A 144179-nucleotide genomic window follows, 5' to 3' on the forward strand; every position below is an offset into this window, starting at 1 on the left:
AAATTAAACTGCTCTGGGACTTCAGAATTCAAACAGACAAGCACCTGCAACATAACACCCCGGATTTAACAATGGTCGATAAGAAAGACAAAAAAGTCTGGATAGTGGACGTGGCAGTGCCTGGAGATAGCAGAATAGAAGAGAAAGAACTGGAGAAGATAACAAAATACAAAGACCTACAAATAGAAATAGAAAGACTGTGGCAAAAGCACGCAAGGGTAGTACCAATAGTCATAGGCTCCTTGGGTGCAATTCCAAAACAACTGGAGCACCACTTGAACACCATTGGCATTGACAAATTCGCTATTTGTCAATTGCAAAAGGCAGCCTTATTAGGAACTGCTTCCATCCTGCGACGATATCTGTAATACCATCAAACATCCACATCTGCCTATCCCAGGTCCTGGGTAAGGACTCGATAGGTAGACACATGCCAAATCCAGTGTCAGAATCCAATCGATATTTCATCTTAATTATCAAAATAGAAACTCCCAATTCTCCTTCTTTGGATTCTGCCATAAGAGGAGAGAAGGGGGAGAACAAGGGCCTTTATGGCCCTCATTCCTTCAGTCACTTCAAAAGCTGAATGCTGAATGTGTGTTTATGTAACTCAAAGCGTAGCACTGGAGTACCTTACATACCAGCAGGTATTTGCCTTTCAGGAGTCTGCCATCCATCGAAAGAAATAAGAAAGGGGGTGGAATTGTGAATACTTGAAACTATACTGAAGGGGGGTGATTGGGTGGGACTGCTGGGGAACCCCTTAAAACCTCAAATGGGAGAGCTTGAACCCCAAGTCCTGTCTAGAACGCCTGCAACCATTTGCTCTTAATAAAGGATTCCTGTTGGAAGAATTATTCCAAGAGTTCTGTCTTCTTAAGATGCAAAGTGGGGTTGGTCCTTACATTAGACAGGACTTGCAAAATTAATCCACCTGGAAGGAAGACCCTTGCCGGGGGATTTTGCAAAAATTTACCATGTCAGACAATGGAGCAAGAGAAGGGGAAAACTCCCTGGAAAGAGAGCCGCTGACCCAGTTGGAACCTTGCCAGATGTTGGGATCCGAGAGGCCCGATTCCTCAGGAGAAGAAGTGGTGGAGACACAGGACACAAGCCTCGCTGGTCGATGGGCGTTTGAAAGAAAGTGAGTGGGGAAAGGAATCAGAAGGTGACCCTGAGACGGGACCAGCACAAATGGAAGCAGAGATGGAGAAATCCCTGCACGCAGTGAAGAGGGCGGAAACTGGGCACGTAACTCGACTGATCCTAGAGAAGCTATTGACCTGCTTGAAGATAACTCTCCGCTCCCTAGGAAGAGAATACTGAGGCCTTAACTACGGCCGCCCCAGTTCCTGGACCTCAAGGGAGAGACACCGAGGGGGACAAGAACTGCAACCCCAGGGACATCTGCTGATCCAGTAGTCCCCACCCCCTACCGTACCACAGATGGCAATCTGAATGGAAGGCACTACCATCCACAACGGAGGCACCGATCCATTCCAAGACGTCCACCGTTGGAGGTGAAATTCAAAGGGGAGCCAACACGCTTGGGGTTTTTCCTAACCCAAGTCCTCAGCTACATGGAGGAATATGGGCAGGACATCCCCAGCGACAAAGCCCGCATCCGGATCGTGCCATCTGCCCTGGATGGCCCAGCTGCGGATTGGGTAGTGAACTTGCCATGACTCCAATGCCCCCATAATCAGTAACTTCAACCGTTTCTGTCCTCTTTGAGAAGACGATTTGAAGACCCCCTGGCTGATCGCAAAGCCCGTGAAAAAATAACAACGATGAGGCAGGGCAAACGCCCAGTGGCTGAGTATACACAAGAAGTCCGGGCCATTGCCAGCAAACTGAATTGGCCAGAAGACATCCTCCTTGGCCATTTCAAAGACTGACTAAACTATGATCTATATGATGCTTGCCTGCCCCGAGGGGACCCACATCGACTTGAGGAATGGTACGTCTTGGCAGAGGAAGCAGAGATCGACATATTGAAGAGGCACCGCCGAGGAAAACAATGGAGCCACCCCCCACCTGAGCTGACGCACGAACCGGTGAAATCATCGGCTACAGCCAAGAAGCAAATGGGGTGTTTCAAGTGCGAAGAGAAGGGCATCGAGCTGTAGAATGCCGCTCAAAGGCCCCCCAGCACAACCCAGACAGATCCCCAATCAACAAATCTGGAAAGTCTTCAGCTAAGCCAAAAGAAACGGCCATGAGAATGATGGAAATTGCAGAACCCCCCACTTCTACTCACCAAGGGGAAAGAACTCCAGCCTACACCACAGGGCCAGTGGATGCCTCAGATGACAGCTCGGAGGGCGAACTCCTGGTAAGTGGATGCATCACACCCATCCTCAAAACAGTGACTATATAACCCCCCATGCCCGAGCTGTGAAGGTGAAGCCTTAATAGACTCTGGCTGCACCCGCTGGCCTTCATTAGCCCCAACACTAGTGGGAATCTGGCATCCCATCCAGGAGACTGGAACAACCAATCTCATTTGGCAGATAGATGGATCCATAGTAGGGGGGGGTGCCACTAACCTGCCACTTTTGGCAATACTCCTCCCTGGGCAACCATAGAGGACTGAACCTTTGTGGTGACCCCACAAGGTATGGAATGCCCAATATTCTAGGGATGGATGGTTAAAAATTGAACCCCTGGTAATTGGAGGCACAGAAATTCACATTCCCAAAGGGGGATCCCTATGGACTAAAACCCCAAGGGAGGCTACCAATCACTAATACAAAAAGCATCTAGGATAGGAAAAAAGGATTAACAGAAATATCCAGAGGAATATAGGGACCTTGCTGAAGTCTTCAGTGAGGAGAGGGCGAATGAGCTTCCCCCCCACCGACCCACAGACTGTACCATTGAATTCAAGCCTGGGTCAAAACTCCCGAAGCCCAGATTATACTCCATGAGCCCAAAGGAGAAGGAGGAAATGGAAAGATTTATAAAAAAAAAACCTAGAGAGAGGTTTCATTGAGCCAGCCAAGCCTAAAGTGGCTGCCCCGGTCCTTTTTAGAGAGAAGAAGGATGGCTCCTTACGTTTATTCGTGGATTATAGGGCCCTGAATACAATCAGTGAAAGCACCTATACCCGTGCCCTCATGAAAGACATGCTGTCAACACCTATCGAAAGGGAAATTTTTTCTAAAACTAGACCTTAAGGGAAGCTTACTAGCGCGTAAGAATTAGGAAGGGGACAATGGAAGACTCTTTTCCACCTGGCAGAAAGGAAACCGCCCCAACAGCGAGGAACAAAAGATCACAACTCCTATAACAAAATTATTCTTGGAAAACTGCAAGAGAAGTGAAGCCAACCTGAATGTGGCATGGATTGACTAACAAATGGCATTTGACTCTCTGCCACTGATTGGATAATACAGTGCCTAGAAATAACAGGAGTCAGTAGAAACATCAGAAAATTTTTGCAAAGATCGATGGCACAGTGGAAGACACAGTTGCAGATCAATGGTGAGAGGCTGGGAGAGGTTAATATCAAGAGAGGAATATTTCAAGGAGATTCATTATCACCATTACTATTTGTTATTGCACTGTTTCCTCTGTCAACAATACTGAATAACTCAGGACATGGCTATAAACATCAAAAACATCTGCCAGACTATCCCACCTCCTTTATATGGATGATCTGAAGCTGTATGGAAAAACATCATCTGAAATAGAATCGCTGCTCAACACTGTCCGTATATATAACTAAGATATTGTAATGGAGTTTGGCTTGGACAAATGTGCCACACTTACTATCAAACAAGGAAAAATAGTGAAAACTGAAGGAATCACGATGCCCCACGAAAATAACATTAAGAGTCTGGATGAGGAAGAGTACTACAAATACTTGGGTATCCTTCAAGCTGACAACATCAATCACACTGAAGTCAAGAAAAAGATTAGAGGTGAATACATCAAGAGAGTGAAGAAGATCTCAAAATCCAAACTCAATGGAGGAAATACCATAAAGGCAATCAACACCTGGGCAATCCCAGTCATTAGGTACACAGCTGGAATAGTGGACTGGACAAAAGCAGAACTAAAAGCAATGGATAGGCAGACCAGAAAAATAATGACAATGAATCATGCCCTTCATCCACGCAGTGACATTGATAGACTTTATCTACCAAGGCAAATAGGTGGGCGTGGAATGCTACAAGTACATCAGATGGTTGAAGAAGAAAAAATGGCTTTGGAAGAATATCTGAAGAACAATGATGAAGATGCACTGAAATTAGTATATCAGAAAGGCTTACTAACTACTGGAGAGCCCAACTGGCCTTCAAGAAGACCAAATAAGAACAGAATAGAGGCATGGGAAGACAAAGCACTCATGGCCAATACATGGAAAAAAATAGCTGGAAAGCATATACAATAAAACCTGGCATGGCCTAAGAAGCGGAAAATTGAAGAAAGTGACCGAGGGAATAATTCTGGCTGCACAAGACCAAGCCCTTAAGGACAAATGCATACAAAGTCAAAATTGAGAAGACAGCAACACACAGTAAGTGCCGCCTATGCAAAGAAGCTGAAGAAACAGTGGACCACTTGGTAGGCTGTTGCAAGAAGATTGCACAGACTGATTACAAGCAGCGGCATGACAAAGTAGCAACAATGGTGCATTGGAAGATCTGCAAAAAATATCATTTGCCTGTAAGCAAAAACTGGTGGGATCATAAAATAGAGAAAGTCATAGAAGATGATAAAATTAAACTGCTCTGGGACTTCAGAATTCAAACAGACAAGCACCTGCAACATAACACCCCAGACTTAACAATTGTCGATAAGAAAGACAAAAAAGTCTGGATTGTGGATGTGGCAGTGCCTGGAGATAAGAGAATAGAAGAGAAAGAACTGGAGAAGATAACAAAATACAAAGACCTACAAATAGAAATAGAAAGAATGTGGCAAAAGCAAGCAAGGGTAGTACCAATAGTAATAGGCTCCTTGGGTGCAATCCCAAAACAACTGGAGCACCACTTGAACACCATTGGCATTGACAAATTCGCTATTAGTCAATTGCAAAAGGAGGCCTTAGTAGGAACTGCTTCCATCCTGCGACGATATCTGTAATACCATTAAACATCCACATCTGCCTATCCCAGGTCCTGGGTAAGGACTCGATAGGTAGACAAAATGCCAAATCCAGTGTCAGAATCCAATCATATTTCATCTTTAATTATCAAATATAGAAACTCCCAATTCTGCCTTCTTTGGATTCTGCCATAAGAGGGAGAGAAGGGGGAGAACAAAGGGGCTCTATGGCCCTCACTTCCTTCAGTACACTTCAAAGAGCTGAATGCTGAATGTGTGTTTATTGTAACATCAAAGCGTTAGCACTGGAGGACCTTAACATAACAAAGCAGGGTATTTGCCTTTCATGTAGTCTCCATCCATACTGAAGAAAGAAGAAAGGGGGTGGAATTGTGATACTTGAAACTATCACTGGAAGGGAGGTTGAGTGGGTGGGACTACTGGGGAACCCCTTAAAACCTTGAATGGGAGAGCTTGAACCCCAAGTCCTGTCTAGCATGCCTCAAACATTTTCTCTTAATAAAGGATTTCCTGTTGGAAGAATTTTCCAAGAGTTCTGTCTTCTTAAGATGCAAAGTGGGGTGGTCCCTTACATTAGCCGGACTTGCAATTAATCCCCTGGAATGGAGACCCTTGCCGGGGGATTTTGCAAAAAATTTAACCATGTCAACAATGAGCAAGAGGGGGGAAACCCCTGGAAAGATAGCCGCTGCCCCGTTGGAACCTTGCCAGATGTTGGGATCCGAGAGGTCCATTCCTCGGGAGAAGAAGTGGTGAACACAGGACATCAAGCCTCGCTGGTCCGATGAGGCTTGGAAAAAAAAGTGAGTGGGGAAAGGAATCAAGAAAAGTGACCCTGAGACGGGGGACCAAGCAACCAGAATGGAAGCAGGATATGGAGAAATCCCTGCACGCAAGTGAAGAGGGAGGAAGCTGGGCACCGTACTCAGACTGGATCCTAGAGAAAGCTATTGACCTGATGAAGAGAACCCTCAGCTCCCTAGGAGAGGAGAATACTGAGCCCTACGGCCGCCCCAGTTCCTGGAGCCACAAAGGGAGAGACACCGAGGGGGACGTGGAACCTGCAACCCCAGGGACATCTACTGATCCAGGAGCCCCCACCCCCTACCGTACCACAGATGGCAATCTGGACGGAAGACACTACCACCCACAACGGAGGCCCCCCCCCCCCAAAAAAAAAAAAAAAAAAAAAACCCCGAAAATCCATTCACAAGACGTCCACCGTTGGAAGTGAAATTCAAAGGGGAGCCAAACGCTTGGGGTTTTTCCTAACCCAAGTCCTCAGCCACATGGAGGAATATGGCATAGATATTCCATCGACAAAGCCCCCGCATCCCGATCGTGCAATCTGCCCTGGATGGAACCGCTGCGGATTGGGTAAGTGAACTTGCATGACTCCAATGCCCCAGACTCAGTAACTGGCTGATCGCAAAGCCCGTGAAAGAATAACAACGATGAGGCAGGGCAAACGCCCAGTGGCTGAGTATACACAAGAATTACGGGCCATTGCCAGCAAACTGAATTGGCCAGAAGACATCCTCCTTGGCCATTTCAAAGACGGACTAAACTATGATCTATATGATGCTTGCCTGCCCCGAGGGGACCCACCTCGAATTGAGGAATGGTACGTCTTGGCAGAGGAAGCAGAGATCGACATATTGAAGAAGCACCGCCGAGGAAAACAATGGAGCCGCCCCCCGCCTGAGCTGACACACGAACCGGTGAAATCATCGGATACAGCCAAGAAGCAAATGGGATGTTTCAAGTGCGGAAGAGAAGGACATCGAGCTGTAGAATGCCGCTCAAAGGCCCCCCAGCACAACCCAGACAGATCCCCAATCAACAAACCCGGAAAGTATTCAGCTAAGCCAAAAGAAACAGCCATGAGAATGATGGAAATTGCAGAAACCCCCACCTCTGCTCACCAAGGGGAAAGAACTCCAGCCTAAACCACAGGGACGGTGGATGCCTCAGATGACAGCTCGGAAGGCGAACCCTTGGTAAGTGGACGCATCACACCCATCTTCAAAACAGTGACTATATTAATCCCCCCCATGCCCGAAGCTGTGAAGGTGAAAGCCTTAATAGACTCTGGCTGCACCCGCTGCCTCATTAGCCCAACACTAGGGGGGAATCTGGGCATCCCATCCAGGAGACTGGAACAACCAATCTCATTTGGCCAGCTCGATGGATCCATAGCAGGGGGGGTGCCAGCTACCCTAGCCACTTTGCCAATACATCTCTCCCTGGGCAACCATGAAGAGGACTTAACGTTTGTGGTGACCCAGGTATGGAATGCCCAATGATTCTAGGGATGGAATGGTTGAAAAAATGGAACCCCTGGGTAAATTGGAGGACGACAGAAATCAAATTCCCGAAGGGGGACCCTATGGACTTAAAACCCCAAGGGAGGCTACCAGAATCAAGAATAGAAAAAGCCTCCATAGGAGAGGAAAAAAGATTAACAGAAATACCAGAGGAATATAGGGACCTTGCTGAAGTCTTCAGTGAGGAGAGGGCGAATGAGCTTCCCCCCCACCGACCCACAGACTGTACCATTGAATTCAAGCCTGGGGCAAACTCCTGAAGCCACAGATATTACTCCTATGAGCTCAAAGGAGAAGGAGGGGAAATGGAAAGATTTCTTTTAAAAAAAAAAACCTAGAGAGAGGTTTCATTGAGCCAGCCAAGCCTAAAGTGGCTGCCCCGGTCCTTTTTAGAGAGAAGAAGGATGGCTCTTTACATTTATGCGTGGATTATAGGGCCCTGAATACAATCAGTGAAAGCAACCTATACCCGCTGCCCCTCATCAAAGACATGCTGTCACACCTATCGAAAGGGAAAAATTTTTCTAAACTAGACTTAAGGGAAGCTTACTATCGCGTGAGAATCAAGGAAGGGGACGAATGGAAGACTGCATTTAACTGCCCCATGGGGTGCTATCAATTCAAAGTCTTGCCATTTGGATTACAAGGGGGCACTGCAGTCTTTATGCAATTAATCAATGACGTTCTAAGGGAGCACCTGTTTAAGGGGGTCTTGTTTACTTGGACGACATTCTTATCTTTACTGAAACAAAAGAAGAACACGTCAAACTTGTCAGAGCGGTTTTAAAGAAGCTGCGAGCCGCTCACCTATATGCCAAACTCTCAAAATGCGAATTCCACCAGGAAAGGATAGACTACCTAGGCTATCGCATATCCCCACAGGGCATTGAAATGGACCAGAGAAGGTCAAAGCAGTACAAATTGGGCACCACCCCGCACAAGAAAGCAACTACAAAGTTTCCTGGGCTTTGCAAATTTTACCGCCAATTCATCCCCTCATTTGCCCAGATAGCCTTGCCCCTCACTAACTTACTAAAAACGAAGGGAGCATCCTCAGTAAAACCTAGCCAGCCACTAACATGGACAATGGAGTGCCAAGCAGCGTTTGAGAGACCTAAAGAGACTTTTTTCTGCCGAACCAGTACTAAGGCACCCAGACATGGACAAGCCCTTCATAATACAGGCAGATGCAAAGTGATGTGGCAGTGGGGGCTGTGCTATTACAAGAAAATGATGATGCAGTATTGCAACCCTGTGCATATACATCCAAGAAACTCACGGAAACAGAACAGCGCTGGCCCGTATGGGAGAAGGAGGCTTATGGGATACGTTGGGCATTACTCACGTGGCGACAGTTCACTGGAAGGCAACAAAATCCCCTTCCAGGTGTGGACTGATCACAAAAATTTAGAAGCCCTGAAAACTTCCAGGAAACTCAATCCCAAACAAGCCCGCTGGTCCCAGCATTTTCACCAATTCCATTTTAAGCTCAAACATTTACCAGGAAGAAAGAACTTCCTGGCAGATGCTCTATCTCGCATGCCCCAATATAACAGCGCACGAACCACAGACTCTAGACCAATAATGGCAGAGTCACAACTGGCAGCACCAGTAACCACAAGAACCCAAGCCAAAATAAAACCACAACTGGACAGCCAAACTGGGATTGAATTCAGAAAAAGTTTGGAAACAGATGAATGGTTCCAGAAAAACAAAAATGTGTGCACAATGAGAGACGGGTTGCCTTGGGTAGGGGAAAAGTTATATATACCAACAACTCAAAGAGTAACTTTCATGCACCTTTGCCATGACACAAAATCAGCAGGGCATTTTGGATTTGTAAAAACTTTACATTTAATTAAACGGCAATTTTGGTGGCCATCCATGAAAAAGGACATTGAAAGTTATATAGCCAGTTGTCCAAAATGTGCCACGGCAAAGAGGTTGCAAGGGAAAGTGCCAGGACTATTGCAAACAGTGGCAAGTCCCTCAGCCCCCTGGAGAGAAATAGCCATGGATTTTATAGTGGAATTGCCAGAAAGCAATGGGAATACTGTGGTCTGGACGGTCACGGACTTGTTTTCCAAACAGGTGCACTTTATCCCTTGCCAAAAGATTCCCACTGCAAAAGCCTTAGCAAAACTTTTCATCCAACACATTTACAGATTGCATGGGGCACCCCAACGCATCATCTCTGACAGGGGGGTGCAATTTACGTCTGCATTTTGGAAGGAATTTTTATCCCTCTTAGGAACCACTCAGGGACTGACATCTAGCCCCCACCCTCAAGGAAATGGGGGGGCTGAAAAAATGAACTCGTACTTAAGCAATATTTAAGATGTTTTCTTAGTTTCCAGCAGACCGAGTGGGCGGACTTACTCCCCTTTTGCAGAAGTTGCCTACAATAATGCAGTCCACTCCAGCACAGGTTACACTCCTTTTCAAATAGCCACCGGTCAAAGTTTCAACCCCATGCCAGAATTAATCCCAAACGAACCAACGATCCCCTCGCTGAAAGAATGGATGGAGAAATTACAAAACACCTGGCCAATAGTCAGAAAAGCACTAGATGAAGCTAGGCAAGCATATAAAACACAAGCCGATAAAAAAAGGGTTGAGCCTACACCATTCATTATAGGAGAAATGGTGTACTTATCTACAAAATACCTAAAGTCCCTACAGCCCTGTAAAAAACTTGGACCAAAATATATAGGACCTTTTCCAATTAAAAGAATCATAAATCCAGTAACAGTAGAATTAGAATTACCCAAAAATCTCAGGCAAATACACCCAATTTTTCATTGCAGCTTGCTGAAAAGAGAGCATCAGTCACCTCTACGGCCAAAAATCCCCCCCCCACCACCTCCAATCATGGTGGAGGGTGAACAACACTTCGAAATAAAGGAAGTCCTTGACTCTAGGAGATATCATGGAGCAACTCAGTACCTAGTTGCCTGGAAACACCTCCCTCCCTCACAAAATGAGTGGGTCCATAAACGTCATGTCAGAGCCCCGAAGCTATTGAAGAAGTTTCACACAGAGTATCCTAACAAGCCTAACTAAATTTTATACTTGTGTTTTCTTTCAGGTGGATCTCTCTTATTTTTAAGAGGGGCCGGATGTCAGAATCCAATCATATTTCATCTTTAATTATCAAATATAGAAACTCCCAATTCTGCCTTCTTTGGATTCTGCCATAAGAGGGAGAGAAGGGGGAGAACAAAGGGGCTTTATGGCCCTCACTTCCTTCAGTACACTTCAAAGAGCTGAATGCTGAATGTGTGTTTATTGTAACATCAAAGCGTTAGCACTAGAGGACCTTATCATAACAAAGCAGGGTATTTGCCTTTCATGTAGTTACCTGAAGTCTCCATCCATACTGAAGAAAGAAGAAAGGGGGTGGAATTGTGATACTTGAAACTATCACTGGAAGGGGGGTTGATTGGGTGGGACTACTGGGGAACCCCTTAAAACCTTGAATGGGAGAGCTTGAACCCCAAGTCCTGTCTAGCATGCCTGCAACCATTTTCTCTTAATAAAGGATTCCTGTTGGAACAATTATTCCAAGAGTTCTGTCTTCTTAAGATGCAAAGTGGGGTGGGTCCTTACATCCAGTCTGAACATCTGGCTGACTGTGCGATGATCGATAATAATAATAATAATAAGAATAATAATAATAATAATAATAATAATAATAATAAAAAACAGTGCACCAGAAAAATGGAAGGTTAGACTAGAAAATAAGATCAGCAAGTTAAGATCACATGCAAGCAAGCTAGAACAGATGAAAGAAAAGAAGCTGAAGAACAAGAAGACCAAAGAATACCTAATCAAGAAATACCACTTAGAAACAAGGAAGATCAAGGAAGCACTGGAAATAATAAAGCAACAAATAACAGCTATAGCCAGGAAAATCAGTAGATATGAAGCTCGAATTGCAAACTATAGGCAGAACCTCCAATTTCAATCCAATCAGAAACGTTTCTACCAATCCATCAATGGAGAAACTGCAAAGAATTAGTCAGTACCTGACAAGGAAGAAACAGTGCAGTTCTGGAAGCAGATATGGGATAACCCAAAGAAATACAACAAGGATGCGGCTTGGTTAAAAGAGGTGGATGCAAATAAAACAGAAGTTGAAATGAAAGAACTAGTAATAACAACAAAAATGGTAGAAAAAAGAGCAAGGAAAATCAAAAATTGGTCAGCACCAGGTGAAGATGAACTGCATGGGTTTTGGTTGAAACATCTAACTGTTATACACCCACTCATTGCCAAGCAGTTCAACAATATACTACAAGGAGGAGAAATTGAAAAGTGGCTAACAACTGGGAAAACCTACCTAATAATGAAAAATCCAGCAAAAGGGGCAACACCAGGTAACTACAGGCCAATTACCTGCTTACCAACAACTTTCAAATTACTAACTGGTGTAGTAGCTGATGCAGTGCAACAGCATCTAGTTGAAAACAATCTCTTTCCACCTGAGCAGAAAGGAAACCGCCCCAATAGCAGAGGAACAAAAGATCAACTCCTAATAGACAAAATGATCTTGGAAAACTGCAAGAGAAGGAAGACCAACCTGAATGTGGCATGGATTGACTACAAAAAGGCATTTGACTCTCTGCCACATGATTGGATAATAAAGTGCCTAGAAATAACAGGAGTCAGTAGAAACATCAGAAAATTTGTGCAAAGATCGATGGCACAATGGAAGACACAGTTGCAGATCAATGGTGAGAGGCTGGGAGAGGTTAATATCAAGAGAGGAATATTTCAAGGAGATTCATTATCACCATTACTATTTGTTATTGCACTGTTTCCTCTGTCAACAATACTGAATAACTCAGGACATGGCTATCAAACATCAAAAACATCTGCCAGACTATCCCACCTCCTTTATATGGATGATCTGAAGCTGTATGGAAAAACATCATCTGAAATAGAATCGCTGCTCAACACTGTCCGTATATATAGCCAAGATATTGTAATGGAGTTTGGCTTGGACAAATGTGCCACACTTACTATCAAACAAGGAAAAATAATGAAAACTGAAGGAATCAAGATGCCCCACGAAAATAACATTAAGAGTCTGGATGAGGAAGAGTACTACAAATACTTGGGTATCTTTCAAGCTGACAACATCAAGCACACTGAAGTCAAGAAAAAGATTAGAGGTGAATACATCAAGAGAGTGAAGAAGATCTTAAAATCCAAACTCAATGGAGGAAATACCATAAAGGCAATCAACACCTGGGCAATCCCAGTCATTAGGTACACAGCTGGAATAGTGGACTGGACTCAAGCAGAACTAAAAGCAATGGATAGGCAGACCAGAAAAATAATGACAATGAATCATGCCCTTCATCCACGCAGTGACATTGATAGACTTTATCTACCAAGGCAAATAGGTGGGCGTGGAATGCTACAAGTACATCAGATGGTTGAAGAAGAAAAAATGGCTTTGGAAGAATATCTGAAGAACAATGATGAAGATGCACTGAAATTAGTATATCAGGAAGGCTTACTAACTACTGGAGAGACCAAACTGGCCTACAAGAAAGACCAAATGAAGAACAGAATAGAGGCATGGGAAGACAAAGCACTACATGGCCAATACATGAAAAAAATAGCTGGGAAAGCAGATAATAATAAAACCTGGCAATGGCTAAGAGCAGGAAAATTGAAGAAAGAGACCGAGGGACTAATTCTGGCTGCACAAGACCAAGCCTTAAGGACAAATGCATACAAAGTCAAAATTGAGAAGACAGCAACAGACAGTAAGTGCCGCCTATGCAAAGAAGCTGAAGAAACAGTGGACCACTTGGTAAGCTGTTGCAAGAAGATTGCACAAACTGATTACAAGCAGCGGCATGACAAAGTAGCAACAATGGTGCATTGGAAGATCTGCAAAAAATATCATTTGCCTGTAAGCAAAAACTGGTGGGATCATAAAATAGAGAAAGTCATAGAAAATGATAAAATTAAACTGCTCTGGGACTTCAGAATTCAAACAGACAAGCACCTGCAACATAACACCCCAGACTTAACAATTGTCGATAAGAAAGACAAAAAAGTCTGGATAGTGGATGTGGCAGTGCCTGGAGATAGCAGAATAGAAGAGAAAGAACTGGAGAAGATAACAAAATACAAAGACCTACAAATAGAAATAGAAAGACTGTGGCAAAAGCAAGCAAGGGTAGTACCAATAGTCATAGGCTCCTTGGGTGCAATCCCAAAACAACTGGAGCACCACTTGAACACCATTGGCATTGACAAATTCGCTATTAGTCAATTGCAAAAGGCGGCCTTATTAGGAACTGCTTCCATCCTGCGACGATATCTGTAATACCATCAAACATCCACATCTGCCTATCCCAGGTCCTGGGTAAGGACTCGATAGGTAGACAAAATGCCAAATCCAGTCTGAACATCTGGCTGACTGTGCGATGATCGATAATAATAATTATAATAATGTTGGAAGGGACCTTGGAGGTCATCAAGTCCAACCTCCTGCTCAGGCAGGAACCCTACACCATTTCAGACAAATGGCTGTCCAGTCTCTTCTTAAAAACTTCCAGTGTTGGAGCATTCACCACTTCTGGAGGCAGGTTGTTCCATTGATAAATTGTTCTAACTGTCAGGAAGTTTCTCCTTAGTTCTAAGTTGCTTCTCTCCTTGATCCATTTCCATCCGTTGCTTCTCGTCCTGCCTTCAGGTACTTTGGAAAATAGCTTGACTCCCTCTTCTTTGTGGCAGCTGGATGCAGTATTCCAAGTGTGGCCTTACCAAGGCATTGTAAAGTGGTATTAGTACTTCATGTGATCTTGATTCTATCCCTCTGTTAATGCAGCCCAGCACTGTGTTGGATTTTTTGGCAACTGCAGCACACTGCTGGCTCATATTTAAGTGATTGTCCACTAGGACTCCAAGATCCCTCTCACAGTTACTACTATTGAGCAAGGTACCCCCTATACTATACCTGTACATTTGGTTTTTCTTGCCTAAATGTAGAACTTTACTATTTTCACCATTGAATTTCATTTTGTTAGATAACGCCCAGTGTTCAAGTCTATCCAGGTCCTCCTGTATCTTAAGCCTGTCTTCTGGAGTGTTGGCTATTCCTGCCAGCTTGGTGTCATCCGCAAATTTGATGAGTTCCCCATCTATCCCCTCGTCCAAATCATTGATGAAGATGTTGAAGAGCACTGGGCCTAGAACAGAGCCCTGGGGCACCCCACTACACACTTCCCTCCATTTAGATGCAGTTCCATTGAGGACCACATGATGAGTACAGCTGGTTAGCCAGCTATGGATCCATCTGGTGGTGATGCTGTCTAACCCACATTTTTCTACCTTATCGAGTAGTAGGTTGTGATCTACCTCATCAAATGCCTTACTGAAGTCCAAGTAAATTATATCCACAGCATTCCTCTGATCCACTAATTTTGTCACTTGGTCAAAGAATACAATAAGATTTGTCTGGCATGATCTGTTTTTGACAAACCCATGTTGGCTTTTAGTAATGACTTTGTTTGCCTCTAGTTGTTTGCTGATTCGTTGTTTGATTATCTTTTCCAGAATCTTCCCAGGTATTGAGGTCAGGCTGATGGGTCTGTAATCTCCTGGATCCATTTTTTTCCCTTTTTTGAAGATGGGAATTACATCAGCTCTTTTCCAGTCCTCTGGTAGTTCCCCAGTGCTCCAAAATGTTGGAAAAATATAGTTCAATGGTTTTGAGATCACATCTGCCAGTTCTTTGAAAACCTTGGGGTGTAATCCATCTGGTCCTGGTGATTTGAACTTGTCTAGGCTGGACAGGTGCTCACTTATCATTTTCTTGCCTATCTTAACTTGTGTTTTTATACTGTTTTTGATGGCATTATTTTTGATAGGTTGGTCTGTTTTTTCCCTTTGTGTAGAAACATATGCAAAAAACAAGTTAAATAGTTCTGCTTTCTCCCTATTGCTAGTCATCTTCTTACTAATTTCACCCACTAATGGACCAATCATTTCCTTCACTTTTTTCTTGTTTTTTACACGTTGAAAGAAGCTTTTTTGTTATTTTTGACTTTGGTCACAAGCCTTAGTTCATTTTGAGCCTTGGCTTTCCTCACTCATCTTTTCAGGCTCGGGCTATTTGTTGATATTCTAATTTAGTTATGTGCCCCACTTTCCACTTTCTATACTTGTTCTTTTTATCTTTCAATTTGTCTGAGAGTTCTTTATGCAGCCATGCTAGTTTCTTTTAAGAGCTGTTATTTTTCTTCTTTGTTGGTATTGAGTTAGACTGGGCTTCTATTATCTTGCTTTTCAAAATTTCCCAAGCTTCTTGTGTTGTTTTTCCCTGGAGGATTCTCATCCATGGAATCCTTCCCAAGCCCTCTCTAAGTTTATTGAAATTAGCTCTCTTGAAGTCCAAGACTCTAGTTTGACTGTGTTCTATTGCTTGTGCTTCTATAATGTTGAATTCCAATATTGCATGATCACTTCCTCCCAGGGTTCCTATGGCTTCAACACCTTCTATCATTTCATCTCTGTTAGTGAGAATTAGATCCAAAATGGTTAATCCCCTAGTTCCCTTCTCTACTTTTTGGGAGACAAAAGTGTTTGCTAGGTTTGCAAGGTTTGATCTTCCACTTGGTGCAGAGTTTGTCCCAGTTGATGTCAGGGTACTTAAAGTCCCCCATTACTATTGTGATGTGCTTCCTACACACCTTAGGTAGCTGACCAGCAAAAAGTTCATCTATTTCCTCTGTTTGGTTGGGTGGCCTGTAGTATACACCTATGGTAATGTTGTGTTTTTTCCCCTTTTATATTGACCCAAATGCATTCAAAACAGTTTTCATCATTGTTGTGCTCTATTTCTGTGGAGATGTAGTTGTTTCTTATATAGATAGCAACTCCACCTCCTCTTTTATTTGATCTGTTTCTTTTAAATAATTTAAATCCCTTTAGCTGTGTGTTCCATGTGTGGATTTCATCCCACCATGTTTCTGTAATGGCAACAATATTATATCTGCCCTCATTGACCTGAATTTCTAGTTCACCTTGTTTGCTGTTCATACTCTATGCATTGGTGTATAGACATTTGAGTCCTTTACGACCGACCCTGTGTTTACTTTCTACATAACCTGAGTGGTGCCTGAGTTCCCCTATTGTCTTACCACCTATTTGGTTAGTGCACTTTGTGTGGCACTCATTATTAAAAGCTTGATTTTGCTTGACAGCATGGTTGGTATTTTTGTCCACACACATATCTATGTTACATGCACTGATAGCCCTATTGTTTTTAGATTGCCAGGGACAGGGATATTCTGTATTGATTAACTCCTTTAGCCACATATTGAATTGTGCTATACGCTGGCCTTTTCCATTTTGCTCTTTATACACTGGTAAAACCTCTGAAAAAGTTAGCCTACAGCCTATTTTGCCAAGTTCCTGCTCCAAGCTGTGGAAATCGTTCTGCACAGAGAGTACATCTTTTGGGGACAGATCATTAGTTCCAAGATGTACAATAGCCTCCACATCACAGTCCTTGCTGCCATTCTTGATTATTTTAGCAATACGCTTCTTATCCCTACTGGCAGTAGCACCTGGGAGACATCTGACCTCTTTTGAAACCTCTGTGTCCTTTCCTAAATTTACATCCCTTATAACTGAATCACCAACCAGAAGATGGCTTCTCTTTTTGGATGTCTTTCTGTTCTTGCATGACTGGTGTGTAATACCTGATTCGCACTTCTCCCTGTTGGAAACAAGTTCTTCATCTTGGTCCACGATCCCCTGTTTATTTGAGTTATCATCACAAATACCTTTACCTGTCTCCTTAATTTCCCTATTAAGGTCAGCAAATGCATTGTATCTGTTGTGCAGGGACACAGCGAAAGCTTTGTGTTTATGGTTTACAGCTCTCACCCTGCCAGATCCCACGGTTGTCCACACTACCCTTCTCTTGCAGGATCTTTGTGGTAGAGGGGGCTGATAGCACGGAGGCTCAATAGAATAGAAGGGCTGAACTGGACACCTAATTTCTGCCTGAAGAGCACAGATTACAGACCCTAGATAAATAATATGTCCTTGTAGACTAGTGATTTGTTTACAGATAGGATAGTTTCCAAGTTTGAAGAGGGTAATGTGAAAAACAGCTGCAAAGCAAGTGTTGCACTGTACTAAGACAGACATTCTTAGATACAAGGAATCTCAGACACACTTGTCCTGAATGTACGACTGCTGTTTATGATTTTTAGTAATATGATTCGTGCGCCATTTGCCCTCCCCCAATCTTTTCACTCACAGTTGTAAAATTCCAAGCAAGCAGTTCCAAGTAAAATTTCAAGCAAACAGTTTCCAGCAAACTCTGGGGAGTTAAATGCAATGAAGTATCCAATCAGTAGGGCCTTTGCTAATTTTGTTCTCCCCCCTTCTTTTCACTCACAATTGTAAAATTCCAAGCAAGCAAGTAATTCCAAGCAAGCAGTTTCCAGCAAACTCTGGAGAGTTAAATGCAATGAGGTATATGCCTCTTCTATATCTTCTCTGTTGAATATGGATTCTAATGCTGCTATAAATTCTGTTTGTGTTACATGTTACACCTGTCATCACATGTTACACCTGTCATCATGTTCAAATATTCATAATTCCTGCTGGCTTTATTGTTTGCTCAATAAATTATGAACAATGTTCACCCATGGCTTTAATATTTGAATTTTATCTCTTTTAGCCTTCCAGAGGGCCATGAAAACCTGGTTCTTCCTCCAAGCATTGGACTAGGTTTGGGGGGGGGGTATGCTGGTTGGTCTGGCATCTGGGGGTAGGGGAAGGATACTTCCATTTTTAATTATATTTTTGCAAATTGTTCAGGGTTTCCCAGAGTCAATATGTGATACAGGCCATATAAGTCCTATAAATAAATAAATTATCTCATTTGCATAGCAGTTTAGACTGCTTTTTCAATATCAAGACAACTTTTGGAACTACTAGTAGTCCTTGCTTAACGACTGCCCAAAATTATGACTGTTGAAAAAGAAATTTTACAATTGGTCCTTGTACTTAGGACTGTCCTGTGGACATGTGATCACATTTGTGTATTTCACAGCTAACGTCTGACAAGCAGAGTCAATGGCAGTAAAATTGCAAATGGCAATCACATATTAACTCACGTAATGACCATGATAGCAGTGAGATCATAAATCCACCACGGTCATGTGATAACTTGCTTAAGGACCATATTGCTTCACAATAGAGTTGCTGGTTCCAATTGGGGTTGTTAAACAAAGATTACCTGTAGCTTCGCTGAATTCACAAGAGCTTAAAAATGATTCTGGGACTTCTCTATTAGGCCAAATCCTTAAACAATTATATTAGACTGTAAGCCTCATTATACAGAATAGTCTTTCTGTGAGTAGTAGATTGTACAATAGTCTGAAGCAAATTGGCCTTTTATAATACAGTACAGTTGTTAACTTCTCATGTCACAGAGATATAACATACATTTCAGTCTTCACCATGCTAGATTTGAAACTAGAAAGAAAGATAGGCACACAAATCTTGAATATTATAGTTAGTAGTTGCTTGTTTTCTGCTACAAGTGCAGCTGTTCTAGTATGTGTAATAAAACTAGTGTATCAAGAACTATGGCCTTGGATCTCTGTCTGCAAACCTTCTTATTCAGGTATTGATCTGAGTGTAGAATGATGCTTCTCTGCAAAGATGCCTAATTTCTAACATACTGAGTTTATTCCATATAACAACTTAGTTTTACAAAATACTACATTGAAAAACAATCATATAAGATTGATAAATACAAAATGTGTGTTTACTACAATAGAGAATCAGTCATTCTTAAAATAATTGCTATTTATTTGCAGTGCATTGATTCACCAGTATGACGAAAGTAGTCCTTGCCCTGTTTGGAACATGTATTAAAATTATCAGCAAATAAAGTTTGAATTGCATTAGTAACTAATATGAATGCAAATGTATAACTGGTAATGGCAAACTAACTTAAATCTTCCAAATGTTTCTATGAAATAATAGCTGTTTGGTGCCACCTAGTGGTTACTTTGCTCTTAAAATGGCTTTTTGTCATTCTTGTTTTTATTTTCTCATAGAGATGTAATTCAAACTAATTTATTTCTGAATTTTATATATGATTAGTTTGCAAATTAGTCATCATATGTGTACTATGAAATTATAATTTGAATCAATCTTTATTTAGTTTGGCTAGATCATTTTTGTATATTTTTTATTCATTTATTATTTATAACCTTTCTTGTACTATTTTATATGCACACCATCCAAAAATGTTATTTAGTCACTGGCATTTGTATATTTAACTCCTTTCATATGAAGTTGGGTTCTTTCTGAGCTAATGGAATAAAACATTTCAGTCTCAAGTGACAAAGCTGCAAATAAAAAGTGAAAGCATCAAGCAACTGAAAGCACACTGGTATGCAAGAAGATCAGCATTATTTAAGTTATTTAATTATTATTTAATTTCTTAATAATCAGATGAAGCCAAAACAGTGGCATGGCAAAAAGCTAGGAACAAAATCACTGGACCTTTTGGAGACAGAATTAAAAAGGAGATCATATAAAAATCTTTTTTGATACAATTCCAGAGTGGCACATACTGTAGTTATTTTTAAACAAGTTTGTATTTGAATTTGATAACATAACCCCAAAATATTTCACATTTTTCTCAACCCTAAAACCTGACTTTTTAGTCAATATATTACCATCCTGTCCAGTCATATTCTTAATCAACATTGATGTTTTCTGCTTACTGTCTTTTAAATGCAGATGGACTGCTGAATCTTGTCCTGATGGATTTGTTCTCCTACGTTGTGCCATGTATTTATGAAGTGGTTGTTTTGTTTCCCCAATGTACAGATCTGCACATGGCTCATGGCATTGTACTGCATATACCATGTTGCTCAGTTTGTGTCTGAGTGATTTATCTACTAAAGGACAATGCCACTGACAAGCTACACTATTACTATATTTTCCCTGGGGAAGCCACCCATGCATATATGGACTCCCCAAAATCCACAAAGAAGGAACTCCAATGCAGTGAGCCATGTGCAGATCAGTACATTGGAGAAATAAAACAACCACTTCATAAATGCATGGCACAACATAGGAGAACAAACCCATCAGAACAAGATTCAGCAGTCCATCTGCATTTAAAAGACAAAGGGCACTCTTTCGAAGACAGCAAGATTTTGGACAGAGAGGGCCACTGGTTTGAAAGAAGGGTCAAAGAGCCATTTATGTCAAAATTGAACAGACCTCTCGCAACAGAGAGGGAGAGATACGTCATCATCTATCTGCAGTCTACAACATAGTCCTTTCAACAGTTCCAAGAAGGCTCCACACCCATTTGCACTACTCAGGTGACTCTGACAACACAGATAAACCTCCAGGTGGCCTCAGCGACACTCCAGGTGGCCTCAGCAACACTCCCAGCCCAAGGGAGGTAAGGCACCTGCCGGGCCCCACGCATGCCAGCAACCCTCCCTGCGCCTGCCGGCCTCCCACCTCCCACCCTAACCCTCTTTTACTTACTTTTAGTAGTTGTTCAGCAGGGAGGGAAGCTTTCCAGAAAGTTTGCCTTGCAGCACCGTTTGCATACTGGGGCTTTTGGTGGGCTCAGCAGGGCAGGGACAGCCTGGACAATTCCTATTGGCTTTTGAAAGCCAATAAAATTAGACTCTATTCAAGAGAGTCTATTCTATTGGCTTTCAAAAGCCAATAGAATAAGAGGGAGTAGCACAGCTAAAGAAAAGGGGAAAAATGGCGGACAACCTTGTTTGGCGACCCCCGTGAAATGGTCGTTCGACCCCAAATAGGGTCGTAACCCATAGGTTGAGAACCGCTGTGTTAGATGAATCACTGTATTTGTTAAGTTAGTAACACTTGTTAAATGAATCTGGCTTCCCCATTGACTTTGCTTGCCAGAAGGTTGCAAAAGGTGATTGTATGACTCAGAGACACTGTAACTGGCATGTCCCAGCATTTTCACCAATTCCAATTTAAGCTCAAACATTTACCAGGAAGAAAGAACTTCCTGGCAGATGCTCTATCTCGCATGCCCCAATATAACAGCGCACGAACCACAGACTCTAGACCAATAATGGCAGAGTCACAACTGGCAGCACCAGTAACCACAAGAACCCAAGCCAAAATAAAACCACAACTGGACAGCCAAACTGGGATTGAATTCAGAAAAAGTTTGGAAACAGATGAATGGTTCCAGAAAAACAAAAATGTGTGCACAATGAGAGACGGGTTGCCTTGGGTAGGGGAAAAGTTATATATACCAACAACTCAAAGAGTAACTTTCATGCACCTTTGCCATGACACAAAATCAGCAGGGCATTTTGGATTTGTAAAAACTTTACATTTAATTAAACGGCAATTTTGGTGGCCATCCATGAAAAAGGACATTGAAAGTTATATAGCCAGTTGTCCAAAATGTGCCACGGCAAAGAGGTTGCAAGGGAAAGTGCCAGGACTATTGCAAACAGTGGCAAGTCCCTCAGCCCCCTGGAGAGAAATAGCCATGGATTTTATAGTGGAATTGCCAGAAAGCAATGGGAATACTGTGGTCTGGACGGTCACGGACTTGTTTTCCAAACAGGTGCACTTTATCCCTTGCCAAAAGATTCCCACTGCAAAAGCCTTAGCAAAACTTTTCATCCAACACATTTACAGATTGCATGGGGCACCCCAACGCATCATCTCTGACAGGGGGGTGCAATTTACGTCTGCATTTTGGAAGGAATTTTTATCCCTCTTAGGAACCACTCAGGGACTGACATCTAGCCACCACCCTCAAGGAAATGGGGGGGCTGAAAAAATGAACTCCGTACTTAAGCAATATTTAAGATGTTTTCTTAGTTTCCAGCAGACCGAGTGGGCGGACTTACTCCCTTTTGCAGAAGTTGCCTACAATAATGCAGTCCACTCCAGCACAGGTTACACTCCTTTTCAAATAGCCACCGGTCAAAGTTTCAACCCCATGCCAGAATTAACCCCAAATGAACCAACGATCCCCTCGCTGAAAGAATGGATGGAGAAATTACAAAACACCTGGCCAATAGTCAGAAAAGCACTAGATGAAGCTAGGCAGGCATATAAAACACAAGCCGATAAAAAAAGGGTTGAGCCTACACCATTCATTATAGGAGAAATGGTGTACTTATCTACAAAATACCTAAAGTCCCTACAGCCCTGTAAAAAACTGGGACCAAAATATATAGGACCTTTTCCAATTAAAAGAATCATAAATCCAGTAACAGTAGAATTAGAATTACCCAAAAATCTCAGGCAAATACACCCAATTTTTCATTGCAGCTTGCTGAAAAGAGAGCATCAGTCACCTCTACGGCCAAAAATCCCCCCCCACCACCTCCAATCATGGTGGAGGGTGAACAACACTTCGAAATAAAGGAAGTCCTTGACTCTAGGAGATATCATGGAGCAACTCAGTACCTAGTTGCCTGGAAACACCTCCCTCCCTCACAAAATGAGTGGGTCCATAAACGTCATGTCAGAGCCCCGAAGCTATTGAAGAAGTTTCACACAGAGTATCCTAACAAGCCTAACTAAATTTTATACTTGTGTTTTCTTTCAGGTGGATCTCTCTTATTTTTAAGAGGGGCCGGATGTCAGAATCCAATCATATTTCATCTTTAATTATCAAATATAGAAACTCCCAATTCTGCCTTCTTTGGATTCTGCCATAAGAGGGAGAGAAGGGGGAGAACAAAGGGGCTTTATGGCCCTCACTTCCTTCAGTACACTTCAAAGAGCTGAATGCTGAATGTGTGTTTATTGTAACATCAAAGCGTTAGCACTAGAGGACCTTATCATAACAAAGCAGGGTATTTGCCTTTCATGTAGTTACCTGAAGTCTCCATCCAGACGGAAGAAAGAAGAAAGGGGGTGGAATTGTGATACTTGAAACTATCACTGGAAGGGGGGTTGATTGGGTGGGACTACTGGGGAACCCCTTAAAACCTTGAATGGGAGAGCTTGAACCCCAAGTCCTGTCTAGCATGCCTGCAACCATTTTCTCTTAATAAAGGATTCCTGTTGGAAGAATTATTCCAAGAGTTCTGTCTTCTTAAGATGCAAAGTGGGGTGGGTCCTTACACTATTGTTTGAGCTTTTCTTCATTGAACAATCTGAATCAATCAGTCAAATCTTTTATTTCACCCTAGGTCAGAATAAAATAAATCAGAAAAAGGACATCCATATCAATAATACTGAAATTTATAAGAGACAAAAGATTATTCAAAACTAGGATCGCTAACACAATACTATAAAATTAAAATGCTAGGATATCTCTCTAAAAATTCTTAATACTAAGAAAATGGATTTAAAAAGGCTTTTGAAGGCCACAAGAAACATATGAAAACAAAAAATGATTAAAAAATAAAAGAAATTCTCAGTAGGTTGGCCCATGTCCAATATCCTTAATTATCTGATCGTGAATTTTAATTGCTGCCAGGCAAAATCCAGTGATGTTGTAAGTAATAAGCATTGTATATAACAAAGAGGAGGAAAAAAGAAGGGAACATCCATACTTATAACCATAATATAAGTCAATAAAGGAAGAATGAATATTTCTTGATCATGTTGGTAATAGGGTCAGTGTAAAAGGATGTGTGGTAATTATAATAGCATTTGTGCTCCATAGACAAGTTCTTATACACATGTCCAAATCTGAATCAGACATTACATTTCATTCAAAACAAATATTTGTTGGAAAATGATCTTGCTTAAAATGCTTGTTCTATTTTAATTCTGTTTAAATGTTTAAAATGTCTTGTTTTATGTTTTTAATAACTATTTTAGTACTTAGCATATTCACCTTATAGAATTACTTTCTTAATTTGATCACTTAATATTTCTTTAAAAATGATTTTGTGCTGGTAATGCAAAGTGGTATTATCTTAAAGGAAGTGGTTTTAGACAAATTAAATTCATTATTCTTCCACCTATATTCGGCTTAGGGCTTAGAGAAAGGTAAAAGCAATTATTAATTGTTCAAAGACTAGTAAGACCTGACTTGTTTAATAATAATGATTAGTTTAAAATTGATTTCAGATTGGTATAATTTCACAAGTTAATACTATCAGTATTGTTCCAAGTAGATTTCTTATGATTCTTTTAATTGATAAAAAGCCATTTGATTCTCAGTTTCCAAATACATAATTCTTTAGCAACAACCACAATGGAGCCTGCCCATTAGGGTTGAAATTTGAGACAATGTTAAATGAACTGCCTCAAGTAATGCTCAACTATCCCTGCTTTCCCCAGTGCATTCATCAAATGAATGCACGGGTCGTTAAGTGGAACTCAAGGGTGAGGGAGATCCTGGTAGACCTAGCACAGGCACAAGCCTGCCGCCCTCAGGCTTCTTGAGGCCTCCTTCATTCTGCATGCAGGACCATCTGCACAGCTGACTGTCTTGCCAGTGAGAAACAATGGGAAAGGAAAATGCTGCGTTTGCCTATCTTTCCTAAATCTGCCCTGCTCTTTCTCCTGCCAAGTTTCCCTGCCTTTCTGGTCAAAAAAAAAAAAAAAAAAAAGGATCAATTCATTAGCTTTTCAGAGTTTTCTGTGCCAATGAGCTGGCCACCAAACAGTTGGCTATTGGGAAGCTGCAAAGCTCTCCCACCTCTGCTAGGCTTGGAAAGCCTGCCCCTGAATAAAAGGCAGAAGCTTTTAATTAATTTCCCACCTCTTGTAAAACAGGCCAAAAGAATTTTAAACTGTTAAACTACTAAATCTAGTTACAAATTGTTAGCCTGTTATCTTTAAACTATATTAATAACAAAATAGTTAATAGAAAAAGCAATAATAACAAACATATTATATAAGAGTAATAAAAATTGTGGACAATAAGAGAATGATAAGATTAAACCATCTGTTACCAATTATTATTGTAATCAACTCATAGAAAATTTACCATAGTTTCAGTCTCAAATCATCCCAAATATTAACTCTAATTTGTCAAATCTCCAAAATCGATCTATCTTCCCCAAATTATCATCTGTTTTAAATTAAAATAGGGAGTCCTTGGTGTTCTCTGAGCTCGGTTGTTTGCTTGCAGATGTTTCATTAGCTGACTGCATAACATTATCAGTGCCTGTGAGTATGGTGTTTGCTCCCTATTTATATATAGTAGCTTGGTGGGGATATAGTTTTCTTCCTTCTAGTAATCTAGTTCCTTTATTAGGATATTATTTTATGCTTGATAGTTTGTCTGGTTGGTTGTTTCTCTCCTTAGATCCTTGATTAGGATATTATTATCTGCTTGATTGTTTATGTTGTGTTAATACCTGTGTTGGGAGGAACTCCCCCATTCAGTTCTTCCAGCCGGGATTCCCCTTGACGGCGCGGTGTGGAAGAAATAGATCATGAAGCCAGCTACCGGAAAGAGAGGTTTAATCACGAGGATCAAAGCTGAGTGACAATTCAGCTCGAGTCCCCGGCTAGCTAGACAGAATGATCTTTAAACAGAGGTTTTATACCTTTTTGTGGTTTCCAAATTTGTCATTTCTGATTGGTGAGTTTGAATCTGCCTTTTCTGATTTGTTGGTCAGTGACTATTGTTGGTTAAATTTCTTTGCTAATCCTGTCTGAAAAGTGTTAATTACTTTATTATTGTTTCCCGATTGTTGCTAGCTGGTTCCTCATTGTGTGTGTCAGGTGTTTGCCATTTAGCCTCAGGCTGCTGCTGACCCAGTTTAGTTGGGGTGTTCCTAGATTATTTCTTTGTTGGGGTGGGGAGGGGGTGTCCAGCTCTCATCAATTCCCCCATTTTGGGCTATCACTGGAATATCAGTGATTAGCCCAACTGGTTCATATATACGGTAGTGGTGATCAATTTGGCACATCATGAGAGATATTTTCTTACTTTGTTCCTTGCTCCTGATGGGAGTTGTGCAGATCTTTAGGAATTAATTGGCATAGGCAACAAAGGAGGGCTCCACCTATTATGACTGTGATTATACTACCAATAAGAATTTTCATCCAATGGAAGTCTGGTAACCATGAAAAGAGCCAGGAAAGGTCCCAGGATGACTGGTTGTGCCCAATGTTTTGTGCTAGTTCTTTTAAATGTTTGATATCTTGTTCAATTAGCCCAGATTGGTCGGATAAATTGAAGCAGCAGAGCCCTCTGAATTCTTCACAGCCATGATTGTGCCTCAATAATAGGTAGTCAATGGCTGCTCTATTTTCGAGGGTGGCTTCTCTGATTTGCCTTAGTTCTCTGTTTAAGGTGTCCAGTGCATGGGAAGTGGTGTTTAAACTTTTAGCTAAGGTACATGCCAGGCTGTTTATATTCCTTGAGTTTTGTGCTGCGAGCCCTGGCACTCCCACTAGAGAGACAGCCAATGCAATATATTCAGTTTTCGTGAGAAGGAGTTTTTTGAAATCGCAGTCAGGAGGTAATGTGTGGAAGCTCCTTCTTTGCCGCCTTTGTAGGGAGGGCATCAGTATGGTTAGTTGTCCTAATGTGCAAGGGCCCCCAGTAGAATTGCAGGCAGGTAGGAATAAGCTCTCAGGCCACATAATAGAAACCATCCCATAGGAAGTTTCACATAGCCATATGAGAAGGTGATGGCCTTGGTGTTGTTGCAGGCCAGTTCAGTGTTATTGAGGTTGTAGCAGTTGGAAACTTTAGGCTGGTGGCATCCAGTCAGTGTGAAACAAGTAGCTGCTTGGGTTACTGCTGCTACTTGTAATGTGTACATGCTGTTGTCTTTTATGTTTGTACTGGTTCCCCAGTCAAAAATGTTGCTGGGTGGTTAGTAGAACCTGAAAGGGTCCACTCCGCTTTGGTTGCAGCGGTGACTTGCGGCTGTATGATTTTATCCAAATCCAGTCCCCTGGTTCAAAATGGTGTAGGTTTTCTTCTAATGGCAAGGTCTGTGTTAGGGCACTTTGCTTCCACAATTCTCTGAGTCTCTGGTGCAAAACTGTAAGATATGATGACAAGACTATCTTCCCTTTCTCCAAGCAGAGGGACTGGGGGTCCAGGCCTTTGAGTGTGTCAGGTAGTTGACCAAACAGCAGTTCGAAGGGGGAGATGCCTATGTCTCGTCTTGGTCGGGTTCTTAGATGGAACAACGCTATGGGTAATGCTTGGGGCCAGGGCAGGCAGGTCTCCTGACAGAGTTTGCCTAGGAGGGTTTTTAATTCTCTATTTTGCCTTTCCACCCCCCTGAGGAACTGGGGTATCCTGGTGCATGCAGGTCCTGCCTGATACCCAATGCTTGGAGAACATGCGTGATTACCTGTGATACAAAAAGTATGCCCCTGTCCATGTCTAAAACACTTGGGACTCCAAATCTGGGCACCAGTTCCTTTAGCAGGTGTCTAGCAGTTTCCAGAGCTGTGGCATGGCGGCATGGATAAGCCTCCACCCAGTGGGTCAGCTGGTCTTTGCAGACTAGCACATATTGGTAACCATTGCTCCTAGGGAGCTGGATGTAATCCAGCTGGAGTTTCTCAAAAGGGCATCGGGCCCATGGTCTTCCCCCTGTGTGTGTGGTCTTCCTTGAGGAAGCATTATTTGGTTGGCATATTTGACAGGTCTTAGTTATACGAGTGGCCTCACTATAGACCCCCGGGGCATACCACACCCTCCTTATGGCATCTACTATTGCTTGTGTCCCACAGTGCCCCTTAGAGTGCAACTGTTGATAGATCAGCCATAGCAGATGTCTGGGGACTATGGGTCTCCCGTCTGGGACCCACCAAAATCCTTCTCTATATATTGCCTCGCATTTTTCCTCCCATAATTTTTCTTCCCCAGGCTCCAGTAAGTCTTGGTACTGCACTGTTGGTCTTAATTGTAATGTGGGGAGCATGGTAAATGTTTTCAGGGGTTGAGTGGCAGCTCACTTAGCCATAATGTCAGCAAAATGGTTCCCTTTTGTGACCCTTGAATTGTCCTTCTGGTGTGCTTTGCAATGGATGACTGCTAGGGATGAGGGTAGACGGATAGCTCTCAATAGATCAGATATGAGGTCCACATGAGCAATTGGCTGGCCACTGGACGTAAAAAACCCTCTCTGTTTTCAAAGGGCACCGGTCAAATTGCAGACCCCAAAAGCGTACCTGGAGTCTGTATATATATTGGCAGACTGGTTCTCGGCTATTTTGCATGCCCTTTTTAATGCAATGAGTTCGGTTGCTTGAGTGCCGTAATGTGGAGGCAAGGGGGAAGCCCAGACTGATTCATGCAGAGAAACGACTGCTGCTCCCATTATGCGGGTCCCGTCCAGAAGGTAGGAAGAGCCATCGGTAAATAACTCTAGGTCTGGGTTAGGGAGAGGATTATCTGTTAAATCAGGATGTGGTAATTCGGCGTCCTGGACTAGGTGCAGGCAGTCATGTAATGCTTTATCTGTTAGGTTAGTCGGTAACAATGTTGCCAGGTTAAGCGTGTTGCATCGTTCAAAGGAAATATTTTCCGAAGTGAATAGTTCTGCTTCGTATTGGGCCAGGCATTGTTGGGTAAATGCCTGGGTTTGCGACTTTAAGAGTATGGCAAACACATCATGGGGAACCCTCAGAGTGAGGGGGCATCCCAAAACCAGCTCTTTGGATCACTTAACTAACTCTACCATGGCAGCCACGGCTCTCAGGCATGGAATGGCTCCTCTAGCTACCAGATCTAGCTGGACTGAATAATACGCTACTGGTCTAAGGTTTGGACCAAACCTTTGTGCCAACACCCCTGAACCTACACCTTTGCATTCGTGGATAAAAAGGAAAAAGGGTTTCGTATAGTTCGGGAGACCCAGAGCTGGGGCTGAGGCTAGGGTTTGCTTTATTTTGTCTAGGGTGTTTGCCATTTCCTTCATCCATTCAATAGGATCAGATTGGTCCTTTTTTGTTAGTTGGACTAAAGGCTTTGCTAATTCCCCAAAGGCTGGTATCCATGGTCGGCAGAATCCTAAGACCCCTAATAGGGCACGCACTTGGCATTTCATTTGCAGGTGCTTCATTCTTAGGATGGTCTCGACTCTCTTGGGTGCTAATTTTCGGACCCCAGGGGCAATAATATACCCTAAATAGGACACCTCCCTTTTTAAGTACTGTAACTTAAAAGGGGACACTTTATGCCCTTTTCCCCCAAACATTTCAGTAGGTGTTAGGTATCTGCCCTATAGCTTTCCTCAGTCTCTGAAGCTAACAGTAGATAATCCACATATTGGATAAGTGTGGATTTGTATGGTAGAGGATGGAAGCTAGGTCTTCCCTTAAAATCTGTGAAAACAAAGTGGGGGACTTCGTATAGCGGTAGTCGAGTCCAGGTGTATTTTTTGCTTATCCCACATGAAGGCGAAGAGGTATTGTGATGCAGGGTCCACAGGGATACTGAAAAAGGCTGCACAGAGATCAATTACTGTAAAATGAGTGGCTGACACCAGTACTTCTGTAATTATGGTGGCTGGGTTTGGTACTATTGGTGCTCTGGGTATTACATGATTGTTCACGGCCCTCATATCGTGCATGAAGTGGTAAATGGGGTTCCCTTCGCTGTCTACCTTTGTTTTTCGAACCGGGAAGATTGGGGTGTTGCAAGGGGAGGTGCATTTACGCAGCACCCTCTGCTCTAAGTATGCTGTTATCAGTTTTTGGATTGGTTTTATCGCTTCCGGTTGTATCCTATATTGGGGAATACATGGTGGTGGTCCTGGCTTAACTTGGATCGTAACCGGGGCAGCTGCCTTTAGCAGCTCTACTTCGGTCGGGTCCCACCCCCATAGAGAGGCCGGCAAGCTTTGGAGATCCATAGGCAGCTGGATCTCCTTGCTGGTTGAACATACCATGAAAAAATGTGCCCGCTTTAATTGGAAAAAGCTGCAATTGTCCCTTTTGGGGAGAATAGCAGCGATTAAAATGAATGTTCTGCCAAAATTTCTCTTTTTATTTCAAATGATACCTATTTTAAAGAAAGAAACAAATTTAGATGAGTGGCAGAAAGGTATCAATAAATTTATTTGGGCAGGGAAAAAACCAAGAGTAAAACTTAAAATTTTACAAGATATACGAGAGAGAGGTGGACTTAAGGTACCGAATTTGAAATTGTATTACGATGCTGTGGTCTTAACATCAATTAGTGATTGGATCAATCTAACAAATGTAGATATACTCCTTTTGGAGGGATGGGATTTACTTTTTGGATGGCATGCCTATTTAATTTATAATAAAAAGGTTGATAGGGTCTTTAGATCTCATATCTTAAGAATTTCTTTACTTTGGGTTTGGAAGAAATACTATAGAAGTGATTCAAGAATTCCATTATGGGCTATTCCATGGCATGCAATAAGGAGAGGAGTTAAGATGGATATTATTTCTTATACACAATTACTTAAGTGGGATGGTAAAAATTGGCAATTAAAATCTATGGGCAAATTAGCACAAGAGAATATTATTTATTCATGGTTTCAGTATAGACAATTATTGGAAAGGTGGAAGATAGATTATAAGGTGGGCTTGCTTAGCGCGGATGACAATTTGTTAAAACAAGTTAGAGATCAAAGTTGAACCCACATTAAAAGAATTTATGGTGTCTTGGTGGAATTGGACTCAGAAGCACAGCTAGTTAAAGACTGTGTGGTTAAATTTTGATGAACCAATTTTATTAGATACTTGGGAGATTATTTGGGTGAGGAATGTTAAATTCATGCAAGCCCAAAACTTACGGGAAAACTTTTATAAAATGTTTTATAGATGGCACCTTGATCCACAAAAAATGTCTCGTATGAATCCTAACCTGCAGCCTAAATGTTGGAGATGTGGTTGTTCGGATGCTACTTATTATCATATTTGGTGGTCATGTAAAAGTATTAAAGCTTTTTGGATTAAGATATGGTGGAATATTCAAAGAATTTTTAAAAGAAGGATAAAATTTACTCCACAATTGTTTTTGTTGGGTATTGTTTCTGACTGTGATGATAAAGAGATTATTTTAATGTTAAATTTAATTACTGCGGCTAGGTTGTTAATAGGGCAATATTGGAAGAAGGAATTTTTGCCTACTTTGCAAGAATGGTTTTTTAAAGTTTCCTACTTAGCGGAAATGACAAAAATTTCGGCTTTCTTGAAAGATCAATCGCAAGAGAAGTATCTTTCAGTGTGGAAAAGATGGATAAATTTTATACAATATAAGTATGATATAAGAAAATATTATCTAGCTTTTGAATAATTTATATAAGTTTAAGATATTATTTAGAAGTGTAATTGTTATTATTCTTTAATTTTTTAATTTTTTTTTATTTTCTCTTTTGTTTTTCCTCTTTTTGTTTTTTATATATAATGGAGTTAAAGTATTTTACAATTTGTTTATTGAGTGTAATTATATTTGCTTAAGGTTTATTTGGGTTTAAAACTTTTTTTCTTTTAAGATCTAGTTAAGCCTGTATTCAGCTCTGGGAAGAATGGGGAGGGTTTTGGGGTGGGTTGGGAGGAATTGGGGAAGGGGTTTTTATTGTAAAATTTTAAATTTTTTTAATAATAATAATAAAAAAATGTGCCCGCTTAACCGGGATGTCTAAGTGGAGCCCTTCTGCAGTACATTTAATGGTCGCTCCAAGTTTGCAAAGCAAATCTCTACCCAGGAGGGATAAGGGGGATTGAGGACAAACAGTAAAAGACTGTTCCAAGGAGAATGGGCCAACTTCTACCTTCAAGTTGTCTGTAAATTCGACTGGGATAAGTTTTCCTCCAACCCCCATTACATTATCTTTGGCCCCAGACACTATTCAATCCTTAAAGGGTGCCATTGTGAGAAGGGAGGAGGTAGCTCCGGTATCAATGAGGCATTCATATGTTTTTCCCCCTACAGTGATTGTCAACAGGGGCTCTCCATCGGGGCCGCCCTTTAAGGGGATAGCTAGCCCCTGAAATGTAGCCTTATAATCAGTTTCTAGTCAGGCTAGCTCATGTTCTGGCTGTTCCCATCAGGGCATACTTTGGTCCCTTTCCTCACTCCGATGATTAGGGGCCCCCCTTGGGAAGGGGGATCTTGGAGGATGACGCTGATTCCAGGTCTCCCCAATTTGACCCTCCTCGCAGAGTCTACTGTATGCCCCAGCTTTCCACAGCAAAAACAATGCTGGCAGAAGGGTTTTCCTTCAGCCATGCACTGCCGGCAGGTTGCTCTCAATGGGGGAGGTTTATGATATCTTTTCCCATCGTCCCTATTTATCATGGCAAAAGCTTGCAAGTCCTCCCTTCTTTCCGTCCTGTGCCTTTTCTCTTTCTCCCTTTCTCGTTCTGCTTCCTTCCTTTCTCTGTCTTCTTCTGCTAACCTTTCTCTCTGGTCAAATACGAAGTTTGTGATCCTGTGCAACTCCAAGATATTTAAAGTAGACCAGTTGGAAACTATCGTGTGGAAGTGCCCTCAGATATCGCTCGCAGATTGGTTAATGAAGGTGGCTGCAAGAATGTTCTTATCCTTCAAGCAGCTGATGTCTAAATGTGTGAATGCGGTTCCGGCTTCTAAGAGGCAGACCCAGAAGGCGTCCGGGGTCTCTTTGTCCCTCTGCATTGTCTTTTGGAATTCAGCCCAGTTGAGGGGCTTTTTCCCTATTTCCTGGAGGGCTTCCATTAGATTTATTTTTGCCCTAGTATAATCGTCCCAATGGTTCTGATTATTATAATCCCAATCTGGGAGGTTGAGAGGCCAGGTGACCTTGGTGGGAGCTACTTGCCCAGGCGTGGATATTATGGGATGCCTGGCTATCTCTTCCGTTTTTTCAAAAAGTTTCATTAATTCGTCTTTGGTCAGAAACACGTGCAGCACTTGAGTCATGTCTGCCCAAGACGGATTGTGAGTGTCTATAATAGACTTTATGGTTTCTATAATGGCATGGGGGTCCGCACGGAAAGTGGGAGTATCCTTCTTCCAAATAACCAAATCGGATGGGGCGAAAGGGGTGTGGGTTAAAATGTGTTCAGTCTGGCCCTTCTGTCACCCGGGTATGTTTAACAGGGGGGGCATGAAGGTCGGTTCAGGGTTATCTAAGGGAGGCTGGGGATCCAGGTTGACTTGGATCGGGTTCCTCTGTCTGGACAGTTCGGCCCAACAATACCAATAGGGTAGTTAGGTTGGTTCTATCTTTGATCTAAGCGCTTTTAGTGTTTTAAGTTCCAGAGTGCCACCTTCAGGCCGAATTTGTCTTCCGTTTTCATCTTTAAGCAAAGCCCATTTCCTACATAATTCCTTTAATCGTTTCTTCTTCATTCCAACCTGGACAGGTAGCTGATTCCTGTCCCAGGCTACGAGCAAGCTCTCAACGGGGAAACCTACTTCCGCCCTTGAATTGGAACCTCCCATGTTTCTATACCGGGATTTCCCTACTGCTAAAGGGCACGATTCGTCGGAAGTCTCCTTGTGAGACTTCTTCCTACTATCACAATTTTGTGAGTCCGAAAAAAAGGACTCACAGAGCTTCTCTGGATCCCTCTCAGAGTTCGTGGGCTCCTCCGAGGGATCAGCCACATTTTCAGACCAAAAAGGGGACTGAAGAGACCTTCTAGTTTCCCTCCTTAGAAGGTATGGGCTACTCTTCAACCGGCCGGCTTTATGCCATCGTTTATGGACACCTGGACCTCCAGTGTCTGTGGGCACCTCGGCTTGCCCTCAGAGGTAGGTGGCTGCTCCCTTCTTGGGACTATCTGCTTAAATTTTACTAATGGAAGGGGTCCTGACTTGTCCAGGATAAAGTCCTTTTCCTCTTTCTCTGCCCGCTCGGTCCTTCTCTCTCACCAGAAGGTCTCACGCTCTGATGCCCCCCTTGCTTTCCCGAATTCCGCCGGTCATAGCTACACTGGAGCTAGAAGCAGGTCGGGGTGCGGCTAGAGGGCACATGGAGGGAGCGAGCTCCAGCTGGTTCTAAGAGGAGAGTGCCTCACACACATTCATGCATTCTTCCTTTCATTCCCCAGACCCTCTAACCTAATAAATTTAAAATTGCTGGCACTTACCCTCTTTCTTGGCAGCTGTTTAAGCGCAAGACTCAAAAACTCCCTTTACTACCCAATGCCGAGGCTTCCCCGCGGGTCAAAGTGTCCACTGCCGGCGGGGTGACGACTCTTCTGGGCCCGGTCCAGTGGCTGGGTGAGCTGGAAGTCCCTTTGTGGTTGCCAGATTGTTGGGAGGAACTCCCCCATTCGGTTCTTCCAGCCAGGATTCCCCTTGACGGCGCGGTGCGGAAGAAATAGATCATGAAGCCAGCTACCAGAAAGAGAGGTTTAATCACGAGGATCAAAGCTGAGTGACAATTCAGCTCGAGTCCCCGGCTAGCTAGACAGAATGATCTTTAAACAGAGGTTTTATACCTTTTTGTGGTTTCCAAATTTGTCATTTCTGATTGGTGAGTTTGAATCTGCCTTTTCTGATTTGTTGGTCAGTGACTATTGTTGGTTAAATTTCTTTGCTAATCCTGCCTGAAAGGTGTTAATTACTTTATTGTTGTGTCCTGATTGTTGCTAGCTGGTTCCTCATTGTGTGTGTCAAGTGTTTGCCATTTAGCCTCAGGCTGCTGTTGACTCAGTTTAGTTGGGGTGTTTCTAGATTATTTCTTTGTTGGAGTGGGGAGGGGATGTCCAGCTCTCATCACCTGCTTATCTGAATGGTAGCTGCTGAAAAGAATGTGTTCTAGTCTTTTTGTTTCCCTCTTAGCCTTTTTATTGTCTCTTTGAAAGGTGTGTAGATGTGGTTTATCAATAGAAATAAACGTCTCCAGTCAGCACAATAGAGCAAAAATAAAACAAGGTAAAATGTTAAAATTCAACCAGACAATAATATGTAATAAAAGATTCACATTCATACCCTAATTTACCCTGGAACTCCAATTATCCTGTCCTCGATGCTCAAGGAAGCAAACAGTTGTTTTCTGCCTTTCTGAGAGCCTTAAAGTGTCAGAGTCAACTGCATCTTGGCAAGGTGAAATAATTCCAAAGGGGAAGTGTTACAATGGAAAATGCTATCTCATCAGATGGCATTCTTAAGTCATGAGTGTGACTTAACTCATGACTCATAAACTACCTGCACTGTTACATTCTGGACCAATTGTAGCTTCCAGAAGGTCTTCAATGGCAGATCCATTGAGAGCATATTGCAGGAATGTAGCCAGGAGGTGGCTAGATGAATGACAATCAGCATGATCTCCTGATTCAGGAATGCACACAAACTGGTGCATAATGTAGTTGTGCAAAGAGCTTCCATTTCAAAGTTGCCATCTGCTCTTTGAACAGGACCCGGGAGCCTAGGAGGAGCCCCAAATTGTTCAATAGATTTTTGAGAGGGAATATCAAGAATCAGATGGAAAACATCCAGTGTAAGGACCCATCTCAGCTAACCACCCAAGAAAGTAGAGCTCTTGAAACAGGCATTGTCTCAAAAGGAAACTTTTATTAGGGGTTAGTGACAGTAGGGAAGTCAAGGTGAGATCTGGGAAAAATCCTGCTTGAATGGTATAATTAAACCAGCAATATTCCTCCTCCCACCAAAGTCATAATGTCCAGGTCTTCTCCAGCTTTCATTTCTCTGTAACGTCTCCCTGATAAAGGAGACACATTCCTTTCTCAAGTGGATAGAGGTGGAAGAAGGAAAGCAGAAAGTGAAAGTTATCCCAAGTGACAGCAAATAGCTCCCCTCCCCCCAGCTAAATGGCAGGCCCCAAGGCAAAGCAAAATAATATATACCGTATATATTGTAGAAGGGAGACAATAAGGATTTGGGGACCTGACATCCAGGTCTACTCAGTCTTGGCAGTTTTGAGACAGAGTCTGTTCGTTCCCATCCAATCTCACTTCTTTATTTCAAAAATAAATATATTTTGATCTTTAAACAAAAGTGGGGAAAATTGATCCTGTTTTGAATTTTTTTAAAGGACAGACTAAAATTAAGCCTCTACAACAAAAATATTTTTCCATCTTTTAGAAGAAATCTTATGACATTTCTTTTTCATCTCTATTAATGGAAAATGGTTTCATTCTCAAAAGGGGTTTTATGGATTCAGATCCTTCTATGACTTATAATTGAATATTGATCTGATCCATACATCCAGTAAAACCATCTGCTATTCTATATTGAAACAATGTCAGTCAAAATTGGAATAGGAGCTTGGAAGAGATTTCCTGAGAGTATGCCCTCCTGCATTTACTTCATAGATTTAACTATCTTTATCTTAGACAGTAGATTAGGGAGGAACAGCAGATGGCCTTAAAAGAAATGATTAGTCAATACAGTGCCCTATTTGTGGAAATGTCTTTTCCAGACAGATTATTTAGTACTGTTATATAACCTTTTTGGTATCAAGTAAAGATAATTTTATATTCCTAGAAAGCCGTGAAACCATTTAAACTTACTGGATTTATTTATATAGCTACCTATCTCACACTGGGCAGCATACAATAATGAAATAAAAACACAGATACATAAACACAGTCATAAAACTTTAAACAATCATTATGAAAAAGGAAAAATAAAAACCATTAAAATATACAAACCACATGGGCAGAGAAAAATATCAACAGCAGTGGAGCCAGCTCAGAATGTTTGCAGTTCCCTGGGACCTTCAGACACTCAGAAACAATAGCAGGGTTGGATCTCACCTGATTTCAAGGGAGAAAATAAGGTGGACATCACAACAAATAAGGCCTGCTTCCTGAGACCAAATATAAATCCTGGAGTCTGATATTTTGTCTGCCAGATTGAATGAGACAGGTTGATGTAATCAGTTAGAGACAGTCTCTCAGAAAACTGGTCTCATGGCCTAAGGGCTTGAAAGGTTAAAGCCCTTGAATTGGACCCAAAAACATATTGACAGCTAATGCAACTTGTGGAACAAAGGTGTAATATGTGTTTTTCTAGGAACATGTATAACTGTCAGCACTGCTGTCAGAATCCAATTATATTTCATCTTTAGTTATCAAATATAGAAAACCCCAATTCTGCCTTCTCTGGATTCTGCCATAAGAGTGAGAGAAGGGGGAGAACAAAGGGGCTTTATGGCCCTCACTTCCTTCAGTATACTTCTAAGGAACTGAATGTGTGTATTGCAACTTCAAAGAGTTTGAATGGGGTTAGCACCAAAAGGCCTTATCATAACAAAGGAGGCTATTTACCTTTCATGTAGTTTATCTGAAGTCTCCATCCAGACGGAAGAAAGGAAAAAAGGGGTGGGATTGTGATGCCTGAAACTGTCACTGGAAGAGGGGGGTGATTGGGTGGGACTACTGGGGAACCCCTTAAAACCTCGAATGGGAGAGCTTGAACCCCAAGTCCTGTCTAGAACGCCTGCAAACATTTTCTCTTAATAAAGGATCCCTGTTGGAAGAATTATTCCAAGAGTTCTGTCTTCTTAAGATGCAAAGTGGGGTGGGTCCTTACATTAGACAGGACTTGCAAAATTAATCCACCTGGAAGGGAGACCCTTGCCGGGGGATTTTGCAAAAATTTACTATGTCAGACAATGGACCAAGAGAGGGGGAAAACTCCCTGGAAAGAGAGCCGCTGACCAAATTGGAACCTTGCCAGATGTTGGGATCCGAGAGGTCAGATTCCTCAGGAGAAGAAGTGGTGGAGACACGGGAACACAAGCCTCGCTGGTCAATGGGCGTTGGAAAGAAAAGTGAGTGGGGAAAGGAATCAAGAAAGGTGACCCTGAGACGGGGGACCAAGCAACCAGAATGGAAGCAGGAGATGGAGAAATCCCTGCACTCAAGTGAAGAGGGAGAAAGCTGGGCACCGTACTCAGACTGGATCCTAGAGAAAGCTATTGACCTGATGAAGAGAACTCTCAGCTCCCTAGGAGAGGAGAATCCTGAGCCCTACGGCCGCCCCAGCTCCTGGAGCTGCAAAGGGAGAGACACCGAGGGGGACGTGGAACCTGCAACCCCGGGGACATCTGCTGATCCAGTAATCCCCACCCCCTACCGGACCACAGATGGCAATCTGGATGGAAGACACTACCACCAACAACGGAGGCACCGATCCATTCCAAGACGTCCACCGTTGGAGGTGAAATTCAAAGGGGAGCCAACACGCTTGGGGTTTTTCCTAAACCAAGTCCTCAGCTACATGGAGGAATATGGGCAGGACATTCCCAGCGACAAAGCCCGCATCCGGATCGTGCAATCTGCCCTGGATGGACCGGCTGCAGATTGGGTGGTGAACTTGCATGACTCCAATGCCCCAGAACTCAGTAACTTCAACCATTTCGTGTCCTCTCTGAGAAGACGATTTGAAGACCCCCTGGCTGATCACAAAGCCCGTGAAAGGATAAAAACGATGAGGCAAGGCAAACGCCCAGTGGCTGAGTATACACAAGAATTGCGGGCCATTGCCAGCAAACTGAATTGGCCAGAAGACATCCTCCTTAGCCATTTCAAAGACGGACTAAATTATGATCTATATGATGCTTGCCTGCCCTGAGGGGACCCACACCAACTTGAGGAATGGTACATCTTGGCAGAGGAAGCAGAGATCGACATATTGAAGAGACACCGCCGAGGAAAACAATGGAGCAGCCCCCCGCCTGAGCTGACACACAAACCGGTGAAATCATCGGATACAGCCAAGAAGCAACTGGGGTGTTTCAAGTGCGGAAGAGAAGGGCATCGAGCTGTAGAATGCCACTCAAAGGCCCCCCAGCACAACCCAGACAGATCCCCAATCAACAAATCCGGAAAGTCTTCAGCTAAGCCAAAAGAAACTGCCATGAGAATGATGGAAATTACGGAACCCCCCACTTCTGTTCACCAAGGGGAAAGAACCCCAGCCTACACCACAGGGCTGGTGGATGCCTCAGATGACAGCTCGGAGGGCGAACCCCTGGTAAGTGGACACATCACGCCCATCCTCAAGACAGTGACTATATTAATCCCCCCCCCATGCCCGAAGCTGTGAAGGTGAAAGCTTTAATAGACTCTGGCTGCACCCGCTGCCTCATTAGCCCAACACTAGTGGGTAATCTGGGCATCCCATCGAGGAGACTGGAACAACCAATCTCATTTGGCCAGTTAGATGGATCCATAGCAGGGGGGTGCCAGCTACCCTAGCCACTCTACCAATACACCTCTCCCTGGGCAAACATGAAGAGGACATAACGTTTGTGGTGACTCCAGGCATGGAATGCCCAATGATTCTAGGGATGGAATGGTTGAAAAAATGGAACTCCTGGGTAAATTGGAGGACGACAGAAATCAAATTCCCAAAGGGGGACCCTATGGACTTAAAACCCCAAGGGAGGCTACCATAATCAAGAATAGAAAAAGCATCCATAGGAGAGGAAAAAAGATTAACAGAAATACCAGAGGAATATAGAGACCTTGCTGAAGTTTTCAGTGAGGAGAGGGCGAATGAGCTCCCCCCCCACCGACCCACAGACTGTACCATTGAATTCAAGCCTGGGGCAAAACTCCCGAAGCCCAGATTATACTCCATGAGCCCAAAGGAGAAGGAGGAAATGGAAAGATTTATAAAAAAAAACCTAGAGAGAGGTTTCATTGAGCCAGCCAAGCCTAAAGTGGCTGCCCCAGTCCTTTTTAGAGAGAAGAAGGATGGCTCTTTACGTTTATGCATGGATTATAGGGCCCTGAATACAATCAGTGAAAGCAACCTATACCCTCTGCCCCTCATGAAAGACATGCTGTCACACCTATCGAAAGGGAAAATTTTTTCTAAACTAGACCTAAGGGAAGCTTACTATCGCGTGAGAATTAAGGAAGGGGACGAATGGAAGACTGCATTTAACTGCCCCATGGGGTGCTATCAATTCAAAGTCTTGCCATTTGGATTACAAGGGGGCCCTGCAGTCTTTATGCAATTAATCAATGACATTCTAAGGGAGCACCTGTTTAAGGGGGTCCTTGTTTACTTGGACGACATTCTTATCTTCACTGAAACAAAAGAGGAACATGTCAACCTTGTCAGAGCGGTTTTAAAGAAGCTGTGAGCCGCCCACCTATATGCCAAACTCTCAAAATGCGAATTCCACCAGGAAAGGATAGACTACCTAGGTTATCGCATATCCCCCCAGGGCATTGAAATGGACCCAGAGAAGGTCAAAGCAGTATTAGATTGGGCACCACCCCACACAAGAAAGCAACTACAAAGTTTCCTGGGCTTTGCAAACTTTTACTGCCAATTCATCCCCTCATTTGCCCAGATAGCCTTGCCCCTCACTAACTTACTAAAAACGAAGGGAGCATCCTCAATAAAACCTAGCCAGCCACTAACATGGACAATGGAGTGCCATTTGAGAGACTAAAAAGACTTTTTTCTGCCGAACCAGTACTAAGGCACCCAGATATGGACAAGCCCTTCGTAATACAGGCAGATGCAAGTGATGTGGCAGTGGGGGCTGTTCTATTACAAAAAAACAATGAAGGGATATTGCAACCCTGTGCATATACATCCAAGAAACTCACGGAAATAGAATAGCGCTGGCCCGTATGGGAGAAGGAGGCTTTTGGGATATGTTGGGCATTACTCACGTGGCGACAGTTCCTGGAAGGCAACAAAATCCCCTTCCAGGTGTGGACTGATCACAAAAATTTGGAAGCCCTGAAAATGTCCAGGAAACTCAATCCCAAACAAGCCCGCTGGTCCCAGCATTTTCACCAGTTCCAATTTAAGCTCAAACATTTACCAGGAAGAAAGAACTTCCTGGCAGATGCTCTATCTCACATGCCCCAATATAACAGCGCACAAACCACAGACTCTAGACCAATAATTTCAGAGTCACAACTGGCAGCACCAGTAACTACAAGAACACAAGCCAAATTAAAACCACAACTGGACAGCCAAACTGGAATTGAATTCAGAAAAAGTTTGGAAACAGATGAATGGTTCCAGAAAAACAAAAATCTGTGCACAATGAGAGACGGGTTGCCTTGGGTAGGGGAAAAGTTATATATACCAACAACCCAAAGAATCACTTTCATGCAGCTTTGCCATGACACAAAATCAGCAGGGCATTTTGGATTTGTAAAAACTTTACATTTAATTAAACGGCAATTTTGGTGGCCATCAATAAAAAAGGACATAGAAAGTTATGTTGCCAGCTGCCCAACATGTGCATCTGCAAAGAGGTTGCAAGGGAAATCGCCAGGACTATTACAACCAGTGGCAAATCCCTCAGCCCCCTGGAGGGAAATAGCCATGGATTTTATAGTGGAATTGCCAGAAAGCAATGGGAATACTGTTATCTGGACAGTCACGGACTTGTTTTCCAAACAGGTGCACTTTATCCCTTGCCAAAAGATTCCCACTGCAAAGGCCTTAGCAAAACTTTTCATCCAGCACATTTACAGATTGCACGGGGCACCCCAACGCATCATCTCTGATAGGGGAGTGCAATTTACATCTGCATTTTGGAAGGAATTTTTATCCCTCTTAGGGACCACTCAGGGACTGACATCTAGCCATCACCCTCAGACAGATGGACAAACGGAACGGTGCCATTCAGTACTTGAGCAATATTTGAGATGTTTTTTAAATTTCCAACAGAGTGATTGGACAGACTTACTCCCTTTTGCAGAAGTTGCCTACAATAATGCAGTCCACTCCAGCACAGGCTACACTCCTTTTCAAATAGCCAACGGTCAAAGTTTCAGCCCCATGCCAGAATTAACCCCAAACGAACCAATGATCCCATCACTGAAAGAATGGATGGAAAAACTACAAAACACTTGGCCAATAGTTAGAAAAGCACTAGATGAAGCTAGGCAGGCATACAAAGCACAAGCCAATAAAAAAGGGGTTGAGCCTACACCATTCATTATAGGAGAAATGGTGTACTTATCTACAAAATATCTAAAGTCCCTACAGCCCTGTAAAAAACTTGGACCAAAATATATAGGACCTTTTCCAATTAAAAGAATCATAAATCCAGTAACAGTAGAATTAGAATTACCCAAAAATCTCAGGCAAATACACCCAATTTTTCATTGCAGCTTGCTGAAAAGAGAGCATCAGTCACCTCTACGGCCAAAAATCTCCCCCCCACCACCTCCAATCATGGTGGAGGGCAAACAACACTTCGAAATAAAGGAAATCCTTGACTCTAGGAGATATCATGGAGCAACTCAGTACCTAGTTGCCTGGAAACACCTCCCTCCCTCACAAAACTAGTGGGTCCATAAACGTCATGTCAGAGCCCCGAAGGTATTGAAGAAGTTTCACACAGAGTATCCTAACAAGCCTGACTAACCTTTATACCTGTTTTGTTTCTTCCAGGTGGATCTCTCTTATTTTTGAGGGGGCCAGATGTCAGAATCCAATTATATTTCATCTTTAGTTATCAAATATAGAAAACCCCAATTCTGCCTTCTCTGGATTCTGCCATAAGAGGGAGAGAAGGGGGAGAACAAAAGGGCTTTATGGCCCTCACTTCCTTCAGTATACTTCTAAGGAACTGAATGTGTGTATTGCAACTTCAAAGAGTTTGAATGGGGTTAGCACCAAAAGGCCTTATCATAACAAAGGAGGCTATTTACCTTTCATGTAGTTTATCTGAAGTCTCCATCCAGACGGAAGAAAGGAAAAAAGGGGTGGGATTGTGATGCCTGAAACTGTCACTGGAAGAGGGGGGTGATTGGATGGGACTACTGGGGAACCCCTTAAAACCTCGAATGGGAGAGCTTGAACCCCAAGTCCTGTCTAGAACACCTGCAACCATTTTCTCTTAATAAAGGATCCCTGTTGGAAGAATTATTCCAAGAGTTCTGTCTTCTTAAGATGCAAAGTGGGGTGGGTCCTTACAACTGCTACATTCTGCGCCAGTTAAAATGAATACGCATCCAGGGCAGCTCCATGGAGACCATATTGTAGTGGGCCAATCTGAAGATGATGATGATGACTATCATACTGCTAGTTTTCTAAGATTATAGTTATTATGTATAACATAATACATATGTTATAAGTAATAGTGGATTTTATACTGATAAAGGAACTGGAGTTTGATGTAAGATCTAAACTAAACTGTGTCAAAAAATGAATATTTTTTGTAATATGGTCATTTTATGTTAAAAACATAGAAAGTTAAACTTTGGCTTTACCCAATTGAATTTTGAACTATTATATTCACCAAGAGATTGAATAATATTTTTTTCTTAAATTAAACATCAACTTTTACCTCCAAGCAAAATAAGATCAGAAAGAACAGAACAAATGGAAGATGTTATTTATAGTAGTCAATGTGACTGCAACCAAAACTATTTTTGTCAGTCACTTGGCATTTCCTCTGTCCATTTTTAAACTAGTTGGGGTGGGCAGGGTGGGGAGAGAGAATTATCTCCAGCCTTCTTTATGGTGAGAAAAGAATTGAGTATATACACACAAAAACACACACATCTCAAAATGTTTCACTGGTAAAGGGAACTGAAGACTTTAGATTGATTTGCTCATTTGATATTCTGTTCTTAATGTCTTTCTGCCATAATACAGCTGAATATTGGGATACTTTTATATCTGGAATTTAGCGATGAGCCCAACTTCAAGGCAGAACGTACTTTGAAAGGTAAAGTGGTGGATCCATGATACAAAATAGATAGTAGTTTGAATGTTGAAAAGAGATTTTTTTATCTAGATTTTGAGTGGTAATCATAAGTGACTGCAGGTCATCAAAACATCAGGACTCAGTGACTATAACAATGTGGATGAAGGCTTGCCCCATTTTCCATGCATCACATGGTTGTGGCTGCCATCTTGACTTTTTTTAATCTTCAGGACACCTTGTTAATAATAACTTTCTCTCTCTGCCTCTTTAATATAAAAGATGGTGGATATTGGTCTAAGCCTATTTTCTCATTTTAATAGTAGCAATATCTGCTGACATTTCTAAAATATCAGACTGAAAATACATTTCTTAACTGAATGGTGACATCTATATTTAAGAATAAATTTCAGGGTAAAATGGTTATAATGGTGAATTTGAAAGGGTGGTTAAAATATTAAAACACACAACTTATGTTAAAATCGAGGTGTCACTAGGTGTTGAGAACAATTTGCTGGCACATAATCAGTATTTATGTTAAGATCATGTTCATTAGAATCAGGTAAAACTTTTGAATCTATCTATCTATCTATCTATCTATCTATCTATCTATCTATCTATCTATCTTAAAACTACAGTAACAATTTCTGCATATTGAAATGTATAAGGTTTTGACTTAACGAGCAGCTCTTATTTAGGAAGAGATAGTTTTATCATAATTTATTCAAAAGATCACTTATAATTTAATGATGCCATCCAGTAAAATAAATAAAATAAATATAACAATAAATATTAAATAAAACAATTTATCATTTCTTCCTCAGAACAGAAAATGCAAAATCCATCTGTCACATTATGACAAGCTTGTTTTTAAATGCAAATACATTTTACATCCATGTAGAAAAAGTTGATTGATTGATTAAATCTCAAATTATATCAACAATAATCATACAGTTTTAAAATACAATAACACATGGCTTTTTTATATACAACAAAGGCCATGCTAACATTATCAACAGTCTATAACCAAGTATTGATGTATGCCTTAATCTTCATTTGCTCCAGGCATCATATCAAACAACTTGTTCTTCATAGCTGTCACTAATCAGTTATTGTGCAGAGTATAATAATCATGTGAACATACTACCAACTCATCAACTTAACCACTGATAAGGCACTCATTAGGACATTCCCATCACCTAAAATGTTTATGAAATGTAGCTTTCCAATAACATTCTTTTCTTTCTTTTCTTTAAGTTTTCTATCTCCCTATTGCCCAACTACAGCTGTTTGGGGAATCACTATTGTTAATCATGTAATTGTTGTTTGTTGTAATTCTATCTGTAACATGTTCTACAATATGTAGATGCTTTGACTTCTTGTGTAGTACTATTGATTTTTATTAGTTTATAGCAATTTGAATTTAGTTACTTAGAAACTGGATTGGAACTTGTTAATGTCTTTCAAATATATTATGGTTGGTCACACAGTCAGCCAGTTGTTTAGACTGTGTTTGGCATCAAGTCCTTCCCAAGGACCTAGGATAGGCAAATGTTGTTTGATGGTGTTAAAGCTATCATCATAGGCTGTAAGCTTTCTCCAAGCTGACTTTCATAATTGACTGATTATGATTTTGCAAAGGCCAATGATATTTAAGTGGTGCTCCAGAGGTTTTTGGGTCTGCACCCAAAGCACCTATTAATATTGATACTATATTTGTTTTCTTTTGCCATAATCATTCTATTTATTTTTGCAGGCTTTCGTATCTTGTGATTTTCCCCCCAGTTCTTCCTCCTCTATTCTGCTGTTTCAGGTACTGCAACTTCTACTAGCCAGACTTTTTTGTCTTTCTTATCAATAGTTGTTAGGTCTGGGTGTTATACTGCAGGTGCTTTATTATTATTCTAAATTGTGCATGTTCAGTGTTCATTAGCATTGTTTACCAATGGTAAATATTGATTCCCTGCTTTAAAATCAGATATTCAATGTATGGAAGGTCAAATTGCATATTTTATTTCTTTTGTAATTTGACACAAATATAAATCTTATCCATATTAGTGAACTTTGATAAATATCCCAATGTGGCAGACTATGCTTTTACTTTTGTGCTTTTGATTTTCCATCTGTTGTTCATTATATTATAGAATAGTTATTATTTTATATTAACAAAGGTTCAGAACTTCAAATTAACCACAGGAGAAATATCTTCACTATCGTTTCTTTATAACAGTCTTCCCTTACAGGCCTTTGGAGAATGGCTTATGTATCATATCAAGTCTTTATAGCAGTCATAGACCAGCATAATGACCTAACATATTTAACAAGCCATTGGTCCTATTAATAGGCCAGGGTTCCTTTTGCAATGTCAACTGTAACAGTAATCCTTCTTTCAAATCACAGAGTTTCAAATATCAGCTGCCACTACACAGACTGCTCCCTTTCAGTTTATATCAGAGAACCCAATGGAGTCTTTTGAAGAACCTGGTTATATTGGTAGGGAGAACTTATTAGAAGTTCCTACTTTAAGTGATTGTTTTTCTGAAGAAGAAGATGTTAAAGCTACACATCAGCATCGTTTTTCCCCTGGTCCCCGAAGGCGGAATTCAGATACTTCTGAAGAAATGGAAACAGAAATCCCCTCAACTATTGCAAGAAAAGTTTCATTTGCTGATGCATTTGGTTTTAATCTTGTATCTGTTAAGGAGTTTGATAGCTGGGATAATCCAATTACACAGGCCAGTGATGATTTAGAAGATGAAGATGTGCCTGTGGAAGAATTCTATTTAACTCCACTGTTTCTAATTCCCACTACACAAGAGGAACTTTTGCAATCTGTGCGTGCACATAAAATATGTCTAGAATTTGTAGAGTTTCTTCCAGGCATAATATGTATGAAGGGCATAATTCGTGTTCTGAATATATCCTTTCAGAAGTTGGTTTATGTTCGAATGTCTTTGGACAACTGGCTAACCTATTATGACATCTTAGCAGAATATGTGCCAAATTCTTGTGATGGTGAGACTGACCAATTCTTATTCAAGATTTCATTGGTTCCTCCTTATCAAAAAGAAGGTGCTAAAGTTGAATTTTGCATACGATATGAGACATCTGTGGGAATATTTTGGTCAAACAATAACAATAAAAATTATATTTTGATTTGCCATAAAAAGGGAACTGCATCATCATTGGAGGATAATAGTCTTCAAGAAGTTACAAATAAACATATCAAAGGCTGCTTAAAGACAACACTGAACAGGTGAGATGCTTACTAATTTATTGTAAAACTCTGATTTATAGTTTCCTATAAATGATGATGATATACATACATATATGCAAAGAAACAGTTGAGTATAGAATATTACAGTGCTGATTTTCAAAATAGTATGAAAACTTATATAAGTAAATTTAGACAGATAAAACATCTCATTAATGCGCTATGAAGTTAAGAATAGAGAAACTATGGGAACATTTGAAGAAATTTGGTTATGTTAATTTATCCATTCACAGCTCCTGGCTCTTTACCCCAACTGTGTGACCTGCAAACTATGTGCTTGCAATTTGTTTACAGTTAAATGTGAAATCCAAACTCAGAACAAGGAATATTTCTGGCCAGCTCCTACTAAAGAATCTAATGACACCATTTAGAAAAAGGAGCCAATGGCAAAGCAAGTCCATTTTGACCAATTAGATGTTTTAGTTAACCAGATGTGTAAACCCAAGATATGCACAGTGATCTTCTGTGATCTGCATCCTGACTTTCTGAATTAAGCAGATGAGTATAAAGGAGATTGTAAATATGGCCAATGAAATGCAGTTACAATTTTCTGATGACTGAGTACCTGAACTTCAGAAGGTTCCTTATGAAGAAGAGAATTCTGTTACATGCAAACACTGTTCTTAAATTGATATTTCCCTGCAGTTAGGGAGGTTGATGGGTGGAATAGCTAGTCTAACAGTGTTGCTAGCAACTTCCCTTCATTTAGATTTTTCTTCACACCAGAAGAAAATCTCTGTTTAGGCTCTACTTTCATTCCAGAGAATTATCATTCATTGAAAAAACTGAGTTATAAACTTACATTATTTCTATATAGTTCCCATATTCAAATTAGCTTACATATACATTCAAAATATTTGAAATGTTTTAAAAGATTCAGATTACTTTAACATTTCTCTGATTATCAGATCCTCATTAACTGGTTAGTCTGATCCAGGCTAGGTGATTCTCCCTTTTCCCTATCAGACCATTGTGGTCTGGAAAGCTCCATTCCATATACAGCAGTGGTTCTCAACCTGTGGGTTGGGACCCCATTTGGGGTTGAATGACCATTTCACAGGGGTTGCTAAACAATGTAGTCCGCCATTCCCCCCCCCCTTTTCCTTAGCTGTGCTACTCCCTTTTATTCTATTGGCTTTTGAAAACCAATAGAATAGACTCTCTTGAATAGAGTCTAATTCTATTGGCTTTCAAAAGCCAGTAGGAATTGTCCAGGCTGTCTCTGCCCTACTGAGCCTGCCAAAAGTCCCATTCTGCAAATGGGGCTGCACCAGTTGAGTAGTCCTCGACTTATGACCGGTTGAGTAGTCCTCGACTTACGACCGGTTGGGGGTCATGGCTTTAAAAAGGTTGAGAACCACTGATATACAGTTTCCAGGTTATATATGTTCAGTTTTATTTCAAGGCTACATTGACAATGTCTAGGAGAGATTGCATTTTTCAAGTTCCAAATTTGTCAGGATATTCCACAATTTGTTCATTTGTTCAAATACAATAATTTTATATTTATGATTTTAAGCTTTAGTATTGGACACATTTGCAGAAATAAAATATTCTAAAAATATTCTTAATTAACAGAAATTTATGATACAAATAAGTTTATATAGTGCATTACTAATAATTCATGTAGGCTGAGAACCATAAATGAGCACATCTCACATGTTTACATATCTAGACACAACAGTTACTCAAAAGTGATCTCAGTGCAGCTGAAATTATTAAAGAGTTTAAAGCTCTCCTTGCCCTAGCACTAATTCTTTGCATTCTTTCTTTCTACCTCTTGACTTACGAGTTTTGCATCTATATCTATCTATTTCTAAGATACAAACCAAGGCAAAAGTAAGGCTCAGAAGCACTGTGTCTGTCCCTGAGAGATTTATATTTGCTGAACTGTTGAAAGAAAAACCATCAGGTCCAGTCCAAGCTGGGAATAAATAAAATGGAGGCTGTTTGGAAAGAAGGTTCTTGTTTAATTTAATTGCCAGAAACTTCAGTGACATAGCATGTTTCTAGGGTGGCTGACAAAATGGAGCTGGGAGTGGATGGGTTTTTATACCTTCTTGGAGTTTTGTGTTTGGAGTTGTTCCTGTTCCTGTGCAATGTACTTTGATCTGAGCTTGAGTGTGCCCTTTTGGTATTCTAATCATGATGATTTAATGCTATTATGTCCTAAAGGTCATGTTCCTGTCCTTGGAGTCTTTGTTTTTTAATCCCCTCAGCTCCAGCCTTCTATGGGGGCTGTGGCTGAAGGCATTTTGCTTATGAATGGTGTGGCCCAGTCTTTCTGAATAGGATTGCCAAATCTGCATTTCTAAAGAGCTGGCCTGCTCAGTTTCTGCTTGGAGGAAAGGGAGACTGGTTTCTGCCTTTTAAGATTTTCTCCCATTATTCCTTTGGGAAAATATAATATTCTGCCTTTTTTTTAAATATCGCCCCAAATATTTCCTTCTTTGGGGGGAGGGTGGGGGGTTCTGACTTACAACAATCCCCCCCTTGTGCCATATAAGTGTGGGTGACCCACTTTTACTTGCACAAGATTAAGAATTGATCTGTTCAGGGAGACTTGATGGATGCTTCTATGGGGGGGGGGTCCAGGATGTGGAGAAATAAGCTTTTAAACCATTAATGCAAAGGAAAAGGCACTGATAGAAGCAGCAGAAAAGGGTCTCTGCATTGGCTCCCCAAAAAGGGGAGTTTTCAACTCATGAAGGTCTAGAAGCCAGGGCAAAAGTTCTGTTAGCTAGAAAAGAAATTTATAATGTGCAATATTCTGTACCAATTCTTTTAGATGTTTGATGTCACTTCCTGTGAGCTTTCAGTCAGATTTTCACATGTCCAAAAATTCCTCACAGCCATGTTTTGCCTCAGTACATAACCACTGGCTGCCCATTTTCAAAGGGTTGCTTCCTGAACCTGCCTCAGCTCCCAATTTAGTACATCCGGGTTTGTGATGTCCAATTGAGGTTAGCAGTGTGCAACCCAGGCTATTAATATTTTTTAAATTGCACACAGTGAGCCTAGGCAGTGGTGGGATTCAGCCGGTTAGTACCACTTTGACAAAACCAGTAGCTAATTTTTTGTTGCCCATGCCCAGAGTGGACTTCCAGAAGTGGCAACCACACAGAGAACTGGTTGTTCATATATTTGAATCCCACCACTGGCCCTAGGACTCCCACTAATGAGACCATCAGTACAACATATTCAGGGCTTGGGTTTAGAAATCTCTTTCCTGAAACCTCCTCAGTGAGGGCATATGAATTGTAAATAGCCTGAGGGAGCATGGTTCCCTCCCTCAGGCTATTTACATTTGCATGCAAAGGCCTTAGTGCCACAGAGCAAGAACCAGCCTAGAGAGCATTACATGGAGGTAGGTGAAGGGGATAGCCTCAGTGTGATTCTGAATGATGTTTGTATGTCTGTGTCTGTGTGCAGCTACCAATAAAAACATCCTGGACAAATTTTCCTCCCACCAGACAGAAGTCCAAGGTATTCAGGACTTGCTGTGCCAACCATTCCCAAATGCCATCCCTCCATGAACCCATTTGACTACTTAATTACAAATGAATGAGGCAAGAAAGAAAACCTTACAATGAGTGTCTGCCCTTCCCCGATAGTCTTTCTAGTTGTTTTTTGAGGCTTCACATGGGGGACAATGGATCCAGAAATCTGTCCTTCCTCTGAACATTTCACTGACATCTGGGTGATGTGGGACTTGTGAAGATATGTTCCACTCTGGTTGCATGGTGACTTTCTAGTAGATGGCTGGATTCAAACCCAATTCCCTGGCTCAAATGAATGGAGGCAACATATAGGTCAGTGTGCTCTGATTCCAAAGGTTGTAGAGGTCATCTGTGCAGGGCTGAAAGATATGAGAATGCCCCCCCCTTTCTCCTTTGTAGGTGACATTCCTAGGGGAGGCATTGCTGGTCAGACATGAGGAATGGAGAAAAAAAGATAAGAATTAGAGAAGTGGAATGGGGCTATGTGGATAGTTTGCAGGCAGAGTTTGAAAAGACATTACGGTTAACTTTACAGATGTTAATAGACAGATAAAACCCATTTAAATGCATACAGTAAATACAATAATGAAATGTTTCCTGCAAATGAACGTAAAACATTCCCTCCTCTTGTTAAAAGCACAGAGAGGGGGAGACTTCCAGTTTTGCACTGTAGAGCATAGCAGAGGGATTACAGAGCTCCACACCCTCAGCTAGTTTTGCCCTGCCAGGGGACTCTAAATGGGTCTAAAGTTATCCCAGAGAGGTGATGAAGAAAGAGGGGCACCCCAATGATCGTGGAATGATGGCAGTCATCCCACTCAATCCAGGGGAAGCCCTCTAACCCGACAGGAGAAAGGCTGGCCACACCTCAGTGATCAGCCGAACTTGCAGCCGAAGTCCGAAGGCACTAACCAGAACAACAGTGAACAGCGTGCTTGAAACTGGGTGAAGAATTCGATTTTCTCTCTCCTATTTTGTATCTGATTTCCTGGAAAGGATTCCCAAGAAGCAAAAATCCTCCCAAAGTGACAAGGGAGGGGACTATTCCCCCACCCTCCCATAGACAGAAGCAGTGAATTAAACTCTTATGGGGAACAAAAATATATTGAAATGAGATTAAAAATGCTACAGTCTGGATAAATTTGAAAATTAAGAAAACTATTAAAATTCCATACCTGAAAAAGTATTGAAATAATAATAATAATAATAATAATAATAATAATAATAATAATAATAATAATTGCCTGTAAGCAAAAACTGGTGGGATCATAAAATAGAGAAAGTCATAGAAAATGATAAAATTAAACTGCTCTGGGACTTCAGAATTCAAACAGACAAGCACCTGCAACATAACACCCCAGACTTAACAATTGTCGATAAGAAAGACAAAAAAGTCTGGATAGTGGATGTGGCAGTGCCTAGAGACAGCAGAATAGAAGAGAAAGGGCTGGAGAAGATAACAAAATACAAAGACCTACAAATAGAAATAGAAAGACTGTGGCAAAAGCAAGCAAGGGTAGTACCAATAGTCATAGGCGCCTTGGGTGTAATCCCAAAACAACTGAAGCACCACTTGAACACCATTGGCATTGACAAATTTGCCATTAGTCAATTGCAAAAGGCAGCCTTACTAGGAACTGCTTCCATCCTGCAACGATACCTGTAATACCATCAAACATCCACATCTGCCTATCCCAGGTCCAGGGTAACAACTCGATAGGTAGACAAAATGCCAAATCCAGTCTGAACATCTGGCTGACTGTGCGATGATCCATAATAATAGCAATAATAATGATAACTCTTTGCTTTAAAAGCTGGGAAATGAACAGCTACTGACACCTAGTGGAGGATTAGAGAAAACTATAGCTGCATTGACTCAGAATTTGGCAAGACACCCAGAAATAGCAAAAAACAGCTGGGAACAAAGCATTGGGCTATCTACTACAGAGTGAAATTATATATGTTTAGAAACTGCTGACCTTCTGGGATTATAAACACACTGAGCTGCATTTGTAAGTTTAAGAACTGTTTGCAGAGAAAGAAAAACCTTGGCCTTTGGTTAATTTTCTAAAGGGGAAGTTACTGGAAAGCTTTCAGGTGGTTAAACACTTTGGACTGAAATTTTGGCTGGCTGATAATCATAAGACTTCTGAAAAGAAGAACTGTTACAAAATACTGTTTTCAGTGGTCCTTTGATAATTGGAAACATATTGGATTACAAAAACCATATATAAAGATAAGAAAAACTCAAGATTTGGTTGTTTGGATTTTAAGTTGGGCTGGTTTGATAAAGCTAATTAAAGAGACTATGGTATTGGTGAAAAACTACTTAGAGGAGGGAGACAAAATGGATGTTGTAAATTTATCTAAAAGTGACAGAAAACCACACCTAACACCTCCTGCTGAAGACCCCAGTGTGGAACATCAGAGATCTGCAGGAACAATGACTCAAGACAAAGCAAATACATTCCAGGAGAAAATATATGCAATGCTGCAACAGATTCAAATGACAATTATCTTAAATCATGATGATATTAAAAACAACTTTGATAACATAAATGAACATATCCCTAACTTAAACTCACAATTAAACAATGCTCAAAAATGACGATAAAGAATGAACAAATAAATCAGACAATAGAATACAAATAAGAGGAAAATGACTTAAATATGGAAGCTATGAATGAAGAGAACTACAACTTAATACAAACAAAAGAAAATCCGCAAAATTTTACTACAACAAAGGAAATAAAAAAGATGTTTTACTTTTCAGGACTTCAAAACAAACTTGAGGACAAAAAATAAGATTTAATAAAATAGATTAAAGAGCTCTCAGGAGAATCATTAAAACGTGGGAGACAAAAAATAAATATTCTACTTAATTTGTTTTTTTTATTCCCAACAATATCTACAAAACTACAACCTGGCAAGCTAAACCTATTGATCTGGAAAGTGACCTGGCAAAAGAAGATTAGAATTAGATTTAAGAGATGTGATTCAACTTACCAGATGGAATACTATATGACTAAACATCTGTTTGAATACGGTTAAAAAAATATAAAGTTTAGCTATAAAAAGGCACTATAGTAAGATTGCTAGATGGTGTACTATATGATTAAGTACTTGTTTGAACATGGTTGAAAGAATAGACAACGCTTGGACATAAAAGGCCCCTATAGTAAGAGGGATAAGATATATAAGTAATATATTTTTATAATATATGAAATGTAAAAATATTGATATGGTATATTTGAATGAAAACTTTGGATATTCAAAGATAATAAATTTTGAGAAAATTATGACTGATAAGAATGGTTTCAAAACTGAGGGGAAATTAAGCTTAAATAAGAATCTTGAAAACAGGACATATAATAACTTAATAACATGATTTCTATAAATACAATTGAAACATAAGCTGATTAGAAAAGATGTTATATATTGATGTTATTGTTATATGTACAAATACTAGAAAAATGTTTATACCCAACTCTGTATGTATTGAAAGTATTAAGAATTATATTTGTTTAATGTAGACAAAAGGAGAATATTACTGGAAGAAGAGAGGATCAAGGAAATATGTTATCAACCAACATATTGATCAATTATAGAAATTAATTATTATTGATTATTTTTAAATATATGAATCCAGACAATACATTGTTAACTAAGCACTAAAGACTGTGATTGTAAAAAATTAATAAAATATATATTTTTAAAAAGCACAGAGAGGGAAGGACAAAAAAAGAAGGGAACACAGTTCTCTTCACCCTGTTTTGCTGGCCAGGCAAACTAGTGTGAAAGAATTTTTCTTTTCTTTGCTTATTTTAACATTATTTTCTAACAGAATGTAAAATTCTTGTCTCTTTCAATTAGAGACATTTAACAGTTACATTCACGTCACACACAAAGACTTTGACACACATACACACACAAAGAGAAAGAAAAGAGAACGGCAAAGGGAAACAGAACTCTTAGATTTTCATATCCTGGTCATTCTCACTGTAAATCACTGTAAGCTTAAGTTAGAAAGGCAAGAAAATCTTAATAAACATTAACTGGTTGCATAAAAGAGGGGGAAGAAATCAACCTTCCTATATTTTATTTTCCTTTTAAGTACTTTGATTTAGCCAAATTGGTTTCCCAGCTTTGTTCCTGAGCAAAGCCCATTCCTTACATATTTCCCTTGCTCATTTTTCTCTTCATACCAGCTAGGACAGACACTCGCCTCTCACCCATGCCATGAGCAAGTCTCCTAGAGGGGATCCTGTCATGACCCTCGAGCTAGCTCTTCCCATGTTCCCCTTTCGATGTGGGGTTCAATCAGCTTAACCAGGTCTTCCCTTGTGGCCAAAACCTGCTGTTACAACTGTCAATTTTTGGACAATAAAAAGAAGTCTGGGAGGATTTGGGTTCCATCACAGAGTACAGGCACCTCCTTTCAAGGGAACACTGCCTTCAGTTTTTGGAGGAAAAAGGAGTCTGGGAGGATCTGCTGCCCCCTATGCAGTGAGTACAGGCACCTCCTTCCACTGCCTTCAGTTTTCAGACTCAGGAAAGTCTGGGAGGACCTGCTGCTTCTTCCAAGCAGAGAGTATGGGCACCTCCTAATCTGGGTTTTGCTCACTGACTTCCAAACTGGTTGCCCAAATCTGACTCTTTCACTCACTTTTCCATTCCATTTTCACACAGCCTCTCCCTTTTCCTTAACAAAAGATTCTATGCTCTGGCCAACCCCCCTTGCTTTCCAGGGTCTGTCACTTGAACAGATTATTTTTCTGGTTAGGAAAGGTCAGAGGGAGCAGGATCCAGCTGTGATTGGGAGAGGGGTCCTCTCACTCATACGCACAGACATATATACATTTCCCTCACTCCCCTAGGCTTTAAAAATTAAAAATTAGAGGTACTCACCTTTTTTCCAAGCAGCCCTTGAGTTCAAACTCAAAACTCCCTTTACTACCCTTGGTCCAAATGGGCAGTGTCTGGGAAACCCACTCACAGACACAAGGAATGTTCTGCCAGCAAGATGGAGGCTTACCCTGGCCAGTCCTTTGGTGAACTTAGCTTGGAATCCCATCCTGGGTGCCAAATTGTTGAAAGAAAAAACATCTGGTCTAGTCCAAGCCAGGAATAAATAAGATGGAGGCTGTTTGAAAAGAAGATTCTTGTTTATTGAGTTGCCAGAAACTTCAGTGACACAGCATGTTTCCTGGGTGACTGACAAAATGGAGCTGGGAGTGGATGGGTTTTTATACCTTCTTGGAGTTTTGTGTTTGGAGTTGTTCCTGTTCCTTTGCAATGTACTTTGACCTGAGCTTGAGTATGCCCTTTTGGTATTCTAATTGTGATGAGTTAATGCTATTATTCCTAAAGGTCATGTTTGTGTCCTTGGAGTCTTTATTTTTCTAATCCCCTCAGCTCCAGCCTTTTGTGGGAGCTGTGGTTGAAGGTGTTTTGCTTATGAATGGTGTGGCCCATAGGAATAGGATTGCCAAATCTGCATTTCTAAAGAGCTGTTTCTGCTTGGAGGAAAGGGAGACTGGTTTCTGCCTTTTAAGATTTTCTTCCAGCTTCCAGTTTGCAATTGCAGTGCTGACAGATGCTCAGGGAGACCGCTCTCTCCACTGTCCGGTTTTCCTCAGTTGGAAGACCTTGGAAAGGGTCAAAAGTCACCCTGGAAGGGTGACTACTGCTGAGGAGGACCGTCGACAGATTGCGGAAGGGCGGCAGCCCTTCTGTTTGATCCAAGGCAACTCCTTTGGGCTGACGAAGAAAAGATCGGCCATTAACATGGCTGATCACCAAGCCGCTCCAGCTGAAAACCAAAGCACTACTAAGCACGACAAAAGCAATGTGGAGGAATTGGGTGAGACCTTACTTTACCTTTCCTGCTTCCCAACTACTTTCCTGTAAAAGCCTTTGGAAACACTTCCCCCCCCCCTTAATGCTGCGGCTCCTGCGTACTCTGGGAATATAAAGCTAAGGGGGAAAAAGAACAACTAAACTAAACGACTAAATATTTGGACTTGTAATTTCTGGATAATTGGGCTCCCAAAAAGATTTTTATTCTTACAGAGAATATTTTACCTATTTGCTAAGCTGGAAAAAAAATATTTCTTTCTTCCTTTTTAAAACTGGATAAAAGCTTAACTTTACATGTTACTGGGGACATCTTCTGGCAAAATTTGATACAGCAAGTGGTTTTTTTTTCTGATTGTGAGACTTGTGAGAATAAGATTTGTCCTTGACACTACCAAAAAAGATAAGAACTTGAAACAGCTGGGTAGTGAAAATAATTCTCTATAGTGGAGGTGGACATTTATTAACTTTTATTAAAAATAGCCTCCACTAAAGGACTATCTGTAAACACCACAGAAATGGAGGAATACCACCTACAGCTTAACTACAAACTTATACTTGAAAAAATCCTAGAGGCTACTGAGCTAATAAATTCCAGATGGAAAGATAAAGGCGCCACCTTAAAGCTACAAAATGTAGCCCAGACTTCAACCAATGAACTTACAACTCAAAAGGCAACAGAAGAAGAAGGAATTAACATTAAAGTGGACTTTAAGGAATGCCAGCTACAACCTACTCAGAACCCTGATATCCAAACCTTGATTTCATCTAAAACATATGCAATTCTAACAGCAACAGAAACTGAAGAAAGCAACACTAAGATGGAAGGTGCTGAAGACTTACCTACATAGTATACTGAGAATTTAGATAACCCAGACGACCAAATAACAACTACAACATTGAATATGACTTTTTATTTAAACCAGCTGAAACCAGAAGAAGAAGAAGACCAGCCTGAATTCACAACAAATATACTAAGCCAAATATGGAGACTCAAACTATCAGGCCAACAATCTAATGACTATGAAGGGACTAGCTTCCTTGACAAGTTGATAACTGGATGGTCTCCCTTGATTCAAATGACATATGCAGGAATGAAGGGAGATCCACCCGAGGATTTAAAGGCTCTGCTATGGAAGCCTGTTTGGCACAAAAGGAAGGCCAGAGTTAGACTTAAAAAATGGTTTTCTTTATGTGACCTTTAATGGAAGAGCCTAAAATTTCATTTAATGGGCTAAGGAGATTTTAAAAGACATTAATTGATTTAATATTTAGGATTTAGACCTATAAGGGAAATAAATTAGTTACTAGAATAATAGTTTTGAATTATAATATAGAAGATGGATTCAGATGATAAAGGTTATTTTATTAGTAAGTGATGATATTAGGATGAGAAGTAGAATATGATTGTGAAATAATGTAAGAATTTATCTGAATAAATAATAAGTTTGTAATGAACTAAGGGAACCGTGGGCTATCCGAAACCTAAATACTATAGACATTAAGCCAACTGGAATACTGTAACTGAAATCAGATAAAAGTTAAAAACAGGATATAATACTAATACTAATACTAGTAATAAAGTTGGAAGGGACCTTGGAGGTCATCTAGTTCAACCCCCTACTCAGGCAGGAAACCTTATACCATTTCAGACAAATGGCTGTCCAGTCTCTTCTTACAAACTTCCACTGTTGGAGCATTCACTACTTCTAGAGGCAGGTTGTTCCACTCATTAATTGTTCTGTCAGGAAGTTTCTCTTTAGTTCTAGGTTGCTACTCTCATTGATTAGTTTCCATCCTTTGCTTCTTGTCATGCCTTCAGGCGCTTTGGAAAATAGCTTGACTCCCTCTTCTTTCTGGCAGCCCCTGAGATATTGGAACACTGCTATAATTTCCCCCCTCATCCTTCTCTTCATTAAACTAGATATACCCAATTCCAGCAGCCGTTCCTTATAAGCTTTAGCCTCCAGTCCCCTAATCATCTTTGTTGCTCTTCTCTGTACTCTTTCTAGAGTCTCAGCATCTTTTTTACATTGTGGTGACCAAAACTGGATGCAGTATTCCAAGTGTGGCCTTACCAAGGCATTGTAAAGTGGTATTAGTACTTCACGTGATCTTGATTCTATCCCTCTGTTAATGCAGCCTAGTACTGTGTTGGCTTTTTTGGCAGCTGCAGCACACTGCTGGCTCATATTTAAATGATTGTCCACTAGGACTCCGAAATCCCTCTCACAGTTACTACTATTGAGCAAGGTACCCCCTATACTATACCTGTACATTTGGTTTTTCTTGCCTAAATGTAGAACCTTACTTTTTTCACCATTGAATTTCATTTTGTTAGATAGCGTCCAGTGTTCAAGTCTGTCCAGATTCTCCTGTATCTTAAGCCTGTCTTCTGGAGTGTTGGCTATTCCTGCCAGCTTGGTGTCGTCTGCAAATTTGATGAGTTCCCCATCTATCCCCTCGTGCAAATCGTTGATGAAGATGTTGAAGAGCACTGAGCCCAGAACAGAGCCCTGGGGCACCCCACTACACACTTCCCTCCATGTAGATGTGGTTCCATTGAGGACCACCTGCTGAGTACGGCCAGTCAGCCAGCTACGGATCTATCTGGTGGTGATGCTGTCTAACCCACATTTTTCTATCTTATCAAGTAGTAGGTTGTGATTTACTTTATCAAATTCCTTAAAGTCCAAGTAAATTATATCCACTGCATTCCTCTGATCCACTAATTTTGTCACTTGGTCAAAGAATGCAATAAGATTTGTCTGACATGATCTGTTTTTGACAAACCCATGTTGGCTTTTAGTAATGACTTTGTTTGCCTCTAGGTGTTTGCTGATTCGTTGTTGGATTATCTTTTCCAGAATCTTCCCAGGTATTGAGGTCAGGCTGATAGGTCTGTAATTTCCTGGATCCATTTTTTTTCCTTTTTTGAAGATGGGAACTACATCAGCTCTTTTCCAGTCCTCTGGTAATTCCCCAGTGCTCCAGGATCTTTGAAAAATATAGTTCAATGGTTCTGAGATCACATCTTCCAGTTCTTTGAGACCTTGGGGTGTAATCCATCTGGTCCTGGTGATTTGAACTTGTCTAGGCTGGACAGGTGATCACTTATCATTTTCTTGCCTATCTTAACTTGTGTTTGTATTCTGTTTTTTTATGGCAAGGCTTTTCAACCAGTGGTATGAGTTCCACCTATGGTACATTGGCACCTGGCAGGTGGTACGCAACCATCCTAGAAAAGTGGTAGCGGGGGAGGGGAATGAGCTGAACTGGTGGCAGCACTGCACAAGCCTAAGCGAGAGATGGCTGGAGCTGTCAGGGCTCAGCAGAAGCGCCAGGATCAGCACTTTTTTGGGACTGTCAGGGCTTAGTGGAAGCTCCAGGATCAGTGCCAGGCTCCAGCTGGAGCTCAGCGCTGATCCTGGCACTTCTGCTGAGCCCAGAAGAAGCACCGATCAACTGGAATGTTGCAGCATCTCCAGGGTCTTGTGATTTACATTCAGATGCTTGGCAACTGATTCATATTTATGACAGTCACAGTGTCCCAGGGTCATGTGAAGTGACCAAAACCTGCTACAACCACCCAGTAGATGGGGGGAATAAAAACCAAACACCACCCCACCCCATCCCCACTGCCAATCCTCAACAGAAATGCTCACAACAATGAAAACCTCGGACAGGAGGAAGAGCACCACCAGGTGGGTAGGCAGGTGTCTTGCTTGGCTGTGGCTTGGGGGGCACTTTTTTCAGTGCCATTGTAACTTCAAACAGTCACTAAGTGAACTGTTGTAAGTTGAGGACTACCTGTACTTCATCACTATTTTCCTTTTATTATTTTTTTGGGTCATCAAGTTTTTGACAACTTGCTAGGCGACTGGTGGTACTCGGATGCTGCCATATCCTAAAAGTGGTACAATGGGTGAAAAGGTTGAAAAGCCCTGTTTTATGGCACTATTTTTGGTAGGTTGGTCTGTTTTTTCCCTTTGTGTAAAGACAGATGCAAAAAATGAGTTAAATAATTCTGCTTTCTCCCTGTTACTTGTCACCTTCTTACCGCTTTCACTTGCTAATGGACCAATTGTTTCCTTCACTTTTCCTTGTTTTTTACATATTGAAAGAAGCTTTTTTTGTTATTTTTGATTTTGGTCGCAAGCCTTAGTTCATTTTAAGCCTTAGCTTTCCTCACTTCATCTTTGCAGGCTTGGGCTATTTGCTGATATTCTGACTTAGTTATGTGCCTCTCTTTCCACTTTCTATACTTGTCATTTTTATCTTTCAATTTATCAGAGAGTTCTTTATGCAGCCATGCTGGTTTCTTTTGAGAGCTGTTATTTTTCCTCTTTGTTGGTTTTGTGCTAGACTGGGCTTTTATTATCTCACTTTTCAAAATTTCCCAAGCTTCTTGAGTTGTTTTCCCCTTGAGGATTCTCATCCATGGAATCCTTCCCAAGCCCTCTCTAAGTTTATTGAAATTAGCTCTCTTAAAGTCCAAGACTCTAGTTTGACTGTGTTCTATTGCTTGTGCTTCCATAATGTTGAATTCCAATATTGCATGATCACTTCACCCCAAGGTTCCTGTGGCTTCAACACCTTGTATCATTTCATCTCTGTTAGTGAGAATTAGATCCAATATGGCTAATCCCCTAGTTCCCTTCTCTACTTTTTGGGAGACAAAGGTGTCTTCTAGGTTTGTCAGGAATCTGTTTGATCTTCCACTTGGTGCAGTTTGTCTCCCAGTTGATGTCAGGGTAGTTAAAGTCCCCCGTTACTATTGTGATGTGCTCCCTTCATACCTTAGTTAGCTGACTAACAAAAAGTTTGTTTGTTTCCTCTGTTTGGTTGGGTGGCCTGTAGTATACTCCTATGGTAATGTCATTCCCCCCCCTTTTATATTGATAAATGCATTCAAGACAGTTTTCATCATTGTTGTGCTTTATTTCTGTAGTGATGTAGTTATTTCTTATATATAGAGCAACCCCACCTCCTCTTTTATTTGGTCTGTTTCTTTTACATAATTTAAATCCCTCTAGCTGTATGTTTCATTTGTGGAAATAATTTAATAATTTAAATATGGAGGCTTATAAGTCAAAAGATATTGATAAATATTTCAATTGATTGAGTTATAACTAGCAATGTATTAATTTGAATCTGAGATAATAACCAAGGGAAACAGAGAGGAATTTTTGATGATGTAAATTGACATATGTATGAAAGAGCTTGTTATTGGACTATGGATTACCCAACCGTGATGTTGCTTCCTTAATACCTGAAGCTTTGTAAAATTGGAAAATTAATAAAACTTGTTTAAAAAAAAGATTTTCTCCCATTATTCCTTTGGGAAAATATAATGTTCTGTCTTTTTTTAATATCCCCCCAAATATTTCCTTCTCTGGAGGATAGATGGGTGCTGATTTCCAAAGAACTTTACAGGAAAAAAAATCCCAATGTCCTACAGGACACAATGACTGCAAAGTCTGCTGAGTTGAATACATACAGCATCTGATGCACTGACATTTGTACTTCAGTTTCTATGGTTGCAGGGTCTGAATAATAAAAGGCATCATAAGAAATTAATTTCTTTCAGATTCAATGGCTACAAAACTCTTAGCAGAACATGAATTAAAGTTAATAGGGGATAGTATGTGTCCAAACGACATTGTTGTTGTTGTTAGTTGGAAAGTCGTGTCCGACATCGCAACTCCATGGTCTTCCTGCCTCTATCATCTTCTGGAGTCCATTTAAGCTCATGCCTACTGCTTCAGTGACTCCATCCAGCCATCTCATTCTCTGTCATCCCCCTCTTCTATTACCCTCAATCTTTCCCAGCATTAGGCTCTTCTCCAGTGACTCCTTCCTTCTTCTTAGGTGGCCAAAGTAGTTGAATTTCAACTTCAGGATTTGGCCTTCTAAAGAGCAGTTGGGGTTGATCTCTTCTAGGACTGACCGGTTTGAACGCCTTGCAGTCCAAGGGACTCACAGGAGTCTTCTCCAGCACCATAGTTCAAAGGCCTCAATTCTTTGGTGCTCAGCCTTTCTTATGGTCCAACTTTCACAGCCATACATTGCAACTGGGAAAACCATGCCCTTGACTATATTGGCAGGGTGATGTCTCTGCTTTTTAGTATGCTGTCTAGATTTGCCATAGCTTTCCTCCCCAGGAGCAAGAGTCTTTTAATTTCTTGGCTGCAGTCCCCATCTGCGGTGATCTTGGAGCCCAGGAAGATAAAATCTGTCACTACCTCCATTTCTTCCCCATCTATTTGCCAGGAATTGAGACAGCCAGATACCATGATCTTGGTTTTCTTCATGTTGAGTTTCAAGCCAACTTTTGCACTCTCCTTCTTCACCTGCATCAAGAGGCTCTTTAGTTCCTCTTCACTTTCTGCCATTAGAGTGGTATCATCTGCATATCTTAGGTTGTTGATATTTCTCCTGGCAATCTTAAAAATGACATAGGTTATATAAATAGGGCCATCTCTTTTATATAGCTCTGACTAACAGCTTGATTAAATAGAGAAGTCATAATTCTTTCTTTCAGATAGGTCTCTAGGTTTCCTTTGCACTTCTTTTTGCAATTTTTGATGCAATACTGGGCTCAGAATCTTGCCTAGCTTAGGCTCTGAATTAGCTGACTCAGCCTGCTCCTGTATCTCCTCAGGTGCCCTCTCTTCAATTAATTTCTGGGGTGCCTTGATCAAGCGCTTTAGCTTCTGAATCTGAAAAGCCAGACTAATCCACAAAACACAGGAGAGCAAGCTGAATTGTTTTCTGTTATACTTTACTCCTATTCATTATTGTTTCAGTACTTTTTTCAGTTCTAGATATCTAGCTATCAAAATGCCAAGAAGCAAACAATACCCCAATCAAGGAACTACCTACTCAGACAAACAAGCTGCTGGTATATAAAAAACTTAAATGAATCACCTAGATTCCTTTTCTTAGCCAAATGCTATTTAAATCACCTTTTACTATTTCAACATGAACAAGGCCAAATTAAAATCTGTCATAATTATTCTGTCTCAAAATTCCAACAATGATTGGAAACTGTCCAAAGAGAGAAGTAACCTGGACACTTCCTAACAGTGAGGACAATTAACCAGTAGAACAGCTTGCCTTCAGAAGTCATGGACACTCAATCACCGGAGATTTTTAAGAAGAGACTAGACATCACTTGTATGAAATGATATAGGTTTGAGCAGGGAGCTGGACTAGAAGAATAGAATAGAACAGAACAGAACAGAACAGAACAGAATAGAATAGAATAGGTCTTCTAAACCAGGGCTTTTCAACTTTTCACAGATTGTACCACTTTTAGGACATGACAATATTTGAGTACCACTAGTGCTTGATGACTAAAAAAAGGACTGGACTTTGGGCTTTACTGGTTAGATTCATTTGTTGTTATAGAAATGTCTAGTTTATAATATTGTGGAAAAGTAAAAAGTTGAGGTTCAATGTTAACGCTTCCTTCCTATTGCAACAATCAATGCCTTTTTGCCTTCTCCCCCTCACTTTTCCCTTTTTCTCTCACCCTTCACTCGGAATCCTCTTCACTCTTTATTAGCAAAAGCCTCTCGCTTGCTCTCTTTCACGAACACACTGCTCGCACAAGCTTCTCTCTTGCTCCATTCACTCACACATTGCTCGCACAAGCTTCTCTCTTGCTCCATTCATTCATGCGTTGCTTGCAAAAGCTTCTCCCTTGCTCTCATTCACATGCATGTTGCTCGCAAAAGCGTCTCTCTTGCTCCATTCACTCACATGTTGCTTACAAAAGCTTTTCTCTTGCTCCAATCACACACACGTTGCTCGCAAAAGTTTCTCTCTCACTCCATTCACACACACGTTGCTTGCAAAAGCTTTTTCCTTGCTGTCATTTACACACATGTTGCTCGAAAAAGCTTCTCCCTTGCTCTCATTCACACACATGTTGCTTACAAAAGCTTCTGTCTTACTCTCATTCACACACATGTTGCTCACAAAAGCTTCTCTCTTGCTCCATTCACACACATGTTGCTTGCACAAGCCCCTCACTCACTCTTTCACTCACCCTTCGCTCACAAAGGCCATTCACTCACTCTCTCCTCACTGCTTCTCTGACAAAAGCCTGTTCTCCCTTTTTCTCTGTGTGTTTTTTTTTCTCTCCTGCTAAAACTTCTTTTTATAGCTTCTCCTCTCTCCGCCTCCTCTTCCTCCTTTTCTCTCCTGGGTGTGCCAGAAGCTCCAATCAGCATGTAGCCGTGTGTGCAGATCCAGGGGCGTCTGCCATGCCCTGCAGCTCCAGCTGGTCTCCTCCAGGTCTGTGTGGCACCACTTTGGCTGATTCCCTTCCCTGCTACACTTGGCTAGGGGTTGCGTACCACCTGCCAGGTGCTAGACCAGCCCCCTGCTCAAGCAGGAGAACCTGTACCATTTGAGACAAATGATTGTTTAGTCTCTTCTTAAAAACTCTAGTGATAGAGCACCCACAATTTCTGAAGGCAAGCTGTTCCACTGGTCAATTGTTCCCACTGTTAGGAAGTTTCTCCTTAATTCCAGGTTGCTTCTCTCTTTGGTCAGTTTCCAATCATTGTTTCTTGTCCTGCCCTCTGGTGTTTTGGAGAATAGTTTGATGGCCTCTTCTTTGTGACAGCCCCTCCATGGTCCCTTCCAGCTCTATTCTATTCTATTCTATTCTATTCTATTCTATTCTATTCTATTCTATTCTATTCTATTCTATTCTATTCTATTCATCTGCAGTTGCTGGATAAATGCTGTTGAGGAGCAAAGATTTGTTAAAGAAGGTGAACTCCATGAAAGCTTGCAAAGTTATTTAACAATCCTATGAAATTAGATGAGAAGAAAAGAAGAGTCAGGGCTCTTGAAAACCCCAATCACCGGGAAGGGAATTCCTGTGTGGCATGCTTTCAAAACACAAGGGCAAAGTCTTTTCAGTTATATGTCTAATTACTTTGAGGGGCTGCCACAAAGAAGAGAAGGCAGAACAAGAAACAATGGATGGAAATTAATCAAGGAGAGAAGCAACCTAGAACTAAGGAGAAATTTCCTGAGAGTTAGAACTATTAATCAGTGAAATGACTTGCTTTCAGAAGTTGTGGATGCTCCAACACTGGAGGGTTTTTTTTCTAAATATTTTATTAATTTCCCAATTTTACATTTAAGTATTTAAAAAGTAACATGGTGGCTGGGTTAATCAATAGTTCAATAATAAAATCTTTAGTACAAATCTCAAGTTACAACATCAAATATTTCCTCTCTTTTCCCTTAACATCTACTGTCTTGTATTTAAGCTAATACAGTTCTTATTATATCAACTCAGTAAAAACATCATTATTACATTTATCAATAATTTTAGCTTATACATATCTTAATTACTTTTTACATTCAATCTTCATAAACAATCCATATCCTGTTATTAATATTTTTCCAATTTTTAGTTTCCCATCAATATTCCAATTTAACCTTTGATATTTATAATTTTTAGGCTTTAGGTAACCAAGATTTCCCTTATCTCAATTCATAACAGAATCTAATATCCAAAATACATACTTTCTATATAAATCAGAAGAAATTTGAGAAAGAAGAAGAACAGATTGAATTGAAGATAAACATATCAGGGCAATCATGGGGAATTGGAATAATAGGGGGACAACTTAATGAATACAAATGGGCTAGCCCTTCCAAAAAAATGGCAATTAAATGGTCTCCTTTATTTCAAATAACATATATAATAATTGAGGGAAATCTATTTGACGACTAAAAGCACTGATATGGAAGGCTAGTTGGCAAAGGAAGAAAGCCAGAATAAGGCTGAAGAAAATTGGGTTTTGATTTATTAGAGGGGATTTCATATTATTAATTAGAGGGTTAAAGGGAGAAGTTGAGATAAGGGGAATTTTGGTCATTAGATTTAAAATATTTGGAAATTAGTTGAAAATAAGGATTTTATCTGTTTAATATTTAAAAATTAGACCTGAAAGAAAAAAATTAATTATTATGAATATGTTTGATTTATTGATTAACCCAGGCAATATATATAATGGTTTTGATTTATTAAAGGAGATATTGTATTATTAAATAGATGATTTAATATGGTGGGAAATAGATAACTTTTAGGAAATAGAACAAGACTATATTCAACACTGGAGGTTTTTAAGAAGAGATTGGACAACCATTTGTCTGAAGTGGTATAGAGTTTCCTGCTTGAGCAGAGGGTTGGACTAGAAGACCTCCAAGGTGCCTTCCAACTCTGTTATTCTGTTCTGTTATTTTGTATTTATGGTGCATTGACTGTATAGGTCCTATAATATATTCATAGATCTAAGTAATTCAAATCTGGGAAAGTTAAACTTTTTTCTGGGCCTCCCAGGAAATGTGTAAGCTTTATCCACCATGATCACTGTATCCAATGGATAATCTTGCCTTGCTATCTAGATGTGTTGGGCTCTAACAGCCTTAATTTCTACCTACTGACAGGAAAATATGGAAACTATAGTCCAAGATATCTGGATTGTACTGTGCAAGTCACTTTTTAGATGCTGCTGCACAAATTCTTTTCTCTCTTAACTAAATATTTCTTACAAAATTGCTGTAAGTTATAAATGGAATAATAGTGTACTGCAATGTATCCTATACAGATTGTTATGTAGAATTGACCTGAAATGCTAACATCAGAAAATACTATTTCTGCAGTATTTATTTCATATTGTTATTACGGTACAATAGATTTGGAGTTTACAGTACACCAAATTACATTCTGGCCCCATATCACTTTTTCATGAGGCAACTGGACTTCCTTGTTTTTCTTTGAAGATGTTTCGCTGCTCATCCAAGAAGCTTCTTCAGCTCTGACTGGATGGTGGGGAATGGAAAGATTTATACTCCTTGCAGACAGCTGGTCATTTGCATTTTTTTAGTGAATCATTAGTGCTAACTGGAGGCTTATCTGTGTCTTTAAGATCACCTGAGTAGTACAAATGTTTGTGGAGCCTTCTTCTTCTTTTTTAAAAAAGGTTTTATTGAGTTTTATAGGTTTAGGGATAAAATAGAGTTGGGATAGGGGTTGAGGTTTAGGGTGGAGTTGGGATCAGGATTGGGATTAGGACAGGGTTGAGGTCAACATTGGGGTTATCCCCAGTGACATTGTCATTATTTAGTAAACAGACTATTGTCCGGGTATATATGTTTAGCTAACAATAGTTAATATAGTAATAGATAATTGTAATAAGTATAATAAACAGTAGTCATAAACAGTATTAATTAATCAATGCATAACATTCTTCTTACTAATATGTATTCAAAATAACATGTCACATTCGTTTCTCACTAGTTTGTTTTCCTAATCATTGGTAAAAATTATCCCATGTTCTAAAGTAAACTGAATCTTCTTTCTCTTTAATCTCTAAAGTCAACCTATCAATTTATGCACATTCTAAGATTTTCTTAATTAAAACATCTTCAATATTGGGCAAATACAATTCTTGCTGCTGTCAATACACGCAATATTAAATATTCATTCTCCTTCTCATGATTAGGTCCTAATATTCCTAACAAAAACAGTTCTGGTTTGAATTCTATCTGTTTTTTAATCATCTTTTCCAACCATGCATGTATCTTAACCCAACCCCTTTTTGCTTTAGGACATGTCCACCAGAAACAATAATAGGTACCTGGTCTTTGTTTACATTTCCAACAATTATTTGAAGTATTTTTAAACATTTTAACTAATCTTACTGGTGTCATATGCCATCTATAAAACATTTTATACAAGTTTTCTTTATATAATAATAATAATAATGATAACATTGGAAGGGACCTTGGAGGTCATCTAGTCAAACTCCCTGCTCAGGCAAGAAACCCTATACCATTTTGGACAAATGGCTGTCCAGTTTCTTCTTAAAAACTTCCAGTGTTGGAGCATTCACCGCTTCTGGAGGCAGATTGTTCCACTGGTTAATTGTTCTATATGTCAGGAAGTTTCTCCTTAGTTCTAGGTTGCTTCTCTCTTTGGTTAGTTTCCACCCGTTACTTCTTGTCCTGCCTTCAGGCGCTTTGGAAAATAGCTTGACTCCCTCTTCTTTGTGGCAGCCCCTGAGACAGCTATCATGTCCCCTCTCGTCCTTCTCTTTGTTAAACTAGACATACCCAATTCCAGCAACCGTTCCTTATATGTTTTAGTCTCCAGTCCCCTAATCATCTTTGTTGCTCTTCTCTGTACTCTTTCTAGAGTCTCAGCATCTTTTTTACATTGTGGTGACCAAAACTGGATGCAGTATTCCAAGTGTGGCCTTACCAAGGCATTGTAAAGTGGTATTAACACTTCACGTGATCTTGATTCTATCCCTCTGTTAATGCAGCCTAGCACTGTGTTGGCTTTTTTGGCAGCTGCAGCACACTGCTGGCTCATATTTAAATGATTGTCCACTAGGACTCCGAGATCCCTCTCACAGTTACTACTATTGAGCAAGTTACCCCCTATACTATACCGGTATATTTGGTTTTTCTTGCCTAAATGTAGAATCTTACTTTTTTCACCATTGAATTTCATTTTGTTAGATAGCGCCCAGTGTTCAAGTCTGTCCAGGTCCTCCTGTATCCTAAGCCTGTCTTCTGGAGTGTTGGCTATTCCTGCCAGCTTGGTGTCGTCTGCAAATTTGATGAGTTCCTCATCTATCCCCTCGTGCAAATCGTTGATGAAGATGTTGAAGAGCACTGAGCCCAGAACAGAGCCCTGGGGCACCCCACTACATACTTCCCTCCATGTAGGTGCGGTTCCATTGAGAACCACACACTGAGTATGGCCGGTCAGCCAGCTATGGATCCATCTGGTGGTGATGCTGTCTAACCCACATTTTTCTATCTTATCAAGTAGTAGGTTGTAATCTACATTGTCAAATGCCTTACTGAAGTCCAAGTAAATTATATCCACAGCATTCCTCTGGTCCACTAATTTTGTCACTTGGTCAAAGAATGCAATAAGGTTTGTCTGGCATGATCTGTTTTTGACAAACCCATGTTAAGTTCTTTATGCAGCCATGCTGGTTTTTTTGAGAGCTGTTATTTTTCCTCTTTGTTGGTATTGTGCTAGACTGAGCTTTTATTATGTCACTTGCATATTTGTCCTTTTTGTAAGTTGACTTTTCTGTTTATCTGTTAAATTCTTTGTCAATACTTTAGTCTTTTCTCTGTTTATTTTCAGGCCTGCCACTTCTCCAAACTTTTCTATTTTCTCCAACAATTTAGTGCTTGTTTCAAGTGGCTCCTCCATGATAAAAACATCCACAAAGGCTTGTAATTTATATTTTTGATCTTTTATCTCCAGTCCTTGTCTAATATTTCTAGTCAATACTTCCAATGTTAATATAAATAACAGTGGGGATAATGGACATCCCTGTCTTGTACCTTTTTTGATATTAAAATTTTCTGTATAGTCTCTGTTTAAAATTATTCTAACAGTTTGTTTATGGTAAATTGTTTGAATTGCATTTATGAAATTTTTCCCAAAATCCATTTCCACCAACTGCTGGAACATAAATTGCCAGTTTAGATTATCAAATGCTTTTTGTGCATCAAGGAATATTAATGCCATCTGTTTCCCTGGGTGGTTTTCATAGTACTCTAAAACATCAAGAATCATTCTTAAATTATTTTTTATCTGTCTTTTAGGTAAAAAGACATTTTGATCTGTATGTATAAATCAGTCAAGAATTTCTTAGTTTTTTCTACCATTATCAAAGCAAAAATTTTATAATCCACATTTTATAGCAATATTGGTCTATAGTTTTTTATTTATGTGAGATCAATATCTTCTTTGGGTATTAAGGTAATGTTAGCTTCAGTCCAAGACTTTGGTATTTTATCCACCAAGAGATTTCATTACACAGTTCTTTCAAAGTTGGACTTAATACATCTTGTAATGATATATAAAATTCTGCAGGAAGTCCATCTGGGCCCGGAGTCTTATCCTTTTTTTGTCTTTTTATGGCTTCTATAATCTCCATCATTGATATTTTTCCCTTTAGTATATTTCGAATATTCTCCAGAATTTTTGGCAAGTCTGCTTTTTTTAAGTACAGCTGTATTTTTTCTTTAGGAACTTCCTCTGCCTTGTAGAGTGGCTCATAGTAGTCTTTAATGATTTTTTTCATTGCATCATTTTGGAACTGTAATTCTCCTTTTCAATCTTGTAGCTTATTTATCATTCTTTTTTCTTTTTCCAATCTATATGCTTACCATCTCCCCAACTTATTGGCATTTTCAAAGAAATTCTGTTTGGTCCGTTTAATCTGTTGAGCCATTATTTCTGTCTCAGCCAGGTTTAATTTATGCTTTATTATCTCCATTTGTTTCCTGAGCGTTTTCTTTTGTGGATCTGTTTGTAACTCTAGTTCCATTTTTTTAAGTTCTTCTCTCAGCTTTAACTGTAGTCATTTCTTTTCTTTATTCTTTTTAGCAGCATAAGTTATAGCCAACCCTCTGAAATATGCTTTGGCCATGTCCCATACATTTTGAAGTGATGTATCTTCTTTCTTGTTTATTTAAAAAAAAAATCCATTTCCTTTGTCATTAGTTGCAGGAATTCTTGTTCTTTCAATATAGAATTATTCAGAGACCATCTTGGTTTTTTCTTAATTCCTTCCGAGTCATTTTTATTGGGTTGTGGTCTGCCCAAACATTGGTTTCTATCTCCACTTCTTGTATTATTGTTTTCAGGTCCAAAGATGTCCATATCATATCAATTCTAGACCATGATTTATGTCTATTTGAATAAAATGTATATTGTAGTTTCTCTCTCTCCATATGTCTTGGATACAGAATTCTTCTATCATTTTTGAAAATGCTTTAGGTAGTATATTTCCTCCTTTTCTCCCTTGCTTAGAGCTTTTATAATCTGAAGTTGCATCTGCTATTGCATTAAAGTCTCCCATTATACAAAGATTTTGGTAATTTAGGTCCAGTATTTTCTTATGTAATATTTGATAAAATTGCTGTTGCTTATCATTAGGTGCATATATTGCTACCATCAATATCTGTTTTTGATCCATCATAATTTCCACCATTAGTATTCTCCCCTCTTCATCTGCATAAATTTGTTTGGGGTTCATCTTTTCTTTAATATAAAGGGCTATTCCTCTTTTCTTTTGAGATGCAAGTGTGAAATAAAGTTTGCCAATTTTTGGTTGTTCTAAGGTTTTGAAATGTTGTCTCCTAATGTGTGTTTCTTAGAGGCAAATTATGTCCATTTTTAGTTTTTGTAGTCTTGTAAAGATTTTTCTCCTTTTTGAAGGAGAGTTTAGTCCATTTATATTTATTGATAAAATCCCAGTCTCCTCCATCTCTTTCAATTACATCTAGGTGGCACTAAGTGTCCATTCCCAGCACATTTAAAAGGGAAAAGTGAAAAGAAAAAAAAAGGTCAAAAGTAAAAGTAAAAATTTAAAAGATTTAAAAAAGTGAAAATTGTGGCTTTCCAACAAAAAACAAAAACAAAAAATCTCTATAAAAGCAGGAGCTCCCCAAATTTATTTTATGCTTCAGACAGCTTTAGAGTATAGAAAATTTTTAATTTGCCAAAAGGCTTAAACCACCACTTAAATTCAGGAAGGGGGGAAAAGAAAGGAAAAATTCCATCCCCTCCCTAAAAATAAAGGCTTCGCTCTCAAGTTGTAAAAGAGCTATTTGCCAAACAGGTATCCACTTCTAGTGAGAATGGAAAAAGTATTCTCACCCAGCTCAGCTGTTTGCTGCTGCTCTAAGATTCTTCGTCTCTGACGATCAGCTGGCAATGGCGGACCGCATAAATGTAATCAGCCTTTCTTCTGCCGATTCCGAGGGCTCCTTTGGGTCCAGCGAGCCAGGTACCACCGACCCATGGTCTTCAAAGCTTCATCCCTTGGTAGTCACCTCTCCGGGGCGACTTTCAGTCCAATTGGACTCACCAGCAGGTGAAAATCGGACCTGGGGAGAGGAGAATTATTCCCCTGGGTTTATCCTTCAGTGACGTCACCGGAAACTCCCGTCGTGTGTGGAGGCTTCTTGGAGCTGTTGAAAGGACTGTGCTGTAGACTGGAGATAGATGATGTCATTGACATAGATGGCCTCTTTGACCCCTCTTTCAAAGCAGCAGTCCTCTCTGTGCAAAGTTCACATTTGATTGAATCTGTAGCTTGGTTCTTGGCTGCAGAGGCCTTTCCAGAAGGCCTCTGATGGCACAATGCAGGGCAGGGGGCATTGCAGAAGAAATGGGCCGGCGAGGTGAGGCAGATGTTGATTCATGGGAAGTCTGGCTGCAATAGTAAGCGGGTGCGGAGCGCGTGGGGCAACTCCACCTCCACCCACATCCTAGCTTGATTTTTAGGCATGCACCTTGTCCCAAAACTAGGAGTTATTTGTGGGGTAGGGCTTATATTAGGCCCACCCCCCAAAATCAAGCTAGGACTTATTTCAGGGTAGGTCTTATTTTTTGGGAAACATGGTTTGACCTGGATGACTGAGAATCTCCATAGACATTAAGCTAAGCCATGGCTGTATTATAACCGCTCCTTAACCATTGATGCTTAAGTCACTGCCTTTGATTTTTAAGACAGTAGTTATCAAGACTAGGGATTATTGATTAATTCACCTTTTGGCAGACCTTTGTAATACATTTTTCCAAACCTTATCACAGCAATGATGAAATCTGATAATTTGTTCTGTTTTTAAGGAAACAATATTTGCCTTGTATTTCCTACTTACAATGTTTCTTTGTCAGTGTTAATAGCTTATCAATTCATGGCAAGTCATCAGTTAAAAGGGCATGCTTTTTTTTCCATAATTCATGGTTTTTGCCATAACTGACAAACTGCAACGAGAAAGTAGAATTGGTCAAGCTTTTTGCTATTATTAGGTAGTGATGATATGCCTGATCTTTACCAGCAGAACAGCTGTTCCCTGCTACTGTGACGGGGCATTTGCATTTACAGAATGACAACTGAATAAACAGCACTCTTGCTATTGGCTGATCCTACTTAAGATTCTTTACACCAAACCAGGCTGAGTGTTAAGAGATAAGAGAACTTTTACCAGGAACACTGCAAAAACATATTTAATCTTTTCTGATTTATTTGGACTTAGCACAGATCTAATATCCATAGAATAAAAATAATGATTAGCTGTTTAGCGATCCCTCTTCAATTTTGACTCTAGTAGCCAAGACTACCAATGTTGGAGGGTAGTGATTGTGGCAGCCAACTGTCAAGTTGGGATAGATAAATTTCTTATAATTCAGCCAAAGAATATGGACAAGAAACAAAGCCATAGGTATACACTCTTTGATGAGCTGTGTCTATTTTGGCTGGTAAGAGCTAGGTATGAGTATGGGCTTAGTTCCAGCTGTCAGTCCTTTGCCAATTTGACTAATTTGGAAAAAAAAACTAAGGTGTGAAATCTGAGAAGCATGTAGATAGAGGATTTCAAAGACTTCCTAGGACTGTGGGCTAGATTGGGAAAAGTAGCAGAGGAAGATTGCTAAGAAATTCACTAGACACATGCAGTTTAAGGAATCTTTATTATGATTCATACAATTTATACAATAAAATGTATGCATTTCATTTTATTTAGAAAATGTTATTGAACATTAACTGTTTAATAAAACGAATAAACTAGTATTGGCCAGTTTTCAATTTTCTTCTTTAAAATAACAGAACAAATGAGTGCAGGTGTAGGGTTTCTTAGATGAAGCTGATTATTTAAAGATTTTCAGATTGGAATTTGAAGATAGAAATAGCCTTTGCAATTCCTTAGTTTTATATCTTATAGTTAGGCAGTGGTGGGATTCAGCCAGTTCGCACCACTTTGGCAGAACCGGTAGCTAATTTTTTGTTGCCCAGGCCCAGAATGGACTTCCGGAAGTGGCATCCACACAGAGAACTGGTTGTTCACATATTTGAATCCCACCACTGTAGTTAGGATTTTATAAACTTTATATCAACTATGTTTCTGGGATAGTTGGTATTGATTTCATTAATACACTGATGACAGATGCACCTCTGTATCTTATAATCAACAGTTAACAAAGGAAAAATGAGATGATCCCTCATGGTCTGGACATAATGACAGAATGAAAGTGGGCTAAGAAATTGAAATGTATTAAAATAAGACAGAGTCAATATCTTGTAAATAAACAAATCTAGGATTACAAGTACAATCTGTTCTGGATGGGATAGTACACTTTCTGAACTATCAAATCCATTGTTTAGTTGAAGGCTATTCATGTGTCAGCTGAGTCCTCATGGATCAGTTGACAGCTATGCCCAGAAATTATTGTACTAAGTCTTGTTTGATTATGCTTCTTCCTGGATGATGATCAAATTAACAAGAATCATTTATGACTGTGGCTATCAATTTCCATTATTGCAATATTATTTATTTTGGGCTGCTCTTGAAGAATGCTCAGAAACACAGCTTAGAAAAAAGCAACAGCAAGGTTTATTGTCTGGTTTGTGGTATATAGGCTATTTATTTATAGGGTATTTTTTCAGAGCCTGATTCAAAGGTTCTCATCTCTAAAGTTTTAAGCAGTATTTGGCAATCTGAAGGATTTCTAAATACAGCTGTGCAGTCGTTGACTTTCAAGGCAGAAGCATATTTCAAAGCATGTGAGGGTGCACATATAGCACATCTGCTGCTCTTTAAATTCAATGCATTTTTTCCTAGAGCAGTGGTTCTCAATCTTTTTAATGCTGCGACCTCCAACCAGTCGTAAGTCAAGGACTACCCAACCGGTCGTAAGTCAAGGACTACCCAACCGCTCGTAAGTTGAGGACTACCCAACCGGTCGTAAGCCGAGGACTTTCCTTGCCTGGGAGCGCCGCACATGCATGATGCCGCCCCCTGCGCCGGCCAAGGCGTAGCTGGCAAGTGGCAGAGACGAAGCAGGCCGACCACCAGCTGGGCCATCAGCTGGCTTAGCCCAAGGGAGGTAAGGCACCCGCTGGGCCACACGTGCACCAGCAACCCTCTCTGCACCCGCCAGCCTCCCACCTCCCACCCCTGGACCTCTTTTACTTACATTTTTAGTAGTTGCTCAGCAGGGAGGGGTGGAAACTTCCAGACAGCTCTCCTTCGCTGCAGACAACTTGCAGCACCGTTTTGCAGAATGGGACTTTTGGCGGGCTCAGCAGGGCAGAGACAGCCTGGACAATTCCTATTGGCTTTTGAAAGCCAATAGAATTAGACTCTATTCAAGAGAGTCTATTCTATTGGCTTTCAAAAGCCAATAGAATAAAAGGGAGTAGCACAGCTAAGGAAAAGGGGAAAAAATGGTGGACTGCGTTGTTTGGCAATCCCCGTGAAATGGTCGTTTGACCCCAAATGGGGTCGTGACCCACAGGTTGAGAACCGCTGTCCTAGAGAATGTGCTGTTGCAAAGATGTTGCTGCTTTAAAGAGGTGTAAACGTGTACTATGTGCATGCCCACCATCAGATTTTTTCCTTCAGATCTAAAGCCTAGTGCTAAACATATGCATCTGGACAAATTTTACAATATTTATCAGCAGTATCAAAAAAAGGATAAATCTGATGTGCTAATAGCAAGTATCCAATGAAATATATATCCAAAGAAAATTATTTTTTTAATATTGTCCTGTTCTGTTTTAATTGTTCAGCTAGATAGAATTTTACATTTGATTTGTTGCCTTGGAGGTTGGAATTTGGAAACAGAAAATTATGAAAAATGGTTTACTGCAGGAAACTGAATTTAAAAAAAAATAAAAATAAATTCAAAAATGCAATATTCTAACTTTTTGTGAAATACTTTAGTCTTACCACATAGGGGAGTATTTTCTAATGTGTTCCTTTTAAAAATCATCACATACCTTTATTATCTATAGCTCCTTCTCTTCCCAATTACATGTACTGGAATCTTCTTCTTGTGCCATATCCATTATTGGACATTGGCGATCATGTTGGTGATCCTGTTTTTATCAGCAGCCGCACAAAAAAGTGCTGCTGAGTTTTGTCCAAACCAATCCCTTAGATTTTGAAGCCACGATGTTCTTCTTCTGCCTGGACCTTGTTTGCCTTCAATCTTTCCCTGGAGTATGCTGTATTTTTCTGGGTGTCGCATCACATGTCCGAAATATTCTAATTTTTGTTTTTTAATTGTTTTGATGATTTCCCTTGGCTTTCCCAGATGGCTTATCACCTCCTCATTTCTCATTTTGTCAACCCAGCTTATACGGAACAGCCGCCTGTAAATCCACATTTCAAATGCTTCTAGGCTCTTCAGGTGGCCTTTCTGTACTGGAATAGCTGTAATCAATACAATTATAAGCATAAGAAATAGTATACAATTTAAAAGTTTATTTAGACTGCAATACTCTTCAGTATTGCATTCTACTATAGATATTGCATTGCTGAAAATTCAATTTTTAGAATATTAAGTAAAATCCAAATAAAAAATATTATAAAAGCTGAAGGGGCGGACCTAGCAGAACAAGAACAAAATAAGCCTGGTCTGACAGCACAAACTGTGTGGATTGATGGCAATGTAAACTAGCTGAATTGATCAATCCAATGCCCTATATCTCCATTTTATTATACAATCAGGATAATAATAAATCAATCTTACTTTCTGTAATAGAAATTTAGCAAAGAATATATTACTGCTGGACAGAAACAATGTTGTGTTATAGCTGAGGGGTAAAGCAAGTTTCTCTTAATCACAAGAAAAAATGATTTAATTGACATATTAATCTTCTATTGCACTTTGGTAAACTTTCTAGTATATATGAATTTGAATATCAATTTATTATACAGCAAGTCATGTCTCCAGCAGCTGTGACTTTACCAGCAGATATAAACAATGATTCCTAACCGTCTTCAATAATTACTATTAGAGGAATGTGAAAACATGGACAGCTACATTGTTGTATAACATGATAGGTAAACCAGTTATTAAGCTATATGTGAATATAACATTAATAAGCTTATTAGAAGCCATGGCCTTTGGATATTAATTCTTTGAATTGCTTATTTGGACTTCATTGACTATAATTGTAATAGTTACTAGACTGAAGAGGCTGAGGCTTAATTTATCAACCAAAGGGCTTACTGTATGTCTTTGTGACCCAGCAGATTGTCACAGTAATATTTTATTCACTGAAACAGAAATGACTTATGAGTGATTGAACGTATGTGGAAATGGCACAGGTCAAAAATATAGTGAGTATTCTCTACCGGTCTCTTATTTCTCTCCTGTGTAATCTGTCATACATGTTTTTGAGTGCTCTGTATCATATATTCTTGTTCTTTTCATACCTTATAAGTCACAACCATAGAAAAGAAATTAAGATGGCAGATTGTGTTTCTTTCAGAAGAAGATGACTTCTGTGTTTCTTTCCGTTTGTTCAATGGATGGAAACAAAAGATTTAATAGTTGATTTAGAAGTACTGAGCTATAGATCTTCTTAATTCTTGATCATTTCAGTATACCCAACAGCAGGTTGGCTGAGAAATACAGGAGCTGCTGTATAACTGAAGACACCTGCCAGAAATGAGAGAAAAATGTTATAACTGTTCAACAGTAGAGATTGTTGACAGACGAGATTATTTGTAGCTCAAGATTGAAAGAAGGATCCTTGGTCCTTTCTGACCTTGGTTGTTTTTCTTGCAGATGTTTCATTAACTGAACCATGTAACTTCATCAGTGCTGGTAGGGAATGGGGTTTGCTCTCATTTTATATTCTAGTGGCATGACCTGTCAGTGATGGTGGGAACGGTCTTAACAGTTCTTTGGTTGAGTGTTTACCATTAAGCTTGTTTGGTAGTTCCTTGATTGGGGTATTGTTTGCTTCTTGGTTGTTGATCTAATGTTAATCATGGTTTTAATCTCTGCTCTGTTAATCTCTGTTGGCATTGATAGCTGGTGAGGAGGTGTTCTGGTCTTTTTGTTCCCTTTTTGTCTCAATTGTCTCTTTTGAATGATATATAGATGTTGTTTATGTCTATGTGTCTGTTGATGGCTGATTTATCAAAGTGCCAGGCTTTTGGAAATTTTCTAGTAGTTTTGGACTTGGCTTGGTCTAGGATGGTCACAGTTTCCCAGCTGAAATTATGGTTAAGTCTGTCCATGTGATGTGAAATTAAGCAGTTTTCTGACTGACTGCTAGTTGGTGTTTATGGATGCAGTCTGCTAGTCTTCTCTCTGTTTGTCCTATGTTACTTTGTTGAAGCACCTTTTATTTTTATGGTATCATTCAGTCTTTTAGAATAGGAGCCTATCAGCATGGAACATCTTGCCTTAGGTGCACACTCTTCCTTGCAAAAGTGTTACAAATCTGTCAGGTCTCCTGTGCACAGTCCTCTTCAGGTCACCCCACAGATTCTCAATTGGATTCAGATCTGGACTCTAGCTGGGCCATTCTAAAACTTTGATCTTCTTCAGGTGAAGTGATTCTTTTATTGATTTGGAGGTATGCTTTGAGTTATTGTCATGCTGAAAGGTGAAATTCCTCTTCATCTTCAGCATTTTAGCAGAAACCTGAAGATTTTGTACCAAAATTGAATGATATTTGGAATGTTCATAATTCCCTCCACCTTGACTAAAGCCCCAGTTCCAGCTGAAGAAAAGCAGCCCCAAAGCATAATGCTGCCACCACCATGCTTCACTGCTAGTACAGTGTATTTTTGATGATGCAGAGTGTGTTTTTTATGCCAAATATGCTTTTTGGAATTATGTCCAAAAAGTTCAACCTTGGTCTCATCACACCATGACACATTTCCCATATGCTTTTGTAAGACTTGAGCTAGGTTTTTGCAAATGTAGCCAGACTTGGATTTTATTTTATTTTTGTAAGAAAAGGCTTCTATCTTGTCACCCTATTCCACAACCCACACAAAGAATATGGCAGCTTGTTGTCTCCTATACTACACAACTAGTACTTGCCAGAAATTCCTGCAACTCCTTTAATTGTTGCTGGCAGCCTGTCAGACTAATTTTCTTGTTTTTTCATCAATTTTGGAGGGACATCTTGGTAATGTCGCTGCTGTACCTTACTTTCTCCACTTGTTGATGACTAACATGATTGTGTTCCATGGTATAGCCAATCCCTTGGATTTTTTTTTTTTTTTACCCTTCTTCTGACTGATACCTTCCAACAATGAGGTCTCTTTTATGCTTTGCATACCATGGCTTTTGCTGTAAGTAAATGTCAGAAAAGTCCTACTAGAACAGCTGAACTTTATATAGACTTGGTGAAAGTCACTTTGATGGCAGATGGAACCTGACTATTATTTAAGATCAGTTTGAATGTAGTTGGTTAATTCTGAACAAAGTCACACCCCTACTTATAAGGGAGTGTGCACAGTAATGAAACATATTATTGTATATTTTTTTAATTGTTATTTTTTTCCTCTAACATTTTTGAGTTGTTTTTCAATTGAATTATACAGCTTATGTGTCATGTGAAAGGTAGAAAAAATTCTTGATCTGTTTTTTTTTTTTACATCTCAGAAACCTGGCACTTTAACAGAGGTGTTAGACTTTGTACATCCATGCTAGCTAGCTAGCTAGATGATAGATAGATAGATAGATAGATAGATAGATAGATAGATAGATAGATAGATAGATAGATAGATAGATAGACAAATAGACAGACAGACAGACAGACAGATAGATAGATGCTTTATGAAGCAATATATTTTATTCCTGGGTTTGGGTTTGGGTTTGGAGAATTTTCCTGTGCTAAACAAGTTATACTTCCTAACAAAAAAATGCTATATGGTTTTGAGAGGACACTTTTAGAGTTATCATTACTACTGAAAGCCCAAGGAAACCCAATGTCTTCTTTCTTTCTTTCTTTCTTTCTTTCTTTCTTTCTTTCTTTCTTTCTTTCTTTCTTTCTTTCCCTCTCTCTCTCTCTCTCTCTCTCTCTTTCTCTCTCCTTTCCTTTCTTTTCCTTTTCCATATGCACTCAAGACAATATACATATCAAATGCTCTATCCTATTTTCTCCACAACCTATGAAGTACATTGGGCTGAGAGTGACCTGCCCAAGTCACTCTGCTGGCTTTCATGTCTAAGGGAAGACTAGAATTCTCAGGCTCCTGTTTTCTAACCCAGCATTTTAGCCACAACATCAAATTGGCTCTCAAATATGGTTGATATACCAATTGTTCCCCCTTTCTGAACAGCGATTCAATTTTCACTGGCTCAAGCTTCTTCCAAGCTCAGTAAAATAAAGAGCCAGATTGTTGGGGACAATATGCTGATTCTGTAAACCACTTAGGCAGTGATGGGATTCAGCCGGTTTGCATCACTTAGCAGAACCGGTAGCAATTTTTTGTTGCCCAGGCCCAGAATGGACTTCCAGAAGCAGCATCCACACAGAGAACCAGTTGTTCACATATTTGAATCCCACCCCTGCACTTAGGGCTGTAAAGCACTGAGAAGATGTATATGTCTAAGTGCTATTACTATTTTAAAACAAGCACACTCGTTTATTCCATTTTAAAAGAAGTACACTGTATTAACTGAAATGAATTTATGAACTTAGGATATTAAATCAAAGTGAAGTTTTGTGAGAGAAATCATGGAAATATACAGTATAATATGTTGAGTTTCACATATTGCGTGCCTGCAATGAAGTTATTGAAACATCAGAGGGACTGTTTAAATAAATACTGTATTTGTCAAAGATTATTTTACTATATATTATAAAAATGAGATAAAATAGGATTATAAACAAAAAGTTTGTGACAATCTAGACCAGGGGTGTCAAACTGCCGGCCCACGAGCCAGTTTCATCATACCGAAGCCATGCCCACCCCATTGCCAGCAATGCAAAAAGAGTCGCAATACGTCACAACACGTCATATCATGTGGCGAGTTTGACACCTGTGACCTAGACCCAAATGCAGGCTATTTTAGCTAAGTGTAAATTAACAAGCTGTTTCTGATTACTTTTGGTGAATAACATCACGTTGCCTACAAAATATTTGAATTTAAAAAAAAAATGAAAAATGCCTAATTGATTTTAAGACCAGAATAGTAAAAAAACAAGTAGTAAGAGAAGACAGAATGTAAATATATAGGAGACCATCACCAGACATATCTGTTAAAGCTAAATCACATTTAAGTTCATTTTGATAGGCCTCTTGAAGGAAATGATCCTCCTGAAGTAAATTATAGGACTAGAGATGAACACTGTATAGCCAAATTGGAACATTTTATTTACAAACATCAGTCAATTTGAGCCTGCCTATAATATAATCTCCTATTCTGTATCAATCATTAAATAGAAGGAATATGCAAATGGTAAGTAGTCATTGAGTATCTGATGACACTTGTTATATATCACTGATATTTAAATTACAACCAAGTGTAATTTTGGAAACAAGGTTCCTTCCTTCCTTCCTTCCTTCCTTCCTTCCTTCCTTCCTTCCTTCCTTCCTTCCTTCCTTCCTTCCTTCCTTCCTTCCTTCCTTCCTTCCCTTCCTTTTTGCCTGTTATACCTGTTTTTGAATTACCAACATTTTCATCTTTATTGCTGCAATTCACGCTAGAATATTGAAATGTTTTGAATAGAATAGAATAGAGCTGGAAGGGACCTTGGAGGTCTTCTAGTACAGCCCTCTGCTCAAGCAGGAGAACCTATACCATCTCAGACAGGTGACTGTCCAGTCTCTTCTTAAAAACCTCCAGAGTACTTTTGCCCAGATAGTGCCCGCTCCACTCTCGTTTCCCTGGAGCAAAGTTGGGGCTGCTGCCTATCTCAATCATGCAGACGAATGGCCATGTAAACAGCACCAGATGGCTCTGCCACTGCCGGAGATGAGCAGGCTGTTGCTCCCGCAGTCACTGTCCTGTCACTATGGAGGATAGCCTGGTTTGTGCCTTCGGGGGCCTCAGCCTCCAGCAGCCCCCTCCGTGCCCAAGGCAGGCCCCCCTGCTCACCGCTTCAGCAAAAGCTTCTATTTGATCTGCAGCCTGCCTGGGTCAGGCAAAAGTACTCTGGCCAAGTGAGCGTGTCCTGGCTGCAGCCATTCCTGCTTCCTTTGATAGGTCGTGCCGAGGGGGGACATCCATGGGAGGAAGCCAGTGTGGTTTGAGGGTCTCCAGGAGCACGCCACATTAGCTGGCACCACAGGGGTTGGTCCCACGGGACATATGCCAGTGGACTGTCCATTGACTTCCATGGGGATGCTTGGCAATGGCCAATTGAAACTGCTTCAAGGATTGAGCTGTGGGATGGCTTTGAGTGACAGAGAGAAACACAGAGATGCAAATGCATCTCCACAGGAGATGCAGCAAGGGCAGGAGATGAGGAGGAATCAGCCTATGTCTGTGCACATGCACAGACTTAAACGGAGTCTTCCAAACCTGACACACATACACACGTGGATATCTGGAAAAAAAGGGGGAAAAGTGGGTGTGACTATTTAAAGACCCCCCAATTTTCCTTTCCTTCCTCCTCTTTGGCACTGTTGACTTCTGCTCCTGCAATCCTGGTTGCTCCTCGCGGTCCTGCCTGCCACGGCGATTTCTTTTTTTTTTTTTTAATTTTTATTATTTTATTTTCATTACAATCATAAGAAAAAAAATTCAGATACATAAGAAGTTAAAATACAACACACAAATTCCGACATTGCTCACCCATTTCCCCCCAGACTGCATCCCCCTCTCATCTCTTCACTTCCCCCTTCCTTCTACCTCCTCCTCTCCTCCCCTCCCCTCCCTCTCTCCTCCATCTTTCTACTTACTTATCCCTCTCCTCTTCTTCTCAATCGGATGCGGTCTGAGGGAAAATGCCCGAGCAATCCTCTATCACCAAAATATGAACTATTGAACATACTACCCATACTCTCCCCTCCCCCACCCCCTTTTCCCCCCAATTTCCCAGAGCTCAGTACAGGGTTACAAAAAAAAAAGAAGAAGAAGAAAAAAGAAAACTAAACATAGTCAACTTAAATTTACTACTTATACAATAACCAGAATCCTAATAACCCTTAACTCTCTGCAAACTTGAATTCATAATTTAATAAAAATCTATTATTCATAAAATAAATGAAACTTTGTTGTTCCATACTTCTTCTGAATATATTCTATCCATCTTCTCCATACAGAAACATATCTCTTTTGTGAATGGTCCTTTAAGTAAGCAGAAATTTTAGCCATTTCTGCTAAGTTAGAAACCTTGAATACCCATTCTTCTAAAGAAGGCAGAGAATCTTTTTTCCAATACTGACCCACCAATAGTCTTGCTGCTGTATTAAATTCAGCATTAAAATAGTTTCTTTAACATTAAAATCCACAAAAATACCCAAAAGAAATAATTGGGGAGTAAATTTGATTTTCCTTTTAAAAACTTTTTGAATGTTCCACCAAATCATAATCCAAAAAGCTTTAATATTTTTGCAAGTCCACCAAACATGAAAATAAGTTGCATCCAAGGAACCGGGTAACATCTGAAATAAAAAAAGAAACTTTGGTAGAACATTCATCTTTACTACTGAAATTCTCCCCAGGAATGATAATTGTAGTTTTTGCCAGTCATTTAAGTCTTTATGTACCTTTATCCACAATTGTTCATAATTATTCTTATACAATTTCCCATTAGATGTTGTGATATATACTCCTAAATACTTAACCTTATTAACTACATCATAACCTGTTGCTTCAACTATAGTATCTTTTCCCTTCATAGACACATTTTTAAGTAAAATTTTAGTTTTATTCTTATTCACCTTAAAACCAGAGACCTGTCCATACTGCGCTAAAATTTCAACCAATTCGTTAACCGAATCTGTTGGATAAGATAATGTCACCACCAAATCATCAGCAAAAGCTTTCAACCTATAATCAATCTTATTTATTTTTATTCCTTTTAATCTAGAGGATTCTCGAATTTTAATAAGTAAGATTTCCATAGTTAATACAAATAACAAAGGGGATAAAGGACAACCTTGCCTAGTACCTTTTTCTATTTTAAATTGCTCTGTTAATCCTCCATTAATTATAATTTGTGCTGATTGTTGCTGATATACAGCTTTAAGAGCACACAAAAATTTATCTCCAAAATTCATTTCCTCTACCACTTTCAATAAAAATTTCCAATCTAATTGATCAAAAGCTTTCTCCGCATCTATAAATATTAAGGCAGCAGGAATTTGATTATTCTTATCCAAATATTCTATTATATTAACCAATTGTCTTACATTATTTTTCATGTATCTTCCCGTTATAAATCCCGATTGATCAGTATGAATCAGTTGTTTCAAAACCTGCATTAATCTATTTGCCAAAATCTTTGCAAAAATCTTATAGTCCGTATTTAACAAAGATATAGGCCTATAATTTCTAGGCTGGGACAAGTCCTGATCATCCTTTGGAATCAATGATATGAAGGCCCTTTTCCAGGATGGAGGTAACTCTGCTCCCAGCAAAATGTCATTAAAAAGTTCCTTCAATGGTTCTATCATTTCTTCCAATAGCATCTTGTAATAAATTGCAGTTAATCCATCAGTACCTGGCATCTTACCAACCTTTAATTGTTTAATTGCAGAGGTAATCTCTTCAGCAGTAATTGAAGCATTAATTCCATCACTCTGATCAGTCGTAAGTCTGGGAAAATTGGCTTGTTGTAAATAATTTTCTACATCTGAAATTTGTATAGCTTCACTAGTATATAACTTAGAATAAAAATCTAAAAAAGCCTTTTTAATCAAATTTTGTTGATACACCTCTTTGCCTTTATAACATATTTTGTTTATAATCCTTGATTTCTGCTTCTTACGTAATTGATAAGCCAACCATCTAATTACAAAATGTATTATACTTCATGTACCTCAAATTAATTGCCATCTGATTCGCTATTAACATATTAAATTGTTCCTTAAGCAGAGTTATAGAAGCTTTCAAATTATTATCCATTGGATTTGATAATAAAATCTTTTCCTTACATTTAATCTCATCTTCCAACTCTTTACGCTTCTCAGTTTGTTTACGTCTATGAGCATTATTCATAGAGATCAAAATCCCTCGCATGTATGCTTTACTGGAATCCCAAACCATTGGCATCGAGATGCCCTTATTCATATTCCAAGAGAAAAATTCTTTTAAATAACCTCTACATTTCTGTATGTTCTCTTCATATCTAAATAAATTGTCATTTAACCTCCAAGACCTTCTAGACCCTTTATCCAAAGAAATTTCCAACCATACAGGACTATGATCTGAAAAAATTCTAGAAAATATCTTAGTATTCTTCACTCTGAAAGAAAAGTCATTAGTAACTAGAAAAAAATCAATTCTAGAATAAGATTGATGCCTGTCTGAAAAAAAGGTGAAATCTTTTTCCTGAGGGTTACGTTCTCTCCAAATATCTCTGAGTTCCAAATCTTCCTTTAAATCAAAAAAAGTTTTCGGAAGTCTAGCCTGGTTACACACTTTAAAAGAACCCTTCTTATCTTTGCTTGGATCCAAAACACCATTCCAATCTCCCATCATAATAACCGATTTATAATCCAAAGAAATTAGTTTCTGATGAATCACCTTGTAAAAATGTTTTTGTTGTTGATTGGGAGCATATAATCCAACAAGAAGAGTTCTATTATCATTTATTAAAAGATCAATAATAACATATCTGCCTTGTAAATCCAAGTCAATTAATTTTGGCGAAAGCTCTTTTCTTACATATATAACTACACCTCCTTTTTTCTGCAATGCAGGAGCTATAAAATGTATTCCAAGCCGAGGGTTAAACAAGTATTTTTGATCTTTGGAAATAATATGAGTCTCTTGCAAACAAATAATATCATTTTTATGTTGTTTCAAATAGTAAAAAACTTTCTTTCTTTTCTGTGGAGTGTTTAGCCCATTAACATTCCAGGTTAGAAGCTTTGCCATTCTTGGCAGGTTGAAGCCTTTGGAACAAAACCTCTAGATTTGCAGTCGATGACTTCTTTGGCCTTGCTCCTCCCACTGGCTCGGAAGTAAAGTGTAATCCATCATCAACCTTTTGTTGCTGTTGCTGTTGCTGTTGTTGTTCTCTTTCTCTACATTTATAGGCAGCACGTGTAATTCTCTGTTGTTTTGGGTCATCAATTAATTGAATAGATTCAACCAATAACTCTTCTCCTGGGAGTGGCTTTAAGCCTACATCAGATTGTGTTTCTGCCTTGCTCTCATCTTTTTTTGATCTTGGAGATGGTGGTGGCTCTGCTTTTAACACAGTCATATAAAAATCTTTTGCTTTAGAAATTGTATTAAGATGATAACAGAAGCCAAGATAAGTCACCACTATCCCCACAGGAATATCCCATCTGAATTGAATTTGTTGTTTTTTAAGTTCATCCACCAAAAAAGCAAAATCTCTCCTTCTCCTAAGGATTTTTGAAGGTATTTCTTTTAAGATTATCACATCTTGAGTTGCAATCTGAAATCTGTGCTTATAAAAACCCTGAATAATTTCATTCCGCAATGATCTTCTAGCAAAATAAACCACCACATATCTTGGTAGCTTCCTCTGTTTTGCGACCCATGAATTAACTCTAAAAATCTTTTCTATATCTCTCAACATTGCTTCAGGGTCGCATTCCAAAATAGAAGCCAATCCAATTGCAATTTCTTCCTTCAAATTCTCCTGAACATTCTCCTTCAAGCCTCTTATTCTCAAAGCGAACTCCATTTCTCTATATTGTGACATTAAAATCTCATCCTGTACATTGTCTACATTATCTTCTATCTTATCAACTCTATCTTGTAGTATTTCAACCTTCCCCACCACTTCATCCACCCTGTCATCAATTTTTTCTACAAGTCCAGCAAGCCCCTTCAGTGCAGAAATAATATCTACTCTCATCTGATCATTTTTTTTCTCAATAAGTTCTGCTGTCTTTTGTATAGTTTTCTCATAAATATTCTCCAAAGCATCTTGCAAATTTTAAGTGTTATTGACTGCGGTGGTGGTGAGAGTGGAGAAAGTTTAGGTCTGGGTTGTTGTTGTACAGTTTGAGTTACTGAAGAAGGAGTTGCAACTTTAGGAAGAGAAGCAGGTCCAGGACGTTTTGAGGCCATTTTAACAAAGAAAAAAAATTTTTTTTAAAAAGAATTAAAAACTAGTAAAAGTAAAAAGAGCAAGAACAGCAAAAAAAAGAAGTTTACTCCTTAAAAAAAAGAATTCTCTTAAACAAATCAAATCCATTACCTTGTTAAAGCTCAATCAATAAAAAGTAGAAAATGAAAGTGCTCAAACAAGGAGAGTAACAAAGAAACAATATTCCTCCGCCATATTTCTTGCTCCAGCAATTTGTTCAGATAGTAACAGGAGAAGATGTTAGTTCTCCCCGAGTTAAGTTAGAAGTAAATTCCAGTCATTGTCCTCCTGAGAGCTCTGTCTGCTTTAAAAGTCACTTACAGTTTTCATTAGGAGAGCAGCAGTGGAGGCGGCGTCTGGCTTCGTTCTCTTCGGAGAACAAAGACATCCCAGGAAACGGAGCAACACCCGGACTTTGGAGGAGCTCTCACACTTCACCTCCCGAGAAAAAATCCCTGGGAGGTTGGTGAGGTTCAACTCCTATCCAGGAGAAAGCTCACCTTCTTCCCTTCACCCGGGAAGAAGGTTTCAAGCCATAAAACAGCTGGTCATCGCTGTTTAACCGGCTTTTACGATCTCCCGGGAGAGGCAGCTGTAAAACAGCTGCCATCAACACCAACGCAACCACCGGAAGTGCCACGGCGATTTCTGAGAGCGGGGAACATTTGCCTGCTGGGCAAGCCCCGAAAGCTTTCTTCCTCTCCCCGATCTTGCCTTTCTTGCTCACCCTCTGATAGAGGCGTCTGCTGGGTTTCCTCAACCTCCCCCCCATTTTATTTTAATCCCACCACTGCCTCCCTCTTTCACAAAGTTGACATTCCGAAGACTTGGACCTCACTTTGCTCCCGGAGTCACTTGGTGGAGCTTGAAGGAGAGGCCGCCTGCTCCCACCTCCCGAGAAGCAGAACTGTTGCTTCCTCACCCTCCCAGCGAAAGAACTCCAGAGAGCTGGAAGGTGTCCTTTCTCCCACTTTCCGCTTCCCATCCTTTCTTTTCCAAACACCCCTCCCAGAGCAAGCCAGAAGCCTCAACTCCAGCCTCCCGCAGCAGGCTGAGATAGGCGAGCCGGAGAGGCCACCTGCTGCCGCTTTGGAAGATTTGCCACAGCAGCTCTTTCTCTCCTCGGCCTCCTTCTCCACTCCCTGGGAACCTTCACACCAAAAGCTGGAAAGAAGAAAATCCCAGAAAGGGAGAGTGCGGGGTGGGGGGAGAGCAGCCTTTTCTGAGGGGAGGAGAAGCCAGGATGGAGCTGGGCAGGGGCAGGTCCGGTGCATGTCTTGCCTTAGGCTCCACTCTTTAATCAAGCCCCCTGTTCTGTACGCGCACGCGCGCACGTGTGTGCACATTATACGGCTCCCAGTTTTTTCTTTTGTGACGGTCTAAGTGGCTCTTTCAGTATTTCAGTGTTTGCTGACCCCTGATCTAAGGGGATTAAACCCTCTCAGGGTAAACTGCTGAAGATTTTCTTTGACATGATGGATAACTTAGTACTAATAGACTTGTGGAGATATAAAAATGGTTCAGCTAGAGAATATACTTTTTTTTCAGAGAGACATAAATCCTTTTCAAGGATTGACATGATTTGGATTTCTAAAAACCTTGCAAATAACATTTTAAAAGTTGATATTTTACCTAAATACTTCTCTGATCATAATTTTGGTACTTGGAGGAAAGAGGTTGAATTATAGATGGAGACTAAATGGAGGTGACTGAAAGATTTTAAAAAGATATTAAAAGATATTTTGATAATTTAGGTAGGAAAACAGCTTTAACAACTGTGTGGGATGCAAACAAGGCTGTTATGAGGGGTTATTTTATACAGTATAATTATCTAGAGAAGAAGAAATCCCTGGAAAAGATGCAAAAAATATTAGATGAGATTAGACAGAAAGAAATTGAGTTGCAAAAGACACCTATGGATGTAAAATTTTCATATCAAATTAAATTGTTACAGCAATAATTGTCTATATTAACAGTTCAAGTAATAGAAACAAAAATGAAGTATGTGAAACAAAGACATTTTGAATTTGCAAATAAACCAGGGAGATGGTTGGCATATAAATTAAGGAAGGAAAGGGAAAAGTGTATGAGTGAGAAAATTTGTGAAGGGGATAAGGTAATAACTGATAATGAACTTGTTAAAAAAGACTTTCCATAATTTTTTTCTAACTTGTACAAAAAACAGGAGTTAGACAGGTCTAAAATAGATTAGTATCTTTTAAGAGAAAGGTTACCTAAGTTATCACACTCCCAGAGGCAACTTGTGAATGACCCAATAAGTCTTTGAAATATCAGAAGCTATTAAAAAATGAAACAGGTAAAGCTCCAGGACCAGATGGCCTTACAAGTCAATACTATAAATCAGGCATGTCAAATTCACGATGTCAAGTGACGTTGCGTGACATATTGCGACTTTTTCCCCATTGCCGGCAATGGGGTGGACGCAGTTTCATTGTGATGCATTTGGCCCACGGGCCGGCAGTTTGACATGCCTATTATAAGTGCTTCGAGGAGAAATTTCTACAGCCACTAAAAGACATAATGAATGATATACTTCAGGAGGGAAGGATACCCCAAACATGGAAAGAAGCCAATATTGTGTTATTACTGAAGGAGGATCAAGATCCCACAAAGACAAAGATTTACAGACCAATTTCACTACTGAACAATGACTATAAATTCTTTGCTGCAATTTTGGCAGAAAGACTATAAAGAAGATTTTACATGAAGATTTTTCACGAAGACCAATTTGGCTTTCTGCCAAAGACAATTAAGGGATAATGTGAGGACTATTCTGAATATCACTGAATACTTACAATACCACAATGAGAAACAGGCAGCTTTAATATTCCTAGATGCAGAGAAGGCCTTTGACAATTTATATTCGGCTTTCATGTTTAAAGTTCTGGAAGAAATGGACTTTGGAGAGAACTTAATTCAAGTAGTTAAAACTATTTACATGACGCAGCAAGCAAAAATTGTTATTAATGGGTATGAGACAAGGATGCTCCTTGTCTCCCTTGTTGTTTATTCTGGTGTTGGTAGTTTTGAATAGAGACATTAGACAAGATGAGAGAATAATGGGTATAAATATCAAGAAAGAATTTAACAAATTGAGGGCATTTGCTGATGACTTGTTTATATTCCTACAGGACCCCAAAAATAAGATAGAATACATGTTGAGAAAATTAAATGAGTTTGGGGTTCTAGCAGGTTTTAAAATAAATAAACAGAAAACAACAATGTTGATCAAGAATATGTCCTCCCAGGATGGTGATATATTGAGTAAAAGGTCTGGTTTCAAGGTTGAGAAAAAGGTGAGATACTGTATTTGGGGGTTATGCTGACAAATACAAACACAAAATTGTTTCAAAATAATTATCTACCTCTTTGGAATGATATAAAAAAGGATTTACAGAGATGGGACAAATTACATTTATCATTACTGGGCAGAATTTCAGTAATTAAAATTAATGTTTTACCAAAGATGCTATTTTGTGTTCCAGACAATACCAATACTTGCAACGGACATTCCATTTAAACAGTGGCAGAGGGATATCTCTAAATTCATATGTCAAAGAAAGAAACCAACAATCAAATATACATTTTTGCAAGATGCCAAGGAAAGAGGGCGTCTGGGTTTACCAGATTTGAAATTGTATTTTGATGCATGCTGTTTGGTTTGGTTAAAAGAGTAGGTGAACCTTCAGAATAAGAGGCTGCTCAGTTTGGAAGGCCATGATTTACGATTTGGATGGCATGGGTATTTATGGTACGATAAAGTTAAAATAAATGTTGATTTTAATAATCACTTTATTAGACATGTCATATTAAGAGTTTGGAATAAATATAAAAGAAAGTTTTTTTACGAAATTGCCCCTATGGGTGTTCCCCTCCCCAAGAAGCTTTTTTTAGAAAAGAAATGGTGAAACTGGACTGGTGGACGTATGATAAAATAGTATCTTTCAATTCTGGAGACCCCATCCTTAAGTCTAGGGAAGAATTAGAATTAGAAGGTTACGCTTGTCACTGGTTTACAGTACATATCAACAAATGAAGGAAAGATTTAAACTAGACAGAAAAGGCTATGGTTTTGAGTTCGCTAAAAATGAATTGGAACTCCTACTATGTGGTAATGATGATCATATAATTGCCAAGGTCTATAAAATGTTATTAAAATTGAACTTGGAAAATGAACATGTATGATTCAGTGGGCAAGGAATTTTGGATATAATGTGATGTTTGAACAATGGGAGCATATGTGGATAAAAGGTTTAAAATTCACATTGAATTACCGTATATTCCGGCGTATAAGGCGACTGGGCGTATAAGACGACCCCCAACTTTTGAGAAGATTTTCAGAGTTTAGAAACTCGTCTTATACGCCAGAAAATACAGTACAATATTGAATTTCTGTTTATAGATGAGCACAATAGGAGCTTCTTTCCTTTGCTGCTAGAAAGCAAGTGTTGCCCACCACTGCTTCCCTAATGCTTCCTGAACTTAGCTGGTATTTTTCCCCATATATTTTATTGATTTTTTAAAATATAAATCACTTAATAGTTGGTAAACAGTGTGTTTGCTGGGTTTACATTTGTAAAGAAAAATCATTAACAATTGGTTTCTATAATCTATAATCCACATAGTACATTTAGTTGATTTCCCCTTTTCCCCAAAATGTCTTCTTTGCAAACCTTGAAATAATATAGTTCTTATTATTTTGATAAAATATATTTAATCTTTAAATATTCCATTTAATATGCCTAGTCATTTAATCCTTTAGGTCTTATTCAAAACATTTTTTTCTTTTTTATACATTATAATTTCCCTAAATTCAGACACATTTAATTATCTAAAACATTTCCTTCATCTAGGCCATTTCAGCAGTATTATATTACTTATATCAAGAAATAAAATAAAAGGGGAGAAAGCATATAGTATTATTTAAGGAATTCATCTCTCTTAGAATGACATATGTATTCAGAATCTTTTCTGTTGCTTTAACCATATTCAAACAAATGTTTCTTTTTAAAATATTCTCTCTGTTAGATCCCATCATCTATTTTCTTAATTTTCACTTTGATCTTTTTCCTTTGACCAGTATCTTTCTTAATCAATGTGATTTGCTGAATCAAAAAGTTTTTCCATATATTCATGACTGCTGCTATAGGCATAAGAAGTAAATCAAATGTTTCTTTTTTTTGTAGATGTAATGTCCTTAATTTATATAGCTTACTGTTTTCTACTATTTAATTGCTTTTCCTGAAAAAGAATAAAGTGATGGGCGATGTAGAAAAATGTATACTTTGTCCTGTTAGTGCTTATTTCTGTAAAAAAAATAGGGCTGGACACTAGGGGGCAGATTGGTTTTAAATTCAGAGAATAGCTACCCGTATATTCCGGTGTATAAGACGACCCCCCGACTTTTGAGAAGATTTTCAGAGTTTAGAAATGCGTCTTATACACCGGAAAATATGGTATAACCTAAAAGAAAATTTCTATAAAATGATGTATTGCTGGTATTTAACACCAGATAAGTTATCTAGAATGTATAAAGGTATTTCAAATAAATGTTGGAAATGTAAATGTAAAGAAGGGACTTTTTATCATTTATGGTGGACATGTGATAAGGCAAAGAAATATTGGAGTAGGATTCATATATTAATGGAAAAAATTCTTAAAGTTAACATGAAGATTAAACCAGAAACTTTCCTTCTGGACCTAATGGAAAGAGAACTGGAAAAAAACATTGGAATTTTTATTTTATATATGGTGATGGCAGCAAGACTGTTCTGTGCACAAAAGTGGAAGGATGCATCAATTCCTCCCATGGACGAATGGTTACAAAAGAGATGGCCAAATTGACTGTGCTGATTAAAGAAAAAAACACAAGTACTCTTGTTTCTACTTGGAAATCTCTTCTGGACTTTGTGCTTGAGGTGAAAAAAATGATATCATGATTTTGGGTTTTATCAATTAGACTGATTTGCCACACAAAATAGTGAGCACTCAGTTTCTTGTGATCCTTTCAGTCCAGATTAGATTTATGGAAGGAGATGGAAAGATTAGGTTACTGTCATTATTCTGGAACGTATAGCCCCATGGACTGCATAGCTCTATGTAACCCTAACTAGAGAGCAGGTATCAGTGTGTTGGAGTTGCAGGAGAACGCACCCAGTGGCATCTCCACCCACAGACAGCACCTCAGAAGCTGATATACAAGTAGCGACCCCTAGTGGTCAAAGAGAGAAGTTCTTCAAATTTTCTTCAAAATAGCTGAGAAGAACACTTAACCTATCCTAGCCATAGCAGAGCGTCCTGCTGGTCTAGCAGAAGGGATTCAACCAACCAGCCAGTCAAGGAGAAAGGCTGCCAACAGCCAACCTTAACCTGCACAAAGAGGCTGAAGCTCAAGCCTCGACAAAGCCAAAAATGTCTCAGGGTCAATACGATCTTAGACAACGCAGAAAGCTCACAGCAGCCATGAACTCACATCTGATGGACACCATCCACAGGTGCAATGAAAGAGGCTGGGAGAGATTGTACAAACTCTACCATGAACAAAAGGAGTGTTCCCCACAGCCCAAGCCTCACCAGAGAAGCAGACCGATCAACAGAGCCGAGTCCGAAATTTCCCACTATTCACATGCACCACACCAATGGTCGCATGCGGCTCCATCCCATGTGTCTGGAAAGGCCGCATCCTTTCACCACACATCCAGGGCATATTCCAGCGTGTCCCAACAATCGCATGTCACAGGCGCCTCCCGCCTTTCGAAGGCATCCTCCCGCCATAGCCGAACATCCAGAATTTCACAGGAAGAGCAAATAATCATAGATGCTAAAGCTGCTGAAGCTGTCTTTCATGTGGCACAAGAGGAGAGGCAGAAAAAGAAGGAGTTGGCGGCCATAGAACTCGAAGAAGCTGAAATAGAGGCCAAGCTAGAAGCCGAAACAGCAAAAGTGAAGGACGATCGAGAAAATGAAGCAGCTCAAATGGAAGCCAAATGAAAGGCTATGGCAGCTAAAATGAAGGCCAAAAGAAAAGACACCCAAGTAGAGCTTGAACTTGTTCAAAGCCAAAGAGATATGGCAGACAAAATGGCTAGAGCGGAAGTCCTTCAGAAAATACTCCAGCACACCACTTTCTTGCCAAATGGGGAGCAACTGGGAAAGGAAGAGCGTTGTAGCCACGCACAGGCCTACATGGACAACCAAAGCGCATTCCAGAATGCACAGGTGAGAGTGCCACAGCCAGCAACAAGCCCCCCAAGACCGAGTAGGCAACCAGAGGAATCTCAACGACCAGATCCGGCAATCAGCCACAGAGTTGATGTCGAGATACCGAGGCCACAAGATCTCCCTACCGTTGCCGCCCCATTGAACCCTATAAAACCACATCTACAACCCTGCACGCTTGTGACAACCAAACCTGTTTTGGTAGCAACAGTGTTCCAACCGCGCCTAGAACAACACTGCATGCTTGTGACAACCAAACCTGTTTTGGTAGGAACAGTGTTCCAACCGCACCTAGAGCATCGCGCGCTTGTAACAACCAAACCTGTTTTGGAAGCAACCATGTTCCAGACAAGCAAGACTTACTACAATTTAGCTTTGTCCATTAAGGACAAACAAGACAAACAACATCTCCAAGACTGGGAGTCACGGAGCATACTCCCAAGAAGTATCCAAAGCATGCAAGTGCAACGTACGTATGTTTCCAGCTCACCTGCCCCAGTGCAGAAGAAAGAATTATATGCTTCCTTAGATGTGTCTACGAAGGCAACTGCAGCCTTAAGATACGTCTCACTCTACAGCGGGGAGAACCACACTTACGTTACCTTGTTTGCAACCATAAGATGCATCAGAGTCTACAGCGGGGAGTGCTGCAGTCTTGGTGTTTTCTTAAGGAAAGCGAGACTAACAATACAAGAAGGCCACACCGTACCAAGGTTACAGCTATGTGGCACCACTTTGGCTGTAAAGCTGACCAACTTGACAGTGAAGACGTTGTGCCTTGAACTACAGTCCACCACCTTCTACGCAGACAGCAAGGTGATGTCAAGCTACATCTACAAACAAAGCAGACACTTCTACGTCCATGTAAGTAACAGAGAGAAAAGGATTGAAACATCCTTAAGCCCTGAACAATGGCAACATGTGCCAACAAATAAGAACTTTGTTAACCAAGTGAAGTGGCCCAACCTTGCCACACAGATAACAGAATTGATCTGGCTAGAAAGTTTTCAGTTCTTGGCCTGTCCAAATAGACAGATGCCACAGAAACCAAAACGTTATGCACTTCCAGCTTCAGATCAAAGTGCCAACCTTCAACCTCAGACACCCAGTAAACATCAACCAATCTGCTTCAAAACCCTGTCTAAGCGGAGACACCTGAAATTAGCCATACTTTTAATTGTGTTGATCACTTGTCTCAGCACCCCAAGAATTAGCTTTGTAGGAGCCTGCAAGGATTTACTGACTTTCATGGACTCCATGTCGTTAAAGACACCCACACCCACACATGAAGTCCTCACTACCCTGACGACAAAAGTAGCAGCCCTCTTCAATACTCCACCGGTGGTTCCAGACCCTTCGGTTCTTGAGTATCCTGAGTCTTCTGCTCAAGCTGTTGTTCCTGATTCTTCAGTTCCAGCTGTTGTTCCTGATTCTTCAGTTCCAGCTGTTGTTCCTGACTCTTCAGTTCCAGCTGTTGTTCCTGATTCTTCAGTTCCAGCTGTTGTTCCTGACTCTTCAGCTCCAGCTGTTCCTGTGTTTCCAGATCCAGCTGTTTATGTCTTTCCAGGTTCTTCGGTTCCTGAGTATCCTGTGAATCCAGTTCCCCTCATTCCCAAGAAGCTTGGGTTCCAGTTTTTTCTGTTCCAGATTTGGTTCCAGTTTTCTTCACAGGAAGAAGAAGACCTTGTCTCAGTGGGAGACAAGACTGCATGCCAGAACTATTGGCCCATGGGACTTGCGCACCGGGCCCACCCACTTGATGAACTAGTTTGCCCAGCTGAGGTCCAGATTGTGAAGCCACGTGAGTCAGGCTGTGACTCAAAGACACTTGTACCAGGCTGATCACCGATTTGTTCCCGTTGCTGATGAAGACTGAACCAGAAGATCAAACCTCAAACTATGTATTGTCTTATGCATTGTTTGATGTAACACTTGCCTTTTTTTGCATTATTGTTCATGTCTTATATTTACCAATAGTTATGCATGTTTAATACCAAGTTTTTTACCTATTTAGTCACAAGTTAGTTAACAGTGAGTATTGCATGCCTTTATGCTATGTTTTTACTATTTTAGTAGTGGAAATATAAATTTCCAAGCGGGGAGTATTCTGGAACGTATAGCTCCATGGACCGTATAGCTCTATGTAACCCTAACTAGAGAGCAGGTATCAGTGTGTTGGAGTGTCTGGCAGTTATTGGGTTAAATGCTACGTATGTTGATGGGTCAGTGGGAGGAGTATCAAAGGTCATTGAGAGACTTCCTGGACACAAGCCACATGGGAATCTCTTTGTCTGTAAGAAGCATGGGCCACACAATAAGCCTGAGTCGTTATAAAGATGGTATGGAAGAGCATCATACTCTTACCTAAAGGGATGGTCTAAAGAGATGAACAAAGATGTATTTTCCAGGAGTATCAACCACAGCGTGAACGCAAGTAATCTTTCTCATTAAAATGTATTTTTGTTTATTATAAGATCATTTCTTTTGAGTTGTCTATCTGACTGGATTTAAAAGAAGGCGCTTTTATTTTTGAGTCAGAATAGTCATTATTTGCCTACGGTGACATTAGATTATCACACATGAAGCCAGATGAGAAGACTATTATTTAAAATTAAATTTATGCAAAATACTACATTAATTAGCTTAAAAATCCAGAAAAAGATTTTAATAACTATCACTTTGGTTTTTTTTCTCATTTAATAGTAAAGAGGAAACATTGACAACGGCTGATAAAGACATTTGGATTAATCCCAGAATCTCAGGTAGCAAGTCTCAATCAATTCAGCCTTCTGTAGTTTGTATAATATATTTTTTAAAGCATCTAGGTGAATCTTATTCAATAATTCATTTTTTTAGCTTCAGACATCCCTCAAATCATTTATTCGCATGTGGATAATGAAAAGAAACACAGAAAAGAAAATGAAGAAGAAAAAAATGATGACTGTAATGAAGATGACAAAGAAAATGAGAAAGAATTGGAGTTGCTGGTAAGCTTTCAGAATCTTTTACAGCAGCATTCCCCAACCTTTCTGGGTTGGCAGCCCAGAATGGGGGAAGGGGGAAGGGATAGTTTTGTGTGATGGGCAGGCTCATGCAAGTGAAGCTACAAGCGCTAGTGCCCACTGCTCATGTGAATGGGGCTGTGTGTGGCATGTACATGGCAGACCACCACTCATGTGGCCAGTTGCGAATAGGCCATGGCCCGGTAGTGGGCCGCTACTAATGATGGGATTCAGCCAAACTAGTAGCTAAATTTTGTTGAGTTAGGAGAACCGGCTGAATGCACACTGCTTTCAGAAGTCTGTTCTAGGCCTGGGAGGCCTGATGGATGCCTCCCAGGCCTAGAATGGCCCACTGGAAGTGTAGGGATGCCACTTCCGGAAGTACATTCTAGGCCTTGGAAGCCTGGAGGAGGCCTCCTAGGCCTAGAATGGCCCGCTGGAAGTTCGGGGATGCCACTTCCGGAAGTCCTTTCTAAGCCCCAGGCCTGCATCCATGCAGATAACCAGTTGTTCAGGGATTTGAATCTCACCACTGGCTGCTACTGACAGGTTGGGAGCCCCTATTTTACAGAACAATCTGAAGAAAGAAACTGCTATGACTTTAAGGTACTTTAAAACATTTTCAGCTGTATATCAAAATGCTGGATATAGAATCAAACAACATTCTCCGTTCTTTTATTTTCTAAAATAAACAAATATTTCTTTCTGTTACAAACAAGGAACATTTATTTAGACCAACCAAAACTTTGATAAAACTTTTCCAGGGGAGACACAAGAAAGCTAGTGGAATTTTCTTCCATTGAATAAAAAAGAATTCTTCAGATTATTATTCTCTCTCCTTCTGCCCCATCTCTCTGGCCTCTTATTGACTAACCTGTGGACATTTTTCTGTGGACATTTTTAAGTTGGACATAACTTCTTATTGAGTTTTAGAAGTATAAAATTCAAAAACCAGCAATAAAAAATCAGCAGGGATTTGATATTGGATATCCCTGACAGACTATTATGTCTATCATCTCAAACTATATACCCTGGTATGTTTCCTCAGCAACCAAAGGATTGCAGTCTTCTTACTGAGGAAGGTTGAGGAATGGTAGCTCATGAACTACATACAGGCTTGACATTTGTTTGGGAAAAAATAATATCACTGATTTTTTAATAAGTTTTCAATCATTTTTCTTCAAAAAAAACCCTGAAAATTGTTCAGATTTAATGTAGCAAGAATGCTGTCACTAATCTCCATATCTCCAAATTCAACCCTCATTCTTAGAAATCATGGCCCTGTCTACTTTGATGACAGATTACTGTGTTGTCTACATGGTACTCAACCATCCAAAAAAGAACAGTCTGTGGTCAACAGTCTGTGGTCAACAAAACTTTGTTCGCTTCTGTTAGACAATATTATTATATACAGTATTCCACAAGAGGAAGGCTTTTCTCTACTTCAACAGTGGTGATACATATACTACATAATTTGCCAATGCTATGTTACTAACAGAGTATGAATAAAGGATGTAGGATGTTTTGAAACAGTTTGTTTTGTTATCTTTCATTTAACAACTTATTTCTCTTTTTATCATAGGATATAAGGAATAATTTGAAAACAATAGAATAATAATAACTTCAATTCTTATTCTTCTGATTTCTATTATTGCATTTTTCCCCCTTTTTTCTAGTTCTACAGTTAGGGAGCCATGCATATATAACTAATGGCTACTCAGTAGTGATTGTTTGTAAGCTCATGAAAGAGCAAAAGCAATGATGTTGCGAATGAATCTTTTTAGCATTTGATAATTGTATAAAATACATTTTAATGTGGCACCAGATTTATAGATTGATTTTAAAAAATTGCTCCTTGTCCAGAATTGATTTTGAAAAGAATAATAGCAGGGAAAAATTGCACCTGACCATAGATATCACCTTCCAGATGTAAACACATATTCCTAATATTGACTAAATCACATTGATTTTATAAAGAAATATATGTATATTAAACATTATTTTTAATCTCAATGCCACTTATATTGCACAAATGTTATTCATTGGGTTAACCTGCATTTTATGAGAAGAAAAATAGCATAGCTATACATACACAACTAAATAAGCAGGAAATATAATGTTATTTGTGAGTGAAAACATAAAATCTGAAATACACAAAAGGACACCCTAAACATTAGAGCCACATAGCCATTTTGGGTAGGGAGTAAGACAATTCTTCAGACAAAAGCTCAAAGCTATCTTAGCTCTAACTTTAGGAGAGTTCAAAGTTGTCATTCAGAATGGAGCTTTTATTGCCAGAATAATCAGCACTGAAATATTATTATTTTTTATAAAAAGCATTCCCGATACAAGACTTAAGTATATAGATTTTTTAAAAAATCTATATACCTGGTCAAAGCTCAACCCATTCATTTTATGTGCTGCATAATGAATTAAACAATAGAGGTCTATAATAAATGGAAATGCGACCAAATCTTTGAAACCCATAGGCGATGGCTCACATGACAGCTCGGCAGTTGACAAGTAACATCAGCCTTATGTGAAAAGGGGAAATTGTAAGATTTGCATATAATTATTGAAATCATGCAAATGTCAGTTATAAGGAGGGAGATGGGGTGGAGCGAGGTGAGAAGAAACAGGCATCTCACTATTAAATCCTGACAGTTGGCATCACTGAAAAGCTCAGATACATTTGAGGACTAGTTGGCAGAGGGTCATTAAAATAGAATTTGCAGAAACATTAGTTCCTTCACTTTTCTTTGACTGACGTTTTACTATTAATAGTTTGCAGAGTCTTTGCACAAAACATATTAATAAGAGAAAATGTAATAGGGTATCTGCAGCAAGTGTAAATGTAATAAGGGGGTATCCAAGTTGCTACCTTCTAATTGATTGATATAGAACCATCCATCTATGCATTTGAAAGCAAGAGAAGAATGCCATAAGGAGCAAATGCTGTTGAATAATATAATTTAATATTGGGGCAATACTGAAGAAACTTCTTTGTGGCTTTTTCTAATTTTCAGTTTCTGCAGTTTCTAAAACATTCTTGTCTGAGAGGTCCTGGGAGAAATGAAACAAACATAATCCTTATAGTATTTGTCAGTGTGCAAATGTGTTTTATTTTACTGGACAATACTGTACATTCTTAGCTTTGATGTTTTGCGTCACTGCACTCACTTTAAAATAAATCATGCCTAGAATGGAATGTGCTCTCTGAATGAATTAGCTTGCCTTGTACAGAATTTTCTCTTCAGGATTCATTTCTATGAAACATTTGAAACTTACTGAGCTCATGAATAAACAGGCAAAGGTGGGGAGAGATATAAAGAAGAAAAATGGAATTTTATTTTTTGCCTCTTATGTTTGTTTGTTGCCCTTTGGGTCTGTGTGTGCATCACATGTGCTTAAAATGCAATATTCATTTTGTAAACAGCTTGGAAGCTTGGTTTCTGAAACTAGGTTTTATTGGAAAAAAGATCTTTCTTGAATTGAACCCCTTTTCATGCGTGTGTGTGTGTATATATGCATGTGGGCATATAGTTTATTTACACACACATTCACACATATTTTCACTCTTTTTTTATTCTATTGTTTCAGCTAAGTCAACACTTCACTAGAAGCAGAAGTTCTATGAATGAAAGGAGTTCCTATGCAACTGAGCCAATTAGATTTCCAAATGAACCACAACAACTGGGGGACAAACTAGAGTCTGGCTTGATTAGACAACCTCTGACTAAAAGCTCTTCAACAGAACATGCTTTACAAGATAAAGAACTGCAGAATAATAAAACATATTCCACTGGAAATTATAGGCAGTTATTATTGCCAGAAAAATGCAGTGAGGACTCACTAAACAAAACTGTAGAGTCTTTAGAGAGTTTGAATCCAAAAGAAACCTATGTCTCACCAGAATATTGGTCTGAATTCAAGAAAAACCAGACTGCCTATATTGCAGACATTGTCTCAAGCACTTGTGGAATGCATCAAGCAGATGTTCCAAGTGATGAATTTAATAATGTCCCAGGAATTAAAACAATAGAGACATTATTCATAGGTGAGGATGATTATAACCTCAAAAAATCAAGGGAGACAAGTTCCTTAGAAGATGATGAAGCAGGGAAGTTAAAAAAAAATGCATTGAAAAGAAAGGATAATAATATCAAGGCAGTTCAGAAACAACTTAAGCAGGAAATAGCTTTCCAAATTCCCAAGTTAAATTCAAAAAACCTCATCAAACATGAACCCCAAAGAGAAAACATTGAAAGCAAAAACCAATTATGTGTAAACAGAGGTTTAAATAGTGATGTAATAGCTAATGCTGATGTCACAGAAAATTATTTGATAAGGTCTCATTCAAAAGACATTGTAGAAGAAAAATATAACTCTGAGTATAATGTTGATAAGGAGAAAGAAATCATGCTGAGAATTTTAGAGAACACTTCAGAAAAACAAATCTGTCTTATCAACAAATATAGAAAACATGTCTCGTGTGACAATTATGAAATCAACCGTCTAGCTAAGTCACCTCAAAGGGAAGAAATAATGACTTCCAGTGTCCCAGATGAAATAAAAGAAGAGCAAATGCCAAAATCAATAGGGTTTCCATATCTAAGGGACAGTGGAAACTCAGATAAAAATAAATCAGAAAGCATTATAGAGGAGTCAAATCATGACTCAAAAAGGGGAGAAATTGAAATCCCTGAGAAAGTTCATAATACACTTTGGGAAAGTCAGTCCCATGTTGTACCACCAACTGATGAAAATATCTTTATGAAATCTATATTAATAAGCATAAAGGAAATGTCTGATAGCAGAAACAACTTAGAAAAAAGGAAGTACAGTCAGAGTGATGATCCTGCCAACAGAAATATTTCTGAGATAGAATGCTGCCAAAGTGAACCTGACATGGTTATTCTTAAAGATCAGAATATCTGGGACAGATCTATCATTCAAAGGTGGAGTGGTTCAGAAAGTCAGTTGGTAGAAAGGCAAAGTGAAACAAATAAAAGAGTGCAGATGAAGGAACTAACAGGAGTTGAAGCCATGGGGGGTATTAATGATAATACAAGATGTTTGAAAGTAAGTCCCACAGATGAACTGTTTACTTGCCAAGGCACACTAAGATATGAAGATACTTCAGTCACTAAGCATGATAGTACAGGAGAAGCAGAAGCAGTTACAGCTGCTTGTATAATTAAAATGACATCAGAAAGTACTCCTGAAAAAATGTCTGCTGGTGAAAAAGCAGTAATTGTTAAGCTACCCCAAGCGACGGTACTAAGTGACAGGCCCACAGAGAAAAAGGAAATGGTATTTGATATACATGAAGGAAGAAATGATGGGTCATATTATCCTCTTTGTCAATGCAATAGAGAGGGTGTATTATGTGACACCAAATTTGGAATATCTTCTTCAGGTATTAATAATGTGCCCACATATGAAACAGTACATATGGAAATGATTTCAATACATGAAACAAATGAAATGCTTGCCAAAGCAGAACATAATTCTGTAAATAATTTACCATCCACTGAAATATTTTGTCCTTTTTCAGCAGAAGGAAAAATTGTTTCTGAACAAGGTGTGCATTGTGAAGTACCACTGAAACATTCAGAACATTCTTCGCAAGGCTTACACAATAATGAAGCTGAAGAAGGAAACACCTGGAGTTCATTTTCTTACATAGGTCCCACAACTGAACCAAAAATATGCAGTTTGGATAAAAAATTGGTGGGAAGCTGTTATGAAAACTCCTCAGTGATATGTCCCAAAGGATTTGTAGGGTCTCATACTACTAAAGTAGAAGAGGTGTTGCCTCCACCCACAGATGCTTCAACTGAAATTGCAGCTCATTCTGGATATAACTTCAATCCAAAAGGTGAAATAACTCATGTTATTCTAAATATCACTAAACCCCAAGAATTTCCTCCTAGTGAGAATAGAGAAGGAAACATAGGTCACTTTTCCCATCAAACAGAGTTCAGTCCAGAAAAACAAATAAGGCCCACTATTTTAATAAGGGAACCGATTGAAGAAAGAAAAGAAACAAGCTTAGATTCGAAAGGTTTAATAACTGAAAAGAAAATGAATATTGTCAGACATGATAAGCAGGCTTTTTTTGATCATACAGGAATTTCTGGCCAGCAAAATGAAGCTTATAATTCACCTGCTGAGTATCTTGTGTTAAAGCATATTGCTTACAAGATACTTTATTTCCTTTTGTTCATTGTATTTTGTGTAACATTGTATCATTATGATTTAATTGTCTGCTTTGCACTCTACTTATTTTCATTGTACTGGCTATATTGTGATGGTAGGAGAAACAAAAACTCCATCAAAAAGGAGTAGTATGAATATTCCACATTGTATTTAGAATTTATTATCTGAATGTCTATGGAGATTCTCAGTAATCCAGGTCATGGTTGTCTCAAAGGTGCTTTTTTCACGAGGCAACTGGACTTTCTTGTTTTTCTTCTTCTTCATCGTGAGAAGCGGAACATCCTCAAAGAAAAACAAGAAAGTCCAGTTGCCTTGTGAAAAAAGCATCTTTGGGACAATTTATTATCTGCATGTCCCAAAGAGTAACAATGTCTATTCTTAAAACCAGAATTAAACTCCTTTCCTCTTTTCACATATTGCTTAAAAAGAATGCACATGGAATGCATATGTAATGCATATGCATTCTATACAGGACCATTCTGTTTGGAACATTAAGTATCTATACGAATCAAGAGTTCTGCAGCATATCAACTTATATTAAATCTAGCTGCTCTTTCTTAACCCATTATGAAGGTGTGAAGCTCCAGTCTCTTTGGATTTGATCATATTTATTTATTTTGTAGTATAGTCTCATTTTCTGTGAATTTTAAAAAATATAAATATATTTAATAATATAAATTAAACACTTTATTTTTTAAAGAAGAAGGAACATGGCAACTGGGCCTGTTAATATAAGAGTTTCCTTTGCTAAACAGTTGGCAATTAACATCACAATGGAAGGATGAGAAGAAGCACTCTCCTTATTCTTCAGCATAAGTGGCCTAAGAATGTTCATATTTCTTTATATGAACTATGCACTTGTGTGCCTCCCATTTTTTTTCTATTCTGCCATTTGAAGATATTCAATTTTTAAGATTTAGCGACCTAAATCTAAGCTCTCCTTCCTATTTAAACTCTGTTATTTGACCATATTCTTAATATATTAATATTAATCATGGGCACAATATACTGAAATTTTGATTTATGCATGAATCAGTACAATCAGTGAGAACTATAAATCATAAGGAATGTACTTCACTTGCTAAATTTATTAAATCTTATTGTCCATCTTCCGCAAACTGGCTCCTTCCAGATACACTGGATTTACAAATTCTTAGCTAATATGACCAAAGGCTGGCTAGAAATTCTACAAAGCACCAAGTTGGGAAATGCTGATTTACTCCTCTAATTTGTGGATGAGTGAAAGAACTCTGATACAGATTTCACGATCTGCTTTTTTTTTCAAGGTAATGAGCTATATAATGAATAACATTAATATCAGCACTCTGTCAGCTGTAGAATGCAAAGTAATTGTAATGTATGTGTAAAAAATATAAAATTAAGCAAGAAAACCAGGCTCCCATTCTTATCACAGAATTAATAGAGACTGATACACACTAAAGGACACAAACTGGAGCCTTGCTTTTTCATTTGTTTGTATTTTTGTAAATGAAGACTGTGTGATTTTCTCTCCCCCCCCCCCGCATTATTCCAGTTAGTTGTTTTGAATCATATTATTTAGATTATGTTACATAGAAAAAGCAAACCCAATGAAATTTAATAATACCAATAAAGTTTGAATGTTTTGGTTGTATGTGAATATTTCAAATTCCCAAATAAAAATAATGAAATATAACAATTGTGCTATATCCTATATAGCTATGAAAGATTAATTTTGATCAATACTGACAGTTTGGACCTCCCAGCTGCTAACTAATGAAGAATTTTCATAGCACTCATTCACTTTTTTAAAATTAATTTTTAATTATCTAGTTATCTTGATTCTTTGAAGACATAAAGTAATGGAAATGTAAGGAAAATAATTTTGTGACCTTTCCTCTCTACAATCTATAAACTACAATATCTTTAGTACAGCATTTCTAACGTAGTAGTTAAGTTCCTATTTGTACAAGCTTATCTCCTATTAAAGATGCAGTTTTATGTCATCTGGAGGAAAATGTCCTAAATGCAAACAATTTAGAGTCAAATCATCATTTTAGCTTATTCTTATAGATTTGTGTAGAAATGTTTAACTAGAAGACATTGTGCAAAATGTACAGTGAGGCAGAAATGGAATATTGTATAGATGGTATCTTCACTGTCAAAATGGATTCTGACTCGAGTTTGATTGGCTCAAGTTTTCCTACATATAATCTTTAAGAGTGTCTGCATCAGCTTCACAAATCACCTCATTAGTCCATAAAATAATCAAATATTTTATAAGATTCAAACCTGGCACCTAAATTTTTTTCAAAGAGCTTTAAAACAGAATTCTTATATTTCTCTATTGTTTTATAATACTATTATGTATCATATCATGTATCATACAGTAAAAACACAGGACCTAAGAAGCCTCCATCAGTTCACTAGGATTTGCCTAGCTGGAGTTCAACTGCACATGAGTTCAAGTGTCTTTATTCACTGTTTAGAATATTTCTCATAACAATTGTGCAAATAATTTACTGCCCAACATAACCTACCTTTTATTGCTAATCTATAATTGAGCCATTTCTTTTGTCTCTACCAAAGAAAATGGATGCTGTGCTAAGGCATGTCATAATACTGTCAATAGGTAACTATTTTGAAAGAAGACTTTTAATTATGTCAAGTATGAAAAACAAGAGATGCCTTGTCAGGTTCTCTGTATGTTATGTGATAAATTACCATTCATCTTTCTGTATTCCTGATACACTGAAACATCTTTATTCAGGGACATTTGGCTTTGAAAGACCTTTGCAACAAAGTAAAGCAAATAATCAAATTTGGAATCATTATGCCTATGCAAAAATTCCTTGCATGCACAGAACAGATGTAGGAGTAAGATCTAGGAATTGTGCAGCCTGATCTGCATTCACAGATATATATATATTTAATTTGTACTTGCAGTATTTAGAAACAGAGTAATATGTAATAATAGATTTTGCAATAATAGATTTTGATTTTTTTCTAAATTTGTCTCTTATTTTGAAACATGGGGGGAAGTAATAGACCTTAAAAATATGAAATTTAAAGAGTCATTTGAATGTAGATCAAAAGCTGAAGGAGAGAAGAGTGCATCTAATGTTCTACAAGGAGCACTGAGCCTTCAAGAGCGACTAGCATGAGAGCATGTCTAAAAGCCAAATTTAGGGAAGGCTATACTTTCTCCCTTTCATATGATAGCTCAAAACTATCTTGCCATTTCTGTCCTGCAGCTTTGACCTTTACTTAAATCAAATGTTGAAATGCATTGTAAAGGCCAAGAATAACAACAGTCTGTGTTACTAATTTGATAATGTGCATGCTGCTACAGAAAATAAGTGTTCAGACAAAATGGTGCATTTAGGTTAAAATTATTGAGGATCGTAAGCCTTAAAAGTGCAAGAAATTCAACACTAGCAAACGCTGCCATGACCTTTCAAACTGATATTGTTGAATGACCACCTGCAGCTGCATGTCAAGGCATAAGGGATGCAAATACACAAGCAAGCACAGAATGCTGTATAAGTCTCTTGCAAAACATAACAGAGGCTTATAGGGTAACAGTGGATGGCTTCAGGTCTTACTTCTTCCTCTTATTATCAGTGGATGTTTCATTTTCTACATTCCAATCAGCTAACTTTATAGTTTTCTTTTTACAAATTAATCCCTAATATTTTGAGTTTTCTTTTTCAAATTAACCCTTAATATTTTCATCTATTTCAAAGGAGCCACACTTCATTAAATCTCCCCCCACATCTTATTCTTAATTTCTGAGACATTGCATTCATAGGAAATTTTCATATGTGCAATATTTAGACCATAAATATAGCAAATGAAGCTTCTCTCTTGTCTTGGGACATACAAAAAACCCCCAACAGCATCAGGCTTAAGAAGTTACAAGTTACTGAATTAAATTTCAATCAACTGTTAATTCTACTAAATATTGAACACATCCCTTTTTTCACTTGTATTAAATATGTTTTTTAAAAAAATATTATTGAAATACAGCTGTGAATATCAAGAAACATTTTAATAGAAGTCAAAAAAGGGATGTGTTCAATATTTAGTAGAATTAACAGCAATTGCTGGCTTTCTAGTTATGAATGCTCATTAAACAACTTTAGCTGTTCACCTTAAAAAAATGTTAGAAGCAAAACTGTATTTAAAACTAACAACCACAGCAAAGTTTTGGTGTTAAAGGCAATAGATGAACATCAAATGAAAAAGAAATAAAATAAGTTACTCTTATTTGTTTTCTGGTTTATATAAACAGCAAGAGAGAAGGGTTTCAAGAGCTATGTTTAAATGACAAGAAGTGTTTTTTGTCTAGAACAGTATTTATCAGCATTAGCAATTTTAAGATATATGGACTTCATTGCCCAGAATTCCTCAGACAACAAAGCTGATTGAGGAATTCTGAGAAAGAATTAAAGATTTATTATCTTAAAGTCACCAAGGTTGAGAAACACTGGTTTAGAGCAAACAGGAGCAATCCTATTTCTCTCAAAACCAATTCTCAGTCACTGCATGCAGCTCTTCTATAACCATAATATGGAGATTAAAACATGTATATACATATAAAAAAAGGCTTTGGGAAAAATGCAGCTCTGCCCTTTGCTGTCATTTTTGTACAATGTGCTATGTAACGCCATAGTACAGTGGTTCTCAACCTGTGGGTCGGGATCCCATTTGGGGTCGAACGACCATTTCACAGGGGTCGCCAAACAACGCAGTCCGCCATTTTTTTCCCTCTTTTCCTTAGCTGTGCTACTCCCTTTTATTCTATTGGCTTTTGAAAGCCAATAGAGTAGACTCTCTTGAATAGAGTCTAATTCTATTAGCTTTCAAAAGCCAATAGGAATTGTCCAGGCTGTCTCTGCCCTGCTGAGCCCGCCAAAAGTCCCATTCTGCAAACGGTGCTGCACCAGTTGAGTAGTCCACGACTTATGACCGGTTGAGTAGTCCTCGACTTATGACCGGTTGGGGGTCGCGGCATTAAAAAGGTTGAGAACCACTGCCATAGTACCATGTAACACCATAGCAACATTAACATGTTTACTTAGATTTATATAACATAATCTTTGTAGGATAGATATATGGAGAAAAAGTAGCTTCAAATGGAACCAGTATGTGGTGTAGTCAAGTGTAGACAGATTCTGGTCAAAACTCAACCCATTCATTTTGTACACTACTCAAATATAGTCTTCTTTTGAGAATTATTTAGCTCTTTGATATCTGTCAACAAATCAATATGGTTGATGGTTACTTTGTGCTCGTAATTAAGACCTTACTGAATACGGTGCTCAGGAAGGGTGTACATAAAAGAAAGTAATCAAAAAAGACCCATAAAAATACATACAGTGTATTTAATTATAACATTTAAAATAAAACATATACACCATATATTGCAGAATTGTAGTATTTTCTGGAATCAACTGTGCTGATATAATAACAAGAAGAGAAGACTTTGAGTGCATTTGACGCTACTGTTTGTTTGTATCCATAGACATTTTTCTAAGTGACTAAGGAGAAAAAAATATCTGAAAGGGACTAAAGACTTAAGAAAACTTTTCCACAAAAGACTACGGTTCCTCATTCACCATTTTTAAACAAACAATTGTACCCCAGCTCATTATGGCATCTGAACCCAGTTTAGTGTTTTTGAGTGTTTTATGACTGAAATTATTGCTAATTTAAGTGCATGTGATCAGTAATCATTTGACCAATCCAGCCAATGAAAGCAGCCAATGATACTGTTTAATTGAAGGGACCTGAAACATGCCTCAGTGATTCCTGGTTTCTAGTCCAACACCTTGTTCACTGCATCAACTTACTTTGTTTAGTTTTCTCTTCATTACAAAGCCTCTTGTTCAAGAGGAAAATATATAATGAAAGATAGAAATGTTGATACTAAGATGGCAATGCCCAATGAACAATGTTTTTGCAAATTTCTCAGATGGCATATAAATTGGTCTCATGATGTCAGGTGAGATTCCTTTCCCCAATAGTTGAAGATTTGAAATGATACAGATAAAATAGTTTCTGTACACAACAAAATTTATAATTGGTTTTATTATTAGAATACCAGATGTGCATTAAACTGTTTTTTCCAGGTGATTCTGATTTCCTGCCTACTTCTTTCAGAAATATGAACAATGAAAATAAGACTTGCTACAGCTACTCTAAGGAAAATTATAAGTTTTATTTTAAACTTTCTCTTACTCTTGACTCTTACATTCACAACAATAATATACTGTCAATACTGAAATGCCTGCAATGTAGAGGAAATTAGAAAGAATTGAATGATGTGCTTAAGAACATCCATCTGGATAGATATAAAGAAGAATAAAGTTTTGATCAATGAAATATATTAGGAAAATTGAACCTTTGGAAAAAGTAATTTATTACTTTTATTACAAACAATAATAATAAAAATCCTTATGTTAATTAATAACTGCTTGGGAAATGTTTGCTTCCAAACTTATTGAATCCATTGTGCAAAAGCAAAACATTACACCAATATTAAATATACTTTTTAATATTTATTATATTAAAAGTCCTAAACTGTTAAATACAAGTATATTAAAATATACTTTCAGAATATTTATATTTACTGTAAGGGGCTCTTTCATAATATTAGCCCTTCAAGATAGACCAGAGCAGGAGACAAGCTCCACAGGAAGATTAGAACTATATTTTAGTGAGATAGGCTATTACAGAATTTTGCAAGCCAGAATGTGCTTTACTCCCCTTCCCTTTTATATAGAAATGAATCAGGAAGGAGCCTCCTTATTATCTTCTAAATATAATCTTGCTTCCTCCAACTTAAGAAAGGTTTCAGTGTTCTTTGCTTATAAAACAATTCTTACTAATTTCCCTCAAGGTCATCTCTCTGATTCTTAATAATAATAATAATAAAGTTGGAAGGGACATTGGAGGTCATCTAGTCCAACACCCTGCTCAGGCAGGAAACCCTACACCATTTCAGACAAATGGCTGTCCAGTTTCTTCTTAAAAACTTCCAGTGTTGGAGCATTCACCGCTTCTGGAGGCAGATTGTTCCACTGGTTAATTGTTCTATATGTCAGGAAGTTTCTCCTTAGTTCTAGGTTGCTTCTCTCTTTGGTTAGTTTCCACCCGTTACTTCTTGTCCTGCCTTCAGGCGCTTTGGAAAATAGCTTGACTCCCTCTTCTTTGTGGCAGCCCCTGAGACAGCTATCATGTCCCCTCTCGTCCTTCTCTTTGTTAAACTAGACATACCCAATTCCAGCAACCGTTCCTTATATGTTTTAGTCTCCAGTCCCCTAATCATCTTTGTTGCTCTTCTCTGTACTCTTTCTAGAGTCTCAGCATCTTTTTTACATTGTGGTGACCAAAACTGGATGCAGTATTCCAAATGTGGCCTTACTTAGGCATTGTAAAGTGGTATTAATACTTCATATGATCTTGATTCTATCCCTCTGTTAATGCAGCCCAGCACTGTGTTGACTTTTTTGGCAGCTGCAGCACACTGCTGGCTCATATTTAAGTGATTGTCCACTAGGACTCCGAGATCCCTCTCACAGTTACTATTATTGAGCAAGGTACCTCCTGTACATTTGGTTATTCTTGCCTAAATGTAGAACCTTACTTTTTTCACCATTGAATTTCATTTTGTTAGATAGCGCCCAGTGTTCAAGTCTGTCCAGGTCCTCCTGTATCTTAAGCCTGTCTTCTGGAGTGTTGGCTATTCCTGCCAGCTTGGTGTCATCTGCAAATTTGATGAGTTCCCTGTGGTGTCCTGAGCCCACAAGAACTGAAAGCAGGCTCAGAATGTTGCAATTGATCCCGGGCATTCCAAAAGCTGCCCGGGACCAGGCAGAGCAGCACCAGCCTTGTGCGCATGCGCAAGGTGTGAAAATGCTAAATTCTTATTGGTTAACACTTCTGGGTTTCTGACCCTATAAAAGGCCTGCATGCCTTTTGCTGTTTGCTTGGTTGTAGGAGAAAGAGAATAAAGCGTTTGTTAATTGTCACCATGTGTCTTCATCAATTGCACACGAACCATGAACACAACACTGGCGACGAAGGTGGGATCCTCTGCAAGTAATAAAAAAAAAGTATTAAGGACTCACCCAGGAAGTCCTGACGAGGGGGAAGACAGCATCTGCATCAGCGTCTCAGACTGCCAGTACAACGTCGCTGGGGGTGAGCTCGGCAAAAGGACCCTTTCCCAAACATCAGCTTGCAGAGGAGGCGATTGGTGAAGGTCGTAAACTTTAGGATGTCAAAGATTGGCCTCTTGACTGATTTTGATGTCTCCCACCCAGAGAGATGGAATTCCTATGTAGCACGGGTGGAGAACTACTTTAGAGTAAATCAGATAAGAGAAGATGGCCTGAAGGCAGCAACACTTTTGTGTACCTGCAGACAAGAAGCTTTTGACATCGCAGAAAATCTGGTGGCCCCTGCACTTCTGGAGTCAGTAACATATGCTGACTTGAAAAAGATGTTGAAGGAACACTTCCAGCTGAAGTTATCCATCATTGCTTGGAGGCACGCATTCGAGCCGAGAGATCAGAGGCTGGGTGAATCTGCTGCGGACTTTATTGCTGCCTTAAGGCAAACGGCCAGGCCTTGTGAGTTCAAGGACCTGGAAGAGAGGCTGCGAGATCGCTTCGTATGTGGCTTAAGAAGCAGAGACTTACAACAGAAGATTTTTGCAAAAGAAGATGTCTCCTTCCAAGATGCGTTACGAGAGGTGGCAGCTGAGGAAGCAGCAGGCGGGGCTGTGAAGGCTTTGCGGCTCACCAGGAACCCTCCAGCCACAGCTACCATCCATCAAGAGAATGCTTGAGAAGAATCAGAAGCGGATCCTGAAGAGAAGGTGGACAGACTTCACCAGCCAGCTGAGAGGAGGCCGAAGGGACGTCCGGACAAGTCCCCAGCATCTCTCTTTAGTGCTTCAGGTGTGAAGGACGCCACAAGTGAGCTGATTGCAGGTTCTGCTCCACCATTTGCAGGGCATGTGTCAGGCAAGGCCACATCATCTCCATCTGTTTGGGTCGCCAGAAGGTCCAACCTCAGGAAGAATTGCTTCAAAAAGGTACCAGGGTCCCCAGCCAACACAGGGTGGGTTTCTGCGCATCGCACAGGACTATTCTAAGGACAGGGACACACAAGCCTCTTAAGAAGAAACTTCGCATTAACGTGAGGTTGCAAGGGGTTCCCTTATTGATGGAGTTGGACACAGGGTCCGCTCTCTCAATTATTTCAATTAACACCTTTAAAAGGATTTGCAGCAGCAGTGGCCTTTGAGTTAAACTCAGGCCATCAAACCTAATACTCACTGATTTTCAAAATTCTAAGGTCTGTGTGAAGGGGGAGGCCACACTCAAGGTACAGCATAAGGATTTTGAAGGTTTCCTGGATGTGGTGGTAGTTGGGGGTGAATGTACAAGTCTTATTGGACTCGATTGGTTTGAGGCTCTGGGAACCCAAGTAACTGGGCTGCACAACTTGCAAACGTTGGGCCTTGCAGAGGTTTGCAAGGAGTTTGCAGATGTGTTTAGTTCAGAGCTAGGATCCTACAAGGGGCCTCACATTGTGCTACGGTTAGACCCAAACATCACACCCATCACGGTCAAGCCTAGGTGGGTAACCTTTGCCCTCAAGGGTACGATAGATGCTGAGCTGGACAAACTGCTCCAGCAGGGCATTTTAGAACCTGTGGATTCTAGTCCATGGGAAACCCTCATAGTAATGCCTCTAAAGGCTAATGGGGAAATCCGTATGTGTGCAGACTATAAGTGTACACTGAATAAAGCGTTGCAACAGCACGCTTATCCAGTGCCTGTTGTAAGCCCCATTCTGGCCTCCCTCAAGGGGGGGGGCGCATTTTTGCGAAACTTGACCTGGCACAGGCCTATCAACAGCTATCTGTTGATGAGGCATCTGCAGAGGCCCAGACTATTGTAATTCACAGGGGGGCCTTCAAGGTCAAAAGACTGCAATTTGGGGTAAATGTAGCCCCTGGCATATTCCAAAGTGTCATGGAGAGCACACTTAGAGGTATTCCTGGGGTCTGTCCCTACTTCGATGATGTCCTCATTGCTGGGGAGTCATCTCAAAGTTTAGCAGAAAGGTTAAGGTCTGTCTTGCTTCGTTTTCAAAAAGCAAGCCTTAAATTGAAGCAGGATAAATGCAAGATAGGAGTCACTTCCACTGACTTCTTAGGTTTCAGGATTGATGCCCAAGGCTGAATCCAAAGTGCAAGCTATTCAGCAGGCCCCAAGCCCCAAGTCCAAGAGTGAGCTGCAAGCCTTCTTGGGGCTCTTAAATTTTTACCATGTATTTCTCCCACATAAGGCTGCAGTGGCAGAGCCGTTAAACAGGCTCTTAGACAAGCAGGCTCCATGGCAGTGGACTAAAGTCCATGACAGGAGTTTCAATGAGGTTAAGGCCTTGCTCACTTTAAATACTGTTTTAGCGCATTTCAATGAGCAATTGCCTGTTTGCATCGCATGTGATGCATCTCCTTATGGGGTGAGAGCAGTACTTAGCCATCTGAAGGCTGATGAGACACAAGTCCCTGTGGCCTATTATTCAAGGACTCTGTCATCTGCAGAGTGAAATTACGCTCAGATTGACAGAGAAGCCTTGGCCATAGTGGCTGGCATAAAGAAATTCCATGATTTCTTATATGGCCACCACTTCATGGTCTATAAAGACCATAAGCCTCTGCTCTGTCAGACACCACATATCATTTCTCCTCGTATGCTGAGATGGTCCATTTTCCTGTCAGCATATGACTACACTCTAATTCATAAACCTGGAAAACAAATGAGCCATGCTGGATGGCCTTAGTAGATTACCTCTTAAACAGGTAGAGGCAGACCCTTCTCCTGCCATTAATATTCTTTCCATTCAGGAGTTGCCTGAATCTCCTCTAAATGCTAGGGATGTGGCTGCAGAAACTGCCACTGATCACACACTTACACGCGTGCTGACCTGGGTATTGTCAGGATGGCCTGACAAATGCCCAGACACTGAGTTCCAAAGCTTCTGGCACAAGAAGCATGAGTTTTCCACTTTCAAGGGTTGCCTGTTATGGGGTAGCAGGGTAGTAATCCCAGCCTCATTGAGGTCTAGAATCTTGCTCTCTCTACATGAAGGACATCCTGGTATAGTCAGGATGAAAGTGCTTATGCGCAGCTATCTTTGATGGCCTGGGATCGATAAAGCCATCGAGGCTCAGGTGCACAGGTGCCAACTGTGCCAACAGTCAGAGCCTGAAATGCCTCAGTCCCCAGTACATAGGCGGGAGGAAACTCAAACCCCATGGTCACGGGTGCATATAGATTATGCTGGGCCCTTTCAGAGGCAATTCTTCCTGATCGTTGTTGACAGCCATTCTAAGTGCCTAGAGGTTGTTCCTGTTTCCTCCACTACTACTGCCAGGACCATCCAGGTGTTGAGAGGAATTTTTGCCTCACACGAGCTTCCAGATGTCCTGGTTTTAGATAATGGCCCTCAATTTACCTCTTCTGAGTTCCAGGCTTTTCTTCAGACCAACTTGATCCGGCATGCGACGTCTGATCCCTTCCACCCATCCTCCAACGGACAGGCAGAGAGAATGGTGTGCACTACCAAAGATGCTCTCAAGAAACTGACTTTTGCACACTGTACCATACCATGCACAGCCACGGGGAAGAGCCCTGCAGAACTCCGCTGGGGTCGTCGCCTCATTACCAAACTGGACAGATTGCACCAGACCAGGTGGCTTCACAGGTGTCACAACCGCAGACACCTAGGAGACTTCAGGTGGGCGATCCGGTTTGGGCTAGGAACTATGGGCCTGGACATCTTTGGGTCACAGCTGTGGTCTGCAAAGTCCCTGGGCCATTGTCATATGAAGTTGCCTTGGATGACGGCTGCGTTCTTTGCAGACCCATAGACCAACTGCGTTGGAGACTAGACTGCCACCCTTCCACTCCTGGCTCTGCTCTGGGGGGGGGGGAGGACCATAATATGCATTCTGGGTCACAGGTTCTCAGGCCTAACAGGCCCTCACTAGCTGCTGAGGCTGTTTGGGGGTCATCCCAAGATTCTGCAAGTGCTCCAAGGAGGAATTCCCAGGATAGGGGGTCATCCCGCACATCCGTTATTGCTCCAGACAGGGTCACACCGGGGGTATCCACATTATTCAAACATGTCAGATTGTGCTCCAGACAAGGAGACTGACAGGGGTATCCACACAAATCACATAAATCCACAGAAATGGAATTCCATCAGGGGCACTCTCATAATTCAGCTATTGCTCCAAAAAGGAAGTCAGTAGCAAGGGGGTTTGCCATGGTGGCGGCTCCTGACTCTGGCACCTCTGGTACATGCTCAGGGGCTACAGAGTACTGGGGCACTTCCGTCACCCAGGCCTCTCCAACTGCTGGACTTGGGCTCGAGGGACAGTGTTCCCAAGAGGAATCCATTGTGGACTCGGGGACTTCCACCCCTCCAAGGTATGCTGGCTTGGACTCAGAGGGTCCAGCCAGTCAGCAGCTGGGTGGGTCACCTGGGAATTTGAGGCATCAAAGCCCTGGCCTGCCTAGCCTGGTAGGTGAGCAGGTAGGCCAGGCACCCTCACCAGGGTCACCTGGATACTTAGGGCATCAATGCCCTGGTCTGCCTAGCCTGATAGGCGAGCAGGTAGGCTAGGCAACCTCACCGGCCCTTAGAAGGTCGCAGTGGGCCAAGTGCCCACCTAAACATCTAGCAGAATTTGTGAGGTTGCTGTCAACACATGAGGAACCTTGCTATGAGGTCTCTGAATGAGGAAATCAACATTAAGTAAGAGTGTCATATGCTATTTTGATTTGGGTATATTTTAATTGAGTTAACAATTATTTTTGAAAAAGGCTTGCATGCGTGCAGACCCAAGCATTTCCACCCTCCTTGAATTGGATAATGCATCTGTATAACATTTTCCCTGCATTGCACAATGCACCTGTGCGTAGGCTAGGTGTGTTCCATCTAGGGGGGAGGGGTGTTGTGTCCTGAGCCTGCAAGAGCTGAAAGCAGGCTCAGAATGTTGCAATTGGTTACGGGCATTCCAAAAGCTGCCCGACCAGACAGAGCGGTGCCAGCCTTGTGCACATGCGCAAGGCGCAAAAATGCTAAATGCTTATTGGTTAACACTGTCTGGGTTTATGACCCTATAAAAGGCCTGCATGCCTTTTGCTGTTTGCTTGGTTGTAGGAGAAAGAGAATAAAGCATTTGTTAATTGTCACCATGTGTCTTCATCAATTGCACATGAACCATGAACACAACATTCCCCATCTATCCCCTCGTGCAAATCGTTGATGAAGATGTTGAAGAGCACTGGGCCCAGAACAGAGCCCTGGGGCACCCACAACACACTGCATGTAGATGCAGTTCCATTGAGGACCACATGCTGAGTACGGCTGGTCAGCCAGCTACGAATCCATCTGGTGGTGATGCTGTCTAATCCACATTTTCCTATCTTATCGAGTAGTAGGTTGTAATCTACTTTGTCAAATGCCTTACTGAAGTCCAAGTAAATTATATCCACTGCATTCCTCTGATCCACTAATTTTGTCACTTGGTCAAAGAATGCAATAAGGTTTGTCTGGTATGATCTGTTTTTGACAAACCCATGTTGGCTTTTAGTAGTGATTTTGTTTGCCTCTAGGTGTTCGCTGATTCGTTGTTTGATTATCTTTTCCAGAATCTTCCCAGGTATTGAGGTCAGGCTGATAGGTCTGTAATTTCCTGGGTCCATTTTTTTTTCCTTTTTTGAAGATGGGAACTATATCATCTCTTTTCCAGTCCTCTGGTAGTTCCCCAGTGCTCCAAGATCTTTGAAAAATATAGTTCAGTGGTTCTGAGATCACATCTGCCAGTTCCTTGAGAACCTTGGGGTGTAATCCATCTGGTCCTGGTGATTGGAACTCGTTTAGGCTGGACAGGTGCTCACTTATCATTTTCCCATAGTAAAGATACAGAAGGATACAGAAGGATCTGGACAGACTTGAACACTGGGCACTAACTAACAAAATGAAATTCAATGGTGAAAAAAGTAAGGTTCTACATTTAGGCAAGAAAAACCAAATGCACAAGTACAGCATAGGTGGCACCATGCTCAATAGTAGTAACTGTGAGAGGGACCTCGGAGTCCTAGTAGACAATCACCTAAATATGAGCCAGCAGTGTGCTGCAGCTGCCAAAAAGGCCAACACAGTGCTAGGCTGCATTAACAGAGGGATAGAATCAAGATCACGTGAAGTATTAATACCACTCTTCAATGCCTTGGTAAGGCCACACTTGGAATACTGCATCCAGTTTTGGTCACCACGATGTAAAAAAGATGTTGAGACTCTAGAAAGAGTACAGAGAAGAGCAACAAAGATGATTAGGGGACTGGAGGCTAAAACATATAAGGAACGGTTGCTAGAATTGGGTATGTCTAGTTTAACGAAGAGAAGGACAAGGGGGGACATGATAGCAGTATTCCAATATCTCAGGGGCTCCCATAAAGAAGAGGGAATTAAGCTATTTTCCAAAGCACCTGAAGGCAGGACAAGAAGCAACGGGTGGAAACTAATCAAGGAGAGAAGCAACCTAGAACTAAGGAGAAACTTCCTGACAGTGAGAACAATTAATCAGTGGAACAGCCTGCCTCCAGAAGTAGTAAATGCTCCAACACTGGAAGTTTTTAAGAAGAGACTGGACAGCCATTTGTCCGAAATGGTGTAGGGTTTCCTGCCTGAGCAGGGGGTTGGACTAGATGACCTCCAAGGTCCCTTCCAACTTTACTACTATTACTATTACTAATTTAAAGCCCAACTAAAATGGAGCTACAAAATAATGTTCAACCATGAAGGAAGCGAATACTTCCTTAACTAATTTGCCAAGAACAAAATATTGGAAACTCTACTATAATTGAAAAAATTCGCCTGCATGTTAGGATTCTACAGAATAGCCTAATCATAATTAATTTCAAAATTCTCAAGTGCTCAAATATGAATGTTCAGTATCTTCAATACAGCCAACCATATATATTAGATTTAATCAATAATGAGGACATAGATTGAGTAATTGCATGGACTGGGACAAGCAACTTAGTTCTCAGCAGCAAGTATTCATTCATTAAGACTAAACCAGGCAGCTCAAAGCAGTTCTAATAAAGGATCAGCATTAAATGTAGTACTTAAGTTATGATGGATATGAGTATATTCAAAACATCTTATAAAACAGTGGTCCCCAACCTTTGTGGCTTGATGGCCTGGCTGGAGGGGAGAAAGGGGAACTGGGGCATGGGCATGCACGGTCCTTGCACAAGTGGTTGGCTGACATGTGTACATGCAGCCCTTGTTTAAGCGAAGGGTCGACGTGATCAGAGAACTGGTGCACATATATGCAGCTCAACTTGTACAAGCAGTGGGCTGGTATGCACGAGTGTGAGTGCCTGCTGGCCCACCACTCACACAAGTTGAACTATGTGCATGCATGCGTGTGCTCCAGCCAGTCATTCGCTTAGTTCAATTTCAAATAGGCCATGGTCCAGTAGTGGGCCACAGCCTGGGAGTTGGGAACTCCTATTATAACGTAGTCACAGCATGCTTCTATATTTATATTATATTATATATTTTACCATGTGGCTTCAACACCAGATTGCAACAAGTCACAGGACAGCTTATTAGGTTATAGTAAAGTTAGAAGCAAAGCTTTCATAATCTTAAATAGGTATGATGATCTACTACATAGATAGAATCATTGCTCTGATACAACAGTGAGCTAGCAGATAGTGATATATAAGTCTACCACAGGGGTGTCAAACTCACAATGTCACGTGATGTGTTGTGACGAACAGCAACTTTTTTTTCCATTGCCGGCAATGAGATGGGCACAGTTTCATAATGACGCATCCGGCCCGCGGGCTGGAAGTTTGACACCCCTGGTCTACTACATGAAGGGAAAACCCCATCACTGCAACTTAACAGATGCACTCTGTCATTACATAGTGACATATTTATACAGGGAATTACACTAGATCCTCCATCTCCCAGGTTGCAATTTGCATTCCAGATTAAAGGAAACAAACTAGCTGTTCATAAAAATAATTCCTACCTTTCCTTCTCCAACTCATGTGTCAATGCTGCAAATACTGTATATTCTTGCTTTGACAAAATATGCAGAACTGTCTGGTATCTTTAGAGTTAATGCAGAGCAGAGGAGGGAGGAGGGAAAAGCCCCCAAAAGAGAGAGGAAGGGAACCTTTGCCCTTCACACTAACTGGAGAACATAATATATGACAGCAAATTTAGGGAGGGAACATGCTGATAACTTAATTGCTCAGGGGAAGAGAATTTAGATCTTAGCATCCCTTCGTTATGCCGTGCCAACATTTTGTAACATAATAAAAGACTTTTAGGAAAATCAATGCCTGGAAATTCTTTGAAGTGTTTCAGTAGCCGGAACCATGACAACATGTGCAGGTTTGTCATGGAGAGACCAAGATATCATGCTAGTGATATCTGAAAATTGGAGTCTGTTAGGAAAACGAGAAGGAAAGATGAGTTGGGCGACTTTCATATGCATGAACTATAGTAGGGAGCACTCATCTGTACACTTCGTATATTGCCTTCAACAGCATTATCCAGCACTATCCCATTGTCTCATACCATCTGGGAATATTTCTTTGAAGGAGGGAAAGGATCAAATCTCCTTGAACAAAATAACCCTGACCATTGACATATTTTAAAAAGACTATATAAAATGTAGTGCTACCCCCAAAATGGTTGCTGGGGTCTGGGCTCCCCTGGCTCTCTTTTCCAACCATCCAGGTGCTTTCCCCTGCTACAGTCCATTGTTATAGCTGCCAGTCCACACTGGTCTCTCGCTCAGGTACTTCTACTTGCCTGGGTCAGCTGGACTCTGCTGTCTTGTTGTTCCAGGAGGTCCCTTGTGCAGTCTCCTCTCAGAAGGCAGGTCACACAGTGGGGTGGTGGTCAACCAGTCAGCTCTTCTTCCTCTCTTTCCTCTCTCTCTGCCCCCCAATTCATCCCCTTTCTTTATTCGAATGTGGTAATAAGCTTCTCTCAAGTCTATCTTGGAGAAAATATTCTCTTTGGACAAGTGTGCTAGCATGTCTTTCATTAAAGGTAGTGGATATATGTTTCCTACCCACACAGCATTCAGACTCCTATAATCCACACACAGACAAAGACAGACATTTTTCTTTTCTCTGAATAATACAGGGGCTGCTATCGGAGGTCTATCTGGCTCTATAAAACCCCGTTCTAAATTCTTTTTGATAAACTTTCCCAGTTCGTCTAATTCCCTGGGAGTCATAGAGTTCATCTAATTCCCTGGCAGTTTTGCCCCTGTGGGCCAGGGAGGGGGGAGTTCATCTGCCCTCTGCTCACTGAACGTCTCAGCCAAATCTCAGTATTCCATTGGGAAGTTTTGCAGGTCTGACTCACTGAGGGCGGAGGCAAAATCACAGCGTAATTCACATCTCCCGACATTTTCTTTAGAGACAGGTGGAGCTTCCCCTTGAGGGAATTTTAACTGTCCTTCCCTCCAGTTGATCATGGGGTTCCACTTCTTTAACCAAGCCAGTCTCAAAACTAATGGCCACTCCTTTCCTTGTGCTACAATAAACAGTAGAGTCTCTGTGTGGCCCCCCAGGTCAATATGTAAAGGTCTGGTGGCAAAACTGGCAGACACTCCCCCTGCAACCGAGCCATCCAGTTGGCAAAAGGTAATTGGAGTTTTTAGCCTCCTGAGGGGTATCCCTAATTTCCCCATTAGTTCTGGGCTAATCATGCATCGGGTACATCCCGAGTCCAGCAAGGCGGCTACTTTTACTGTCCTCCCAATGCCAGGTATGGAATGTTCTAGTGGCACTGTTATGGAGTCAATTGGTCTACTCACCAATAGGTCATTTTCGTAGTCACTTTCCATCCCCTCTGTGTCATTATAGCGTGAAGTCGGAGCTCGACCTTCCCAGTTGCGGTCATGGTGGAGCTCTATGACTTCTTCAGACCTCATTCCAGTTTCCCTGGGGTGCAGTGAGGCTCTCGGAAGTCTTCCAGCTAGTAGACAATCCCCTCTCTTTGCAGGTGTCTTGCTGCAGCAATCCATGGCTCGATGTCCCTCTATACCACACTTGAAGCAGGCGGTGCTGTGAGATGGGGCAGGTGAACCTTGCATGGTCTCCCATCGCTTCTCTGACTGTGGTTTGAAGCTTGGTCTCACCGGACGATGTAGGTGCTTGTGTTGATCGATCTCTACTTCCCCAGCTACCAGGCAGCAGTCGTACAGCTGTCCCAGGACTCCGCAAGCTACACAGGCATTATATAGCTCTTTGGTGAGCCCATCCTGGAAACAGCTTACCAGGATGTCTTCTGGCCAGTGAAGGCGGCTGGCCAATTCTCTGAACTCTTCAGTATAATCAGCAATTGGTCTCCTTCCCTTTCTTGTCTGCTGTTTGGTCTTTGAAATGTCTGCGAAGAGTGGTCATAAAATGATTGAAATTCCTCAATTCAGGTATGTTTCAATTATATAGGATCAATCAGCAGCTTCCAGAGCCAGGGTAATCATCCAGACCTTCTCGACATCAGTAGGCAGTGTTCTCCCATAAATTTGCCTGTAGGTGAACACTTGGGCCAGGAAATACCCCAATCAGGTCTCCATCAAACTTCACTCCAATAGGAATTGGTTTCACCTCAGCTGGTTGGGGTGGTCTGCCTCTAGTTCCTCAAGATGGACAGCTTCGCCACAGTGCCGCCTCCTGGCCTCTAGCTGGTGCCGATTCTCGGACCTCTGAATCCTCTTCCTCCGATTCACCCTCCAACTCTTCTTCTATTTTGGGATGTTCTTTCAGCTGCCTTGTAAACTTGTCAAGGGACTTTTTCACATATTCCATCACCGCTTCCATCATCCCCGATCTTGAGTCTTCCTTTTCTCCATCTTTGTTAGGAGGGGCAGGTTCTGGATTTTTTTTCTTTGCCTTTTTCTTCCCTCCACCTTGAGTAAGGATGACTTTCTGGGTTTTCTCTTCCTATCCTTCTTTCTTTTTGACCCCGAGTGACCAACTGGCTCGATCCTCTTCACCAGAAGGTCTGGCTTCTTCCAAGTCCCTGGAAAGGTTTTCATCTTGTTTCAAGCAGAGGAGATCTTTGCACCATTTCTAAGCCTGGAACTCCTCCATGTGGGATTCAGTTGCAATTCCCCCAGCAGAGCAGCAGCTTCTCCAGGTTGAGTACTATGCAGATCTCACCTTACGTAAGGACCCACCTCAGCTAACCACCCAAGAAAAAAGAACTCTTGAAACAGGCATTGTCTCAAAAGGAACTTTTATTAGGGGTTAGTGACAGTAGGGAATCAAGGCAGAATCTGAGAAAAAAACCCACAAAGCAATATATTAAAAGCAACATTCAATACTCCTCGCCCCAGAGTCTCAGTGTTCATTTGAATCCCAGTCAATCCACAGGTAGCTTCATGTTTTGGTAACTTGTCATTTCTGTGGGCTTCTCAAGGTCTTTCTCACTTTCAGTTTCTCCTGGCTCCAAGCACAAAACGTCTCTTAGATAAGGGAGAGACATTCCATCCCCTGGGAGAAGGGCATCCTGCCGATGGTACAAGCCAAGCAATCCCAAAAGCTCCCCCCTCCCAACAGAATGGTAGGGTACAAGGAAAGGCTTCAGAAAAAGGAAAATAGGCATGGGGTTAAAATACATTTCTTTGGGGATCTGACACTGATTTGATATATACTTATGGCTGCAAGACTGCTCTACAAACAAAAATGGAAAGGTGTTTTGATTCCCACCATGGAGATCTGGGGAAAATCCTGCTCAAACGGTATAGGTAAACCAGCAATGTTCCTCCTCCCACCAAAGTCATAATGTCCATTTGAAATCCAGCCAATCCATAGGTGGCATGATGTTTGGGTAACTGGCACAAGTTGGCGTGCATCTCAAGGACTTCTCCAGTTTCGTCTTTCTGTAGCTATCTCCTGATAAGGGAGGCACTTTCTTCTCTCAAATGGATAGAGGCAGGAGAGGAAGGCTAGAAAGTGAAAGTTATCCCAAGCAAATCCCCCCCCCCAACAGAATGGCAGGCCCCAAACAAGAGCAAATATGCAGGGAAAACAATAAGGTTTTTTTTGGGGGGGGGTCTGACAGACTCACCTATTCCTCTCATCCTTTCCATTTTTTGCTCTCCTCTTTCCCACCAAAACCTCCTCCTTTTCATTTCCCCCTCACTCGGTGGGATGGAGGCCAGTTGGCCCTGCTTTCCATCTCTCTCTTTTCTCTCAGGCCTGCCCCACAAAGAGACCAATACCTCCTCCTTTCATTTCCTTCTCCCTCTTCCCTATGCTACAAAATGTTTTAAATACTGGAAATAAATACATTTCTCTTGACTGACAAAATTCTAAAAGTTTGATATCACAATGAGCAAAACCTAACTGAAAATCAAATATTTCAATGTATTAGTGAGGAAGATCTCAATATGATGGGCTAAATTGCTATTTTGATCCTTGCCCAAACCAGTAATTAACCAAATTAGGAGTTTGTTGACAGTGTAAGATCTCTATGTGATTTTCAGTTACTATGAAATAACTGCCTTTTGAGGTGATTTGATATCTCCTTGTTTGTTAATTGATATTCTGATCTTATCTTCCTAAGCAGGTGTTTACCTTTACTTTTAGTCTGTAGTCTACTCATAGGCTCAGTTTGTTACTGAATATATATATATTCCCATAATCTCTGAACCAAATGTTTATGTTGAGATTTTTTTTCACCAGGATAGTCAGTGTCTTTTTACATAAATTAATTTCAGTGGAAGCTGCATGTGTTAACTGCACAGTTTCTAGATATTCTCTTCATTAAAATGATACAGTTGCAGAGTAAAAAGATCCTAGAGCAGTGATTCTCAACCTTTCTAATGCCCTGACCCCATAATACAGTTCCCCATGTTGTGGTGACCCCCAAGTGGGTGTGGCCACCAATAAGAGGGAGTAGGACAGCTAGGGAAAAGGGAAAAAAATGGCGGACAGCATGGTTTGGCGACCCCTGTGAAATGGTCATTTGACCCCAAATGGGGTCCCGACCCACAGGTTGAGAACCACTGTCCTAGAGACCAAATCTCTCCATGGTATGATTTCATTAATGGAGCATTTTAAGATTAAACTTAATTGTGAATTCATCTATTTTACATATCTGTCTATCAACCTTAAAACTTGCATAGACCTATAACTGTATCTTCTGAGAACATATTTTACACTATATATTAATACACTTTACAATCCTCATATATTCATATTTAATAGTAAATATGCATATAGAATGCATTAACATTTGCAGCCATTCTTGACAGTAAACCTACATAAAATAGAAGCTTGTACTTTTCTAACTATACAGTACCTTGTTCCAGAACGCATACTGAAAAAACGTATCTATTGTCTGCTGACTCTTTGAATCCCAGTGCGCAACTGGTTCTCTGTGTGGATGCCGCTTCCAGAAGGCCATTCTGGGCCTGGGCAACAAAAAATTAGCTACCAGTTCTGCTGAACTGGTGCAAACTAAATGAGCGTCAAGGTCACTTTACTATTTAAGAGAAGTTATCTAATCATAACAATTCATGTCAGTCTGGAAAACAGGCTGCTTTTCATTATTAAAAATTATAATAAACAAGGTAAGATTCAATAATTTTACCAAGTAGTCAGAAGATAGACATCCTATTTTATGTAAAGTTCATATGAATGAAATAACACATGGCTTTTCCTTGGATTTTTCAACATATTGGCAATTACAGATTGGGTGGCAGGAAAAATCATAGATTCATAATGAAAGTAGGAAATAGTCCTTTTACTCCAATTTAATTGTAAGATTTAACCAAATCTCACTGCTTCTGTGAGAATACTATTATAATAAGTGCCTCCCCCATTGGCAGGGATAATCTCAAGCAATTTATTTTAAAGGTGCAGAAATGTAGATTATAGAAAGAACAAAGTAACTGAGACCAGGAGGTGAACCATGCCTCTCAATAAAGCAAACCTTCCTTTTAAACCTGAATATATTGAAGGAATTATGTGCAGCATTTAATATTTGAAGATATTTTTGATAAGGTATCTTCCAATCTTCCAGTGTGTCATTAATATTTGGTATAAGCAGCTTTGTTCCACAAGAAAAAAAATCCTCCAGCAGAGATTGTTTCTTTTTTTACATTTGTTTTCTTTTATTTATAAAAGTAACCTGTGACTCATTTCCCCAGGAAGTTAATAAATACCTATTTAAGAATGCAAAAAACGAGAGGTGATTCTGTAAATATCTAAAAAGGCACAAGTTGCCTTTAACCTTCCTTTGTAATGGATTGCATTTAACTTGGCTGCTTATAAGTTGAGCACACCTTGTAAAAGAAGGGGGAATTCCAACCTTAGCTTAGGAATATTTTTCAGCAAGAAAATACAGGATATGATTTTGAAGTATTTATTTCTTAATATGCTTAATATACTGGGCATTGCAAGAAAGTTATTAAAATAAGAGCCTGCAACATAAAACTCCTTGTATCTGGCCCTTTCATGTTACTTCGCATATGAGCCATATTATTATGACATTTGAAAAAAAAATAAAATTATTTCTATATGACTATCAGTGATAGTATTTAAAAATCCAATCTTAAATGCAATGAAATGATAAATGTGCAAGGCATTTTTTAAGCACATGCTTCTAATGATGATTTTTTGTTTTATTTAGAAAGTTGTGTAAATCCTGGCATCTGGATTTATAAATCATGATTTATGGTTAAGCTAAATGTGATTCTGGACATTATGACATATTTAACATGTTATAATTAAAAGAAATCATAACAGTGCAATGTGTGACTCCAGCCTAGTATAAATACAATAAATGATGATACAATGTATTAGTCAATAAATATACCTAAAGAGCCATAATATTGTATTTAATTGTTTTATAATAATAAATTACTAATAGCTAATTTTACAAATATGTACAGGTTTTATACATACTTGTATTGTAGTTTAGCAACTACAATTGGGAATGGCTACTTGGTCATTAAGTGAAGTGATCACTAAATGAAACCATGACTGTGTTTATGGTTTTCAACTTTCCTTTGTTTACCGAGCTGCAAAGGTCATAAATGTGAAAACTGGTCATAAAGTTACTTGTTCCATCTTCATTATAATGACAAACAACTAAAGAAAGCTATCACAGTCATAATCTTGTTTAATAATTATAAGTGGGCACAGTTTGAAAGGATTATTCAGGTACATCTTCATATAACAGAAATATATAATTTAGTGTTCTTTGTTTGAATAGCAGTTCCCAGAATCACTAACCACTAGCAATGCTAGCAGTTGTGATATTTGATTGATTGATTCATTGATTACATGCCATCAAGCCATTGTTGGTTCTTAACAAGCACATAGATTTTCTTCATGATGATCTATCCCTAACTTAGACTTTTAGCTCATCCAATGACACCCCATTGCCACTGTAACTGAGTCTATTCATCTTGCTATTGGTTGTCCTCTTCTTCTTTTTCCTTTTGTCAGAATTAGAGCCTTCTCCAGAGAGCTATGCCTTCACCTAATGTGTCCAAAGTAGGATAATTTGAGCCTGTTCATTTGTATCTCTAGAAAGAACTATGGGACGCCTTGTTCAATTATCTATTTGTTTGTTTATTGAAGGCCAGCCAGCATTATGACCTGCTTTGACTCTTATTGTGGGGAATGTTTCAGGATGAAATTATGGCTTTCAAATTAAGCATACTGATCTTTTGGATCTTTCTTTATATATATATACATAATTTTTATTATCATTTTTATTCATTTGTGGCATAAAATATGAAGACAAATAATAGGGGATGAAGGTAGGGGAAGGGGGAAAAGAGAAGTGTGGAAAGGGGGGGAGAAAAAAAAGACATTGACTTCTGACTCCCTCTGTTGCAGTAAAATAAGGCATTAACATTGAAGCTCAGCTTTTTACATTTCTATAATAGTATGAACTAGCCATTTCTATATCAGCCAATCAATCCATTCAGTAAAACCTAAAATTATAGTATCATTTTTTACCACCTCACAAAGTCCAGAAGCAGTTTCCAAGTAGAAAAAAAGTAGTTGTATTCTTTTCTTTTATCAAAATAGTCAAATTAACCATCTCTGCTAATTCCATCAACTTTTGTAGCCATTCATCCATGGTGGGAATCAAAACACCTTTCCATTTTTGTTTGTAGAGCAGTCTTGCAGCCATCAGCATATATAAAATCAGTGTCAGATCCCCAAAGAAATGTATTTTAACCCCATGCCTATTTTCCTTTTTCTGAAGCCTTTCCTTGTACCCTGCCATTCTGTTGGGAGGGGGGAGCTTTTGGGATTGCTTGGCTTGTACCATCGGCAGGATGCCCTTCTCCCAGGGGATGGAATGTCTCTCCCTTATCTAAGAGACGTTTTGTGCTTGGAGCCAGGAGAAATTGAAAGTGAGAAAGACCTTGAGAAGCCCACAGAAATGACAAGTTACCAAAACATGAAGCTACCTGTGGATTGACTGGGATTCAAATGAACACTGAGACTCTGGGGCGAGGAGTATTGAATGTTGCTTTTAATATATTGCTTCGTGGGTTTTCCTCTCAGATTCTGCCTTGATTCTCTACTGTCACTAGCCCCTAATAAAAGTTCCTTTTGAGACAATGCCTGTTTCAAGAGTTCTGCTTTCTTGGGAGGCTTAGCTGAAATAGGTCCTTACAATCAGAGTTCCAATTTTTTTTTCCAAGTCGTTTTCCATTAGACCCAGAAGGAAAGTTTCTGCTTTAATTTTTATATTCACTTTAAGAATTTTCTGCATTAAAATATGAATCCTACTCCAATATTTCTTTATTTTATCAGATGTCCACCATAAATGATAAAAAGCAGTGGTGGGATTCAGATATGTGAACAACCAGTTCTCTGTGTGGATGCTGCTTCCGGAAGTCCATTCTGGGCCTGGGCAACAAAAAATTAGCTATTGATTCTCCCGAAATGGTGCAAACTGACTGAATCCCACCACTGATAAAAAGTCCCTTCTTTACATTTACATTTCAAACATTTATTTGAGATACCTTTATACATTCTATAATAGATAACTTATCTGGTATTAAATACTAATGATACATCATCTTATAAAAAATTTCTTTTAAGCTATAGTTTAGTGTGAATTTTAAGCCTTTCGTCCACATATTCTCCGATTGTTCAAGCATCACATTATAACCAAAGTACCTTGCCCACTGAATCATACAGCATTTTACATGTTCTTTCCCCCCTAAATTCTTTTTATTAATTTTCCAATATTACATTTACATATTTGAAAAGTAGCGTGGCAGCTGAGCACAATAATTCCATTACATTTGAATATCATCAGTACAAAACTTAGAGTATTACAACAGCTAATTCCCCCTCTTTCCCCCATAATATCTACTGTCTCCTATTCAGACCAACACAGTCCTTATTCTATCAATCAAACAAAAAATACCTTTCTAGTATTCATCAATAATCTTCAGTCTATACATATCTTAATTGATTTGATATTCCATCTTTTAGACAATAACCTAGTAAGTTTTTCTTAGCTTTAATTTCCCACTGATATTTAAATTTAATGTTTAATCTTTATCATTTCCAAATTTTAAATGACCCCAATTTCTAAGTCTCCTATCTTGTATTTGGGGCTAATAATTTTTTTCTTCTTTCTATTTCCTTCCTTCCTTCCTTTCCCAAAAAAAAGAAAGAAAGAAAAAAAACTCGTCAGCATTTGTACCACAAACCATTATACAAATTTAATTATTAGCATTTATACTTCTACATTTTACTTAACCTTTATCTCAACTCATAACAATATCTTAAATTCAAATCTTAGTTATTTTTAAACATTCAAACTTTTAACCAATCAGTGACCTGATAATTAATTTTCCCTTAATATTTTAATTTAACGTTTAAATTTTTTTCCAAATTTTTAATTAAGCACAATTCCTTTATCACAATACCTCGTACAATCTAATATTTAAAATCACACCTTATATATAAATTCTACCATCTATCTTAACAAACTAATAAAACCATATAATATTCTTATTTCAATATTTATACTTCTAGATTTTATATAACCAAAATTTTCTTTATCTCAAATCGTTACAATACCTTATGTTCAGAATACATATTCTATCCATTTGGATATATTCTATTTTAGATCTCATGTGTAAATCAAAACCCCAATTCTTTTCAGTCTTATTCTGGCTTTTTTTTCTTTGCCAAGTCATCTTTTGTATATTTGCTTTTAAATCATCAAAAATATCTCCTTGTATTGTTGTGGCTATTGTTTGATGTTGATAAGAGCCTCCAGTTGATGTTTTCTTAAAAGGACTAGCTGATTTAGCAGGTCATCTCTTTGTTTTTCCAGTTTGATGCAGTTGTCCCAAAGTATTTATCTTCTTTCATCTGTTTTTCTTTTTTATCTTCAAATTCTTTCTGGTTTATAAGAAAAGTCCTTTCCTTGTTCCCTATTATCAGTTTCTTTTTTGTGTTTTCCATTGTTTGTATTTGTTGAGCATCTAAGTCTTCTGTCATAACTTTTGGTTATTTCACTTTTTCTATAGAATTCTGTATAGATGATTTTTTGGTTGAAGTCATAGTTTGAGTTTGCATATCCAGACTTATATGGAGAGTTTGGATAATTGCTTTTAACATACAAAGAATTTGTTCCTGTTCTTCCTCTGTAGGAGAAATCCATTCCTGTTCTTCTTCCATTGTAGTATATTAAACTAAAAAAACTTACAGTCAGAAAGTTCACCAAGTGAGAAACTGAGCTGAGTTTCTCGCAGCTGGTGCTTCAAGGTTGCTTTATATCTTATCTATTTTCAAAGCTGTCAACAAATTTCTCTTAAAGAATAGCAGGTTACAGTCTCAAATTTAGCCACCAGATGTCATCTCAGAGTTAGTTGGATCTTTTCATTCCCCCCCCCTCTATTTTAAGGGGAAAACCCCCCAAATCTTCAATAATAATTAGAGTAAAAAATCAGAGAAAAAAATATAGAGTAGAAAGTTACAAATCTTATAATCCACCAATTTTAGGAAATAGAATTCCAATTAGGATCCCAGTATTTTTCCAGCGTTTTAAACTCCCCTGAGTGGTCGATCGCCACTGTTTCTGGAGGGAGAGCTAAAATCCCCCTTCCCTCACCACAGGGGGTAAAGTATTTTAGCAGCTTATGCAGGTAATTAAGTAATTAGGATGTAAGAGAGGTAGATATCACCCAGTCTCTTCCAAGCTGCTTTAGAGTTGTCAGATGGTAAATGCAACTTCGGCTATTAGCAGCCTAGGGACAAACCATATTTCTATGGCCACTCCTTTTGTCTGCTGGTTTGGAGGGATCACCAGCTCTAATGGGAGAGTTGCTGCTCTCCCGCAATCCAGAGAAAGCCCGTCCTTGCTGGTCACCTCTTCAACTTTCTACCCTTTTCAGGGCCCCCCAGTGATGTGAAATTGAACGGGGGAGAGTGAGCAAGTCTCCCAGCCATCCATGGTAGACATGCAACAAACTGGAAGCCAGCATTTTACATGTTCACTTTCCAAATTCAATTTTAATAACATTTTGTAGACCTTGGCAATAATATGGTCATCACTACCACATAGTAAAATTTCCAATTCATTTTTAACAAAATCAAACCCATGACTTTTTAATCTAGGTTGTAAATAAAAAAGTATGTAAACCATACTTAGACCTTCTAATTCTAATTCTTCCTTAGACTTGAGGGTAGTGTCACCAAAATTAAGAGTTATTATTTGACCATACATCCACCAGTCCGGTTTCACCACCATTTCTTTTTTAAAAACAGCTTCTTGGAGTGACACCCAAAGAGGCAACTTCCTAAAAAAACTTGTTTTATATTTATTCCAAACTCTTAATATGGCATGCCTAATAAAATGATTATTAAGTCAACACTGACTTTAACTTTATCATACATTGAAGGGTTCTGGAACAAAGGGAAATTGTTTAGTCTAACTGTTGCTTTCTTGCTTTTTATAATTGGCTTTTGCCCCAGAGAAATTTCATGAAAGCTTGGGAAACATGTACATGGATGTGATATACTGAAGGAGTGTACAGGAATGATTGATGTCTTTCATATGATGTAATGGCTCTGTTGTCTGATTTTCATTGGCTAACAAAGTTTATAAAGCAATGCTACCAACTTTCTAATGTGTGGCACTTCTGGACATAATTCTGCCAGCATTCCAGATTGTTGACCATCCAGCTGCTTAATTTGATCAAATAAAGTGCTGCTTGATCAAGAAGTCTCTGCTTGGATTATCTGATTAGATTGATATGGTATCTCAAGTTTAAGTAAGGGATTGGGACCTTACATTTCTGGTGAATTGAACAGGGATTTGAAAAACTTGAAAGCTTTTTTCTTCAAAGTTGTTTTTCATTAAAACACCCTGTGAATGAGTTCTGTTGTAACTCACAACCTTCAGGCATGACATCCAGGAAAACTGGTGTGGCCAAAAGATAAGGTCAAGAATTCTCCCAGACCCTTTGTGCCTGGTGAGTTTTAAATTGGCCAGCCCAGCAGACCTGAGTTTGTCTGAACCCTTAATGTTTAAGGAGACTTCCATCTCTTCCCAGTGGAGGTAGGAGGAGACAAGAACACAGGAGAAACTTGGTAAGTAGAAACAAACATTCTGGAATTAGGGGGAGGTGGGGAGTGCTGTTTGCATGAATGAAAGAATGAGACGGAGAAATTCCTGTTAGAGGTCTGCTCCGGATCGACAGGGAGAGTGCTTGTTGAGTTTCAGGCTGTTATCAGGCAAGTCTGTCTGATATAAAGGACTTCTGGTTTTTGCTTCTGCAGCACATGGCCATCCAAGAGCAGACCTCCACTCCCCACAGCTAGTTTCTTCCTGCTTGGGGGACCCTAGATGGGTCCAAAGTTGCCCTGGAGAGGTGACTGTGAAGGAGGGGCTCCCCATCCATCATGAAGTGACGGCAATCACTTTGTTTGATCTGGGGAAAGCCCTCCAAACCCAACAGGAGAAAGGCTAGAGTGAGATCAGCATCTAGGCCAAGCTACTTGCAGCCCAAGTCCCAGAGCATGAACCTAAACATTGTTGAACAGTGTGCTTGGAATTGGTGAGAGTACTGATCTTCTTTCTTCTATCTACTATTTAAATCCTTGAAAAGATCCCCAAAGCAAGAAAACCTCCAGAAGTGAAGGGAGGGGACTATATCCCCATTCCCTTACAGATGGAAGTAGCAAATTAACATAAAAGGTGGAAAGAGATATACTAAAATTTGATTTAAAATATTTCAGTCTGGACAAATCTAGGTACTAAAAAACTATCAAGATTATACCCTAAAAAAATTCTGATGGAATTATAAAAATATATAACAAAAATAACATTTTGATTGAAAGAAAAACTGGAAAAAAAAATAACTGCTGGCATCTAGTGGAGAATCAGGACTCAGAAATTGGCAGAATGCCCAGAAACAAAGAAAAAATTGTTCCTTTGAATTGCAAATAACCTTGAAGACAGCTGGGAACAAAGGAAGAGCCAGCTATAAGATTAAAAAGTGTTTGAAGAAAAAAGAAACACCTGGACTGTTGCTTAAACCTAAGAACTGTTTATGGGAAAAAAAACCTTGGCTTTTTGGCTAATCTTTTAGAGGAGAATTTGTAGGAAGGATTTAAAGTGGCTTAATATACTGAATTTGTAATTTTGATTGACTGATAAATTGACTTTTGAATTAAAACATTGATGAAAGATTATTTGAAGGGGGGAGATAACACTGATATCACACAAATATTAAAAAATGACAGGATGCCACATTCAATATTTTCTCCTGAAGGACTTAGCCTGGAAAATCAAGGGCCTCCAGAAGCAATACTTCAAGGCAAGATGAATATTTTCCCAGAGGAAATATATGTAATGTTAGGACAAATGCAAATGACAATAGATTCAAACCATAATGTAATTTGAAACAACTTTGAGGATTTAAATAAGCAAATTTCCAATCTAAATCTACAATTAAAAAATACCCAGGAAATAACAACAAAGGAACAAACAAATCAGACAGCAGATTACAAACTAGAAGAGTATGATCAAATTGATGAAATAACAAAGGAAAAGAATTACAATTTGACACAAACAGGGAAAAATCTATAAGGTTCTGATACAACAAGAAAAATGGAATTATTAGGAGAACTATTAAAGTTTGGGGAACAGAAAGAATTTATCTTATTGATTTCATTTTTTGTATTCCCAACAACATTAGTAAAAATACAGGAACTGTTGGGTAAGCGGATTACATCAACTTGGAAAATTACTTGGCAAAAGAAGAAGATCAGAGACAAATACAAGTCTGCCAGATATAAAAAGGGGGGCCTAGCTAGCCTCGATCTTGATAAAAAGACCGAGAAACCCTTTAAGGGCAAGACAGGAAAAAACAGGTTAAACAATTGGGAAATAGGCAAGGCAAAGGAAAAGGAGAAGCCATGTTTCCAATGGGCTGTGTATTAGCCCATTGGAAAGCATTGAAATTGTGGCAGTAAAAATAATCTTCAAGAAAGCAACTTTGCAAAAATTTTGGCTAGCTTATCTTTTAAAAAATCTAGATACTGAAGAAAAGAAAAATTCAAAGAAGAATAAATTTTTTTTTCTCTAATCTGGCTCTTTGAATGGACATTTTTTTCTGTTAGACAATAGTGCCATCTACTGTCCTTGAACATGAAGAGAGGAGGCTGCTCTCTAGTTTTCCCCTTTGAATTTGCTGGGGGAAAATTGGAAGCAACCATAAATGTTCCCCTCCCTTTTTGGTAAAAGATGAAAAGGGAGCCTGCTCTGGACTCAAAGTCCAAACTGATGAATTTTAAATATTTTGCCATTCAGAAAATTAAATTTGGGCTTGGAATGGTGAAAATAATAAGAGATGGTTCAGGGCCCAATGTCATATTTTGCCTGGTATCCCATCTTGATTTTTCTCACTTCTTGGAGGACAAGTAACAGGCCTGGAAATGTTGTCTTAATGGTATCTGTATATATATTGTGTTATTTCTAAGACTTGGAAAAGGGTCAAAAAGGCATTATTTAAAAATAAATGGTTTGTCTGGAAAAAGTATGAAAATGAAATATCTGTATGTGAAATTGTGTATGCAAGCAGTTTGAATGGAAATGAATGTATGAATATGCTGATGTGCAAGTGTGTGTGTGTGTGTGTGTGTGTGTGTGTGTGTGTGTGTGAAATACCTGAAAGGCAGGAATATAGTTGCCTGCAATGTGAGATTACTGGAAAAAACTGGCAATCATGAAAACTGTGTGACTATTAAGGAAAACCCCCTGGAGGTTGAGTGAGTGAATGTGTGTGTGTGTGTGCATGTGTGTATGTGCGTGAGCATGTGCATTTGCGTGTGTGACAGTTCCCCACCCCACGCCAGGCTGTGGAAGAAACAGTAAATCGCAGGCGTTGTTGTTGGCTAAGTAAAAGGTGTTTGCATGAGAATCTGAAGAGAGAAAATTATTTTGTTGAAAGAATGATGTAAGTGAGAAAAATTCAAAAGGGCCTGAAGTCCCTGTTCAATTATTTTTTTTAAAAAAAAATTGTTCAGCTTTCTTTGTTACTGGTTTGCTAGGGAGGAGGTTTGGGTTATTCTTTTAAAACTTTTTTTCTCTCTGCTTAACTCTGGCCTGGAAAGCGTAGGGAAAGGAAGAAGGTGGGTGAAGTCTGAGATTGTAGAGGGGTTTTTTTTGCTTCTATTCTAACTTTGCTCAGGGACAAAGAACAAATATAACTTGTTTAGCATGGCTTCTCCTTGTTGCAAATGTATCATTTTGTTTCTCTGCTGCAGTTTGTGTTTGAAGTTTAGAAATGCAGAATCTGTAACATCCCATCCCACCCACACCCCTTTCTCTGCTGAAGCTTTAGTTCTGTTCAAAGTTTTTGGGATGGTTGCCAATGATAGTGTGTGTGCAAAATGAAAGTAATGTAACTGACCTAACCTGATAACATAACCAATGACAACAGAGCTCTTCCTGCTGTTAAAGCTAAATGTATTATAAAAGGAAGAAACTTAGGAAAATGATTCTGAATTTTATTGCTTAGATTTGTAAATATTTTCAAAAGGTTTGATGCTCTAATTTCAGTCTGTGTGTGTGTGTGTATGTTTTCTGAGGTTTTCGCGGGTGTTTGTATGTAGGTCTTTGATTATTCGGGTTTTCTCCCGCATCAAATTGGAAGTGTCTTGGCGATGTTTCGACGAAGTCTCATTCGTCATCTTCAGGCTGGTGTTTTTGGCTTTGTGCTTCTAGGAGCAATGTGTGATCGTAGCTGTTTCTTCCTTTTAACTGCCAGTGGGAGTATGAACTGATTGGGTGAGAGCTTGGCTGTGTTCTGATTGGGTGGAGGTGTGTTCTGATTGGTTAGGAGCCTGGCTGTGCTCTGATTGGATGGGGGGGGGTTGGCTGTGCTCTGATTGGATGGGGGAGTGTTCTCTTTGGGTGGGGGCTTTGTTGTGCTCAGGTTAGTCTGAGTTGCAGGGGGATTTAAGATGGTGGGCTGCCTTGCTATTGTTTGGCTTCACGTTCGTGGTCGTGCCTCATCTTCATGGTGGGTGTCAGTTTGCTTCATGTATGGATTGGAGGGGTTTAAAGTGGCTAATAATGCAGCTGTGGTCTGGCTTCTGGTTTGTGGTCGTGCCTCATCATCGGTGTGGCTTTGGGTTTGCTTTTTGCGTGGATGTGTGGTGGTGACTTCCTGTGTGGTTTTAGTGAGTGTGGGTCTGGTGTCATTCTTTGTGTTAGGGAGTCGTTTGTCAATAAGGGCGGGTTTCCAAATGGCTGGTAGGCAGGTTAGGGTTTTGAAATTGAAAGTTAATTTCATGTCCTGTGGCTTTAAGGTGTTGGACCAGGGAAGAAGTTGGTTCCTCTTTTTTGACTGAGTTCTTATGTTCTTCAATGCGTGCACTTTTTCTTCTGTTTGTTTGTCCGATGTTTGTCCCACCACATACATACATACCCACAGCAGATCCACCAATTTGACTTCGCTAACACCCGTATCATAGCTAGTGATGCCACGAAGGGAGGCTGGCTATTGAAGGAGGCTTGGTTCTCAAACAATAACTCAATTAATTGCCATGTTGACCTGCATCCGGCGCAATAAGTGCTGCGGAAATGGGACTCAAATCACCATCCCATATGTTACAAGGAATTAAATCAACATCCACAGCAATACAGGCAAAGAACCGTACCTCCTCCTGGCCAGGAACGACTGCACGGGATCGTGACTGACCACCGACATCCCATTGACATCTCTCCACCACATGATCAGCGCTAGCTCACGTGGTGGAGGAATTCTTCACCACAGTGCGTAGATGTAAGCACACTGACAGCGAATCCTCCACTGACAGAAGAAGGGAAAACTCACTGGATAAACGATCCAGGCACCCCCCAACAACATCGAGACAAACTCACACCCTTTGAGGGGAGAGGAAGTAACAACAATAGTGTTGAGATGCCTGAAGGATTTAATAGTAAAATCCCTAAGTCCGATACCGTCCACAATGACGAAGAGGAACATCCAATACGAGAAGGGGGGAGGGCACACAGAATGACAACCCGTTCGCTCAGCAGAAGAGAAAGCAATACAGGCAAAAAACGTGGTGGCTTTTGTGAGTGTGGGTCTGGTGTCATTCTTTGTGTTAGGGACTCGTTTGTCAATAAGGGCGGGTTTACAAATGGCTGGTAGGTGGGAGGTATCATCTTGTTTGTTCATTCTGTGTGGGCATTTTTCTATCTCGAAGGCTTCTCTGATTATTCTGTTATTAAAGTGTTCAGTTTTGGCGATAGTTCTGGTCTTTTTAAAGTCAATTTCATGTCCTGTGATTTTAAGGTGTTGGACCAGGGAAGAAGTTGGTTCCTCTTTTTTGAGTGAGTTCTTATGTTCTTCAATGCATGCACTTATTCTTCTGTTGGTTTGTCCGATGTATGTGGTGGGACAAGTGGTGCATGGGATTTCGTATACTCCTTGATTTTCTCATTCAATTTTATCTTTGGGGTTTCTTAGGATGGTGGATATTTTTCTGTTTGTGCAGAATGCTGTCTTAATGTTGTGTTTGTGGAGGATCTTACTGATTCTGTCTGTGGTGCCTTTTAGATAAGGGAGGAGGGCTTTGCTGTTTTCTTGTTCTCTGTCTTGGGTTTTAGTGGATTAGTTTGGTAATCTTATTTCTTTGGAATCCATTGGATGTAAGTACATTAGTGAGAGTATGTAGTTCAGTTTTTAGGTCTTGTTCATCAGCTAAGCGTTTTGTTCTAGAGATGAGTGTTTTGGCTACGGAGTTGATCTGTGCTGGGTGGTGGTGTGAGAGAGCATGCAGATAGCGGTTTGTGTGTGTTTTCTTCTGGTAAATGGTGTGTCCTAGGGAGCCATTGGATTTCTTGTAGACTAAGACATCCAGGAAGGGAAGTTGGTTATTAGCTTCTGTTTCCATGGTGAACTGTATTTTGGGGTGTAGGCTGTTGAGGTGTATGAGGAAGTTGTCCAGTTTTTCTTTCCCATGTGGCCAGATTATGAAGGTGTCGTCTATGTATCTGAGCCAGAGTTTGGGTTTGTGTTCCGATTTTTCTAGAGCTTGGGTTTCAAAGTGTTCCATGTAGAGGTTTGCAATGACAGGTGAGAGGGGTGATCCCATGGGTGCTCCTTCTATTTGTTTGTATTTTTCTCCGTTATAGATGAAGTATGTGTTGGATAGGCAGTGATTGGTCAGATCTAGGATGTGTTTGAGGGGGTTGTATTTGTTTTGGATAGCTGTCAAGGCTTCTTTGATTGGCACTTGGGTGAAGAGGGATATGACATCGAAGCTCACAAGTAGGGCTGTAAGTTTTGTTTCTTTATGATCTCTATGAAATGGAATGAGTTTTTTATGTGTGAGGTGATGGATTCTGCATAGGGCTGTTGTTGTTTGGCGAGAAATTTGGATAGGTTTTGGAGAGGTGAGCCTATGGAGCTGACTATGGTTCTAAGTGGGGTTCCTTCTTTGTGTATCTTGGGGGGACCATAGAGCTTAGGGCATCTGGATGATTTCTCTCTGGGAATGATTCTTTGCTGGATCTCTTCGCTAATGGGGGAGGCTTTTATTTTGGATCTGGTGGTTTTTTCCAGGTAGGTGGTGGGATCTGTGTTTAGGGGTTTGTATGTAGAGTCTTGGAGTAGGTTGGTTAATTTGGTTTGGTAGTCAGATGTATTCATAACCACCATGGCATTGCCTTTGTCTGCTGGTAAGATTATTATGCTGGTGTCTTCTTTTAGGTTAAGTAGTGCTGTCTGTTCCTCTTTGGGTAAGTTGCTTTTGGTTGGTTGCTGGTGCAGAGGATGTTGGTGATTTCGAGTCTGATTCTGTTCGTGTCATCGGGGTTGATTTTGGTCAGGCTGGTTTCAACTCCGCATATAATGGTTTCAGTGGGGATGTGTTTGGGAGTGACTGCAAAGTTGAATCCTTTGGAAAGTATATTGGTTTCGGCTTTGGTGAGGATCCTATCTGAGATGTTATGCACTGTTTGTTTCATGTGTGGCTGTGAGGGAGGAGGGGTTTGTTCCTGGCGTTCTTGTAGTCTTCGGAGTTTGTTGGTGTGTGTGTCTGTCTTGAGGGTGGTCTGTGTTTCGGCTCTCCAGATGGCAGGTTTTTTGGATTTATCCCAAAGTGCGGGGTGGATCTTGTTGCTGAGTTTGAGGTGAAATGTGAGGAGATCTTTGTTGATTTGGTCTAGGAGGAATCTTTTTGTGTGAAGTTCATTTCTGATTAGGGCCAATTCTGTTCTTTTCAGGATGTGTTTGGTGGCTGCAGAGTTGGAGTGGAATTTCAATTGGAAACCTGTGGGGATTAAATTTTGATCTCGGCAATTGCGTAGGAATGCGAGGTCACATAAAATGGAAGCTCTTTGGACTTCGAGTTTTTCATAGGTCCTGGTCAGATGGTGGATATCCTCCCCGTAGAGGTACAATATTTGTTTTCTGAGGTTTTCACGGGTGTTTGTATGTAGGTCTTTGGTTATTCGGGTTTTCTCCCGCATCAAATTGGAAGTGTCTTGGTGACGTTTCGACGAAGTCTCATTCGTCATCTTCAGGCTGGTGTTTTTGGCTTTGTGCTTCTAGGAGCAATGTGTGATCGTAGCTGTTTCTTCCTTTTAACTGCCAGTGGGAGTATGAACTGATTGGGTGAGAGCTTGGCTGTGTTCTGATTGGATGGAGGTGTGTTCTGATTGGTTAGGAGCTTGGCTGTGCTCTGATTGGATGGGGGGCTGGCTGTGCTCTGATTGGTTGGGGGAGTGTTCTCTTTGGGTGGGGGCTTTGTTGTGCTCAGGTTAGTCTGAGTTGCAGGGGGATTTAAGATGGTGGGCTGCCTTGCTATTGTTTGGCTTCGTGTTCGTGGTTGTGCCTCATTTTCATGGTGGGTGTCAGTTTGCTTCATGTATGGATTGGAGGGGTTTAAAGTGGCTAATGATGCAGCTGTGGTCTGGCTTCTGGTTTGTGGTCATGCCTCATCATCAGTGTGGCTTTCGATTTGCTTTTTGCGTGGATGTGTGGTGGTGATTTCCTGCGTGGTTTTAGTGAGTGTGGGTCTGGTGTCATTCTTTGTGTTAGGGAGTCGTTTGTCAATAAGGGCGGGTTTTCAAATGGCTGGTAGGCAGGCTAGGGTTTTGAAATTGAAAGTTAATTTTATGTCCTGTGGTTTAAGGTGTTGGACCAGGGAAGAAGTTGGTTCCTCTTTTTTGACTGAGTTCTTATGTTTTTCAATGCATGCACTTATTCTTCTGTTTGTTTGTCCGATGTTTGTCCCACCACATACATACATACCCACAGCAGGGCCACCAGTTTGACTTCACTAACACCCATATCGTAGCTAGTGATGCCACGAAGGGAGGCTGGCTATTGAAGGAGGCTTGGTTCTCGAACAATAACTCAATTAATTGCCATGTTGACCTGCATCCGGCGCAATAAGCGCTGCGGAAATGGGACTCAAATCACCATCCCATATGTTACAAGGAATTAAATCAACATCCACAGCAATACAGTCAAAGAACCATACATCCTCCTGGCCAGGAACGACTGCACGGGATCATGACTGACCACCGACATCCCATTGACATCTCTCCACCACATGATCAGCACCAGCTCACGCGGTGGAGGAATTCTTCACCACAGTGCGTAGATGTAAGCGCACTGACAGCGAATCCTCCACCGACAGAAGAAGGGAAATCTCATTGGATAGACGATCCAGGCACCCCCCAACAACATTGAGACAAACTCACACCCTTTGAGGGGAGAGGAAGTAACAACAATAGTGTTGAGATGCCTGAAGGATTTAATAGTAAAATCCCTAAGTCCGATACCGTCCACAATGACGAAGAGGAACATCCAATACGAGAAGGGGGGAGGGCACACAGAATGACAACCCGTTCGCTCAGCAGAAGAGAAAGCAATACAGGCAAAAAACATGCCCAAATACTATCAAACTCTTTTTGGCAGGAACGGGAAGGATTTAGTTTGAATACCAGACAACGAAAGGAGACGGACATAGGAAACATCGTAGTGGAGGATGGAAATATGAACGTTGAAATATGTAATACCCAGATAGAGGCTATTCATATGATTAAGGAGGAGGAGAGCACACAACAAGAAAGGAACATTGGCTCTCAACAAAGAAAGATCCACCCTCTTAACAGGATACAGGGAAACACTGGACTAAATCCCCCCAATACGATAAGAACGGACACCATCAAAGGAGAGGGGGGCATAAGATTACTAATGAATCCAAAAATCAACAACAGAAGGATAGATCAGGGAACCCAAAGGAACGATAAGAAGGAACATAACGTCAGAGATGCATTCCGAATACCGGCTGATCAGCTGGGGCCATGTGCAAACGTGTGCCAAACCCATTTAAACCATCTTTGTCAGAATGGCCGTTTAGCCTTGATGATGTTTGGGAGTTCCCCAATGAAAGCTTGGCAACCTTTTTTAGTAAAGTATTTTTAGTAAAGTATTTTTACTTAAAATTCTTCCAGTGATCGTATATTATTTATTTTATTTATAACTATGCCCGGGAGTCGCATTTTTACTAACATTATTGAATATATATAGATATAGATATAGATAGATATAGATATAGATATAGATATAGATATAGATATAGATATAGATATAGATATAGATATAGATATGCATATATATATATATATTCAGTACATTAACTCAGAATACCTCATTAAGTTTTTTTCTTTTATGAAGCTACACTGAAAAATAATTTTTTGTATCTCTTTATGAATGTTGATTCTGGATAGAATTGCAGATAAAAGTTCAGCCTGATTGTTTATGGATAGACAGTTATAGCAAAGTTGATAAGAAAGAGACGTGGTGGATATTGGATGTTGGAGAAGAGAAGTTAGTGGAGGATGGGAGGGGGCTTTCCCTCCCTGTAGTTCTGGGCTCTGAGCCAGGGTAAGAAGGAGAAGAGAATGCGGATAGTTTTGGAAGTTGGAAAGAATGATTAATAGTAAAAGGGAAAAGTTACTCACATAAAGTTGAGAGAAGGGAATGCACATGGGAGGCTGAATGCAGGTACACGAAGGAAATTAATATTGAGATGGGGTGGAGTTATGTGTTTTGTTTTAAGCTGATGTTTTGGATGGTATACAATGGCTGGGCAGGTTGTGACATCTAGTGGTGAGGCCATTTCAGTACAGGCCTCAACTCTGGAAAATTTGCCTTGTCCTGTTTGAAATGATGGATGGGAGAGTTGCATGAAGGTTCAAGAATGTCAATTAAGAAGATAAGAATGTTACTCAGTATTTGCATAATCTGGTGCAGGTTTTGTCTTCTATTCCAGTACAGGCCCAAGCTGCTCTACCACCTGTCTCTGACCATTGATCCTGAAGAGTGGGTTCAGATGAAAGAACTGTCACCTATAAGTACCAGTCCTGAGTGGTCCCAACCATGCCAAGTCTTCTTGACCTCAACTGCAGTGAGAGTTAAGGAATGAAAGCATGAGTCCATCATTCCCTCTCCAGTGACAAGCTCCACAGGTGGACAGCCTGAAAGTGAAATTTCAACCTGCCTCACCTGTTGAACTGTTCCCATTTAACTAGGATAAAAGCTTCAATGGACTGGACTACCCCAGAACTTGGGTTTGTAGTATCTAGACTGTGTTTTGCTACATTTTCAGACCATGGGTCCAATACTTAAAGGAACAAAAGGGAATTGTGTTCATAACAAGACTACGTATTCTACTTGCAAATGGGGGATAGGGTTATTTGTTATGCAATCTATGCCTCCCTCTGAGTCTGATAGCTCTACAAACCCCTCTTCCTCTTCCTCCTCTGATTCCCCAGACTCAGCTGCCGGGTCCACTGGCTGGCACGGACTCACAACATAAGTATGGAGACAGGCTTACTCATTTAAGGCAAACTACATCCTACCCACCTGGCACAATCAAAGGAAAATTCAATATGATTAAAGGAGTCAGCACTTCTCAGTGCAATGCTGATTCCTGCAATTCGGTGTGCTTTGAGATAACCAGACCAGCAGACTTCTCAGCATCATTTGGACCAGCTATCGATCAAACTAGACACAAATATGGGTTCAACTTGACACTTTATACCACTGTCCTAGAAACATTTTTGTGTTTTTAATTCTTTTTATGATGAACTGGAAACCACAACTGAAATTCCCTCAGTATCAAAGAATCTTTTTATTGATCTGGCTCAAAAGAATTGCTTCATCTCTAAATGTGACTAACTATTATATGTGTGTGGGTACTAGCGTGGGTGAACAATGGCCTTGGGAAACATGTGAAATAAATTTTACTCCCCTGACTAGTCAAAATCTCACTGGAAAAGCCACTAATAGACCCAACACGTGGACTCTGACCACTTACATAGTGGGAAGCCCCTGTTTTAAAAACAGAAGGGGAGACTTAGGTGTGAACATCTCTTGTAGGTGAGCACCTCAGTATC

At 39.8% G+C, this 144179-nt stretch overlaps 1 protein-coding gene across 4 annotated transcripts; it reads left to right on the forward strand.

The window, feature by feature from the left end:
* Positions 1-46371: 46371 nt before the first annotated feature.
* Positions 46372-105798, forward strand: LOC120318085 (protein phosphatase 1 regulatory subunit 3A-like). Of its 4 annotated transcripts, none has more exons than XM_039365339.1 (5): positions 46372-47207; positions 97603-97661; positions 97756-97886; positions 101502-101958; positions 103459-105798. In XM_039365339.1, exons 1-5 carry the CDS (start codon positions 46414-46416, stop codon positions 104250-104252), a joined length of 2235 nt encoding a protein of 744 aa, XP_039221273.1. In that variant the 5' UTR covers positions 46372-46413; the 3' UTR covers positions 104253-105798. The 4 variants fall into 4 exon arrangements, with proteins under 4 accessions (XP_039221273.1, XP_039221275.1, XP_039221272.1 ...); XM_039365341.1 differs by having other exon boundaries at positions 103462-105798; XM_039365338.1 differs by having other exon boundaries at positions 101502-105798.
* The last annotated feature ends 38381 nt before the right edge of the window (positions 105799-144179 follow it).

Source organism: Crotalus tigris, unplaced genomic scaffold (genome assembly GCF_016545835.1).
Source record: "Crotalus tigris isolate CLP2741 ecotype Arizona unplaced genomic scaffold, ASM1654583v1 scf7180000020038.348495, whole genome shotgun sequence".
NCBI classification, from domain to species: Eukaryota; Metazoa; Chordata; class Lepidosauria; order Squamata; family Viperidae; genus Crotalus; species Crotalus tigris.

Excerpts from the sequence above, each read along its gene's own strand:
- LOC120318085 (XM_039365338.1), top strand. The coding sequence starts at position 46,414 with ATGGAGTCTTTTGAAGAACCTGGTTATATTGGTAGGGAGAACTTATTA. Across the intron at positions 97,662-97,755 it reads GATTAATCCCAGAATCTCAG|CTTCAGACATCCCTCAAATC; the intron begins GTAGCAAGTCTC and ends TCATTTTTTTAG. Across the intron at positions 97,887-101,501 it reads AGAAAGAATTGGAGTTGCTG|CTAAGTCAACACTTCACTAG; the intron begins GTAAGCTTTCAG and ends CTATTGTTTCAG.